At 39.8% G+C, this 144,179-nt stretch overlaps 3 protein-coding genes across 4 annotated transcripts; 1 reads left to right on the top strand and 2 right to left on the bottom strand.

The window, feature by feature from the left end:
- Positions 1-28,581: 28,581 nt before the first annotated feature.
- Positions 28,582-30,630, bottom strand: LOC126203864 (mediator of RNA polymerase II transcription subunit 8). Its single transcript, XM_049938240.1, has one exon. It carries the CDS (start codon positions 30,522-30,524, stop codon positions 29,742-29,744), a length of 783 nt encoding a protein of 260 aa, XP_049794197.1. The 5' UTR covers positions 30,525-30,630; the 3' UTR covers positions 28,582-29,741.
- A 22-nt stretch (positions 30,631-30,652) lies between these two features.
- LOC126203863 (histidine protein methyltransferase 1 homolog) lies at positions 30,653-90,060 on the top strand. The gene is made up of 5 exons (XM_049938239.1): positions 30,653-31,241; positions 39,749-39,921; positions 44,025-44,269; positions 65,458-65,573; positions 89,232-90,060. Exons 1-5 carry the CDS (start codon positions 30,965-30,967, stop codon positions 89,276-89,278), a joined length of 858 nt encoding a protein of 285 aa, XP_049794196.1. The 5' UTR covers positions 30,653-30,964; the 3' UTR covers positions 89,279-90,060.
- Positions 90,061-101,416: 11,356 nt separating this feature from the next.
- Positions 101,417-116,617, bottom strand: LOC126203865 (sodium/bile acid cotransporter 7-like). Of its 2 annotated transcripts, XR_007540398.1 has the most exons (7): positions 116,490-116,617; positions 116,135-116,354; positions 115,914-116,061; positions 115,589-115,835; positions 108,857-108,982; positions 108,197-108,371; positions 101,676-101,804 (listed from the first exon to the last, which is right to left on the bottom strand). XR_007540398.1 is itself a non-coding variant. In XM_049938241.1 (6 exons), the coding sequence occupies exons 1-6, from the start codon at positions 116,593-116,595 to the stop codon at positions 101,668-101,670; spliced, it is 984 nt and encodes a 327-aa protein (XP_049794198.1). In that variant the 5' UTR covers positions 116,596-116,617; the 3' UTR covers positions 101,417-101,667. The 2 variants fall into 2 exon arrangements, 1 of the variants encoding a protein (XP_049794198.1); XM_049938241.1 differs by lacking the exon at positions 108,197-108,371 and having other exon boundaries at positions 101,417-101,804.
- Positions 116,618-144,179: the final 27,562 nt, after the last annotated feature.

Below are 144,179 nucleotides of genomic sequence, written 5' to 3' on the forward strand. Positions count from 1 at the left end.
AATTCACCATTGTGCTCACGAAGCCAATCATGGACGTCACAGGCTATGTGAACAGCAGTCCTGACGCCTTGGAATACAGCACCACCATTGCAGAACAAACACTGCACCATACGATGGATCTGATGAGCCAGTATGGTCACATAAGCCTTGACTGTTACGTGATATTGCAGAGTAACAATGGTGTCCATGGGGTACCACAATATGGCTACCCGAATCATCGCCAAACCACCGCCATGTTTCACTCTTAGGGCGTAAAATGGGCCAGAAGTGAGAAACAGCGTGAAACAAGACTCATCCAACAAAATGACTTTCTCTCATTGGTCCATAGTCCAGGTTTTATGGCACCGTGTTTTCCTGTTATGGGCATTTGCATAACGGATTTAGGAATTCCAAAAAAATGTTCAAATGTGTGTGAAATCTTATGGGACTTAACTGTTAAGGTCATCAGTCCCTAAGCTTACACACTACTTAACCTAAATTATCCTAAGGATGAACACACACACACCTATGCCTGAGGGAGGACTCGAACCTCCGCCGGGACCAGCCGCACATTGGAATTCCAGTTGGCCCGCAAATCCCTGCTTGTCGGTCTCCTTTCATGTTGTTTTGCTGCTGACAGGGTTCACGAATAGTTCTGCAGTGCTGTTGTCCCCTTATCTGTTGTCACAGTCCTCTTGAATCACTGTCTTCCACGATCATGCAACACGCAATTTCATCCATGCTACTACTTGACGGATGATATTTCTTTGCTTTCTCTTTGTATCCCAAAATTTTCGATACGATGCCTCTTGAAACAGCTAACACTTTGGCTACCTCGATTACAGAACCACCCACTGTACAAGCACCAAAAATTTCCCACGTTTGAATTCTCTTAGTTCTGACATGAGACACTCACAGCTATATGGAATTCTTTTCTGACCATGAGTGACACTTGCAACATATTGAGAAAATTGCACAGGTGTCGTTCGTGGTAAAATACAACAGCACAACCAATTAGCTTGGCTAGCATCTGCATTTAAGTTCAAACAAGCTTTTTTCACAATGTTTCCATACTTTCGTCCAATCCTTGTATATTCTCAGGGGTGCGTGGTTCCCCACAGGAACGCCTTATTTCCTGACTGAGGAGCAATGGATGCATTGGGTAAGGAATGTGTTGGTCAAAATGGTGTGCCATAACTCATTAGGGGTATACGTGGCACATTTTCAAATGTTCCCACATCTAAGGAAAAAGAAGTAACTCTATGGCTGCAGCACTAGTTTCCCACACTTACTGCCACTCACTCACTAGTTGATGCTCGTCCCTTAAATCTTCCTCTGTAATTTCAATTAGTATAGGCTATCCATCTTCAGATAGTATGTTGCAGCTCGCTGATGGATTAATATGTCAGTCAGGTATTTTCCAAGCACCATGCACGGTGCTTCTTCTGATATGGTGCTGAAAGCCATTGATAATCTCAATACAACACTTCTTGATCATGCCTGAGAACGTTTCAGGTTATTGTGAGATTCTGGCTGTTTATTATTTAACTAGTGGCCAGATGCACTTCTTAATGCCACAATCATCAAGGCAGTTTGGGTTTCATTTATTATCTCAGTTAAAAATGGAGTAATCTGTGGTGCTGCTCGTGTAAGGATCTCAGAAGAAACGCTGTCAGAGACTGGTGTTATTTTAATTTTGCTCTGATTAGATTAGATTAGATTAGATTTACTTTCATTCCAATTGATCCGTAGTGAGGAGGTCCTCCAGGATGTGGAACATGTCAGAAAAACAACAATACATGACAAATATTTACAATTAAAACAAATAAGCTAATGTACCATTCCACAGGTCCCAAGTGGAATGATCGTCATTTTTTAATGAACACTAAGAGTAATTTTACAAATACTAATGCACTGAATTTAAAATAAAAAAGTTTTTTATTTATTTATAAGGTAATACAACTACTGTAATACTTATTTACAATGAACACATTACTGCACTGAAATGGTGCAGAAGTTAGATTATACTAACACACACACACACACACACACACACACACACACACACACACACAAATTTTCAATGAACACATTACTGCACTGAAATTGTGCAGAAGTTATGTTGTACTTATATACAAATCAGTTGGTTTTACTAAGAAATTCATCAATGGAGTAGAAGGAGTTGGCCACCAATAAATCCTTTAGGCTTCTCTTAAACTGAATTTCATTGTTAAGATTTTTATGGCTGCTGGCAAGTTATTGAAAATGTGTGTTCCTGAATAATGCACACCTTTTTGTACAAGACTAAGTGACTTTAAATCCTTGTGAAGATTATTCTTATTTCTAGTATTGATTCCATGAATTGAGCTGTTGGTTTGAAAAAGTGATATACTTTTAATGACAAATTTCATTAAGGAATAAATATATTGGGAAGCAGTAGTTAGTATCCCTAGTTCCCTAAACAGGCTTCTGCAGGATGTTCTTGAGTTCACACCACATATAACTCTCACTGCACGTTTTTGTGCCCGGAAAACTTTAGCTTGGCTTGATGAATTACCCCAAAAAATAATCCCATATGACATTATGGAATGAAAGTAAGCATAGTATGCCAGCTTTTTCATTTTTATATCCCCTATGTCTGACAAAATTCGCATTGCAAACAGAGATTTGTTAAGACGCTCAGCAGTTCTGTGGTGTGCTCCTCCCAGTTGAATTTATTATCAAGCTGTAATCCCAAGAATTTAACACTGTCCACTTCTTCTATCTTCTTGTCATCGTATGTTAGACATATACTCTTGGGACACCCCTTACAAGTTCTGAACTGCATGTAGTGTGTTTTTTCAAAGTTTAGTGACAAAGAATTGGCTAGGAACCAGTGATTAATGTCCACAAATATTTTATTGGTTGATCTTTCTAAGACTACATTTGACTTGCTATTTATTGCAATGTTTGTGTCATCGGCAAACAAAACAAACTTGGCATCTGGTAATGTTACTGATGAAAGGTCATTGATATACACAAGAAATAGTAAGGGCCCCAAAATGGAACCTTGTGGGACCCCACATGTAATTAGTTCCCAGTTGGATGAGGCCTGATAGCTTGATACATGTCTCTTTCCTAATAACACCCTTTGTTTCCTGCCAGAGATATAAGATTTGAACCATTTTGCAGCATTTCCTGTTATACTATAATATTCTAGTTTACTTAAAAGGATATTGTGATTTACACAGTCAAATGCCTTTGACAGATCACAAAATATACCAGTTGCCTGCAATTTTTTGTCTAATGAATTAAGCACATTTTCACTGTAAGTGTAGATAGCCTTCTCAATATCAGAACCTTTTAGAAATCCAAACTGTGACTTTGACAGTATGTTATTTGAGATAAGATGGTTATAAAGACGACTGTACATTACTTTTTCGAAAATTTTTGAGAATGCTGGCAACAGTGAAATTGGACGGAAATTTGATGCTATTTCTTTATCTCCCTTCTTAAACAGTGGCTTAACTTCAGCATATTTCAGCCATTCAGGAAATATTCCACTAATAAACGACTGGTTACACAGATAGCTTAATATGTTACTTAGCTCAGAATCACATTGTTTAATTAACTTTGTTGATATTTCATCATACCCACTAGATGTTTTTGATTTTAAAGATTTTATGATGGACATTATTTCTGTTGGGGTAGTGAGGGTCAAATTCATATTAAGGAAGTTACTTGAAATGTCTGGTCTAAGGTAATCCATAGCAGCATCTACCGAACCTGACAACCCCATCTTGTCAGTAACAGTTATAAAATGTTTGTTAAAAAGTTCTGCAACACTATACACATCTATCACCAATGTATCATTTACTCTTAATGCTATTTGTTCCTCTTCATGCCTGGTTCTACCGGTCTCCTCCTTCACTATATCCCATATTGTCTTTATTTTGTTATCTGATATGACTATCTTTTCCTTGTAATATATTTGCTTTGACATCCGTATTACAGTCTTTAATATTTTGCAGTATTTCTTATAATGTGCTATAGCATCAACATTGGAAATGTTTCGGAGTGACAGATACAGTTTTCTTTTTGTTTTACAAGATACCCCTATTCCTCGAGTAATCCATGGCTTCTTTGTAGACTTTGCTCTAACCTTGGTAAGTTTTGGGGGAAAGCAGTGTTCGAATAAGGTAAGCACTTTATTAGCAAAAATGTTATATTTTTCATTCATGCCATGAACGCTGTAAACATCAGTCCAGTGAATGTCTCTGAGGAGTGTCCTAAAATAATCAATTTTTGGCTTACTGATTACCCTGTTGAGCTCAGATTTAACAGATTTTATATCCTGTTCAGTATTCTGATTTGTGTTACTTCTAAACTAGTTCGACCAGGGTATTTTCTCCTTGCTCTCACATATTACTGTTGCAACTGCTTTGTCTAGTGCCTCTTTCGAAATCTCAATCAGTCTGTGTACTGTATCTTATAGTCAATACTACCTTCAGTCTGGGAAAGGTTGTGTGTAACTACAAAGTCCTGTAATTTCAGCCGGTGTGTGGTAGGTCCTCCCTGTTAATAATGTATATGTTGTCCTTGTTAGTTGTCTGTGATGAGTGCCATAGTGTTGAATATGCTTCGATATCTGCCATGATCATTAACTTTTAAGTCATGCCTGTTTTCTGTTCTTTGTAGCAATTGGACCTCGTCAGATAACTGTGCATAAATTGATGAAATTACCCATTCATAATTATCTTTACTCATTTCTACTGTAACTGCGTATTTGTGACATGGCTGTCAAAATCCACTGACTGTTGATTAATATAATCACAGCTTTTGGGTTGGTGCCTCCTGATGTCACTCTTATGGTGTCTGCAAGACCAATTAGCCATCCTTTCCTTGTGTATCGCTCCTGCAAGCACGCAAATTCCACATATACTTCTTCCATGACCTTTACGAAATCCACATTTATGGCAGTAATCCATGTAGTGGTTAGTTGGAACATCTTCATGGGTCCTTAGTCTGATGAACCCTCTGCCAGGCACTTAAATGTGATTTGCAGAGTATCCATGTAGATGTAAAGGAAAAATAGCATTTCATGCTTGTTCTGATCAAGCTGAATACTACATGGCTGCGTACCCTTAAAAGGTCCCTGTACAGTTGGTCCAGGCTGAACCCTTCTATTCCCCACTCTCCCTACAAGTTCAAGAGGTCAAAAAGGGTCAAAGATTTTTAGCCTTTGAGATTACTCGGTCTGATTGTTAGCTAGAGTAGAAGCATATTGTGCTCCCTTTGAGTGCATCTGGTATGTTCTGAAACACTAGGCAGTTTGAAAGATATTTTGGTGTCCCAGTTTGTTAAGCACATTTTCTCCTCTAGTGACTCACAGTTACAGAATCGTTCCTGTAAGTGTTCACTTGTTCTGTTTCCGTGGTTACTGGTAGTGGTTTTTAATCAGTTTTTTTTTGTTTGTGTTTGGTAAAAGTTTAGTTGAGTGTGTTGTGTCATTTGTAGTTTTCTGCACCTACCTTGGTGCTTCTGTTTGTATGCCTTCATCCTTGTCATGTGATTATTTATCACATGTTTTGTTGGTTGCTGTTTCTGTGCTGCAGTTATTGTTGTGTTGTGGGAATTGATGCCCTGTGAGCTACCCAAAGAATATGGTCCCGTGTTAAAATTGGTAACTCACAACGACAGCATCATCCAGTTGTGACATAACAGAACTATTAGCCAGACTGTGTGGCAATTAAGAATACGCAATACGATGAGGTTATAATTCTGTATTGTATAAAGTGACAACAGTTATTCAGCAACAGTAACAAATACAGACAGATTGTCATTCTTGTGGAAAAGGTTTCTTTGCAAGTTAGGTATTTTATATTGTTCAAATAATAATATGAGGGTGGTGGTGGGGGGGGGAGGGGGGGAGGGGGGGGGAGCGGTGAAAAGTTTTTAGCCTAACAAATAAAGAGTGGCAGAAATTTACCAATTTATTTTTCTATATAATACCTGTGCACACTAATACACTTGCGGGCATGCACAAATAACTTCTGCAAACCATTCAAATAACAGGTCTTTGATATCGAGTCCAACCAAGCTTTCACAGCATCAATCACTGCATCATTACTGTCAAATCGTCATCCTTTGAGGTCTTTATTTTTAGGTTTGGGGAAAGAAGAAAGTCTGATGGAGCCAAATCTGGAGTATATGGCAGATGATGTACTAATTCGAACACGCCGTCACGCATCGTTGCGAGGGCTTTGTGTGGTGGTGCATTGTCCTGATGCAAGGGAACTCTGAGCGCCAATTTTCCATGCCTTTTTTTCTTTATCTCTTCTCTCAAATGGTGCAGGATGGTGCAACAATATGATTTATTGATGGTTATGCCCTTTTGTAAGTAATCCACCAGCATCCCAGAAGACCAATAATATCACCTTACCGGCTGATTTTTGCACCCGGAAGTTTTTTGAATAGGAGATGAAAGATGTTTCCATTGTTGTGACTCTTGTTTTGTCTCAGGATCAAAGTAGTGAATTCACATTTTGTCCATTGCCACATACCTTGCAGAAAGGCCATCTTCATCCACTTCAGATTGGTGGACGATTTCTTCACAACACTGCACAATCTCCCATCTCTAATCTGCATTCAAGTCTTTCAGGATGCCCTGAGATGAAACTTACTACATTCACAAAATATCCACAACAATGTCATGAGCACACCCACGGGAGATTCCAAATGTGGTTTCAATGTGCTGCAATGTTATTCGACGCTCCTGCAACATCGTATTGTGAATTGAAGTCACTGTTTCATCAGTGGCAACACTCCTTGGCCCAGCTTCCACACTCGTTCTTCCACGTTTGAAGTCAAACACCCAGTTTTTCACTGTTGCATAAGACAGAGCACTGTCCTTAAATGTATTCCGCATGTCCTCCACAATTTCCTTAGGCGTCATTCCCTTCAAATGAAGATATTCAAACGCAACATGGTTATTGATTCTCTCGATATTCACCATTTTGGTTACACTATGGTATACAACACGTCCTAGCAGCAAAACTAGCGAAGCTGGAGCCGCAAAATTTGACTTGCATACCCACAAAGGGTCGCCATAAAAGTAAGTGGTGTTGTTTGTGCGAGACATTATGGTAACCTTTATTACTTTATTATTATTAATAAAGTAATTTATTATTAGTAAAGTAATTAAAATGTAATTTGTTATTAATAAAGTGATAAAGGTTACCATAATGTCTCGCACAAACAACACCACCTACTTTTATGGCGACCCTTTGTGGGTATGCAAGTCTCTTGGGATACAAACTTTTCGACCAACCCTCTATTTTGTGTGTGTTTTATCCACTCAACCTCCTCCATAAGTAAATCTAGGCTTGCTATGACAGTCTACAGTGTCAACAGGGATGTATTATGTTTTATTTTTTCATTACTACACTGCCTAGGGCTCTGTTATGTACCGGCTTGATGTAACAACAACATTTTGTCATGTCATATTCCTTTTTTGTAGTGTGTCTCTTGTTATGTTTGCAGTCTGCCTTCTCCCACTGGTCATGCACATTGTGCATGGTCGTCTGTCTGTCTGGTCTCCGTCTGAGTCTGAACGATCTTCTAGCAGAAGGGGCTGTTTCAGTCAATCTGTCAGTGTTCTTGTAGATGTTGTAATGCAGCATGTATTGGTTGCGTTCTTGCATTTGTCATTTCTCCAAGTTATGCCTGCCTGTTTTCTTTTTGACTTACATGTTTCCTTTTGACAGCCTCATACTCTAACTTGTTAATGTGAAAAGTGAACTCTAAGTGTACAGTGGTACAGTTCATGCTTCAGTTGCCTAACTACATTGTAGTCCATTAGACTCTGCATTGCAATATTGTCTATGTAGCTTGTCAAAGTAATGTGCCTATTATGTACCTCATTCGAAGTATACAAGGCAGAGAGAGAGTTGCTTATCAACAGCAACTATGAAGCCCATTTCTCATCACCGTGCAACAATCATATGGCTCCAGTAATGTGTCCTGGCCATGTCCAATTTGTACTTCTCCATCACTGTGTATAAATCAAAGTTTCTGTTGTGAGCAGTGAAGATATCTTCTCTTTCAATGTACAAATGAACACATCATGCTCATGTGCCATTTTAGTGTACATGCAGTTGGTAGTATTTGGTGTGTGCAATCTGTCCATCATGTATCTGTCTGTATATCACACACTCTAGTTTCTCAGCCTTGTTGTAGTCTAATCTGCACCATTTACAAGATTGCACCCTACCTTTTCTGATTCCCTAAAACCATACTGGAAGAGATCCTGACCATGCCGATCATACCATGCCCTGACAATATCTATCTGCAAATGTTATTTTAAATAATCAATAAACTGAAAGTGTGAAGAATAAAATGCATCAAAAAAATGGACATCAGTCAGTGAGAGATATGAAACAAACATTTTAGCAGCTGTAACATAAAATTCACATGTGTCTATGAGACAACATCAATGTTGGATTGTGATCAGCCAAAGAAGTATTTTGCCAATACTACATTCCAGAACATTTCAGCCTTTGCATACTGTGCTCCATCAACAGCTTCATGACAATCATTTTCAAAATTGTGTACAGGTAACCAAATGACATCCACAAAAATTAAAAATGATGTGGGAAGAAATCCTGATAACTGGTACAATGGGATGTACCCTCTGCGATGCACTTCACAGTGGCTTGCAAAGCATAGATGTAGATATAGATGTAGATGTAATAGTCAATTGAAAATCAATGCTGGCTGAAAGGAGTGGCTAAACAGCACGTTGATCTGTAAATGTATGAGGGTTGAATGAAAAGGGATGCCTCCACCTTCGTTAATTGGGTTTGGATGGGAATATTTTAATAAATAAAATGCATAAATAATCCTTAGAATGTGATCTTTAATTTCCAATATTCACTTTTCCATAATCACCACCCATTTCTGCCAACAATGAACAAGTTTTCTGAAGTTGTCACGGAAGAAGTCAACACACTTTTTCCACAACCACAGTCTCACAGTCCTCTCAACGTCTTAATCAGAAGCATAATGATGTCCCTGCAGATCATCTTTCATTATCAGGAACAGATGAAAGTCAGATGATGCTAAATCTGGACTGTATGGAGGATGCCGTACGGTGGTGAGATTCAGTTGCTGAAGTTCTGCTGTACCCATCATGCACAGATCTTCCGATAGCCAAGCAAAGCAATACTGTAACTCACATGTTCTTGTGAAATGCCAGTTGTGCTTGCAGTTTCTCTCTGAGTGATACGATGATCATCCTGAATCAATCTGTCAACATTTTGCTTGTGAAACTCAGTGGTTGCTGTCACAGGACGTTCAACTCTTTGTTTGTCATGCAGGTTGGATGTTCCCGCCTCAACATCTTTAAACTTACTTGCTCAACAATGCACAGTGCTCACTTCAACACAATCACCATAAACCGCTTTCATTCTCTGATGAATCTCCTTTGGGGTGACACCTTCTGCTATCAAGAATTCAATGACTGCACGTTGCTTAAATCGCATTGACAGACTGTCTGCGCAGGGTTCCATATTTTACACTGTAACAACACAACTGTTCAATGCTAAGGCTTCCTGCCAATTGGATCTGTAGAGAAGAGGCTATGGAGCAAGCCAGTACTGCTGTATACCAATGCTGCCAACTCTTGAAGAGTTATGAAGGTGGAGGCATTACTTTTCAGTCAACCCTCGTATGGTGTGGGCTTTTCAGGAATCACGTCATTGATCCCTATTTTGTTCATGGGACTGTAAATAGCCACAACTATTCACAGTTCCTAACAAACATGCCAGCTGTCAGCAGACATCCCATTGGACATAAGGCACGATGAATGTCCTGCCCATTCCTCGCATATAGTTACAGATTTTTTCAACAGAACATTTGGAGATCATTGGATAGGTCATTCAGGGAACTCAAAATAGTCCACACACTCACCAGATCAAGCACCTCTGGAGTTTTATCTGTGGGGAAAATTAAAAAAAAAATTATTCAAAGAAACAATGGACATCTCCAGAAGACATGAGTTGCCAAATATCATGTGTCTATACTGTGATAAATCCATATGAAATTCAGCATGCATTATTGCAAGACTGTAATTGCTTCATAGTATCTATATGTGCTCAAGATCAAGATTCTGAGCATGTGATATGAAACTCAGAATAGTAAACACATGAAACATATCTGAGCTACATTTGGTGTAGTGGGTCAGATTTTTATATTATTTCTTCTCCTGGTGGTGGGACAGATGTTTGGAGCAGTAATATTTTGTTCCACATATGTTAAGTCATTGATAAAAGTCTATAGTTCCATTAAGAACAAAGTCAGTATCACAATTCGACAGCTATAAATGTCAAAAATTACTACCATTTCAAAAAATCATAACCTGTAAATTACTAAAGGTAGAACATGATAATTTGTTGTAAACGAATTATCAACTCTCAAAGTTTTTTTTCCTACCATCCTAGAACGCCAATGTGTGCCCCACTCATCACTCAGAGAACATCAAGGCGATATTAGAGTTCTGCTCATGTACAGATTAGCACAGCAGCATCAAAGGTTCTGATTGCTTCATTGACACGTGCACAAATGGTAGCAACATCATGTCTGGTGTTGTGCACATGTCATCTTTAATGTAATTCCACAAAAGGAAGGGTAATGGCGTGACATCGGGATAGGTGAGGCAACTCTTTGATCTGTGGTAGCAGTAATTGTTTGTGTATGCCCAGGTAAAAATTCCTCATTATGATTTTCTTTGAAAAAGAAAAATGAGCCTGTAACGCTATTGTGTATTAGGACACACCAAACATGAAGCTTAGAGCTGTCACAGATGTGTTCTCATGTGTTGTGTGGATTTTCAGAGCCTCAAATCCTCATGTTGTCACAATTTACATGTCCAGAAATGAGGAATGTTGCTTCGTTTGGAAATAGGCACTTTTTTAAAATAGTCATTGCCAGCACTTGTGGAGGCCAACAAAGAACATACGAGTGCACACCATAGAGGATCACCATTTGGCAGCAATGCTTGGACCAATTGCATTTTGTATGCAAAAAGCTGTAACCACTTATGTAGCACTTTATGAACAGTTGATCTTGCTTCATGTAATTCCCATGACGCACGATGAACTGACATCTAGGGGCTGTGTTGAAATGTAGCTTGCACTCTACCAACAGAAACAGGTGGTCAGCCACTTTGAGGAAGGTCTTTGACACAGCCTGTCTCTTTAATGTTTTTGAACCAACACATCATAATTGTTTCTGCCAGTGGTCCCTTCCCATACTTACATCAATAACTCGGTACTGTTGCCACAGATTTGGATTCTACATAGCACATGACACATTGCACCTCCTCCTGGTCTGTCTGCATTTTTATACACTCCAAGTCAAATCTGCCACAAAAAACAAAGGAAGAAAAACAACCATTGAGAGCTCCTAGACACTTTACAACAAACCACGATTCTCTGCCCTTAATAATTTGCAACTTACAATTTTTTGAAATGATAGTGTCACTTTATAGATACCCTATGTATACACACTCCACAAGGCACTGTGCAGGGCAGAAGCTATTTTGTACCAATTTTAGTGATTTCCTGTTCTGTTCCATTTTCATATTCAGCATGTCGCTGCACACACTGTAATGTTTCTTATCTACTGTTATGATCTGTATGTGAGGAATGTAACAGTGAAAGCTGAAATTTCACAGTTTTCCTTAAATATTGATTCTCTAAATCTGCCCCAATGGATTTCACAAAAACTAAGTTGTCTTTCTTCCAAAGATGCTCATTTAAGTTTCCTACTACATTTCTGTGTGGGCTACACAGACCTCTTACAATACAAGCAGCTCATCTCTGTGTTTGTCTGGTGTCTGTTGCCTTTCTTGCTTGATAAAGACTCCAACCACTGGAACAGCACTCTACAATTGGATGTCCTAGGGTCTTGTATGCTATTTCCATTACACTGCACTGCAATTTCTCAAAAATCTAAGTCTTTCATTTGCCAACCTATTAAGGAGTTATTTACACGTCCAGAAATGATCTCCTCACCATTTCTTTCTCTCTCTCTCTCTCTCTCTCTTTCTCTCTCTCTCTCTCTCTCTCTCTCTCACACACACACACACACACACTACAAATGGGTAGTATTTTAATATGAATAACAGTAAGAAAAAAGTCCATTAAATGACTCTCTCTCTCTCTCTCACACACACACACACACACACACACACCACAAATGGGTAGTATTTTAATATGAATAATAGTAACAAAAAAGTCCATTAAATGACATAATATACCAAGTGCTAAGTAGGTTTCATTGCTTTAGCAAACCTGCAAGAAATTCTAGATTAGATTAGATTAGATTAATACTAATTCCATGGATCATGAATACAATATTTCGTAATGATGCATAACTAGTCGAATTTTCCAATACATGACATAATTAGGTTAATTTAACAACATACTTAAGTTAATATAACAACTTCATTTTTTTGTGTTTTTTTGTTTTTCTTTATTTTTATTTTTATTTTTTTATTTTTTAAATATTTTTGTTTTTTTTCTTTTTTTTCTTAATTTATATCTAAAAATTCCTCTATGGAGTAGAAGGAGTTGTCATTCAGAAATTCTTTTGATTTCTTCTTAAATACTTGTTGGTTATCTGTCAGACTTTTGATACTATTTGGTAAGTGACCAAAGACTTTAGTGCCAGTATAATTCACCCCTTTCTGTGCCAAAGTTAGATTTAATCTTGAATAGTGAAGATCATCCTTTCTCCTAGTATTGTAGTTATGCACACTGCTATTACTTTTGAATTGGGTTTGGTTGTTAATAACAAATTTCATAAGAGAGTATATATATTGAGAAGCTACTGTGAATATCCCTAGATCCTTAAATAAATGTCTACAGGATGATCTTGGGTGGACTCCAGCTATTATTCTGATTACACGCTTTTGTGCAATAAATACTTTATTCCCCAGTGATGAATTACCCCAAAATATGATGCCATATGAAAGCAATGAGTGAAAATAGGCGTAGTAAGCTAATTTACTGAGATGTTTATCACCAAAATTTGCAATGACCCTTATTGCATAAGTAGCTGAACTCAAACGTTTCAGCAGATCATCAATGTGTTTCTTCCAATTTAATCTCTCATCAATGGACACACCTAAAAATTTGGAATATTCTACCTTAGTTATTTGCTTCTGATTAAGGTCTATATTTATTAATGGCGTCATACCATTCACTGTACGGAACTGTATATACTGTGTCTTATCAAAATTCAGTGAGAGTCCGTTTACAAGGAACCACTTAGTAATTTTCTAAAAGACAGTATTGACAATTTCATCAGTTAATTCTTGTTTGTCAGGTGTGATTACTATACTTGTATCATCAGCAAAGAGAACTAACTTTGCCTCTTCATGAATATAGAATGGCAAGTCATTAATATACACTCCTGGAAATTGAAATAAGAACACCATGAATTCATTGTCCCAGGAAGGGGAAACTTTATTGACACAGTCCTGGGGTCAGATACATCACATGATCACACTGACAGAACCACAGGCACATAGACACAGGCAACAGAGCATGCACAATGTTGGCACTAGTACAGTGTATATCCACCTTTCGCAGCAATGCAGGCTGCTATTCTCCCATGGAGACGATCGTAGAGATGCTGGATGTAGTCCTGTGGAACGGCTTGCCATGCCATTTCCACCTGGCGCCTCAGTTGGACCAGCGTTCGTGCTGGACGTGCAGACCGCGTGAGACGACGCTTCATCCAGTCCCAAACATGTTCAATGGGGGACAGATCCGGAGATCTTGCTGGCCAGGGTAGTTGACTTACACCTTCTAGAGCACGTTGGGTGGCACGGGATACATGCGGACGTGCATTGTCCTGTTGGAACAGCAAGTTCCCTTGCCGGTCTAGGAATGGTAGAACGATGGGTTCGATGACGGTTTGGATGTACCGTGCACTATTCAGTGTCCCCTCGACAATCACCGGTGGTGTACGGCCAGTGTAGGAGATCGCTCCCCACACCATGATGCCGGGTGTTGGCCCTGTGTGCCTCGGTCGTATGCAGTCCTGATTGTGGCGCTCACCTGCACGGCGCCAAACACGCATACGACCATCATTGGCACCAAGGCAGAAGCGACTCTCATTGCTGAAGACGACACGTCTCCATTCGTCCCTCCATTCACGCCTGTCGCGACACCACTGGAGGCGGGCTGCACGATGTTGGGGCGTGAGCGGAAGACGGCCTAACGGTGTGCGGGACCGTAGCCCAGCTTCATGGAGACGGTTGCGAATGGTCCTCGCCGATACCCCAGGAGTAACAGTGTCCCTAATTTGCTGGGAAGTGGCGGTGTGGTCCCCTACGGCACTGCGTAGGATCCTACGGTCTTGGCGTGCATCCGTGCGTCGCTGCGGTCCGGTCCCAGGTCGCCGGGCACGTGCACCTTCCGCCGACCACTGGCGACAACATCGATGTACTGTGGAGACCTCACACCCCACGTGTTGAGCAATTCGGCGGTACGTCCACCCGGCCTCCCGCATGCCCACTATACGCCCTCGCTCAAAGTCCGTCAACTGCACATACGGTTCACGTCCACGCTGTCGCGGCATGCTACCAGTGTTAAAGACTGCGATGGAGCTCCGTATGCCATGGCAAACTGTCTGACACTGACGGCGGCGGTGCACAAATGCTGCGCAGCTAGCGCCATTCGACGGCCAACACCGCGGTTCCTGGTGTGTCCGCTGTGCCGTGCGTGTGATCATTGCTTGTACAGCCCTCTCGCAGTGTCCGGAGCAAGTATGGTGGGTCTGACACACCGGTGTCAATGTGTTCTTTTTTCCATTTCCAGGAGTGTATAATAAGAACAACAAAGGACCCAAGATTGACCCTTGTGGAACCCCATTCTTGATAGTTCCCCAGTTTGAGGAATGTGCTGATCTTTGCATGTTATGAGAACTACTTATTTCAACTTTCTGCACTCTTCCAGTTAGGTACGGATTAAACCATTTGTGCACTGTCCCACTCATGGCACAATACTTGAGCTTGTCTAACAGAATTTCATGATTTACACAATCAAAAGCCTTTGAGAGATCACAAAAAATCCCAATGGGTGGTGTTCAGTTATTCAGATCATTCAAAATTTGACTGGTGAAAGCATATATGGAATTTTCTGTTGAAAAACCTTTCTGGAAACCAAACTGACATTTTGTTAGTACTTCATTTTTACAGATATGTGAAGCTACTCTTGAATACATTACTTTCTCAAAAATTTTGGATAAAGCTGTTAGAAGGGAGATTGGATGGTAATTGTTGACATCAGATCTATCCCCCTTTTTATGCAAAGGTATAACAATAGCATATTTCAGTCTATCAGGGAAAATGCCCTGTTCCAGAGAGCTATTACACAGGTGGCTGAGAATCTTACTTATCTGTTGAGAACAAGCTTTTAGTATTTTGCTGGAAATGCCATCAATTCCATGTGAGTTTTTGCTTTTAAGCAAGTTTATTATTTTCCTAATTTCAGAGGGAGAAGTGGGTGAGATTTCAATTGTATCAAATTGCATAGGTATGGCCTCTTCCATTAACAGCCTAGCATCTTCTAATGAACACCTGGATCCTACTATATCCACAACATTTAGAAAATGATTATTAAAAATATTTTCAACTTCTGACTTTTTGTTCATAAAGTTTTCATTCAATTTGATGGTAATACTGTCTTCCTCTGCTCTTGGTTGACCTGTTTCTCTTTTAATAATATTCCAAATTGTTTTAATTTTATTATCAGAGTTGCTGATTTCAGACATGATACACATACTCCTGGATTTTTAATAACTTTTCTTAATATAACACAGTAGTTTTTATAATGTTTGATAGTTTCTGGGTCACTACTCTTTCTTGCTGTCAGATACATTTCCCTTTTCTGGTTACAAGATATTTTTATACCCTTAGTAAGCCATGGTTTGTTACAAGGTTTCTTACGAGTATATTTAACTATTTTCTTGGGGAAGCAGTTTTCAAATGCATTTACAAAAATGTCATGAAATAAATTATATTTTAAATTGGCATCAGGTTCACGGTACACCTCATCCCAGTCTAACTGCTGTAGGCTTTCCCTGAAATTTGCAATTGTTAAATCGTTGACTTAACGTACTACTTTGGAGGACTGTTTAGTATTGCTGAATGGAGCTATGTCATATATTGTAACTAGCTATGCACCATGATCAGAAAGACCATTCTCAACAGGCTGAGCATTTATCTGGTTAAACTTATCTTGGTCTATAAAGAAGTTATCTATCAGTGAGCTGCTATCCTTTACCACCCGAGTAGGAAAATTGAAAAAACCAAGTAATACTTCAAGGTAATTTTTCCTATTACCCTCTTTCAGAGAATCTACATTGAAGTCCCCACAAATAATAATATGCTTCCCCCTGTCTGACCGATAGCACAACAAGGAGTCCAAATTTTTCAGAAATAGATGAAAATTTCCTGATGGGGAAATATATACAGTTACAATTATAAATGTGCCTTTCTTTAATTTAAGCTCACAGGCACATGCTTCTATATGTTTCTCTACACAAAACTTTTTTGTTTCTATACTTTTTGCATAATGATAACTTTTGACATATATGGCAACTCCTCCTTTCTCCATATTTTCTCTCATTACATATGCAGAGAGCTTATATCCACTTACATTTACCTTTTCCATATCAGTAACAATGTGATGCTCAGACAGGCATAGTATATCTATTTCATCCTCAGCTTCTAAATCTTCTAAACAAACCAGAAGCTCGTCTATTTTATTCTTTAAACTCCCAATATTTTGATGAAATATACTTACATTATTTTTAATTATACTTTTATGAGAACCTTTCCATATTCTAACATTTGCAGTACTCTCCTGTCTGAGTTTCTCATTGTGCTTAGGCCTAGTTCCTATGTACAATAGTGACACAGCTCTTAGATATGTTATTTTCTATGCTCATGGCCATTGGTATATCACCAAAATTTTATTGTGACGAGAAAACTTTTCTTTAAATTTGTAAAATTCCCATTGACCGAGCTATAATTTCCTTGTGCTAAAAACTGCAGTTTGCATTACTGTTACTGCAATTTTTTCTGCATATCCTTATCAATATCTATTGAACTATAGGGACTTGGATCACGACTACTAAACTTCGTTGCTTAAACAGTGAATAATCATTTATCGTGTTAGTCATGGCAATTTAATAGATGATGACATTTCAGTAAAAGCTATTTCCTAATGAAACAACTTTTATTTATTTATTTATCCATCCCTAGACAGCATACATTATATGGACGTCGTCAGCGAATGTACAAATTATGGTATGAAGTCTAAATATTTTCTTAGCAAATGCCATTTTACATTGTTTAATAAGCATAGGTATTTTGATGTGGAACAAACATACATGAATACAAAGCCCTGCATACATATTACATTAATGAAAAAAGATAATTTATATTGTTTAAATAAATATACCTACTAGATGTGAAAAAAGAACAGGTATACACTCGCACACACACACATATCCATCCGCACATACACAGACACAAGCAGACATTGTATCTCGACTGACATCTCTGCCCAAACTCTTTGCCTTTACAAATGTCAGGAGGCAAAGGATATATATATGGGAAACATTCCACGTGGGAAAAATAAAATATATCTAAAAACAAAGATGCTGTAACTTACCAAACGAAAGCGTTGGTATGTTGATAGAGACAATAACAAACACAAACACACACACAAATTTCAAGCTTTCGCAACCCACGGTTGCTTCTGTGTGTTTGTGTTTGTTATTGTCTCTATCAACATACCAACGCTTTCGTTTGGTAAGTTACAGCATCTTTGTTTTTATAAATATATATAAAAGTGTTGGTAAGTTACAGCATCTTTGTTTTGTATGATTATCCTTTCTATCTAAATGGAGGCAATGACTCAACCTTGTGTTATGATCATGAATAATGTTATTCAAGCTATAATTGTCAAGATTTTTTCTGAAATACATTATGGTCTGAAAAATAAACTCACAAGAACAGTCAGAATGCCCAGGTTTTTAAATAATTCTTTACAATGAGCCCATTTATTGCATTTTATCATTATTCTTACCACTCTCTTTTGTAATCTGAAAACTGTTAGTAGAGTCTGGGTACTATTTCCCCAAAAGATTATTTCATAGCTAAGGATGGCATGCAAGAACTCTAAGTGCGCATCATGTCATGGAGACCCTTTCTGAGATAATCATGACATGTTCATTCCATTTTAATTGGCTGTCAATGTACAGTCCTAGGAATTTTGTGTTAGTTACATCTGTTATTGAAGTGTTGTGTGGTTTTAAATTTATGGACTTGTACTTCCTGTTTATTCTAAAGTACATGCTGTTTGTTTTCTTAAGGTTGAGAGTTACTCCATTCTCTGTAGACCATTTGTAAACATCTGCTAGTGCTTCATTGGCTTTTTCCAATAGCAGGACAGGTGTTTTGCTGGTAATCAGTATATTACTGTCATCAGCAAAAAGTACTTTTTCTCCACACATTGTGGGAAATCATTAATATAAATTGAGAACAATATTGGGCCCAGAACACTTCCTTGTGGGACTCCTATATTAACATACTGTGGGTTGGATAAGTAATTTACCATATATTCGGACGTGTTATGTGAAATTTCTACTCTCTGCACTCTGTTATTTAGGTATGATTGGAACCATTTATTGACCACTCCCCTGATTCCCAAAGACTTCAACTTGTGTAGAAGAATGTCGTGATCAACGGTATTGAAGGCCTTCGACAGACCTAGGAAAATTCCACTTATATAATTGTCCTTGGTTAGTGATTCAAGAACAATTTTTGTAAACTGAGCTATTGTGGTTTCAGAGCTTCTGCCCAGTCTGAAGCCTTGCTGTTCCTTGCAGAGAAGATCATATTTATTTAAGTAGCTCATAAGTTTATTTTTCATTGAAGTCTCCACTATTTTGGAAAATACTAGAAGTGCAGCAATTGGCCTGTAATTTTCTATGTTTTCAACATCACCTTTTTTGTGAAGAGGTGTGATTTTAGCTAGTTTCAGGTAGTCTGCGAAGCAGCCAGTCTTAAAAGACTCATTAACGATGTCAGTTAAAGGACATGAGACAGGGGGGGGGGGGGGGGGGAAGGGGGTACTCCAATTTCTGTGCACTCTTTTAACACACAAACTGGGACTTCATCCAATCCCATTGAGGATTTGATTTTTAATAGTTTTATGGTACTGCTTACTTCTCTCTCAGTAGTGGGGAGTAGAACCATTGAATTTTTTATGTAATTTTGCACTGGAATATCAGATCTTTTTGGAAATTTGCTCTGAAGGTCTTTTGCAATACTGGTGAAGTATGAGTTTATGAAATTAGCCAGCTCTTTTTGATCACTGATTGTATTGCCTGATTTTAATGTTTGAGTGTATCTTTTTTTAATTTCCAGTCTCATGTTCAACTAAAGTCCAAGCAGCTTTACTTTTGTTATTTGCATTTTTTATCGACTTGTCATTAGCTGACTTTTTAGCTGCCTCAAGTACCTTTTGCATATATTCTTTATAGAGCTGAGCTGTCTGATGGTTTGGGCAGATTTTGTAATCCTACTGGTAATATATTTCATTTCGTTATGTGCTCCAACAGGAAGTACGACTTTGGGAAACAATTCTTCAAATTTGAGCTTAAAAAATGACATGAAATGACTGAACGTTTTGTTGGCATCTGTGTGTGCATATACATCGTCCCAGGTTTCGCGACTTAACTGTACAGTGAAATTTTGTGTGTCTGATTTGCAGTAGATTCTTTGTGTGCATGTAGCTTGGTTACTTTTCCCACAGGAACATTCATTTGTGCTATTTTACAAAGATAATCTGAAAGTCCCAATTGTTTAGTACTAAGTCGCAGTTTTCTGTGCCAATATCAGTGGCTATATGATCAATAGTAGAGGCTGTGTGTGTCGTTATCCTTGTTGCACTGCTGACTAGTGATGTGATTCCAAAGCTACATAAAATGTGCAGAAAAGCATGATCTATAGTAAAGGCTGAGTGTGTCGTTATCCTTGTTGCACTGCTGACTAGTGATGTCATTCCAAAGCTACATAAAATGTGCAGAAAAGCATTAGTAACATTATCTATTTTTGCTGTGTTTATGTTAAGATCTCCACATAGCAGGATGTTACTTTTAGTGTTTGATGCCTGTTCTAGACTCTGTATTAGTTTTGCACAGAATATGTCAAAATCACCACTAGAAGAATGAAATACACATATGACAAGTTTCTTGGGAACATTTTGAGATGATAGCTCTGTTGCTGACACTTCAAAGGGTTTTTCTTCACTAAGAGAGACAATGTCACTTCTAACCTTATATTGGAGTTCATTCTTAATACAAATACATGACCCTCCCCCTTTGATTGAAACTCTGCAATAAGATGACGCTAGTATATATGAGGGTAAAATTATACAGGCAATTTCACTTTCCTTGCACCAGTGTTCAGTGATGCATATAACAGAGCTATTTAGGGTTTGCAATTCAACTTCAAGCTCTAAGGCACTTCTTTTTCTAAGCCAATCTCTATCTGTTCAATGATGGCAGTTCCTTTTGTTTATAGAAACTAAATCAAATCTTTGCTGGTACCATATTGAGTTGGTTTCCAGTCTTTTGTGTGTTACTTGCCATTGTTGGCAAATTCTGATTTAAAATTATTTTTCATATCCTCAGTGGGCTTTGACTACATTCCAGTGTGGCATTCTGTGTATGTTAAGTACAATTTTGAGTCACCCGACTTACTGTAAACTTATAATTGGCCATTGGCCCCAAATAATATATTTTTTTTTAAAAAATTATTGTTTATTCATTTGGCAGGCTTTCTTCTTTTTTAAAATTTTGGAATTCTGTATTTCTTTATTATTATTGTGAGGTGTTCAAGTAGTTATTATGCTTGTATTTGTATCTACTACAAAAGAACAGTAACCAAATTTCCTTCTAAATTAGTTTCCCAGTGAAGAATAGTTATATTTATTTATTCAGGCTTGCAAGGCACTTCCTTGAGAGCCATATGAGCTTCTGCATTAAGTGCTTGCTATTTCTTTATTTAGTGACTCTTAGCATTAATAAATTGTTGTTAAAATTACTCCTCACCCTACCACTTCAATGCTCACAAACTGTTTCTACAAATTCCTCTCTCAAACCTGTGATTTCATTTATAGTGTTTAATTACACAAACCTGTAACTTGCTGATACTTGTAATAAAATGCACTGGAAAATATCATATTATCTCCAAAACAAAGTTATACAAGGTCAGGACAAGGTGTACCCTGATTCTTATATTCAATTACAATTGTTTCCTAGCTTTCTGTCACTGAAAATGATGTACTTTGCACTACTTCACATATCTTCTTTTAATAACTATTTTATTTGTACAGTAATATGCAAAGATGTGCATTTGCCATATCTCTGCATAGTGTTTAGCCTACTCTTCAATATCGACATCTGAAAGAGAGTAATATTCCACACTAATGTCACTTTCCCATGCAATACACACTTCATCTGCTTACATCCTGTAGCTCAAGCATGCTTCTCAATGTCACATACACATTTTCCATTCGGTCCTCATCTTGGCTTTGTTTCATAGAATGCAGCAAAGAACTTCCTTGGTCCATTTATAATCTACAGACCTAACTACATGTCCCACTAACCTCCATTTCATTTTCATTACAGCAGTCTTCCACCCCAGTCATTTCTCTGAGAGATTTGTTATATCTAAACAGCCACATTGCGCACCAAGCAGTTTGTAACTCCCTCTTCACATCTTTGCCTGCAATCCGAGAACAAGTAATGGACCCCATGCACAACTGGCTAGAGACTAGCAGCAGATGGACAAAGGAATTACAGTTCCATGTGTAAGCTGCCATTAACACCACAACACAAATGGCTGTGTTTGGAGTGGTGCCATGACTGGGAAATATGGACTGCTGATGAATGTCCTCGATGGAACTCAAATTCATGACCTCTGTTCTGTGAGACAGCAATGCTGCTCTGAGATTGGGAAAATAAATGACCGAGATTTAAAATATAGAGCTTGTGGCATTTGTCTTATCAGGACATGTGTAGGAATATTTAAAAACTGCCCATCTGCTGACACTCTCCCAATAATGAATGCTAAAAGAATATCAAGTTCCAATGCAGGTGAAACTAGTGGCATCAGGGACCTAATGTTAAAATCCGCTGAAAATGTGCAGTGGAAAATTAAACTGAAATATTCACTGATATATCCTGTGTCTGCATCTGACTTTGTTAAAATCATTTATTCCATGCACAAATCTAAAATTCAAGTTTCCTCAGAGATCATAGTTTTTTTAAGAAATAAATGTTCGGCACTATTTGAAATTTTTTTTCTCAAAATTAAAGTAACTGTTGCACTGACTATTAATCACCACTGACTAACACATAAATATCTCCAAACTAAAAATCAGTGTGGGTAAATACTATAACATACTTCATATATATTTTCAAATAAATCGTACATGTAAAACACCTTGTATTTCTCTTTCTCTCTCTTAATTATTCAATCATTTCAAACATTAAATTCAATAAATTGTCTGGCCTGTTGTATCATAATAATGTTCCATCAGTCAATGAATGATACAGAGTAATAACTGACAGGTAAATTATTTTTATCATCTCTTGAGCAGCATCAGCATCCCAATGCTCCATGCCGGCAGGTACTCCATGCCCTGTCAATTCTGGATACCATGTGGCATCATTAGAGTTCCTTTTCTAAAATATTTTTTTGAAACAAATTACCATGTATTTAACCACCAGCTTGTGACTTCCCAAGGACACTCAGAAATTTTTCTCAACACATTCTCCTATCTTTCTTATTTATTAGAGGAGTACAGCTGACATCATCACAAATGAACTATTACAAGCTGTTTGCTACAATCTATGCTAAATTTGATTGATGTGATTTTTTTTATCACCCAGGAGTAACAGCAATTACAGAATCATGTCAGATTTTATACCCCATTCAGAAGTTATTGATATGAGTGGCAAAACCTGACTCTTTTTGTGTACCAGAAACTAATGTGAACATCTCAGTGGACTTCTCCTCTAATAATTTCACAATGACTGAGGCCTTCTCAGACCCTGCCCATATCCAGCTGGTGGCAGACTTTCTGCCTTTGTACCTGGCAGTGCACAGCAGTGACGATGTCATTGTTTCAGTGTCAGCAAAAGTTGCTTCACTTCAGATGGGATAATTGAATTCCAGGAAAGTTGCTGGCTCCAACTTGCACACAAACCAGTAACTGAAGTCTGCTGGTGTGGATGCAAGGGTCCTTCAATATGCCAGATATTTTCCCAATTGTGAGCTACACCATCTGGCAGACATGGCATTTGTTACTGAGCAGATCTACCATTCAACTTGCATCCTGTGTGTGCACAAGGACAGCCAGCAGTCCTTTGACTGAAAATGAAAACAGCCACCATATACAAAACCAATAGTAGTGCAATTTAAAACAATGTGAATATTTTCCTGTTGCCATGTGTAATCACACCAAGAAGGTAAAGTCAAAAGACAAATTCTTCTGTTACAGATTGGCCAATAAGTGGATCTATCAGAATTACAGTGCAGCAGTTCTTCAGATGACTCTTTTGTATAAAACTGTCAATACTGCATCTTAAATGTCTGTTGGTAATAACTCTTGCTTTGTTTATTGGTTCTGGTTTGGTTATCTTTTGGACTGGTTATGCTATACAGACACCAGTGCACATGCCATTTTCTCACTTCTGTTCAGTGCTATTTAGGATTTGTGCTGGACCACAGTTCTCCTGCACTTGCCATTGATTTTCTTTCAACATTATTTCTTTGTGTAATTAGTGGAACCATACACAACTATTACTGGTCTTGTCAGTGATGGTCAATACAAATGATTTTCATTTTTTTTCATTTAGAATGAGTGCTTGTCTGTGATTTGGTTTTTCTCCATTTAACCTGGATTGCCACACAATGTGCTCATTGCTGGTTTATCAGACTAAAAGCTAATCAGTAATCACTTCATGCATCAAAAATCTGCCATTTTACCATTCCTGTAATGCAAGATTCCTTCATGCATCAAAAATCTGCCATTTTACCATTCCTGTAAAGCAAGATTCAACTTGCCACCTATATTGGCAGTACCAACATTAAAATCTTTTACTCTCCTTTTGCATCATAGCTAATCAGATCTGACAGAAAAGAAAATTTATGTTTAACATCCATTTGATGATCAGTGGAGTGCAAGTTCATACTGAACAATGATGAGGAAGGAAGTTGGTTGTATCATCAAAAGAATCATCCCTGCATTTGACTTAAATGATTTATGGACACTACAAAAAATCTAAATTTGGATGGAAGGACAGTGTGGATTCAAACACTGCTCTTATGAGTTTCAGTCTAGTGCCTTCAGCATTGTCTTTCCCATTGAAGTACTCAAAATCTAATTTACATAAGATCCAGTTATGAGATGCAGTTAAGAAAGGCGTAATTTCTGTTGTAATTTGTTAATTTTAAGCAAGTAATAAGTCGACAGATTTGGCTTAGGCTGTTTTCACACAGAGATGATGAATACCAGTAAGCTGGAAACTGGTGCAAGGGCCCAGTAGGATGGTATGCAATACGATGATGTCAAGTAAAAAGCTTTGGAGACGAGTATTCTGGAGGCAGAAAAAGCTTCAATTTGGAGTTCAGAAAAGAATGGTGAATGATGGATATTCGTATTGAGGGATATATTACTATACATGCCACATTCAATAAATAATGAGCAGATATCCCACATGAAGAAAGTAAATGGACAGAATTACTGACAACACAACAATTATTTTACCCTGGAACAATTACTTGGAAGCTATGCTGTATGAAGTGTACTAGCACTTACAAAATTTATATCTTCATTATTATTAATCTGATTGTGATAAACAAGATGTCACTGATTAGCTCATGTTAAGGACAGTCAATTGAGCTGTACAGAATTTACATGCAATAACTGACATGGGTGCACCAAAATGAGATATTACAATATTGTATAGAATTAATTAGTTTTAGACACTTAGAGATAAGACACAGATTGGTATGCAGTGGCATGTCATTCTGGGGTGAGAGTAGCAGTATAATATCAGATCAAAAGATGCAACTGACTCCTATTTGCACAGGTAAAGTTGATGATAAATTGTGATACAGTTACATAGACAAATTAGGAGAATATGATAGAAAAAACAAATATGAGTAGCCTATATGATAAGAAAGAGGAAACAATTTTCTTTCAGAACAACACCGAACACTTATGAAGGTTTTGTCATTTAAACACATTTCTTCTGTACTATAAATCATATAATTATAGATCAATATTTAATAGGATGTAATGGGAGATTCATATACAGGGCTATTACAAATGATTGAAGCGATTTCATAAATTCACTGTAGCTCCATTCATTGACATATGGTCACGACACACTGCAGATATGTAGAAAAACTCATAAAGTTTTGTTCGGCTGAAGCCGCACTTCAGGTTTCTGCCGTCACAGCGCTCGAGAGCGCAGTGAGACAAAATGGCGACAGGAGCCGAGAAAGTGTATGTCGTGCTTGAAATGCACTCACATCAGTCAGTCATAACAGTGCAATGACACTTCAGGACGAAGTTCAACAAAGATCCACCAACTGCTAACTCCATTCGGCGATGGTATGCGCAGTTTAAAGCTTCTGGATGCCTCTGTAAGGGGAAATCAACGGGTCGGCCTGCAGTGAGTGAAGAAACGGTTGAATGCGTGCGGGCAAGTTTCATGCGTAGCCTGCGGAAGTCGACGAATAAAGCAAGCAGGGAGCTAAACGTACCACAGCCGATGGTTTGGAAAATCTTACGGAAAAGGCTAAAGCAGAAGCCTTACCGTTTACAATTGCTACAAGCCCTGACACCCGATGACAAAGTCAAACGCTTTGAATTTTCGGTGCGGTTGCAACAGCTCATGGAAGAGGATGCGTTCAGTGCGAAACTTGTTTTCAGTGATGAAGCAACATTTTTTCTTAATGGTGAAGAGAACAGACACAACGTGCGAATCTGGACGGTAGAGAATCCTCACGCATTCGTGCAGAAAATTCGCAATTCACCAAAAGTTAACGTGTTTTGTACAATCTCACGGTTTAAAGTTTACGGCCCCTTTTTCTTCTGTGAAAAAAACGTTACAGGACACGTGTATCTGGACATGCTGGAAAATTGGCTCATGCCACAACTGGAGACCGACAGCGCCGACTTCATCTTTCAACAGGATGGTGCTCCACCGCACTTCCATCATGACGTTCGGCATTTCTTAAACAGGAGATTGGAAAACCAATGGATGGGTCGTGGTGGAGATCATGATCAGCAATTCATGTCATGGCCTCCACGCTCTCCCGACTTAACCCCATGCGATTTCTTTCTGTGGGGGTTATGTGAAAGATTCAGTGTTTAAACCTCCTCTACCAAGAAACGTGCCAGAACTGCAAGCTCGCATCAACGATGCTTTCGAACTCATTGATGGGGACATGCTGCGCTGAGTGTGGGAGGAACTTGATTATCGGCTTGATGTCTGACGAATCACTAAAGGGGCACATATCGAACATTTGTGAATGCCTAAAAAAACTTTTTGAGTTTTTGTATGTGTGTGCAAAGCATTGTGAAAATATCTCAAATAATAAAGTTATTGTAGAGCTGTGAAATCGCTTCAATCATTTGTAATAACCCTGTACAAATTAGAAGAGAAAGACAGAACTATTAAAGTTTGCTTGGATCCAAGGGTTGGGAAATGAGGAAGGTGAAAGTGTTTAATTTTTCCCAAAGGAATAGTCTGTTGGTTGGGAGCTACCGCTTCATGAAAAAGGGAGAGCCACATCATCTGGCACAGTAATGACTCTAGTACAAAGTTCATAGTTGCCTATACCCTCTACAATAGGGAAATGGATAGAAAGCTCAGAGACATCTTGGTAACATCATCGGAGGCCTTGGACATTGACCATCGACTGCTAATAATGAGCTGGGGTTAAGGACAAGTGGCAAAAAACCAGTATATGAGTAATTGGATAGATAAAAAGTCTACTCACCATGAGGCAGCAGGAGAGCATACGTATAAAAGGTATAACAATTTGCAAGCTTTCGGAGCCAGTGGCTCCTTCTGACAGAAGGGTTGAAGAGGAAGGAAGAAGGGTGAAGGAAAAGGACTGGTGAGCTCAATGTACTTATATGAGATTAGATTTTAAAGCTTGTGGTCATTACATGAGATGTATACTGGAGGACGCAGTGTGGTTATCGAATTTTGTGAGTCAAACTCCCTCAAAATACAATATCGTCCTTGTAATGTATCTCACTGCAGTTTTTTAAGTATCCCTATAGCAACCCTCACTCTGACTAAACAAACCTGAGACCAGTCAGTGCTGGAAAACACAGCAGGCAAAGTTTCTGAAATGGAGATAAATCATACAAATGCTTTAGAAGATAATGCTGATACTCATCTGAATTAAAAGACAGTGATGATTGTATTTCGAGTGATTAACTTCCTGCCGGTAGCAAAATATTCTGGGCTACAAGTGCTAGGATACTCAAACTGGAGACTATGGAGCTGTAATGCTGCACCAATATGTTGCTGTTATTGTAATCTGAAGTGTGTGTTATAACATTCACTTTTAAAATTTCACTATCTGACATACTTGGTATTGCCCAGGTATTCATTTTGCCAATTTTCTCTTAGATTAAAAAACACAAAATGAACTGTGCTTGTAGTGAATTAATGGAAAAATTCATTTTCATGTATTTGTTGAAAACATCTTTGAAATTATCAAACAGTCATACAAAGAACTAAGCATAATGTATAAATGTACAGTATCCACATTAAGAAATATGATCCTGGACGGATTCTGTATGCAGTACAGTTGCTTCGCGTGCCTACATCATGATTTTGTACATGCCTCTTCAGTGTGGCAACTGAGAGAATGAACCACAGATTCTATTATTTTACCTTGTTCAACATTAAGAAAACTCAGTCTTAAAATGCAACAATCGTCTTGATTCAAATACATATAATTTATAATGAAGAACATCATATCTCTTCAATCAACATCCAAGTTACAGCAGCAATCTTACATTGCATACTCACAGGTAAGAGGGATTTGTCATCCTATCCCCCCCCTCCCGTAACACTCAGGTCTCATTCATAGGTGATGTACGGTCTTTGTACATAAAGTGCATCCAAATATTCCTTTAAAATTTCTGTTACGGTGTTTTACCCTAACTTGACTTTTAGTTGATTATAGAAAATATTGTTTTAAATATAGACCTAGAGCAAAAGTTGGTAACAATGGACTCTATCCGTGTGAATTTAAAAGTAGGGTTTTCACACTTCAAAATGATGTGTGTCAAATATGGAGTGAATATTGTCAACAATGATTCTATACTTCTGCTTTTGCTACAAGTCAGCCTCCTCATAACAATCACTTGACCCCTGAATCAACATTAGGGGATAAGGGTGGTGGTGGTGGGGGGGGGGGGGAGGAGGAGGAGGAGGAGGAGAAGGAGGAATACAGGTAAGTGCCATCCTTACACTCAGTCCCAGTTCAACAAGAATAACTGAATGTTGTAAACAGGAAGCACAGAATAACAACACAGTGTGCATGTACAACAATCATCCGAAATTCCAGGGTAAAAGGGTTTGCTGTACTCCACTATTCAACATTAATACAAGGATGAACAAATATTTTATAACAAAAAAGCCATGCTTTAAAGTATACTCCATTACAACAGTTTAAAATAGTTGTTTAATGATCAGTTCTGCTCATCAATACTGTACACCTACAAATAGTCTTGTGTACAAGATTTTTTTTATATATAATTCATTTTTTATTCATCAGAGCTCACTAAACTCCAAATACCAATTAAATGTCATATCACAATGATAAATTTCTTACTATTAAGCAGAATATGCTTTAATTTGAACTTATAAGAATTAAAACTACACACTGGACTATGACTAACAGCTAGGCAACCATTTGCAAGTAATGCTCTTCCAATGAGTAGCTCACAGATTGGTTAACAGGCAGACTTCAGCTGGAATCTAAGTTGGTTCATCACACGTCTGAAAGGCTCGTTGGGAGTAAGTATATGCATACCCTTGAAAGGCAGGTATACATGTCCTACATCTGATTCAGTAAACAATTTTACATTCTCAATAATTTTAAGCTGCCATTTCATTTTAAATATGAATACACTTGCATATCAGCTTTAACACGGGGTTAAAAACAAATTTCATTAATAGAGGTTGGGGGGGGGGGGAGGGTGGAGGTGGAGAACAACAACATTCAAGAAATCTAAGAATGGATTATGGAAAGATCTAAAAGGCACTCAACTTTGAACTTGACTTACACTACAACAGTCAGAGAGACTGGATTTCTATGATGTACACTGTGCTGCTGCAAAACACACAAGAGAAAATAGGTGGCAAGCCATATTCATTATACAGTGCAGATTTTCTACAAAGCTTGCAAACCAACCTTTTACACATTCATTTCAACCACATTTATAACTTAAAACACTTTTAAGGATGTTTTGAATCAAAACAATGATATAAAGCAGTATCAATAAATAACACAACAATCAGTCTTTTACTTCAAATATGTGTGTGTGGAACATTCTACCATTATTGGTAGGCCTATATGTAAAGGCACTTTATCGTCCATATGGATGAATTTGAGTCGCTGCTTTAATATTTGTTTTGATTGATGAAGGTGCCTTGCCCATTGGTCCCATAGGTACTGGCTGGTTGGGATTCAGAGGCCCTCCTGGCTGCTGTGCTCCTGCACCTGGTCGACCCACTGGTGCTACCATCATTCCTGGAGGTCCTGCAGCTACTTGTTGTTGAACAATTGGGACTAGACCTTTTCCCATACCCACTGCTGCAACAAGGGTGTGTGTATCTGCCATAGATGACGTCTGGTTTGCACCAGATCGCGATCCTGATTCACTTTCCCATTCCTCGCGTGCCTTACTAACAAGTTCCCAAACTTGTGTCACTACTTTTGTGTATTGACTAACTTGTTTCTGTGCTGTTTCGAAACTTAAGTTTGCTGCTTTGTGTTCCATCTGCATCATTTTATGTTCAACTTCGGGTTCTGGTTTCGTTCGCAAATAATCTGGCACAACATCATAGGAAAACGTGTTAATACGATTTTCGGTAAGACGAACAAGCTCTTCGTCTCTTTCGGGGCTCAAAAGCAGAGGAAGAACTGTCAGGCTACGCAGCGCCGGTGATTTGTCATGACTGAGCATTTTGGATATTGATGTCAGATGACCTGACATCAGAGCAAAGTTATCCAAGAAAGTTGGCCAGTTAATGGTTTCGTATTCATGTTCTAATTTGAAAAGCATTGAACCGATAGAGGTTTTCAAATCATTCACACGTAATATCAAGGCTTCTAAAGCCGCGTCCAACTGTTTTTCTTCTCTTTGCATCGTAAACGAATTGGACTATCAATCACCACGCACACAACATGCCTTAGACTATAGCAATACATAAACAACATCTAATTATTTGCTTTCAGAGATATTAAAACTACCAAGCGCGTAGCTCAAAGGTCATCTGTAATGCAGATATCACAGTTAAAGATGATGAATATGGGAGCGAATGCTGGCGAAATTTGAGCTCTTACGGCTGGGGAAGGATGTGGGGACTTTCAACTTTGCCATGTAGATGTCTTTGGTGGGAAGAGCGCTTATTTTGATTTCAAATGTGTTTGCAAATAGAACTTTCACTGTTTACAAATGCTCTGGGCTACGTGATTCCGTAGAATTCATTTACAGTAAAAACATTTTCTTTGGGTTAGTGAAGTGTTTACGAAGATCATACCTATATTATATGCAAGAAAATTTATCCAGCATATTTGTGAGATACGATGTTTGCTTTTGGGTTTTCAAAAACAGACGATGTGGGCCCCGACAGATCACCGCGTGGTGTAATCGCCAATGTGCTAAATTGGGCGCCAGCAGAGGAAGTGAAATTCGAAGCAGACGTTCTGGATGTCAGCATCAAAAGTTCATCAGTTTCATCCATAACAGATGCCAATATATGTTATATAAACCCTACTTCTGCCCTCCAAGAATTAACATTAGACTCTGACGTTTTGAATGCAGAACAACAACATACGGACTTAGTACCATCCAAGTATGAAGGTGCGTGAGAAATTTTCTGCTTTAGTTAACTTCATCTGTAGTTATATTCTTTGAATATTTACGTTTTCTTATAGTGAATGCACCGTTTTCTTTAACGTAATTGTATTTTCTAAAGAATAAATGCATGTTGTTAAATCAAATTGAATGTTTCTGGGTCTAATACTATTCATTATGAGTGACAGTCTTTTCTTACCTATTCATTTTACAGCTGTTTTATTTTTCTGGAATAATCTTATTGTATCTGTGTTACACACTTAATGCCTGAAATCAGATGTGAACCACACAGAAACAGAAGAATACATATGAGGCCTAATCAAGAATCAGTAAGCCTCTTACATTTCTTTCTGTGATCTCCACTTATTTATTTATTCATCTAGCGATCATCTCACAGTGATGTAGAATTTGTCATCATAATACAATGAAACGAAATATCTCTTATACACATACACACAAAATATATAAGTAGACCCCATGTTTTATGAGAAAAGGACAGGTGTCTTGTAGAACGAATCATTCTGGCATTTGCTTGAAATATTTTATAAAAACTAAATCTGGATGGATGGGTGGAGCAAACTTCATCATTTTGAATATGATGTCAGTGCCTCAACAGCTATGCTGTCTCATTCGATCAGTGCCTATTGCCTAATGCCTTTTTGATAATATTTAAACAATTTCCACCAGATAACTTATCAATGGAAATGAGCGTTTGGCGTCATTGGGCAGGAGGCCCCTTATGAGGCAGGTCCGGTTGCCTTGGTGCAGGTCTTAGTACATTCATTGCCACATTGGGCGACCTGCGCACTGGATGGGGATGAAATGATGATGAAGACAGCACAACACCCAGTCCCTGAGCGGAGAAAATCCCCAGCCAGCCAGGAATTGAACCCGGATGCCTTAGGACGGCAGTCCGTCATGCTGACCACTCCCCTTCAGAAGCCTCATTACATGGAATAGGACTTGGTTTCCTTACAGGTTACACCTCTCATATGAAGACCTAATGTAGATTACTATCATATGTCACATCATAATATTTGGAATTAGTTGAAATAGTATTTCTCTCATTCAAGTATAGTAAGATGCTTCTTAGAACTTGTGGAGTCAAAATTGATAATTTGGCTACTGAGTATACTGCTATTCATTCTACTTGTTTGCCCATATCTCTGGTAGGCCTAAGGTTTGCAATAGGAAACAATGGTGCAACCAATCTCACAGATTGCAGTGCTCATGTCTATTGCATGTTCTTTTGACTATTTTGTGTCAGTAGAAATGAGCCATCTGTTTCCCATTTGGAACACGTCAGACAGTATTCGAAAGTTTTTTCTAATTACATCGTGCTGTAGCCCGTGTAAGCATTATCTATCCTCTCCACACTCGGCCATCTTTGCAGAGAGATATTGTTATGCAATATACAACTCATCAAAAGTAGGCCTATTAAGAAAGTGGACTATAGTCAAGGTGATGTAAGAGGATCTCAGAGAGTTGCAGGGGAGCTGGATACGGCTGCTTTGCATGCCTTCCTCAACCAATCACCCAACAAGATTTTGTAAATGTCTCTAGGGCAATGTGTTAGTGTTGGCACAGCTTTATAGAATATTATTGTTTTGCTTTCAGCCATTTTTCCTCTGCAGTTTAAAGCTGGCAAAAATGCTGCCAGCAGTAAGCGATAATCTTCTGCCAACTCGACAATAGGATTCACTGTTTCCTTGGCTTGCAAGATACACTATGTGATCAAAAGTATCAAGACACCCCCAGAAACATATGTTTTTCATATTAGATGCATTGTGCTGCCACCTACTGCCAGGCACTCCATATCAGCAACCTCAGTAGTCATTAGACATCATGAGATAGCAGAATGGGGCGCTCTGCGGAACTCACGGACTTCGAACGTGTTTAGGTTATAGGGTGTCACTTGTGTCATACGTCTGTATGCAAGATTTCAACACTCCTAAACATCCCTAGGTCCACTGTTTCTGATGCGATAGTGAAGTGGAAACATGAAGGGACACTTGCAGCACAAAAGCGTACAGGCCGACCTTATCTGTTGACTGACAGGACCACCAGCAGTTGAAGAGGGTCATAATGTGTAATAGGCAGACATCTATCCAGACCGTCACACAGGAATTCCGAACTGCATCAGGATCAACTGCAAGTATTGTGACAGGCGTGAGCTGACAAAACTTGGATTTCATGGTCAAGCGGTAAAGGCCAAATGACACCTCACTTCGTGTAAGAAGCATGAACATTGGACATTTGAACAGTGGAAAAATGTTGTGTGGAGTGATGAATCATGGTAGACAATGTGGCGATGAGATGGCGGGGTATGAGTATCATGAATGCCTGATGAACCTTCATTTGCCAGTGCATGTAGTGCCACTAGTAAAATTCGGAGGCGGTGGTGTTATGGTGTGGTCATGTTTTTCATGGAGGGGTCTTGCACCACATGTTGTTTTGTATGGCACTATCACAGCACAGGCCTACATTGATGTTTTAAGCACCTTCTTGTTTCCCATTGTTGAAGAGCGATTTGGGGATGGCAATTCCATCTTTCAACACAATCGATCACCTGTTCATACTGCATGGCCTGTGGTGGAATGGTTACACGACAATAACATCTCTGTAATGGACTGGCCTGTGCAGAGCCCTGACCTGAATCCTATAGAACACCTTTGGAATGTTTTGGAACGCCGACTTCGTGCCAGGCCTCACCAACTGACATCGATAGCTCTCCTCAGTGCAGCTCTCCATGAAGAATGGGCTGCCATTCCCCAAGAAACCTTCAAGCACCTGATTGAACATATGCCTATGAGAGTGGAAGCTGTCATCAAGGCTAAGGGTGGGCCAACACAATACTGAATTCTTGCATTACCGATTGAGGGCATGATGAACTTGTAAGTTTCATCCAACTGTCTGGATACTTTTGGTCACATAGTGTACTTCTGATATTTTACAGTGCTGCAGCATGTTGTGCTGAATTTCGTTCAGACCAATTAGAGTTTCATGTTGATGCAGATCCAGTCTTTCTCATGGTGGAACAACTTTAAGCTTTATTTAATTTGACACAAATTTCCACTATTTCTGTGTGAATGCTTGGTGACAGCAGGATGCTGATTATTGGTGGCATAAGCAGTAGTGTTAGCAGAAATCTTCTTTGCAACTATTAAACATTTGAACCATTATAGTGTTACCACCTGTTCTATGAATACAAAGTGGAAATTTATGTTCTGCTGTCATGAGTACCTACTATGTGGTCTCAACAGAGTGGATTTATATTTATTGATGGAATCATTCTCAGTCAGTGACATTATTTTGATGCTCAGGTGCAGTCACTTGTCTTTACCATTTCTCATTTCTCGTTATGAACACTCTTTGCAATAACTGCTTTGCAAAGAATGATTGAAAATTTTAGCAATTAGCTACTGAGCATGCATTTATTGATGGAATCATTCTCAGTCAGTGACATTATTTTGATGCTCAGGTGCAGTCACTTGTCTTTACCATTTCTCATTTCTCGTTATGAACACTCTTTGCAATAACTGCTTTGCAAAGAATGATTGAAAATTTTAGCAATTGGCTACTGAGCATGCACTTGGAAGGATAGATTGATAGCAGATGATAAAATTGGGAAGATACTTTTTAGGTGCTCAGTGTTTAGGATACAGACTTCTTCATTTTGTGTGAAATTTGTGATATTGGAGCATACGTTCATTGAATGATCACAATAGACAGTGTCAAATGACAGTCCACACAAGGTTATTGAATGCTGGCTTTATTCTCGCCTGTAGACCACAGGATTAGTGTGTTGACGTAATATCTGATGTGAGGTTTGAGAAACTTGCAAGTGTAGCACTGCATAGAGGCTGCAGGCTGTATTGGAGTTGCACATCATCTTTTTGGTGAGGTTAGGGCACAAGACCCTTCGCCCTGGAACCATCCCTTCCGAGTGGTAGCATACCAATCAGTGAGGGAACTGTGGGTAAGGGGAAGAAATAGCTGGAAGTATCCCCACTCAGACTGCCAAAATATTGTGGTCATTGGATACTACTGAGATCTAGCAAATTAATTTTTCATCACATTTGCTAATAAAACTGAGACACCACAAATAACATGTCATATATGGCATTCATGAATTTTTACTCTCTATTACCACAGAAGCAGCTATTTCAGTGGAAGACGTTCTGCTTATATGTAGGAAGATGGTTGGGAGTTAAAGAACAGGTAAAGAATTGAGCCCCTGGTATTTCTTCAATAGACATCCCAGCTGCGTTATTCGTCTGTGAAAGTCAGTGATGAGAGTTATTGCCAGAACAGGTACAATTAGCCTTTCTTCATCTTCTGTTTCATTACTTTTTTCTGTATTAAAAGCCAGGTGTGTCCAAATGAGAATGCTGTGTTTATAGTGTCTGTCCAATGTGGAAAATTGCTAATCTGCTAATGGTTAAGATGTGTCTTTAATGGTGCTGATATGGAAGGGACCAGACTTCCAACTCTGTGGAAGTGCATGCTTGTGCTAGCAGTTATTTTTTATATTTTGAGAAATATTAAGTTACTTGGCTGTGTTTGAGCCTTGGTGTATAATTTGGTGACAGAGTGAACATTTAATACATGCATGTATGCACACCAATTTTGCCTTTATATGTGGAGTCCAGGCTGTCATTTTTACTTTTCACCCTTGGTTTTAAGTTATTTGTCATTTGAGTGGTGTGATGCCATCCTTCATAATTTCCTGTTTTATGCTGATTGTTTCAATCTGTGTACCCACTATGCCCAAAATACACTATAATTTGTGTTCTTTATTCCAGTGTCTGACAACTCCTATGGTTGTTCCCTCTCCTGGGTCGTCAGAAATATCGAAACATCCAATACTGGCTGTCAGTTTTGACCATCACATCATCAAGATGGTGCCCTTGTGGTGACCACATCACACATCAAAGACATCAACAGCCAAAGTTGCACACAATATATTTCATTTGAAAAAGAACTTGAAACTAGGACAACCATAGGAATTAGGGGGTTTTGGGCTCAGACAAACAAAATGTATGAGGTTGATAATACTGAAGGCATATCAAAACAAAAACTTAGGCAAAAATCCAGCAAGCAAAGTCCACAAAGCAGTAATATACAAATAAATGCAAATAGAAAAAGTGAACTCTATAATACCAACGCATGAATAAATCTCCAAAAAACTGGTATTGGAAATTTCAGTTGACCCATATGGCTCAAATGAACTCCATAAAACCACACGTTGCTCCAAAAGCTTATATTGGGATTTTACTTGATGTATATAGCTCAGACGAAATCCATGAACCTGCTGATAGCTCCAAAAGCTGGGTTCAGAAATTTGCTTGTCATATATAGCTTAAATAAATTATGTGGTAGCAAGAAACCAAAATTTCCTCATCCATCTATTACTGAAAACTTAATCTGGCTGAATTTGTTAAAACAAAGTCCACAATATCCACCAATCACAGTCAATCATTATTACTGTCAACTAGTGACACAATCCAAAAATTCATTAAAAAAATGTTAACATCAATTTTAATATACAATTAAAACAATATTATGCACCTAAATACACACACCATACATACTGCTGTAAAAACATGAGAACATACTTACCAACCAAAGTTATCTGCCACATCCCACACACGCAGACACACACACATACACACATACATATAAAACAAAATGAAAACCGTTAATGTCACACATTTATCCCAAACCCTATTCTCCCTAAACCACCACCCACTCACCAACTAACCTGTTTTCAACATGATACCCAAACAAAAATATAAACAAGAATAATTAAATCATTTATACCTTTCAAACAGAAGGAAACCACAATCCAAACAAAATTTTTGCAACGCCCCACAGAAACAACACCTACATAATGTCCCCAATACCGAAACCCAGAATTAACCCAATACCGAAACCCAGAATTAACCCTAACCAAATTACGTGAACCAAATTAAACTCCCCACCCCCGTAAATAATTTGACTTACAACCTTTGGCTTATACATCTGCCAATAACCTTTAACAAACTCTATAATGCAAAAAATATCTGTCAAACTCTTCCTCCAGCAGTACTTACCCAAATGTACTCATGTAAATGTGACTACAGTGTAGAAGAGTGAATTGTCTCCCTCCCTATCACTGATTTAACTGCCCCCCCCCTCTCCAATACTCTTTTATTTTACTTGTGCAAGTCTCCATCAGTAAATTTTTAAACTCAGACCAATGATTTACAATTAAATGCTGAAGTCTGTGGCAGTGTGAGGCACGCAACATTAAAAGTCTTTGACAAATGCTGAAACTGCTAGTCCCTAAATCCCTCTAAGATGACAATAAATGAAACAATTGTGGACCCCTCTTCAATATATTCATCAATTAATGCAACCAATACCACTTTTCTCCATATGCTCACTGCATTAAAACATCATCAGAACACCCCAGCCTATGAAATAACAGCCCCTCCCCCTCCATTCCAGGTTCTCACACCACTACCCCTCCCAAACTATATTTTTTACAAGTGTCCATACAGTTTATACCATAATGTCTAAGGAAGTCAGGTTTCCTCACTTCTGAATCTTCAGTGTAATCTCTATGTTGGGATGTATATAATTCCAATGATTTGTGAAGTACTGCATTGCCTCCAAGTCATGAGGACAAATAAAATACATATAATCTGCACAATGAAGAAAAAGAGCAGTTGCGGTTCTCCATTCTTCATGGTAAGGTTGTTATTAATGAGAATATTTATTCATCGGGAAGATAATCGTCAACGAAAAATGCAAATAATTGTGCAATAAAATTTTACTGTGTGGTTCCAAAGATTTATTCTTCCTCATGTGTTTGATCATAGCTATAGTCAGCGTCAGTGTTCACGAATTCTATCCATTTATCGTACAGCATGTCAGTAGTGTTGTCAGCTTGGCAGTGGCATGGACCTGAACTTCAAGCCATATGTATCTCAACAGCTTTGTAAAACATATGGTGTCATTTCACTAGTTCAGCTATTACAAATACATCATAATCACAGACAGAATATTTTTGCAAGAAGCAAAGATTTCCTCAACAAGTGAATAAGCAAGTGCAGTAAAAAATCTCCTACAACTACATACCTTGTTCTAAATTTTGACCATAATAAAAATTCCTAAAATTGTGTTAGGAGAGTAAGACAATTGTTTATGGATATCATTTTGCTCTGCAAAGCACAAACAACATGACTGTAAGTAAAACTGGCTCACATCTGTACTAATTGCATGCACCACTGTTATGGGACTTTTGTTACTTCTAAAGATTATTGCAATTATTTTTAGCTTGGCTTTTTGTACAGACATTTTTAGTTCTTGCTTTGTCTGCAATACATTGTTTGGTTTTGTTGTTTTCACCAGTATGGTGTATAACTGTACCCTTCATTTGGTTACAAGTAAACTTTTTTCTCCAAGGTATATTTTCTTATTGGATTCCCAGATTTCCATTTACTGCTTAACTTATGATGCGAAATATGTATCTCACCTATTTTTCCTCTTAGTATTTACATGGATAGTCAACGAATGTTTCTCTGTTCTGGTCTAATTCATCAGTAATGACTTGGTCATCCTACATATTATTAATTTTCTACTTCAATGAATTCCTCTGTCAACTTGATTCTGTTTTATATGTTGTGCACTTTTGGCACATCTGTATTTGAAAAAGAAAGTGTACTTTTGACCAGTTTTAGTATGAGCTGTGATCTTTCATGGATATTTCATTTCATATGATTTTCTGTAATGAAGAGACAGTCACCAGTTTGTCATCTGATGTAGTAACTGACAGAAGATTCACACTTTCTAGTTAGCAGCCACAGAATTACAGGTGAATAAATATTTTATGCTTTTCAATTTCTGTTGAGAAAAATACATCACCAATACTGACAAAATAGTGTGGATGTGCGACCGCATGTTAGTGTGAATGTTAATGGGTTTTCTCCTTAGTACTAAAGACAACATCAAATAAAGGAAATTTGAAGTATAATTTTCACTCTGCAATGGATTGCGCACTGAGTGGAAACTTCCTGGCTGTGTCGGTCATGGGCTAGAACCTGGGACCTTTGCCTTTTGTGGGTAAATGCTGTAGCAACTAACCTATCCAAACACAACTTATGACCTGTCCCCACAGTTTAACTCCCTCAGTACCTCTTCTCCTACCTTATAAACTTAATGGTTTTATCCCCATACCTTGTGAGTCAAGCACTCCTGGATAAAAGGATACTGTATAGAAGTGACTTAGCCACAGCTTAGGGCATTGTTTCCAGAATGAATTTTCACTCTGCAGTGGAGAGTGTGCAGATTTGAAACTTCCTGGTAGGAAGCCAGTGAGAAAGTAGATCAATCAATGTATATATTTTAGGATGCAGTCAAAATTCAGAAAATATGACTCTCTTTAGTAGCTGACGTGCTCTTATCTCCAGCTGCAAATGCTTAATTTTACAATGTCTATATTGCTTGCTTTGTTATTTGTGTTTTAGGTGGGCTGAAGGTATGGGAATGTACATTTGATTTAGTCAGATACCTTGAGAATGAAATAAAATATGCAAAAATTGATTTTGATGGGAAAGATGTTCTGGATCTCGGATGTGGACATGGTATACTGGGCATTTTTGCATTGCAGAAAGGAGCCAGAGTTCACTTTCAAGATTATGTGAGTATGCTGTGTCTGTCTTCATTTTGTTTCACTGTTACAGGATGACAAAAGTAAAACTGGTCCAAAAATTGTTCTGGCATTTCATGTGAATATTAGAAACAGTGACGAATGATTAGAAAGTGCGATGGACCCAACTAGTTGCGGGAGCAGCATTTGGCACATCAGCGAGTGAGAGGGGTGCATATGTAGACGTGACAGCTACAGGCTGTTCGAATCATAGCTGCAGATGTGTTAGTGATGTGTTGAAATGGACAAAAAATGGTGTTGCTGATAAAACAGTGTGTGCTCATTGTTAAGTTCAAACTGTGGAAGTAATGTTGAAGTGTTGTATTTTTATTATAATAACTTTTTAAATGACATTGTGATGCTTCAAGTTGTAGGGGCCAGCAGCCAGCCAGTCGTAGTTCTGTCTTTCGTGCCACATGCTTGCTGTAGACATCGGCCATTTTGTAGGTACATGCAGAGCCTTGTTAAGTGTGGCTGGCTGCACCCTGATAACACTGTTCCCCGCCACTGCAATCATAACATTATTTTATTTGTTCATTCACCAAGTTATTGTATTCATGGTATACCGCAAGAGTTTAAGGGTGGAAGAGCATTGGTAAAAACCTCCATGAAAATCTGCAAGGAAAACTTAGTGGCAAAACGGTAAAAACCAGAATTGAACAAAAGGTGTAGCTAAAACAGATCTGACATCACGAAACATTGGTTAGATGAAATACAGCCTGCAGAAAATCCCACGGAAATCATAATATTGATTAGCTATGCCTATTGGAATTAAAAGATTATCACATTAGAACAATACTGAAAAGAACCTGTGTCTTCATCCTTGGAAGTTTTCTGTTGACGAAGTATTAAAACTTTCATACCAGCTTGTGCCAGTTCATTCCTGCTATTAGTTTCTGAATGAAGATGTAGTATAGTGTAGTGTATAGTGTTTCTGATTGTTTCACCAAACTATTAATACTAGTGGTATGTTCAGAATCTGCTTTGATCCAGTCAAGGATCAGCTGACTGAAGATGAATGAGACACCCTGAAACCCGCAAGACAGGACAGGCAGTTTAAATTGTGGAAAGGGGACAAAATAAGCGGCTGTCAGTTACACTCGAACATAAAACTTTATTTATTTGACCAAACATTACAAGAGCCAAGAAAAAAAAAAACAACAAAAAAAAATTTACCGGCTGAATGCGCCATACAGTCTCATGCCTTAAGGGCAAGACCACTTTAATTTAAAATTGGCTGAAAGCCAATAACTTAAGACTCAAACCAAACTAAGAAATTTAAAAGGCAGAAGGCCTTATCGTAAATCAGTTCTTTCAATTAGGCTGAAGGCCAAACAATCTTATGCCTTAAGGGCAAAACAACCTTAATTTAAAAATCGGCTAGAAGCCATACAAATACAAGCAACAAGAACAAATAAGAAAAGGCAGTACACCCAACGGCACTCAGAAGTTTCTGAGGGTCGGCCTTGAATTCAAACACTAATGCTCGCTTAGGTGAGACAAGCAGTCGGCCCATCCATTCTTGATCTGACGACAACCCAACCAATAGGCAGTTAACGGACCCACCGACAAGATAACCTCTGCTCCACCCAACCAGCACGCAACAGGGAGTTCAGTGGAACAACGTACAAGGTATTGTCAAACTACTCACTCGCTGGACAGTGACAACACGATGAGGAAAATACACTGCCTGAATTTACATCAACGGCCAGGGCAGGTTACTGGAACATTAACGGCCATAAGGCAGAAGATTCCGCTGGTGCACTTCAATTCAAAATAACCATGCACAGTTAAACTCCATCGGAGGGTGGCTAAAATTTGCCAACTTGAAAACACGTTGTTTGCGGGAATGTCCCAACAGCCGACAACGAAATCCAAACGACACAGTGTTAACAGTCTCAACTTGCTGGTAGATTAAGTTAAAACTCAACTTTCGTGTCCTGGATCAGTGAGCCACGGACCTCTTAGCAACGGGAACAGCTCCACACCCTCCGACCATATGTGTACGCTGCCAGCGGCTTTGGCCAAACTACGCGCCGCGGAGATTTCCTCGCTGTTCCATGCCAACCAACCAACTGCTTGCACACAGCACAGCCGGAAACTATAAGTGCCAGGCCAAAGATAATACAAGGTGCAAATATCAATACACACTGCTGCTGCCACTCGCGGAGAGAGAGGATAACAGCATAATCGCCATAACCATGGGAGACTAAACACAGAATAGCTATCAAGGTTTAATCCAACACATAACGTGAGCCTGCCACAGATCAGTGAATGCTTGTATAGATATTTTCAAAAAGATGGAGCAGTGGCACACACTGTACATGTGTGAGCCCATGAAGTGTTTGGTGAAGTGAGGACAGTCAGCAAAGACAGTAAAATTACCCTCTCTTCCAATATTTACCATTATTTCTTCCTGCAGTTTGTTTCTGTGCGGCAGTTTAAAGGGTCAGATGCACTCCTATAAACCCCACAAACTGGAAGCTACAGAAGAAAAATGAAAATGCTGTTGCTGCCAGCCCTTGGATACAGCTTCTAAAAGCATATCCTATAGTTTGATAAGTTGCACACAACACTACATCAGTGTCAATAGTGAACATTCCAGCAACTTTTGCAAAGAGCCGTTCTAGTTTTAATTAACTGGGGTAATTTATTTTGTGTCACATTAACAAACATTTTGACCATCCTAAAAATATGATAAGACATCTTTTCCTCCTACAAAATTGCCCAAAATTTGTTACAAATGCTGTACATTCTCTTTTGTGTTGTTTATGGTATACGGTTTTCAACGATACTTCACATTTGCATTGCTTGAAATTGTTTCAAAATATCAAGCATAGCACACTTAATGAATCCTTTTCCCTCACTGTCATTGCTGTTACAGTTATATGTTCTGTTGATGGTTTGTCTCATAGATTGAAGGTATTTATGTGCTATTGTTGTGGCTATTTGAACGGTCCAAATCTCAAAGTTTATTCCTCTCCCCATCAAGAGTGACATAAGTGTCATGTATTGCTTGTCTTGGTGGCACCAGAGTTCATGGAAAGTGTAATAACCTTCGAGGTAGCCATTCAAATGACCAAACAGCACAAAACTCCTTTTATTCTTTGCATTTTTAATTTGATAATCTGGTGCAAAAAACTACCATGGTCATATATCAATAAATATTAGTGACTATTGTATTGCTTAAAATATCAGTTAAGTGATTGTTGCTTAACATAAGCAGATAGGGCTTGTGCAGCCAAACATTTACAGGAATCATTCTCTTGTAATATCAGAATAAATGTAGTTTCTGCAAATGCCAAAGTTAAGTTGGATATTATGTCATATCTGGGATAGATTAACAGGAACTTATGTAAGAATAGTCCGCCCCTCGTGGTCTCGCGGTAGCGTTCTCGCTTCCCGAGCACGGGGTCCCGGGTTCGATTCCCGGCGGGGTCAGGAATTTTTCCTCCCTCGAGATGACTGGGTGTTATTGTGTCGTCTTCATCATCAACATTCATCCCCATTACGGTCAGAGGAAGGCAATGGCAAACCACCTCCACTAGGACCTTGCCTAGTAAGGTGGCGCAGTTCTCCCGCATCGCTCCCCTACGCTCTGTAAAGAAGTATGGGACTCATCATCATCATCATGTAAGAATAATTGAACCTTTTTGTCCACGTTCTTGAGTAGTTGACAAACACTAATACTGTATCTGGAAAGAAGAAATGAGCAAGATGGGTCTCTGGAGTTTTAAATTGCTGTAACAATATTTTAAAGGGCCGGCCGAAGTGGCCGCGCGGTTCTGGCGCTGCAGTCTGGAACCGCGAGACCGCTACGGTCGCAGGTTCGAATCCTGCCTCGGGCATGGATGTGTGTGATGTCCTTAGGTTAGTTAGGTTTAACTAGTTCTAAGTTCTCGGGGACTAATGACCTCAGCAGTTGAGTCCCATAGTGCTCAGAGCCATTTGAATATTTTAAATTGATTGATTACTGGACCAGTGTAGAAACAAATAACAAGTGTTATAATTTTAACAATTGTTTACATTTATTTATGTTTGTACTTCCTTGAGTAATTTGTTCACTGTTCTGCATTTTTTTATTACAATTTCAGAATAAGAGTGTGCTTTCTTCAGTAACAATACAAAATATCATGTTAAACTTCCCACACAAGGAATGGAAAAATAAACTTAATTTGTGCAGATTCTTCAGTGGAGATTGGGAGTCATTCTTACAGTTGGTTAAGGAAGAAGGACAGAAATATGACATAATTTTGTCATCTGAAACAATATATAATCCACAAAATCAGCAGAAACTATGCTCAGTGTTTAAGAAGACACTGAACAGTAATGGAACTGTGTATCCTTCAATTTCTAAAATATAATAAATAAAACCTTTAATGTATCACATTATATTTAATGAAGCATTAGAAATTAGTATACGATATGTGTGTGTGTGTGTGTGTGTGTGTGTGTGTGTAAGGTTCAGTCCACCGTCAGTTGTATTATTTTTTTCTGTTGCTTGTTATTCCTTTCATTTCTGGCATCATTCTTGTATGAATGTTGTTTGGAGTCCATGTTAAACTGTATTGAAGATCTTTACATAACTGGAATGTCTAGCATATTGATTAGGTTTTAGAACTATTTGTATTGATATCTTTCTGTTTTTTTTTTTTTTCCTTTTCTTTCGTTTAACTGTATGATAACCACAATCATAATTGTTGACGACCAAAGAGGCATCTGGGATAAAACATTACATCTACATTTATGCTCTGCGAAATACCAGATGATGTGAAGTGGAGGGTATATTGTGAACAAGTGTCATTATTTCCCCTCTGTTCACAAAAGATGCACAGTTTGTGTATGAACATGAATTTCTTTAATTTTAACTTAATTTTCATCTTGTGACATGTATGTGAGGTATAGTAACTTGTTTGTTCTCAGATTTTAAAAATAACTCTTTTTCATGACGCACAGTGTCATTATTTTAGCACTCTCACTGGAATTACAGGAGCATGTCTATAGCAGTATATCTATAACACACTGTGACTAAATGAACCCAAATTCATCAGTCTTCTCAGAGTAGCCCTTTCACCCAGCTTCATCATTTATTTGTTGGATACGTTTACTCTCTGTCTTACCATACCGTTTTGTCTTCTATGCCTCCCTTTAGTACTATGGAAGTGATTTCCTGATGTCTTAACACATATCTTATCATTGTATCCCTTTGTCTAGTCATAGTTACACACAATGCATTGTGTTACTATAGTCTGTAAATGTAAAAAGTAAGCAAGAAAAGAAAAAGTTATTCTTGTCATTCATGTGTTTTGCTTTGGTACATAATGCCTGTTGAAGACACATTTATCACCATTTAACAGAGACTTCAGATTTTTAGTAGTTGCTTTATGTTGTGTCACAGTATGTAATACTTAAACTTAATGTGATCCTTGGCAGAAAAATTACAAAACAGCGTAAGTTTTTTTGTCTTTTTGTTCTGCTGCAACGTATCAGAAACTTGTTCCTTATTATGGGATATAGGTTCTTTTATGCAAAACACTGTTTTTTCTTATTGCCCTAACATGTTTCAGCACCTCTGTGCCACCATAAGTGTGTTTTGTTTATTGGACAACTGCAAAAGTGAACAGATTTTAGATTGTAACTGATCTAACAAAATGAGGCCCAGAGACAGTTTTTTTGTTTGTTTTGTTCTTACCTTGATTTTACATTATATATGTTTGCAGGACTAGCTTGTCATCTGCAAACCAAACAATGTAAACATGAATTTTATCATTGAGTTAGCCTAAAAAAGGTCATTTTGATGTGGAAACATGTTTTGTGTACTTATATGTTGTTCACATTTTGTTGTGACTAGTCCTTCTTCTTATTCATTCTGAGGACACTGCATGCACATATTAAATATACTTTGCATATTTTTGGTTTTGTAATTACCTTTCCAGTTTGATGTACACGATGTTGTTGTGTGTCCTAACCCCATTGGCGATCATTTGTTCCCGAGTGAGTCTGGTGCAGAATTTTAATTTTGTTTACTTTTTTCTGTCCCTTTTGTGTGTATGTGTGCGTGTGTGCGTGCGTGTAAACTCATTTAGCTGCTCTTTGTGTTGCCTAAGTTCCTTTAATGTTTTAAATGAGGTGCCTTTACAGAGTGTTGTGGCATAGGCTTAGGATGGATTTTAGTATTTTTAAGTCTTTTTGCTATTGTAAATGGATGGTGGTTATGGGCTATTAGGTGGTCAGCAAACGTGCTATGGGTGCTGTTACTTTTTGGGGCTCTGAGGTGTTCTGAGTATCTTGTTTTAAAGTGCCTGCATGTTTGTCCTATGTATACTATTGGCAAGTGTTGCATGTGAGTTGATATATTCCTGATCTGTTGAATTTATTTGTGGCTGTCTGCTGTGTTCTAAGTTTTTTGTGTGTTGTGTTGTCTGTCCTGTATTCTGTTTGAAATTCCTGTTTCTTCAATATGTTGCCTATTCTGTGGACAATTTTTTTTTATTGTAGGTGAGTATGTGCCATTTTGTTTTGTGTGTGTGATGTTGTGTTGTGTCTTGTATGTGGTCATTGTTTGTGTATTATGTTGTGTAAGGGTTTGTGTGTGTATGGTGCATTCATTCTTTTTCCGTTTACAAATTTGTTGGTTTAATTTACATGCTGTGTGGGACTTGTAAACATTTTCCTCTGCTATTTGTTTTATTGTGTTTAGCACCTGCGTGTAACTGTTTGCTTATGGGTGTTAAGTTCAGTCTGTCGAGCATGAATCTGAAGCTTGCTTTCTTTGTGTGCCACCAGGAGGCTTGATAGATTGTGAATGGTGGTACTTGCAGTTATTGGTTTTGTGAACATCACAAAGTCTTAGGTTTTGTTTGATTTTTATATGGTGAGATCCAAAAAATTTAGTGTGCTGTCTGTCTGTTTATGTACGATTTGAAGTTTTTGGTGTAAGTTGTTTATTTCATTGTGTAGAAGTTCCATGTGTGTTTGTGGTTCATCAGTCAGGCAGTTATGTCGTCAATGTAACAGTGCTAGTATACAACTTTGTACTTTCTTAGTTTTATTATGTGTGTGAAGAAAAAGACCAATGTTTACAAAACAGAAGTAGCTTATCATCATCTGAAGCTAAAAAGCAATGGCAGTTTACAACTTCCACATATGAATAGTAATTAATTTAAAAGCTCAGGTGATAAGTTTTTAACTAAATATGTATCAAACCTTGTTTCGTTAGCGTTTCCCTTCATGAAAATTTCTCCCGGGATTGGAATGACTCCTTACCCTCTCCCTTAAAACCCACATCCTTTCGTCTTTCCCTCTCCTTCCCTCTTTCCTGATGAGGCAACAGTTTGTTGCGAAAGCTTGAATTTTGTGTGTTTGTTTGTGTGTCTGTCGACCTGCCAGCACTTTCATTTGGTAAGTCACATCATCTTTGTTTTTAGATATATTTTTCATTTAGTCAGTTAGATTACTTCCACTTCGAAAAGATGTCTATTTCTAGCCATAGTGTTTACTCAGTTTCAGTATGGTGTCTGATGCAAATCAAAGGAACCACCCTCTGATTTCCTTACTGTAAACGCTGTATTCTGTGCCCTTATTGTACAAAGATTATATTTACAAACCCCCTCTGCCTTTACCAGTGGCCTTGCGAATCTACACCAATGCCCCCATGAAGCAGGATGGCTTGTGTACCTGAACAAAACAGGTAACTGTATTGTAGATACAACCAGAACAGAGAAGTATGTGTGGAGAGGCCAGTCTAACTTGAGGTTGCTGCAGAAGGGCAACCGACCTTTGCTGTATTTGCAGGAGCAACACTTTGAACCTACAGCCAATGCTTTTCCTGAGGTCATGCAGCTCTACGGCAAGACTGGTCGTGCAGTTCTACTGCAAGACTTAATACTGATGACATTCTTTTGGATAAAATATTCCATGGTAAAATAGTTACACATTCAGATCTCTGGGCAGGACTACTCAGGAGTAATGCAGTATAAAGTGAGAGATCCCTTAATTGTGGAGGTATGTTAGAGAATTTAAAAAGGGAAATAGATAGCTTGAACTTAGGTTTAGTGACAATTTTCGAAGTGCGATGGCAGGAAGAACATTACTTTTGGTCAAACAATGGAAAATCCAGGATTGAATGTAACAATATTATGAGAAGGATAGTTGCCACTCACCATAAAGCAGAGATGCTGAGTCACAGATAGACACAACAAAAAGACCCTCACAATATCTTTCGGCAACAGTACATACACACGCACACACGCATGCACACGCGTGCGCGCAGACACTCACTCATGCAAATGCAACTCACACCCTCAACTGCAGTTGCTGAGACTGCAGTCGAGTGTGTGAGTTGTGTTTGCATGAGTGCGTGGGTGTGTGCGTTTGTCTGTATATTGTTGACGAAGGCCTTAACAGCTGAAAGCTAAAATTGTGAGAGTCTTTTTGTTGTACCTATCTGCGACTCAGCATCTCCGTTGTATGGTGAGTGGCAACTTCCCTTCTCATATTATTACTTTTGGTCAGTTGAGTACAGGACCAAAAATACAAATTCGAATAGGGATATTGAAGGAGTAGGTCTGATAATGAATAACATAATTAATTCATTAGTGAAGGGAAAGAAGACATGAAGCCAACACCCACAGTCTTACAAGTTTATATGCCTACTTGCTCAGCAAATTATGAAGAGACTGAAAGAATGTATTATGAGGTAAAATAAATTATTCAGAAAGAGAAGACAAAAATTTGTGATGGGTGACTGGAATTCAATAGTAGGCAAAGGAAGAAGGAAAAATAGTAGGAGAACATGAACTGGGGGAAAGGAATGAAAGAGAAAGCCACCTGGTAGAATTTTGCATAGAGAATAACTTAATTATTACTAACACTTGGTGTAAAAATCATTTACGAGGTGGAATCCAAAATTTTCAGGACTGTTGCTGCCATCTGGAAAGTAGGAGTAGTAGATCTTTGCACCACTAGGTGGAGAGAGCTGCATATCTGATGAGTCAGTGCGCTGAGTGGCATTCAGCTGGGAGGACATTTTGCGTGCCCACAGTGATTTCTGTAATACTCTGTGTTTGGTGTGTGGTGATAATACGATGGATCTGTGAACAGAATGGCGCATGTGTATCAAATTCTGTGCAGATCTTGGGAAAAGTGCTACGGAGACCATTGCAATGATTCAACTGGATTTACACTTATGACCCAGACACAAAGCAGTAATTGTCCCAGTGGAAGATCCCGGGCTCTCCAAGACCCAAAAAAGCGAGACAGGTGAAGAGCAAAGTGAAGAGCATGATCATCATTTTCTTTGATACCAAGGGAATTGTGCACAAAGAATTTGTCCCTCCCAACTAAACAGTGAAGTCCGCGTACTACTGTGACATTTTGCGATGGCTCTGTGAAAACGTGTGGTGACGACGGCCCGAACTTTGGCGTCAGTGGAACTGGCTGCTGCATCACGACAATGCGCCCTGTCACATGTCCTTGCTCACCAGGACCTTTTTGGCAAAAAACAACATGGCGGTTGTACCCTATCCACTGTACTCGCCAGATTTGGCACCTCGCAACTTTGCGCTATTCCCGAAACTGAAACTCAAGTTGAAAGGCCATAGGTTTGACACTCTAGAGAGGATTCAAGAAGTATCACTGGAGGTGATAAACACTCTCAAAGATCAGGACTTCCAGAAAACGTTTGACCAGTGGCAGAAGTGCTGGGACCGGTGTGTACATGCGGATGGGAACTACTTCGATGGTGATGGTGACTGTTAGTCCAAAGGTAAGGTTTTCAATAGATGGTAGCACCAGTCCCGAAAATTTTGGATAGCACCTCATGAGAAGGTTGTATATGTGGAAGATGCCTGATGACCCTGGAAGGTTTCAGATTCATTACATAATGGTAAGACAGAGATTTTGAAACTAGATGCTTAACTGAAGAACTTTTCCAGGGGCAGATGTGGAATCTGACCATAATTCATAGGTTATGAACTGCAAAGTGAAGCTGAAGAAATTATAAAATGTTGGGAAATTAAGAAGTTGGGCCATGGATAAATTTGGGGGGGGGGGGGGGACTAGAGGTTGTTGAGAGTTTCAGAGGGAACATTAGGCATCTTTTGACTGAAACGGGAAAGGAATACCGTAGAAGACAAATGAGTAACTTAGGCAGATGAAATAGTGAAGGCAATAGGACATTAAATAGGTAAAAACACAAGGCACAGCAGAAATCATTGGATAACAGAGGAAGTATTGAATTTAATTGGTAAAATTAGAAAATATTAAAATAGATCAAATCAAGTAGGTTCAAGGTAGTACAGATATTTAAAAATGAGATTGACAGAAAATACAAAATGGAAAAACAGGAATGGATAAAGAACAAATACAAGGCTGCAGAATCATGCATGATTGGGGAAAGATAAGAGGCGACCAATTAGGAAATAAGAGAGAAATTTACAGAAAAGAGAAGCAGCTGTGTGAACATTAAGAACTCTCAATTTTGGTCAAGTTTTGCAAGGAGGATCTATACTAAAAATAAAGAGACACATGTCTCAGCTTTTTGTTAGACATTCCCTACTTTTTGAAAAAGTTGATGGCAGAAACTGTATTTCCAGTGATTGTCTAAAAACAAACATTTTTTTATTAATATGATGTGGTGTCCAAAGTTAATAATGTTCAAGTTATTAACGTTTTTGTGTTTTCATGCTGTAGCTAGGGTACCTGTCATTCTACGTGTCTAGCAGAGCGATATCGGTCGTCGAGCAGTTGAGGCATTAGACTACCAAACTGCTGGTCCTTGTTCAATCTTGGTCATGGCTTTCTACCCATCCGATAGCTTTTCCAGTCTCTCTGACAACATTCTGATCATCGGAATACTTTTCTTTGCATTTTTTTGAAGTAAAACATTGGGAGGTGTGATTAATAATGAAATAAATATGTAAAATGTATTGACAGGTATTTTCATCATGATACATAATACAAAAATACACCTAAAATATATAATTGCGTAATCCTAACTGGTGGTTTATTCAAGAGTGTTCTTGCAATCAGTAGGGTGAATTGTCATAGAAACAGGCAAATCACAAATATTTCTTTCACCAAGTGCAATACATGAAGGAATTCTTGCCACATTGACAGTTTTTTCTGGTACAATGTGTGTAGAAAACTTATCTGAATCATGTTGCTAAAAACACATCTATCAAATATCAATTTGTAAGTGTACCAAGCTTATAAAAGCATATCTCAAAAGACAGGTGCGAACAACTGGTTATGGACCACAGCATGAATTTTGATGGCATCTCCCTATCTTGTAATACTCTGATCCGCTGTGATATTGCATGATTTTGAAGTTGTGCAACAAAATTCTTTGCCTGTTGGAAAAAATAAATATCACAATGTTGAGAAAGAGAGGTACATTTCAGTGGCATCACTTTCACGGTGTAGATGAGTTGAGCATCATCCTGTTGTAGCATGTAATGTCATGTGGTGAAAATAGTTGTCTGTACATTATATACACTTATATGATTATAAATCACACGTCCCGATGTTTTATTTTAAAAAAAAAGAGGCAATGAAATGTATTCAAATTATCGGAATGTTATCAGATACACTAAAAAAATATCGTATGGAAAAAAGCTATGACCAAGAATCAAACATGGAACTCGGCTTAGTAATCTAATGCTTCAGCTGCGCAACCACTGACCTTGCTCTGCTAGACATATAGAATGACAGGTCTTTAGCTATGGCATGAAAACAGAAAAACATTATTAACTTTGAACCTATATTATGTTAATGAAAAATGTTTGTTTTTGGATGATAATTCAATGTATTGCACTGAAAAAACAATTTTCCATCATCATCTATAACCTCAATTTTTTTTAAACTAGGGAGCATCTAGCTACATGTTCCTCTTTATTTTCAATACAGAACATTCATGCAAAACTTGATCAGAATTGATGACCCATGTGTCAGACCCTCCCCTTGTCAGAGAGCAAGCCATTCATAAGCAAAGGAAGACAAGCTGAAAGGTGGAAGGAATATGTAGAAGGACTACACATGGGAAATGAAGGCAGTATTATACAAATGGAAAGAGGAAATAAAAAATGATATGGGAGATATAATATTGTGTGAAGAAAGTGACAGAACACAGAAGGACCTAAGTCACCCACCCAGACAGCTGTGCGCATTAGTGCGCCACTTTTGGCACAGGGGGATGCATGCTAGCCCAGGATTAGATCTTCCAGGTGGATCTACCATGACAGACTGTGTGCCAGCTAGCCTGGATGTCCTTTTTAGGTGATTTCCCACACCTGAATAGCTGAATACTGGACTGGTACTTATGTCCCTGTCTCAGTTACACGATTAATGAACATTTATACATACTTTCATAGTAGATAACATTTGACACAGGCAATTGGGGTACCACCCATTCTGCCCCAGGGGGAGGGGGTGTGGAGCCATCCTCTAGCAGTAACTACATCTACATCCATACTCCGCAAGCCACCTGACGGTGTGTGGCGGAGGGTACCTTGAGTACCTCTGTCGGTTCTCCCCTCTATTCCAGTCTCTTATTGTTCGTGGAAAGAAGGATTGTCGGTATGCTTCTGTGTGGGCTCTAATCTCTCTGACTTTATCCTCATGGTCTCTTCGCGAGATATACGTAGGAGGGAGCAATATACTGCTTGACTCTTCGGTGAAGGTATGTTCTCAAAACTTCAACAAAAGCCCGTACCAAGCTACTGAGCGTCTCTCCTGCAGAGTCTTCCACTGGAGTTTATCTATCATCTCTGTACTGCTTTCGCGATTACTAAATGATTCTGTAACGAAACGCGCTGCTCTCCGTTGGATCTTCTCTCTCTCTTCTATCAACCCTATCTGGTACGGATCCCACACTGCTGAGCAGTATTCAAGCAGTGGGCGAACAAGCGTACTGTAACCTACTTCCTTTGTTTTCGGATTGCATTTCCTTAGGATTCTTCCAATGAATCTCAGTCTGGCATCTGCTTTACCAAAGATCAACTTTATGTGATCATTCCATTTTAAATCGCTCCTAATGCGTACTCCCAGATAATTTATGGAATTAACTGCTTCCAGTTGCTGACCTGCTATATTGTAGCTAAATGATAAGGGATCTTTCTTTCTATGTATTCGCAGCACATTACACTTGTCTACATTGAGATTCAATTGCCATTCCCTGCACCATGCGTCAATTCGCTGCAGATCCTCCTGCATTTCAGTACAAGTTTCCAATATTACAACCTCTCGATATACCACAGCATCATCCGCAAAAAGCCTCAGTGAACTTCCGATGTCATCCACAAGGTCATTTATGTATATTGTGAATAGCAACGGTCCTATGACACTCCCCTGCGGCACACCTGAAATCTCTCTTACTTCGGAAGACTTCCTCCATTGAGAATGACATGCTGCGTTCTGTTATCTAGGAACTCTTCAATCCAATCACACAGTTGGTCTGATAGTCCATATGCTCTTACTCTGTTCATTAAACGCCTGTAGACAACTGTATCGAACACGTTGCGGAAGTCAAGAAACACGGCGTCTACCTGTGAACCCGTGTCTATGGCCCTCTTGAGTCTCGTGGACGAATAGCGCGAGCTGGGTTTCACACGATCGTCATTTTTGAAACCCATGCTGATTCCCACAGAGCAGATTTCTAGACTCCAGAAAAGTCATTATACTCAAACATAATACATGTTCCAAAATTCTACAACTGATCGACGTTAGAGATATAGGTCTATAGTTCTGCACATCTGTTCGACGTTTGTTCTTGAAAACGGGGATGACCTGTGCCCTTTTCCAATCCTGTGGAATGCTACACTCTTCTAGAGACCTACGGTACAGCTGCAAGAAGGGGGGCAAGTTCCTTTGCGTACTCTGTGTAAAATCGAACTGGTATCCCATCAGGTCCAGCGGCCTTGCCTCTTTTGAGCGATTTTAATTGTTTCTCTATCCCTCTGTCGTCTATTTCGATATCTACCATTTTGTCATCTGTGTGACAATCTAGAGAAGGAACTACAGTGCAGTCTTCCTCTGTGAAACAGCTTTGGAAAAAGACATTTAGTATTTCGGCCTTTAGTCTGTCATCCTCTGTTTCAGTACCATTTTGGTCACAGAGTGTCTGGACACTTTGTTTTGATCCACCTACTGCTTTGACATAAGACCAAAATTTCTTAGGATCTTCTGCCAAGTCAGTACATAGAACTTTACTTTCGAATTCATTGAACGCCTCTTGCATAGCCCTCCTCACACTATATTTCGCTTCCCGTAATTTTTGTTTGTCTGCAAGGCTTTGGCTATGTTTGTTTGCTGTGAAGTTCCCTTTGCTTCAGCAGTTTTCTAACTCGGTTGTTGTACCATAGTGGCTCTTTTCCATCTCTTACGATCTTGCTTGGCACATACTCATCTAACGCATATTGTACGATGGTTTTGAACTTCATCCACTGATCCTCAACACTATCTGTACTTGAGACCCCTACTTCCCCCTACTTATACCTCCCGAGGAGATCACGAATGTAAAATTAGAGAGATTAGAGCGCGCACGGAGGCTTTCAGACAGTCGTTCTTCCCGCGAACCATACGCGACTGGAACAGGAAAGGGAGGTAATGACAGTGGCACGTAAAGTGCCCTCCGCCACACACCGTTGGGTGGCTTGCGGAGTATGAATGTAGATGTAGATGTAGATGTAGAGACAAAACTTTTGTGTTGAGCCGTCAGGTACTCTGTAATCTGCTTTTTGTCACTTTTGCTAAACAGAAAAATCTTCCTACCTTTTTTAATATTTCTATTTATGGCTGAAATCATCGATGCAGTAACCGCTTTATGATCGCTGATTCCCTGTTCTGCGATAACTGTTTCAAATAGTTCGGGTCTGTTTGTCACCAGAAGGTCTAATATGTTATCGCCACGAGTCAGTTCTCTGTTTAACTGCTCAAGGTAATTTTCAGATAAAGCACTTAAAAAAATTTCACTGGATTCTATGTCCCTGCCACCCGTTATGAACGTTTGAGTCTCCCAGTCTATATCTGGCAAATTAAAATCTCCACCCAGAACTATAACATGGTGGGGAAATCTACTCGAAATATTTTCCAAATTATCCTTCAGATGCTCAGCCACAACAGCTGCTGAGCCAGGGGGCCTATAGAGACATCCAATTACCATGTCTGAGCCTGCTTTAACCATGACCTTCACTCAAATTATTTCACATTTCGGATCTCCGTCAATTTCCTTCGATACTATTGCACTTCTTATCACTATAAACACGCCTCCCCCTTCACTGTCCAGCCTGTCTCTGCAGTATACATTCCAATCTGAGTTTAGGTTTTCATTACTGTTCACGTCTGGTTTCAGCCAACTTTCTGTCCCTAGTACTATATGGGCATTGTGACCGTTTATTAATGAGAGCAGTTCTGGGACCTTTCTATAGATGCTCTTGCAGTTTACTATTATCACATTAATATTGTTATTCCCTGTTGCATTTTGCCTACTCCTACCTTGCCGCGTCTCAGGAGGCGTCTTGCCGGGCCTAGGGAGGGAATTCTCTAACCTAAAAAACCCACATGTACTCCGCTACCCTTGTAGCCGCTTCCTGCGTGTAGTGCACGCCTGACCTATTCAGGGGGACCCTACATTTCTCCACCTGATAGCGGAGGTCGAGAAATTTGCACCCCAGGTCTCCGCAGAATCGTCTGAGCCTCTGGTTTAAGCCTTCTACTCAGCTCCAAACTAGAGGACCGCGATCGGTTCTGGGAACGATACTACAAATAGTTAGCTCAGATTCCACCCCATGAGTGAGGCTTTCCGCCTTCACCAATTCCGCCAACCGCCTGTACGAACTGAGGATGACCTCTGAACCCAGACGGCAGGAGTCATTGGTGCCGACATGAGCAACAATTTGCAGTTGGGTGCATCCAGTGCTCTCTGTCGCCGCCGGCAGGGTCTCCTCCACATCTCGGATGAGACCCCCCCGGCAAGCAGACAGAGTGAACACTGGCCTTCTTCCCCGACCTTTCCGCTATTTCCCTAAGGGGCTCCATCACCCACCTAACGTTGGAGCTCCCAGTAACTAATAAACCGCTCCCCCCGTGTGCGTGCTCGGACCTTGCTGAAGGAGCGGCCACATGTCCACTCACCGGCAGAGTGGGCATTGCCACACGGCCAGCCTCCACATTGACTGACCCTCCACCTCGTGCGCCGCGAATGCCGCTAAACCCGCCACTCCCCTTGGGGAGAGGGTGGCCCAACCGCGCCCGGTAACTGCGAAGATGTCTCGACAGCAGGGACAGTGGGTGAAGCATGTAACACCTGGGGTGTACCATGCGACGCACCAGACTCCCCACTGCCGCTACATTCCGAGGCAGCATCCTGAAGATGGCTGACCGCGGCCATCAACACGTTCAGGTGTTTGCGAACAGTGGCCAGCTCCTCCTGCGTCCGTACACAGCAGTCACACATCCTATCCATCCTAAGGAATCAATTTACTGTAGAGAGTTAATCAGCTTTTAACTAGACTTCTAATTCACTAAAGGCGGCTGATAGATGACTAAACTGTGGTTGCTAGTTACTTCTTGTGGAAAACAATGAAAATAGCACTACCTGTCTCTGGACTGTATTGAAAACAAACACTAGCACTACTGGTACTATGGTTGACTAAAGCGACTCTCTCTGACTGTATTCAAAACAAACACGAAATCTATGGAACACTATTACTAGCACTCGACAATTAAAGCTTCCTAAAAGCAAAAACACACGGAAGAAGAATTGACAAGTAAGAAAAATACAGTTAATACTTAAATTAACATAGCTCGCTGCACAGCAGACGTGAGACAGACGGCAGTTACGATGACACTTCGAATGCATTCGCATGGCCAAATTCAAAAAATTAACATGCCGACCTCAGATGATGGCTAGGAAAAAGAGCACAATGTAAGACCTAAGTGAAAAGAAGGTTCCTGGAGTTGCGGGCATTCCCCTAGAAATACTGAGTTTCTTGGGAGACCAGCCATGATAAAACTATTCCACCTGGTGTGCAAGATATATTGTGACAGACAAAATAGCCTCTGATTTAAAGAAAAATGTAATAATTCAAAGTCCAAAATTGACACTTGCTGACAGATATGAGTATTACTGAACTATCAATTTATCAAGTCGTGCTTGCCATACCGACAAATTATTTTCAAAAGAATGGAGAGTCTGGTGGAATCCAACCTCAGGGAAGATTAGATAGGTTCAGGATAAAAGTAGGAACACATGAGGATACTGAACCTATGACTTACTTTAGAAGATAGGTTGAATAAAAGCAAATCTGCATTTGTAGATTTAGAGAAAGCTTTTGAAAATGTTGACGGGAAAACATTCTTTGAAATTCTGAACTTAGCAGGGATAACATACGGAGAGCAAAAACTTATCTAAAAATTATAAGGGAACTAGACTGCAGTTATAGTTGAAGGAGATGGAAAGGATGGAGTTGTTGTTGATAAGGCATTGCGGCATGGTTGTAGCCTACCCCAATGCTGTTCAATCAGGGCATTAAATGCAGTTAAGAAAACCAAGAAGAAATTTGGAGAGGGAATTAAAGTTTAGAGAGAAGAGCAGTTGAATGAAATGGTAATGTCTTGAAAATACACTCCTGGAAATTGAAATAAGAACACCGTGAATTCATTGTCCCAGGAAGGGGAAACTTTATTGACACATTCCTGGGGTCAGATACATCACATGATCACACTGACAGAACCACAGGCACATAGACACAGGCAACAGAGCATGCACAATGTCGGCACTAGTACAGTGTATATCCACCTTTCGCAGCAATGCGGGCTGCTATTCTCCCATGGAGACGATCGTAGAGATGCTGGATGTAGTCCTGTGGAACGGCTTGCCATGCCATTTCCACCTGGCGCCTCAGTTGGACCAGCGTTCGTGCTGGACGTGCAGACCGCGTGAGACGACGCTTCATCCAGTCCCAAACATGCTCAATGGGGGACAGATCCGGAGATCTTGCTGGCCACGGTAGTTGACTTACACCTTCTAGAGCACGTTGGGTGGCACGGGATACATGCGGACGTGCATTGTCCTGTTGGAACAGCAAGTTCCCTTGCCGGTCTAGGAATGGTAGAACGATGGGTTCGATGACGGTTTGGATGTACCGTGCACTATTCAGTGTCCCCTCGACGATCACCAGTGGTGTACGGCCAGTGTAGGAGATCGCTCCCCACACCATGATGCCGGGTGTTGGCCCTATGTGCCTCGGTCGTATGCAGTCCTGATTGTGGCGCTCACCTGCACGGCGCCAAACACGCATACGACCATCATTGGCACCAAGGCAGAAGCGACTCTCATCGCTGAAGACGACACGTCTCCATTCGTCCCTCCATTCACGCCTGTCGCGACACCACTGGAGGCGGGCTGCACGATGTTGGGGCGTGAGCGGAAGACAGCCTAACGGTGTGCGGGACCGTAGCCCAGCTTCATGGAGACGGTTGCGAATGGTCCTCGCCGATACCCCAGGAGCAACAGTGTCCCTAATTTGCTGGGAAGTGGCGGTGCGGTCCCCTACAGCACTGCGTAGGATCCTATGGTCTTGGCGTGCATCCGTGCGTCGCTGTGGTCCGGTCCCAGGTCGACGGGCACGTGCACCTTCCGCCGACCACTGGCGACAACATCGATGTACTGTGGAGACCTCACGCCCCACGTGTTGAGCAATTCGGCGGTACGTCCACCCGGCCTCCCGCATGCCCACTATACGCCCTCGCTCAAAGTCCGTCAACTGCACATACGGTTCACGTCCACACTGTCGCGGCATGCTACTAGTGTTAAAGACTGCGATGGAGCTCTGTATGCCACGGCAAACTGGCTGACACTGACGGCGGCGGTGCACAAATGCTGCGCAGCTAGCGCCATTCGACGGCCAACACCGCGGTTCCTGGTGTGTCCGCTGTGCCGTGCGTGTGATCATTGCTTGTACAGCCCTCTCGCAGTGTCCGGAGCAAGTATGGTGGGTCTGACACACCGGTTTCAATGTGTTCTTTTTTCCATTTCCAGGAGTGTAGATTATAAGATGAACATCAATGAAAGTAAAACAAGAGTAATGGAATGTAGTGAATTAATTCAAGTGATGCTGAAGGAATTAGATTAGATTAGACACTAAAAACTGTAAATGAGCTTTGCTATTTTGACAGCAAATAACTGATGGTGGCTGAAGTAGAGATGATATAAAATGCAGATTTGCAATAGTAAGAGAAGCATTTCTGAAATAAGAGAAATTTGTTAATATTTAATATAAATTTGTGTGTTAGGAAGCCTGTTCTCGAGGTATCTGTCTGGATTGTAGCTTTGCACAGAAGTGAAATACCAGGTGATCAAAAAGTCAGTATAAATTTGAAAACTTAATAAACCACGAAATGATGTAGATAGAGAGGTAAAAGTTGACACACATGCTTGGAATGACATGGGGTTTTATTAGGGGCGGGGGGGGTGGGGGGGGTAAAAAAAAAAGCAACAAAGTTCACAAAATGTCCGACAGATGGCGCTGGACAGCAAAACATCAGTGACTGCGCATGACAATCATGTATAAAAGGAGCTGTAATGAGAGAGAGAATCAGATACGCCAGCATTCGCGCATGTTGACGATACCTGAAAAGGTGTTTTCAGTGAAGCTGTATTATCAGAATGGGGAATGTGCTAGTTCAGCATTACAATCCTATCGCCATAGGAAGGGGATTCGAATGGGTAAAGGTCCGTTGACAAATGCAGCTGTGGTGAGAATGATTTCGAAGTCCAAAGCCATGGGATGTTTAGACGATAGACCCCGTAGTGGCTGACCGAGCACAGGGCGTAATGCTGCTGAGACAGTTCAGGAAGAAATGGAGACTGTAGCGGGTTCATCTATGCACGGGGAAGTCAGCGCTCGTGCAGTCGCACGTCGCACCGGCATTCCATACACAACTGATTGATTGGCACTGAGGCGCACCCTCCGATGCTATCCGTACAAAATCCATCAGCATCATGAACTGTTACCCGGCGATTTAGTGAAGCGGAGGACATTTGCGGTGTGGGCATTTCAAAAGAAGGTGGAAGATGACGATTGGTTGAGTAATGTGTTGTGGACTGACGAAGCTCATTTCACGCTCCGAGGGTCTGTCAACGCCCACAACTGCAGCATTTGGGGCTACCGAAAATCCTAGAACTGTCGTGGAAACTCCATTGCACGACGAGAAAGTCACGGTATGGGTTGAATTTACCACATCTACCGTTATGTTGCCTTTTTTCTTCGAGGAAATGCGTGATGCTGGTTTTGTAACTGCTACCGTGATGGGTGAGAGGTTCATCGATATGTTACACAATCGCATCATCCCCAGCCTGGCTGATAAACACCTGCTGGAACGTACAATGTTTATGTAGGATGGCGCTCCACCCCGTATTGCTAGATGCGTGAAAGATCTCTTGTGCACGTCGTTTGGTGATGATCGTGTGCTCAGCCGCCACTTTTGTCATGCTTGGCCTCCCAGGTCCCCAGACCTCAGTCCGTGCGATTATTGGCTTTGGGGTTACCTGAAGTCGCAAGCGTATCATGATCGACTGACATCTCTAGGGATGCTGAAAGACAACATCCGACGCCAATGCCTCACCATAACTCCGGACATGCTTTACAGTGCTGTTCACAACATTATTCCTCGACTACAGCAATTGTTGAGGAATGATGGTGGACATATTGAGCATTTCCTGTAAAGAACATCATCTTTGCTTTGTCTTACTTTCTTATGCTAATTATTGCTATTCTGATCAGATGAAGTGCCATCTGTCGGACATTTTTTGAACTTTTGTATCTTTTTGGTTCTAATAAAACCCCGTGTCATTCCAAGCAAGTGTGTCAATTTGTACCTCTCTATCTACATTATTCCGTGATTTATTCAGTTTTCTAATTTATATTGACTTTTTGATCACCCGGTATGTACAATAAGCAATTTAGACAAGGAGCAAATAGAAGCTTTTGAACTGTAGTACTACACAAGTATGCTAAAAGTTAAAAAGGGTAGAGAGGAACTGAATCAAATTGATGAAAAAAGAAATTTATGATACAGTTCTATTCAGTACCTCCACATCAGTGATGTGATCTACCCGTCTTTTCCAGCATTCTTCTGTAGCACCACATTTTGATAGCTTTTATTGTCCTCCTGTCTAAACTATTTAGTGTCCACGTTTCACTTCCGTACATGGCTACACTCCATACAAATACTTTCAGAACAGACTTCCTGACATCTAAATTAATGTTAGCAAATTTCTCTTCTTCAGAAACGCTTTCCTTGCCATTGCCATTCTACATTTTATATCCTCTCTACTTCAACCATTGTCAGTTATTTTGCTCCCCAAATAGCAAAACTCATCTAGTACTTGAAGTGTCTCATTTCATAATCTAAATTCCTCAGCATCACCTGATTTAATTCGACTACATTTCATTACCCTTGTTTTTCTTTTGTGGATGTTCATCTTATATCCTCCTTTCAAGACACTGACCATTCCATTCAACTGCACTACCAGGTCTCTGTCTCTGACAGAATTACAATGTCATCAGCAAACCTCAATGTTTTTATTTCTTCTCAATGGATTTTAATTCCTACTCCAAATTTATTTTTCTTTTGTTTCCTTTACTGCTTGCTCAATATATATACTGAATAACATCGAGGAAAGGCTACAACCCTGTCTCACTCCCTTCCCAACCACAGTTTCCCTTTCATGCCCCTTGACTCTTATAACTGCCATCTGGTTTCTGTACAAACTGTGAATAGCCTTTCGTTCCCTTTATTTGACCCCTGCCACCTTCATAATTTGAAAGAGAGTATTCCTGTCAACATTGTCATAAGCTTTCTCTAAGTCTACAAATGCTAGAAATGTAGGTTTGCCTTTCCTTACCAGCAATCTACCTTTTAAGATAAATCATAGTATCAGAATTGCCTCACGTGTTCCAACATTTCTACAGAATCCAAACTGATCTTCCCCATTGTTGGCTTCTACCGCTTTTTCCATTCATCTGCAAAGAATTCGTGTTAGTATTTTGCAGCCATGACTTATTAAACTGAAAGTTTGGTAAACACCTGCTGTCTTTGGGGTTGGAATTATTATATTCTTGGGGTTGGAATTATTATATTCTTCTTGAAGTCTGAGGGTATTTCACCTTTCTCATACATCTTGTGCACCAGATGGTAGAGTTTTGTCACGGCTAGCTGTCCCAAGGCCAGTAGTTCTAATAGAACAATGTTTACTCCCGGGGCCTTGTTTTGACTTCGGTATTTCAGTGCTCTGTCAAATTCTTCATGCAGCATCATATCTCCCATCTCATCTTCATCTACGTCCTCTTCCATTTCCATAATATTGCCCTCAATTACATGGCCCTTGTATAGACCCTCTATATACTTCCACCTTCCTGCTTTCCCTTCTTTGCTTAGAACTGGTTTTCCACCTGAGCTCTTGATATTCATACAAGTGGTTCTCTTTCCCCTAGTGATATATGCTTCTATGTCCTTATATTTGTCCTCTAGCCATGCCTGCTTGGCCATTTTTCACTTCCTGTTGATCTCATTTTTGAGACGTTTGTTTTCCTTTTCACCTGCTTCATTTACTGTAGTTTTATATTTTATCCTTTCATCAAGTAAATTCAGTATCTCTTCTGTTACCCAAGGATTTCTACTAGTTCTCATCTTTTTATCTACATGATCCCCTGCTGCCTTCACTATTTCATATCTCAAAGCCACCCATTCTTCTTGTACTGTATTTCTTTTCCCCATTCTTGTCAATCGTTCCCTAATGCTCTCTCTGAAACTCTTTACAATCTCTGGTTCTTTCAGTTTATGCAGGTCCCATCTCCTTAAATTCCCACATTTTTACAGTTTCTTCAGTTTCAATCTATAGATCATAACCAAAAAATTTTAGTCAGAGTCCACATCTGCCCCTGGAAACTGAAACCTTCCATTATCTCCAGGCCTCTTCCACATACACAACCTTTTATGATTCTTAAACCAAGTATTAGCTATGATTAAGTTGTACTCTGCGCAAAATTCTACCAGGCAGCTTACTCTTTCATTCCTTACCCCCAGTCCATATTTACCTACTACTTTTCCTTCTCTTCCTTTTCCTACTATCGAATTCCAGGCCCCCATGAGTATTAAATTTTCATCTCCTTTATGTATCTGAATAATTTCTTTTACACATCATACATTTCTTCAATCTCTTCATCATCTGCGGAGCTAATTGGCATATAAACTTGTACTACTGTCGTAGATGTGGGCTTCGTGTTGATCTTGGCTACAATAATGTGTTCACTATGCTGTTTGCTGTAGCGTACCCACACTACTGTTTTTTTTATTCATTATTAAATCTACTCTTGCATTACCCATTTTGGATTTTGTATCTTGTTCCTTCTGCCACCAAACTTCACTAATTCCCACTATATCTAATGTATCCATTCCCCTTTTTAAATTTTCTAACCAACCTGACCTATTAAGGGATCTGAAATTCCACACTCCAATCCATAGAACGCCAGTTTTCTTTCTCCGGATAACGACATCCTCCTGAGTAGTTCCTGCTCGGAGATCCGAATGGGGGACTATTTTACCCCTGGAATAGTTTACCCAAGAGGACACCACCATCATTTAACCATAAAGTAAAGCTGCATTCCCTCGGGAAAAATTATGGCTGTAGTTTCCCCTTGCTTTCAGCTGTTCGCAATACCAGCACATTAGGCCCGTTTTGGTTAACATTATAAGGCCAGATCAGTCAATCATTCAGACTATTGCCCCTGCAACTACTGAAAAGGCTGCTGCCCCTCTTCAGGAACCACAAGTTTGTCTGGTCTCTCAACAAATACCCCTCCATTGTAGTTGCACCTATAGTATCACTGAGGCAGGCAAGCCTCCCCACAGCTTAATATGTCTGAAATTAGCTCTCAGGTTGAAACTGTGTGCCAGACTAGATCCTAGACCCTTGCTTTGTGTGTGCAGCACTCTCACTAAGCTATTGAACAGTGAGTCACAACTCAAGGGCAGTTGCACTACCCACAGAAACCACTGATCTGAATTTAATTTACAGGCCAGCAAGCAATTGTTATGGCAGGAAGATTCATAACAGTTTAAATTCTGGTGCAGAGTGAAGTGTTCCCTCTCATAATACTATGCCATGGGTACTATATGTACTATACACTTAATGGTAGGTTGTCAGAATACAGTTATGAATAACTTTTAATCACCCTATTGCCACTGTGGAATGCATGCACCATATATTTTGGAGCTGAAAAATCAATGTATTGTTATATCACAGAAAATTTTGAGTGTGCTGTTATAACAACTCTGTGATAAAGCTATACTTGGAGCCTAAAGATTATCACATACATCTTCTTTCATTTGAGTCATTTGAAATGTGCTGTAAACATATTGATCATACCACCTGTAGCAGCAAATGCAGTATAATAAGTGCAAGAAATGACCCTTTTTGCCTAATTGATTACAGGAAAATCATTCTCCCAACTATAATCTTGAGATCAGAAAACAAAATATGTTAATAGCCCAATCAATTAATGTTCAAAGGAAATGATTGACATAGACAGATGTGCATTGCAACGACTTTTAGGTGGAATATTTGCTTCCAGAGCCAAGTGGCTACTGTCGCTGCCTTCAATGCTAAATGAACCGGTTCTATTCCCAGTATTTACATGGATTTTTCTGAGGTAGAGAGGTCTGGAACAGGGTCCACTTTGCCAGATGGGGAGCTGCTAGAATAAAGAAGCAGTGGTATCATAAGTATTCATATAGTGGCGATAATGGCTGAATGGATCGATGATGACATGCTGATCACATATCCCATGAAAATAGATCACTCCTTGTACTGCCTTTTAGATGGCAGTTGGCATGTTGGAACAGGCCTAATGCCTAATCTGTGAGTGGTGTTTGCATTTTATATTTGGTTTTGTGTTTAAAATACACATTACTGTATTTAATATACACAATGAACTAAAATCTTTTTAATATCCAGTATTAGTGATCTTCATATATGTATCACTCACTAGTCCGACATCAGCATTTGTGTTTGTAGCAGCAGTAATCTTATCCTTTAACTTTGTCCACATCAGGTTTGAGTAAACAGTACTACTTTTCCGGTTGATTGAGTGCTATGAAACAAAGGCTGCTCCATTTTATATGTCTATGAAAACTTGATTGGAATTTCTTCAGTAGTAAAAATAAATAAATAACAAAAATTTAAAAGAAATGAAATTAGAGGCTCTGTTGCTCTTCTAGTTATACAGTCCACAGTCTTTGTGTCTGTATTGTATAGACTTACCAGTTTTATTGTTTTATAAATTATGGATGTATAAATTCTGGGTTCACTGCTAAAATCTACTATCTAACCAGAGCATGGCTTTTAGTGTCGCATATATTCATTTCTGGCAGACAATACATTATGCCTGTGGGCAGGAATAGTTGTTGCTAAGGTTTGCTTGAAACAGAAAAGAATATGTGTGAATTTCCTTATCATACTTTCAGATATTTAGCAGGAAAAACATATTATTTTGGAGTGGGTGGTAGTCTGAGACAGTTTGAAAGTATGTTGTGCTCTGCTGGTGACTTAGCTAGTGAAACTTGCTGGAAAAGCTCAGATGGTGAGTACTAATAAATAAAAATAATGATCCAAAAACATTTAAATTAGTTATAACTGGAATGGTATCTGGTGTAGAGTTCTAGTTTAATGTTCTGTATTTATTCTGATTTTATGAGTCCATTCACTGAGTATGAGATTCAACTCTGCTAGAGTGTGAGTAATGTTAGCAAAAAAATTTCCAATAGAGTAGATACCATTTCTAAATTATTTTCCATGCCTTCTTTTACACTGCTGTATTCAGAGCATTTGTTGCACACCAATGAGCTCATAGCGGGTGAACACTGTAGCATGGGGAATTATAGTCTTTGTGAGGATATCTAGTTCAGTCATTGAATCTTAAATGATTGATTATAGATGCCTAATGTAGTATTTGTAGCAACAAAAAGAAACATTATGTCTAGTGACAGTGACATCACATAGGCAAGAATAACAGGCATCAGTTAATTTAGATTAATAATCGTATGTTATGCTGACATAGTTGGATCTTTCTGGTTACAAGCAGTCTCATTCTTTTTGAATGTGTTACCAAAGAGACAATGGTCACCTAAAACAAAAGTTCTGCAAGAAAGTTACAAGAATAAATGTTTTTTGTAGAACTAATTGTCACTAACATCCGGTGTAAAAGATAAACTCAGAACACTCAGTTAAACATGATAAATGCAGATGTGTTGTTACAGTTTGCATACATGCTAAATCATATTGTACAAAAACATAAATCAAGTAAAGAAATAAAATATGACAAACACCAGCCATGGTTTAATTCTAATATTTGGACACTGTTGTGAAAAGAAAGATTTGCAATGAAAGAGAATGTAGGCAGATGACGAAGAAAATAGCTGATTAAGAAAACAAAATGATAACTTGCGGATCCTAAAGTAAATGGCTGTGCATAGATCCTACAATAGTTTTTCAGTCAGCTCCTATTGAAAGCCCTACCAGAAAATTCTCGAAGTTCTAGTCCTGTGTAAAGTCAGCAAACGAACGCAATGCTTCCTTAGAGTTTCGCAAGAATAGTCTGGTATTAAAACTTAAAACAACAGACACAAAGCTTAGATAATAAGATATGATTTTAAAATGTGTTCTCACACTGCTAATGCTTTAGTTTTCTTATTGTTCACACTGAGTTTCTAAGGTATTGCAAAAGAGTCTACTGGAAAAATGGAAAGAGGGCCACGGCAGCAGTAGTGCTGTTAGAACATATTATGTGAGTAACTGCAGAAACTGAGAAATATTTATCTGAATATGAAAGAATTGAAATTTTGTAATCCCATTATGTACATATAAATTGTTGATTTAATGCACAGAAGACTCCGACTATACAGAGTATTAGGAGTATAGGTACAGATAGTTTGATCACTGGTATCTTAATATGTGTCCATTTCAGTGTGTTAATTGTTTTTTTTTTCTCCCCCTGCATCTAACGGTCTTCTCGCAAACACATCACATAATTTGCTACCTTATGATCCTGCACTGTTGTAACTGCACCACATTATGGACTATTCCTGTCAGTATAGACTTCATTTTGCGTTCATATGGCCACACTTCAATACCTGACCTGCTGCCCAGTGGAAAGTAAACATTAATGGCTTGCTTGTGCCACCTGTACTTTGAAGTACTAACCAACATACAAACAGTTACAACTTCAAGTTGAACAAATATATTTCAAGGAAGACGCAATACATGAAAGTAACAGATCAAGTAAACAGAGTAAACCGTGTGTACACTTTAACAGTCAAATCATAACTGAGTCCAAGTCTGGCGGCCGCTGGCTGGCTGGCTGGCTGCTTAGGTGGCACTGCTACTGCATGGCTGGCAGACAGCGCCGCATGTAGCGGACGCGCGTAACTGCGCGGCGCCATTTTGAAAGATCGCCGAGTCACAATATTTTTCCCCCCTTTGAATTTTTTGCACAGGTCTTGATGGAGGTGGCCTGTAGATTACTAAAATCCTTAGATGTTGTTTGACTGGCCATAAAGTCTCGAGGAGGAGGCTTCCCGTACAGACGGAAGTGTCCCCGATGATATTGGGTCGAGATGACAGGAGACTTGGGGGTCGAATCTGCTGGGACCCCGTGCACCAATCAGCCCATTGCGGCAAGTCCGGTTGTTATAACAGGAGACATGGGTGATGTGTCCGTGTCCATAGGAGAAGGAGGCGAGTAGAATTGCACCGACAGATGATGGTCATCTGGTTCCTGCATGGGTACGTCTCCTGGTGGCGTCAGTTCTTGTGCTGGCACCGATATGATGGTGAGAGGACTGCGTTGTGAGTAATGAGATATTCCAGTATCCCGAGCATCAGGTAGAGCCAAAGGTGGTGTAGCGGCATCCGGAACAGGCGTTACCGGAACACGAGGCCGAAGCTGGTCCGAATGACGCACTGCAACACCCGTGTCTGTCTGGATTTCTTACAGGCATTGGCCACAGTGTCGTAAGATACGGCCAGGACTCCATTTTGGCCGCCTGCCATATCCCCGTACCCATACAAGGTCGTCGACGGTGAACCTGCCAAGCGAAGCCATCCACGGCCATGAGATGGAAGGCCACAGAAGATGAAGTAGCATGCGGGGCTGTCGGCCATGTAACAGCTCAGCCAGGCTGTGGTCGCCCATGGGGGTGAAACGGTAAGAAGCCAGAAATTGGATAAGCGCATCATCAGCAGCAGCAGAAGTCAGGAGTTACCTCATCTGAGCCTTAAATGTGCGGACCAGTCGTTCAGCCTCACCGTTTGACTGTGGATGGAACGGAGGGGCCGTTACATGCTTGACGCCGTGACTGGCACAAAAATCCGCAAAATCGGAAGAGGCAAATTGCGGACCATTATCAGTAACAAGAGTAGAGGGAAGGCCTTCCAAAGAGAAAATGCGAGCTAGAGCATTGGTGGTTGCCGCAGTGGTAGGCGACGTGCAACGGACAATGAAAGGAAAGTTAGAGTAGGCATCAATAACGAGAAGCCAATAAGTACCTAAAAAAGGTCCCACGAAGTCAGCATGAATACGCTCCCAGGGCTTCTCAGGCGAAGGCCACAGTGACAAAGATGACTTCGGGGCGGCAGCCTGTGACGCACAAGGGCTGCAGGCAGTGACCATGTGTGCAATTTCAGAGTTGATGCTGGGCCAGTACACATGACGGCATGCCAGAAATTTTGTGCGAGAGATACCCCAGTGCCCTTGGTGAAGGAGGCGCAAGACTGAAGCACGCAAAGACGCAGGTACCACAACATGCAGCAGCATTTTCGGTGGAAAGGAGGATAACACCATCCCTAGCCGTGAGGCGGTAACGCAAAGCGTAGTAGTTCCGCAACGGATCAGAAGTCTTAGCGGACGGACGATCTGGCCAATACTTCTGAATACAGCGTAAAACCTGGGAGAGGATAGGGTCAGAACCCGTAGCAGCTGCCAGCCAGTCCCCAGTGATGGGGAACCCATCCACAACCTGCTGCTCGGCAACATCCAGGTGGAAACACAAAAATTCGTCCCTATCGAATGCCAGATCAGGATCCTGCCAGATCAGGATCCATGGGAAGGCGAGAGAGTGCATCAGCATTCGCATGTTGAGCCGTCGGCTGGAAATGAATCCCATAATTGAAACGAGACAAGTAAAGAGCCCAACGCTGGAGGCGGTGTGCAGCCTTGTCAGAAAGTGACGTTGATGAATGAAACAAGGAAACAAGTGGTTTGTGATCCGTAACAAGATGAAATTTGGATCCATAGAGAAAAAAAACCAAACGTATGAAGAGCATAAATAATGGCCAAAGCTTCTTTTTCAATTTGAGAATACTTTTGTTGGGCATCCGTGAGTGTTTTGGAGGCATAAGCAATGAGTTTTTCAGAACCGTCAGAAAAACGGTGCGCAAGGACTGCACCGACCCCGTATTGAGAGGCGTCCGTGGCAAGAACAAGATGTTGGCCAGGTCGATAAGTAGCCAGGCACGGGGCCTGTTTTTGCATAGTCTTCAATTTCTGGAAAGCCGCATCGCATGACGCGGACCAGTGAAAAGGCACGTTTTTATGCAACAGGCGATGCAACGGCTGAGCCACCGAAGCAGCAGACGGTAAAAACTTGTGATAGTATACTATTTTTCCCAAGAAGGCCTGCAGTCCTTAACAGCTGTAGGGCGAGGAAGGGTGTCGATCGCAGCGACAGTTTGCTGAAGCAGACGAATACCATCCCGAGAGAGTTGAAACTCCAAGTACGTGATAGATGCCTGAAAAAATTTTGATTTATGAAGATTACACTTAGGACCAGCAGTCTGTAAGACATGAAAAAGTGTGCGGAGATTTTGAAGATGTTCGTCAGTGGTGGAGCCAGTGACAACAATGTTGTCCTGGTAATTTATACACCCCGGGACAGTGAGCAGTAATTGTTCCAAGAATCGCTGAAAGAGAGCAGGGGCGCTGGCAACCCCGAATGGCAATCGTTGGTATTGGTAGAGGCCGCAAGGCGTATTAAGGACCAGAAACTGCTGGGAAGCAACGTCGAGAGGAAGTTGATGATAAGCTTCTGACAGGTCAAGTTTAGAAAAATACTAGCCTCCAGCAAGTTTAGTGAACAGTTCTTCAGGTCGAGGCATAGGGTAAGTGTCGATAAGGCATTGAGCATTTACAGTGGCTTTGAAATCGCCACAGAGGCGAATATCACCATTTGGCTTAGCAACAACAACGACAGGAAAGGACCACTCACTGGAAGTGACAGAAAGCAAGACCCCTGAAGCAGTGAGACGATCCAGCTTCCATTTGACCTGATCACGAAGGGCCACAGGAATGGGCCGAGCCTGAATAAACTTAGTCCGAGCAGTGGGTTTGAGCGTGATATGAGCTTCAAAGCCGTTTGCACAAAGGGACGAAAATGTTGTCAACAAGGAATCCAATTGAGCATAAAGAATAGCATCAGAGACGATATTGACAGAGTCATCTATGGAGAACCCAAAAACACGAATGGCATCAAAACCAAAAAGATTCACCGTGTTACTATGATTGACCACAAATATGGGAACAGTGCAAATGACAGATTTGTAAGATACCTCAGCATCAAAATGTCACAAGAGAGAAATCTTCTTTTTATTGTAAGTCTGTAATTGCCTAGTGACAGGTGACTGGATTGGAGAACCCAACTGAAGATACGTCTGAGAATTGATGATAGTGGCGCAGAACAAGTATCCACCTGCATGCGAACATCTCGACCAAGTATTTGGACAGTGAGGAATAACTTCCCTGAAAGGGAAGAAAAACAATTGACAGACAACACAGAATCAGAATCAGCGTCATGTTCATGAACATCATGTATGTGGTCGGATTTGCAAACGGATGACACATGACCCTTTTTTTTGCATTTGTGACCCACGGCTCAACATTGTGGACAATCTTCTCGTGAATTTTTCATAAAACACCACGGACATGAAGGTAGTTGCCGTGGCTTTTGCTGCAGTTTCTTAGAGGTGTGTTTACGGTTAGGCCAAGGCTGCACTTGGGAGTGTACGGCGGCCACATTGGCTGGCGGGGACACGCCACACACTTCGTCAACATCGCACAGAGGTTGTATGTCCCCGACATTGCCCCATGCCTCTATTTGCGCTCCAGCAGCGCGAGAAATTTCAAAAGACTGAGCAATGGATAGGACTTCATCTAGAGTCAGATTTGCCAACTGAAGGGCACGTTGCCTAACTTCTTTGTCGGGCGCCGATCGGATAATAGCATCCCGTACCACGGAATCGGCATAGGATTCTTTGTGAACTTCAGTAACAAATTGACACTTTCTACTGAGGCCGTGAAGTTCAGCAGCCCAAGCGTGATAGGATTGATTTGGTTGTTTTTGACAATGATAAAAGGCAACACGAGAGGCTACCACATGCGTTTGCTTTTGAAAATAGACGGACAGAAGTGAGCACATTTCAGCAAAGGACAAAGACACAGGATCTTTCAAAGGAGCCAATTGCGACAACAACCAATACATTTGAAGTGAAATCCATGAAAGGAACAGAGACTTACATGTTTGTTCGTCCGCGACATGAAATGCCAAGAAGTGCAGTCGAAGACATTTTTTGTAATCAGACCAGTCTTCCGCCGTCTCATCGTAAGGAGGAAAAGTAGGTAGAGACGACGACGAGAGACGCCCCACATTTGATGCTGCGACGAAATCATGAATCACATTTGTGAGAAGCGTTTGCTGTTCTATGAGACCTTGCAATAGTTGCTCTAAAGTAGCCATGGAAACATGTGGGTCAACGATGGAAAAGAAAATTCAGTACCTCGTCGCCAATTGTTATAACTTCAAGTTGAACAAATGTATTTCAAGGAAGATGCAATACATGAAAGTTACAGATCAAGTGAACAGAGTAAGCCATGTGTACACTTTAACAGTCAAATCATAACTGAGTCCAAGTCTAGCAGCAGGTGGCTGGCTGGCCGCTTAGGTGGCGCTGCTGCTGCATGGCTGGCAGACAGCACCGCATGTAGAGGACGCGTGTAACTTCGCGGCGGCACTTTGAAAGATCGGCGAGTCACAACACAAACATACTATGCTTAATAGCTACGGTTATTAGTCTACAAATTAAGTAAATGGTGATGTGATGGTGCTCAGTAAACTGTCCCTTGTCATCAGTACAAATATCTGCAATTATAGCCCTAAAACCATGTATAATGTCAAAAAATCTGAAACATAATCTTAATGTACAATTATCAGTACAAGTTTATTACATTACTATACAAAGAAACTTTATCATCATATAAAATTCTGTGACTGAATAATATTGTTACACAAGGAGAGCAAGTAATTTTCTTTTCAGCAAACCTAATTCCATACTCTGAAAGTTTTTCACTTTTAATTCTCTATAAATTTTCATAGCCAAGCACTGAGGAGACTGAGATTAGAGTTTTAAATCATTAGATAGTAAACTGGAATTATTCTTGTATGTAGCATCATACATATGTTGAAAAGTATTTCCTATAAATAACTCAGGATTGTTAAGTATAAATATAAATAAAGGGAATAGCTAAAATATTAAGAACCTAAAAGAGTGGTCAGCATGAATCGCTAGTCTTAATATTACACATGTGTCTCATAATAAAACAATAGAAACTCCAGGTTGGAATATCAACAATATTAGGAAAAGGATATATTGCTAGGAAGTAATCTGTCTTTTCCCTGTTATTGTTGATATTTCTATGAACAGGATTTTGTAGTAGTAATATCCTATTTCCACTACCTGCATTCCCCCCAAAAGATTATTCTGTATCTTACAACAGATGTGCAGTAGCTGTGATAAACAATTTTTATAATGTCCATGTCAACTGCATGTCCTAGGACAGTTTTGCAATTGCAAATGCAAGACTTTAACTTGTTTGACATAAATTATTTTCTAAGATATATCTCCAGCAATTTTACAGAATCTAAGTTCCTGATTTGTACAGGTAATTTGGGAGTTATATGATTTTGATTGTTTAGTTTTAAACTGTGTTTTTTGGGTCGTTGCCATGTTTAATTTTAATCCAATTAGGGTAGACCAATGCTCTAAGCTGTTTAGGGTGTCAATGACTCCTTCTGTGGCCTAACTTCCAAAGAGTGCAGATGTGTCACCTGCAAATAAAACTGAGTGGGATGCTATATTTTGAGGTAAATCATTTAAATGAAAGAAAAATAGGATTTGGCATTGTTGTAGTTAGGTATAAATAAAACACGAGCAGTAGACTGAACATAACTTTATTCCACTTGAACACAGTATTCCTTTTTGGACAACTTAGCACTGTCACATATGGCCTTTTGAAAGTATGCACACGTGACACAACCTTCCTCCTCTCTTAGGAAGATCACAGATTCTTAAGATGTCCATGCTGTCTTCCTCATCCACTGGGCTCTGGTTAACATAGCGTGCTGCTATGTAAGTTTTCGGTCTGAACTGCATCGGGCGCGTACATATTCTTTACCCTCCTTCACATGTCAAACCATACGACAACACCAGCAATGCCAGGGCAGTTTCCATGTTGACATCGGGCATTGCCTCTGATAATGGTGCTCGTGGTGCTGATGATACTGGCATCGGCAGTTGCTTAGGGACAGGTAACGGAACTGCTGGTTCGGCTACCGAGAACAGATGCCCTTACTCACACGGGAGTGAAGAACTGGCAGGAGCAGGTGATGTGACGCCCAATGTGGTCGGGCTTGGAGGCAATGGTGTGACATCAGGGGGTGCCCGACTGTCCACATGAAGGCGAAGCTGATCATGGTGTCTCAAGCATAGTCTGTCCTCCATACCGATGTCGCAGAGATGCTCCCCCTCGCATTTGGTGATGACAACTGGAATCCATTTAGAGCAACATCCAAAACCACACATCCAGATAGCCACATCCAGCCAGAAGAACCACGGTGGGTGCACGGGTTGATGTCTAGATGGAGGGTGCAGAAGGTGTAGCAGTGTCCTTGGCTGATGCCCATGGAGTAGCTCTGCCCAGGCTCTTCTCGCCAAATGGTGTGAAGTGGTAGCAGTATGAGGAGAGAAACCAATCTGAGGCAACATACTCTTTTATTTGAGTTTTGAATGTTTGCACAAGGCGTTCTGCCTCAACGTTAGATTCAGGATGGAATGGTGGGGCGAGGATGTGACAGATACCACAGGAATCACAGACACTAATGTAGTGGGCAAGCCTGTGACGGTGGCAGCTGTGGATGTGGAGACACGATGAACATCATATGGAAAATGAGAATACGCATCGACAAACAACAGGCAGTAAGCGTTCAGAAAGTGGTTGGCGAAGTCCGCTTGTATATGATCCCATGCATTGCACGGTATCAGTCAAGGAGACAACAATGCCCCAGGAGCTGCTTGGTGTGTCGTACACTGTGAACAAGAGGCAACCAGGCGGCAACATCACTGTCCAAGCTGGGCTTGCGCCATAGGGTGGTGGGGTTTCGGGTTCTGCTGGATAGGTCAGGAGTCCACTACACACAGCAGACGGCTACACGGGTAGCAGGGGTTGTGTGGCGTGGACTGGGCAGTTTTTTAGGGTAGATAGCCTCGGGCAAGTACAGAAAGGGCAACAGCCTCAAAGGGTGAGGGGCAAAGTCAGGACATGTGGGGACCAAGCAGCAATCGGTATTGTAATTGTAAACTGTCGAAGCTGCATTGGTAAAGTACTGGAACTTTAAGTACTGATAGAAAGCACCGAAGCTGAAATCACTTTAGGTACGGAAAGGTGGCTGAAGCCAGAGATAAATTCTGCCGAAATTTTTACAAAGGCACAGACGGTGTTTAGAAAGGATAGATTGCATGCAACCGGTGGTGGCGTGTTTGTCGCTGTTAGTAGTAGTTTATCCTGTAGTGAAGTAGAAGTGGATTGTTCCTGTGAATTATTATGGGTGGAGGTTACACTCAACAACCAAGCTAGGTTAATAATTGGCTCCTTTTACCGACCTCCCGACTCAGCAGCATTAGTGGCAGAACAACTGAGAGAAAATCTGGAATACATTTCACATAAATTTTTCAGCATATTTTAGTCTTAGGTGGGGATTTCAATTTACCAGATATAGACTGGGACATTCAGATGTTTAGGATGGGACAGAGCATTGAGTGACATTATACTGAGTGCACTATCCAAACATTACCTCGAGCAATTAAACAGAGAACCGACTCGTGGAGATAACATCTTGGACCTACTGATAACAAACAGACCCAAACTTTTCGGCTCTGTAAGCACAGAACAGGGAATCAGTGATCATAAGACCGTTGCAGCATCCCTGAATATGGAAGTAAAGAGGAATATAAAAAAAGGGAGGAAGGTTTACCTGTTTAGCAAGAGTTATAGAAGGCAAATTTCAGACTACCTAACAGATCAAAACGATAATTTCTGTTCCGACACTGACAATGTTGAGTGTTTATGGAAAAAGTTCGAGGCAATCGTAAAATGCGTTTTAGACAGGTACGTGCTGAATAAAACTGCGAGGGTCGGGAAAAACCCACTGTCGTTCAACAACAAAGTTAGGAAACTACTGCGAAAGCAAAGAGAGCTTCACTGCAAGTTTAAACATAGCCAAAACCTCTCAGACAAACAGAAGCTAAATGATGTCAAAGTTAGTGTAAGGAGGGCTATGCGTGAAGACTTCACTGAATTCGAAAGTAAAATTCTATGTACCGACTTGACAGAAAATCCTAGGAAGTTCTGGTCTTACGTTAAATCAGTAAGTGGCTGGAAACAGCATATCCAGACACTCTGGGATGATGATGGCATTGAAACATAGGATGACACGCGTAAAGCTGAAATACAGAACACCTTTTTCCAAAGCTGTTTCACAGAGGAAGACCGCACTGCAGTTCCTTCTCTAAACCCTCGCACAAACGAAAACATGGCTGACATTGAAATAAGTGTCCAAGGAATAGAAAAGCAACTGAAATCACTCAACAGAGGAAAGTCCACTGGACCTGATGGGATACCAATTCGATTCTACACAGAGTATGCGAAAGAACTTGCCCCCCTTCTAACAGAACGTGTACCACAAGTCTCTAGAGGAACAGAAGGTTCCAAATGATTGGAAAAGAGCACAGGTAGTCCCAGTCTTCAAGAAGGGTCATCGAGCAGATGTGCAAAACTATAGACCTATATCTCTGACATCGATCTGTTGTAGAATTTTAGAACATGTTTTTTGCTCGCGTATCATGTCACTGCTGGTAACCCAGAATCTACTCAGTAGGAATCAACATGGATTCTGGAAACAGCGATCGTGTGAGACCCAACTCGCTTTATTTTTTTCATGAGATCCAGAAAATATTAGATACAGGCTCCCAGGTAGATGCCATTTTCCTTGACTTACGGAAGGCATTTGATACAGTTCCGCACTGTCGCCTGATAAACAAAGTAAGAGCCTACGGAATATCAGACCAGCTGTGTGGCTGGATTGATGAGTTTTTAGCAAACAGAACACAGCATGTTGTTCTCAATGGAGAGACGTCTACAGACATTGAAGTAACCTCTGGCGTGCCACAGGGGAATGTTATGGGACCATTGCTTTTCACAATATATATAAATGACCGAGTAGATAGTGTCGGAAGTTCCATGCGGCTTTTCGCAGATGATGCAGCATTAGAAAATTGCAGTAAAATGCAGGAAGATCTGCAGCGGATAGGCACTTGGTGCAGGGAGTGGCAACTGACCCTTAACATAGACAAATGTAATGTATTGTGAATACATACAAAGAAGGATCCTTTATTGTATGATTATATGATAGCGGAACAAACACTGGTAGCAGTTACTTCTGTAAAATATCTGGGAGTATGCATGCGGAATGATTTGAAGTGGAATGATCATATAAAATTAATTGTTGGTAAGACGGGTGCCAGGTTGAGATTCATTGGGAGAGCCCTTAGAAAACGTAGTCCATCAACAAGGGAGGTGGCTTACAAAACACTCGTTCGACCTGTACTTGAGTATTGCTCATCAGTGTGGGATCCGTACTGGGTCGGGTTGACAGAAGAGATAGAGAAGACCCAAAGAAGAGCGGCACGTTTCATCACATGGTTATTTGGTAAGTGTGATAGTGTTACGGAGATGTTTAGCAAACTCAAGTGGCAGACTCTGCAAGAGAGGCGCTCTGCTTCGCGGTGTAGCTTGTTGTCCAGGTTTTGAGAGGGTGCGTTTCTGGATGAGGTATTGAATATATTGCTTCCCGCTAGTTATACCTCCTGAGGAGATCACGAATGTAAAATTAGAGAGATTCGAGCGCGCACTGAGGCTTTCCGGCAGTCGTTCTTCCCGCGAACCATACGCGACTGGAACAGGAAAGGGAGGTAATGACAGTGGCACGTAAAGTGCTCTCCGCCACACAAAGTTGGGTGGCTTGCGGAGTATAAATGTAGATGTTGACAGGTCAGTGATTTTGTGCTTGACACACCCCAGTGATCTGCATATAAAAAATGGAGAACCTCCGAACGAAGCATTGGGGGATCACTACCTGAGGGGCTGCGTAATCCATGTCTAAAAGCAGAACATCATCCACAACAGAGAATTGATGTCAAAAGCTGTAATAATTACGGAGGGGGTTGGTCGCAGAGGAAGGTGGTGAATCCGGCCAACCATGTTTTTCGAATGTTATGGCCTACTACAAAATGGTATACAAAGCTACAACCTTCACAATCCATGTGCTAGTTACAGGAAAACCGTCAACCGTCTGCTGTGTGGCACTCCATCAATGTGGAAACAAAGCAATTTCTTATGATCAAATCTCACGTCTGCACTGGCCAGCAGTGGGACAAAGCATTGGCATCCACATGTTGATTCATAGGGTGGAAATGAATTTCGTAGCTGTAATACAAAAGGAAAAGAGCGGAGCATTGAATGCAATGTGGCACTTTATCTGAATAAGGAAAGCAATGGTTTGTGATCAGTGGCCGGGTGGAATTTGGTACCATAGAGGAAAACATGGAATTTCTTCACAGCATATACAATGGCAAAAGCTTTCCATTTTGAGCAGAAGTCAGCATTTTTTGGCATAAGCAATAGGCTGCTTGGAGTCATTGGGATATCTATGAGCCAGTACTGCCCCCAACCTGTACTGTGAAACATGGGTCGCAAGAACCAGATGGAGGCTTTGTTGGTAAGTAACTAAGCTAGGCGCAGATTATAACATGATCTTAAGGTTAGAAAATGCAGTTTCACAGGCTGGCGACTAGCAAAACTGAGACTCCCTTGCGCAACAACGCATGTAACGGCTGCGCGATTGTTGCTGCCCCAGGCTTAAATTTATGGTAGTAGGTGACTTGCTTGGAAAAACCTGAAGTTCTATGACTGACATAGGGTGTGGAAGTGATACAACAGCAGAAACTTGTTGATGCGCGGGGATTTTAGACCCTCGTGAGAAACTTCAAACCCAAGAGAAATGATAGAAGGTTGAAAAAAATTGACATTTTCCTAAATTAAACTTCAACCTGGCCACTTGGAGGACAGAAAAAAAGAGTACAGGGATTGTGTAAGTGATCCTCAGTAGAGGTACCGGAAACTACAGTGTCATCCAAATCGTTTCCACAACCTGCCAAAGACGCTTTAAGTTGTTCCAAAAAACATTGAAAAATTCGGGAGTGCTAGTGACTACAAAAGACAACAGCAAGTATTGGCACAGGTCAAAAGGGATATTGACAACTTACATATGTTGTGACTCTGTATCTAAAGGGAGTTGTAGAAAAGCAATCGACAAGTCAATTTTTGAGAAATATTGACCACCTGATAATTTCACTAAGAGTTTTTCTGGGCAAATTGGGATGTATCCACTATACACTGTGCTTTCACAGAAACTTTAAAATCATTGCAGGCGTATAACCAGCCCGAAAGTTTCTTTACTATGACTAAGGGGTGGTAGACCATTTACTTGATGCAATAGGCTGAACAGTGCCGTATTCCGTGTGGCGATATAATTCATCTTTGACTTGTTCCCTGAGTGCCACTGGAACCAAATGGACCCTGAAAAAACAAGACTGAGCAGAATGTTTCATGTAATGTGCACTTGAAAATTGTTGGCACACCCCATTCCAGAAGAGAACAAAGAGGAAAACTCAGAACACAGTGTGTCTAACTGTGTATACGGCATTTACTTAGACACTACCGGTAAATTCACTTCATCTGAAATGGTAAAACCAAACACCTTGAAAGCATCTAATCCAAAAAGATTCTCTATGCATGCATTATTTACAACAAGAAATGTCGGTCACTGGGGTAGGGAATTGGCCAAGAATAGAAATGCTCTGTTTATTGTAATTTATTAACTTCCGTGACTCAGGGAGAAGTGGAGAGGAGCCAAATCCATATAAGTTTATGAGTTTAACAAGGTTACTGCAGCTCCTGTATCTGTGTGCATGTGGAGTACTTTACAAAAATCCATCACAGCAATGAAAAGATTGTTTGGTGCAACAGAATTAGCCAATACAATGTTTACATACATATCCACATTAGAATTAGTGTGTTGAATTTCTGCATTACAAATAGATGCAATGTGACCTTTTTTGTTGCAATTATGTCATGTAGCCCACTGTTTTGGGCAGTGTAGGCACTCATTATTAATGAAACAATAAAGGTGGGATGGGAGAGTGGAAAGTGTCCATTGCTGTTTACTGTGTTGGTGAGGCTACTCCTGGGAGCGAAGCCAGCCACCTTGACGCTGTGATCATGAGTGGACCACTGTGACCTTGTTTTCCTTCTGCAAACTATTTGAAGTTCAGTGTGGAGGAGAAGGTTGGATTGCTGATACCTCACACCATGACTCAGTTTGGTTACCCAAAGCACCTCGAATGACTGTACAATAGCTAAAACCTTGGAGAGGGATGGGTTTTCACCCTAGAGGCGTCGCTTTCGCAGCTCACGATCCGGAACTAAACAAATGATAGCATCTCTCACCATCTGATCAGCATACAGCTCCTTATGCACATCAGACACAAAACAACGATTAAGACGTAACTCATGGAGTTCAGCCGCCCATGCTCAATAGGACTGATGTGGTTGCTTCCTACAGCGGTAAACTCAGCCCAGGATGTGAAGATATGGGTGGGCTTACAGTAGTATTTTGAAAGAAGTTCACACATTTGGTCAAACATTAAAGAAGAAAGATCCTGAAAAGGAGAAAGTTGTCATAGGACTTGAAACATTCTTGGCGATACCTATGAAAGGTACAAGGCATGACATAAAATAGCATCAGTAATCTCACAAGCTTGAAGGTGTTGTCGCAGACGTTTCTGGTATGCATCCCATTCCTCAACAGACTAATGGTATGTAGATAAGGGAGGCAGATAAAGCATGGGTGCTGTGGAGGGCAAAACAGCAGGTGACACAGACTGAGGAGTGTGCCGATTAGATAAAACAGAAGCCAATGATCAAAGTACCTGAGTTTCGTCCAGCACCTGTGATTGGTGGTGCAATGCCATGTCGAATGACTCTTGCTGTTCGACCAACTGACATAAAATGTCCTCTGTAACACCATCACCCATTGTTAGAATAAATGGAGGACCAACCAGAGCAGAAATTTGCATGGAGATTGGGACCACACTCATCACCAATCGTGTTGTAATTAGGTATAAGTGCAACACAACCAGTAGACTGAACACAACTTTATTCCAGGGAAGCATTAACAACTAAACACAGTATTTAAGTAACATTAAGGAGGAACCAATTGTGTTCATAAAGAGCTGTAGCAATACACGTAGATAACTGAGGTCGAACATAGTTAGGATAGCCTTAAATAGACTGGGGCCCATGGTGGGCTCTGATGGTGAACCCCCACCCATAAACAAAAGTCTGGGCACCTTTTGTGGATGACATAGCACTGCCACATGCACGGGCTTTTTAAAGTATGTGCATGCATCACTGGAGACGTAGAATGGAACTTTTGGGGCTCCCCATGAAATAATTTTCCAGTCTGAGAAATAACTTCTTATACCTGATATTACAACACTACTTTGCTTTCTATCTATTGAATATGATTTGACCCATTTCACTATTGTTAATTCCATATCTACCTAATTTATGGAGTAGTAGGAACTGGTTTACACAGTCAAAAGCCCTTGTAAGGTCACAGAAAAATTCCTGACTTTTTGGGCCTTGTCCAAAGATAAACACATTTTCTCAGAGAATTTTTTGATGGCTCTTATTGTACTCTTCCCTTTCTGGATGCTGCACAGATTTAATGTGATGATATTAGATTTTGCCATGAAATTTAGGATCTCCGTTGCAACAATTTTTTCAAATACTTGGAGGAGATTTACTGCTTGGTAGCTTACTGAATCTTCCTTTGCGCATAGTTTAGAGCATCTGGGACACATTCTGCATCAAATGACTGACTAATTATTACAGACAGGGGTTCTGATTTTAAACTAGGAACTATTTTAATTATTCTAGTGGGTATTGAAATTGAAGAGGTGGACATTATCTAGGTAACACGTTACATCAACATCTCATTCTGATATATTTATAAAAAAAAATTCATTGAAATATTCTGCTCTGTTTCTGAAGGATTTGAAATTATCACTTAATTTAATTTTAGAGATTTGTGGACTTTTTGTATGGTTCAGAATGAATTTGGTGTGTACGCTGTTTCTTTTATTGCCTTTACCACCCATCTAATTACAGTTCTATACTGTTTTACGTAGTTCATAAAATCTGTGTGTTTAGTTCATTGCGTCTTTTTTACCGCTTGGTGCTTTTATACCAACAGGTGTTGATTTTATTATGCTTGTAATTTTTTATGGCAGACTCTTTAAAAACACACAAAAAAGCTTTCATGAAATTGTCATAATTTTTAGAACTTATATTACAATGACCCATTGGCCTGTTTAAGTCTGCAGTAGAACAAGTGTATATTTTATTTACTAAAGTATTGTTTGATGCATGCTTTCCTAATTTATGGTTAATATGTTTTGGTGGCTCCAGAAACAATGCAGAATGATTAGATTTCCCTAAATCAATGCAGAATTTTTTTGTATCATCAAATGCATAATTTTACATACTATTATCTATACAGGTTGCAGTTCTCTTTGTCTTTATTGTGAATTCCTTGAAGTTTGGCTTGAAATCAGATGACGGGGTGAGATCAGTGATTCACTGGATTCATTCATTACATTTTATATTAAAATCATTAGCTATCATGATTCTTTTAGTTGTAAGTCTGCTTCTTCAACAACACCGATTTTATAAGTGTAAACTGTGTACAGATAAATCACAGAAAGTAAGAGTTCCTGACACCTGGAAATACACAAAATGGAAAACTTCTGGAAGTGGATACATCTCTGTCAGTACAGTGCTCCAGAAGTTTGTTGAAAAATGCATATGTTAGTGTAAGAGAACCCTTTTTGTAGGTTTGACTGGGAAGCACTTGAATATGAAGCACACTTCTAGTACACCCATATGCCATCAGTTCATTCGCTGAAGACACAAGTGTCAGTTGAATGGTGAGGAAAGACAATACTGCTTTAGGCTGACAGGCAAGTCCATGTGTTAGCCAAATGCTGAAAGCAGTCCATGGTGATACAGGGTGATGAGGAGGATCCTCCTTTGCGACTAGTTCTTGGGAGTGGTCAGAGGATTGAGGGGGGGGGGGGGATTACACGGGAAATATGTCTGCAGACTATGTTTGGGGGATAGTGCAAGTCTGTGAAGATCTCAATAAGATCTTCAGCACACTGGGCAATGGATTTCTCAGTACATCATTTCAGGAAAGTATCCCTATCCATAGTTGAAACCCAGTCCCAAATCCTGTTCCTTAAATGCTGCATATGCTATGCAATTTCCCCCACCCCCACCCACCCACCTCCTCTCCCTGCAATGGTCTAACCATGAAAAAATTCCATCTCTGGATGCCACCTGTCCTTTCACAATAATCTTCAAAACTCCAGATTGTTCTGATCCCTGTGCCCCCACTAACCTGTTACTAGGGAAAAGAAATCACCACAATAACGGCATCTGTGAACCACTCTGCAAGATATTGTTACTGTGCAGTCCCAACTGCATATCTCTCAAATTAAATCCTTGTCTTCCAACACTTGGAGCACTCCAGACACCACCTGCAACAGTGTTCAGTTTATTGATATTACTGTATATTGCTGCCACGGAATAACACTACTCATTAGTACCCATCCTACCCTCATAGCATCCAAATACTGCTTGCTGACCTCTTCCTTCTTCTACAACCCCCAAAACTCCCTCCAAACATCCCACAAAACCCAGAACCTAAGCAAACCCAAAACACTGCTGTCAAATTATCCATCAATGATCTCTCAATCTTACAAAAGAATCCAGTCCTATCAAACAAGACCTCACCTTCCTCTTCTCACCCATGTCCAATCATGAACTGGACTTGTTAAAGGCCTACACTCCCTCTCCCAATCCCTACAGTGGAAACACTTCTTTGCCACCAATCTTTCCAACTCAATACTAGTATTGACCACTGCCTCACGCAGTTCATACTGCCATCCAACTACAACCCTCCTCCCTTGCCAATCCCACCCAACCACTGCATGGTAACCTTTTAGGAATTCCTTACCTCCAACTTGGCTTCACCATCCTGTTCCAGATCCCTTTCCTGGAACACAAATATATCAACAGAGGCATTACATCTCCACAACCTCAACACAGACCCCCAATTTAATCATCCTCCCTGCAGACAGGATGCATCATAGCGATCACATGAGAGAAAGCATTTGCCAACTGTATGACTACCTCCACCTACAAGCCGTGCCATAGTGATATCAACCCAGAAATCCAATAGCATCCAATCCATACTGAAGTCCTTAGGCTCATTCCAGAAGCTCTGTTCCAAATCCATCTGCCTCTTCTTCGCAACCAGGCCCTGCACACTCACCTTCTGCATGCTGCCCAAAATCCATAAATGTAACAGTCCTGGCACTTCACTGTAGTTGGTGAGTGTTCGCACTGAAATATCTCAGCTCTTGTTGACCAACACCTCCAAACAATTCCCCACAGCCTAAGCTCCCTTATAAAAGACACAAACAGTTTCCTTCCCATCCACAACCCATTACCACCTGGATCCCTAATCATCATAGTTCACAATATCTCGCTGCATACTGACATCTCTCGTGCTCCTTGCCACTATCGAACACTACCTCTCGTGGTGTCCTACTGACTCTGAATCCACCATCTCATTCCTTATACATCTATCTATCTGCAGCCCTATACTTAACTACTTCTCCTTTGAGGAAAAGATACACAAATAAATTTGTGGACAGACATGGACATTCTGCATGGCACCCACCTATGGCAACTTCTTTATGGGACATCTATATAATACCAAACCCCTTGTCTCATTCAGGTACATTGATTATATCTTTGTGATCTGGACACAGGGCCACCAAGACACCCCATCATCATTCTTCCACAGCTTGAACTTTTTCTTCCATTCACTTTGCCTCTTCCTCCTCAGCCCAACATGCCACTTTCCTAGACATTGACGTCCATCTCTGTGATGCATCTCTCTAAACCTGTGACCATGTCAAGCCCACTAACCACCAACAATACCTGTATTTTAATAGTTGCCATCCATTCCGCATCAAAAGAACTTTCTCATTTAGTCTGACTACTCGTGGACATCCCATCTGCACTGATGATGAATCCCTGCACAGTCTTTTGAGGTTCTTACAGAGGTTTTCAAAAGCAGGCACTGTCCCCAAAATCTAGTTCACAGACAGTTTTCCTGTGCCATATCCACATACATACCTAATACTGTGACCACTCTCAGCTACAAAGATACACCGCCCTCCCTCTCCCTCATTTGCCCTATATCACCACAGACTGCATCAACCAAAATGTACTGTTTCCCAGGAACATCCAACCTACAATCCTGAACCCTCCCCACAGTTCGCTATCATATCAATCTATGCATGATAACCTAGTCCTTCCTTGTACCACGTCATACCACAGTGGACCATCCAGGTGCAAAATCTGTTTCATACACCCAGCCAGTACATCCTACTCCAGTCCTGTCACAGGCTTATCTTGTCAAAGCAGGGCCAGCTGTGAAAACTTTGGCATAATTTCTGCACAAAATTTTATGTCGACATGACTACCAACTAAATTGAATGGGAACCTTCAAACTGTGTCCAAGAGCAGAGTTGATGACCAGTGGCAGAGCATGCTGCTGAGAACAACATGCTTGATTTCAATGGCTGCTTCACGATCCAGGCTATTTGGACACTTTGCTCCAACACCAGTTTCTCTGAAGGTGGGCATTATCCTTTGACATGTTGTTACCTTCACCCTGTTAAATTATTTATGTGAACACACAGTTATTTTTGAAGCATAATAGTTATGTGCATCCATAACAACAGAGTCCTGTTTATGACACACTACCATTTGTCTTGCATCTATACAATAAACATTGCTACTTGCCATCAGCTAACATAGCATTTTAGTCCTTTAATCTGGACATTCAAATAATATGTAGAAGTGGCTACTAAGGTATATTTTTAACGTTCTTTTGAAATGGTTGCTATTCCCAATTTCTTGCTTTATTGTAGAAGCGAGTCTGTTGAACACCTTTGCAACATTGTAAATAGCATATAGGTAGAATCGAAATAAAACTTTTTTTGTCTTGTATTGTGATTCTAAAAATCTCAGTCTACCTGAAAGATATTCTTTATTATCAGCAGTGACAATTGTCAAGGAGTATAAGAATTAGAAGAACCTTAAAGATGCCTCTGCAAGATGTGCAGCTCTTTGCTTTATGCATTACTCTTATTGCTCCTTTCAGTTGAGTCAGTGCAATGCTGCAGAAGGTAATATCAAGCATAATCAAAAGAGATAGTTTTAAGTGCAAAACATGTTAAACTGAGCTTCCTGAAAGGTTTATTTATGTATTGATTCCATTTTACTTTTTTATCCAGCTCCCACCAAAGATATTTTCATTTATTGCATGACCATAAATGCCTACATCTGATTGTAGCAGGTCATTGACGTTTGTTTGAAATTGCTTAATGTAAGTCTAACAATATTATGAAAAGGATAGGTGCTACTCACCATTTAACGGAGATGCTGAGTTGCAGATAGGCAGTCACAAATAAGCTTTTGGCTAACAAGGCCTTTGTCAATAACAGACGACACATGCGCGCGTGCGGACACACACACACACACACACACACACACACACACACACAGTCTCTGGCAGCTGCAGCAGTGCATGAGGGGAAAGGCAACTGGGTGGGAGTAAGGAGGAGGCTGGGATGGGGAGGGGGAGGGATAGCAGGGTAGGGGTGGGGGATGGTAAAGAGCTGCTGGCGAGCATGCAGGCACGAGGTGGAGAGAGGGTAGGGCAGGTAGGTGCAGTCAGGACATTAGACAGAGGTAGAGGGGGTAGCGGAAAAGGGGAGAAGTAAAAAGACTAGGTGTGTTGGTGGAATAGAGGGCTGTGTAGTGCTGGAATGGGAACAACAAAGGATCTACATGGTTGAGGACTATGACAAACGAAAGTTGAGGCCAGGAGGGTTATGCGAACGTAGAACATATTTCAGACACCTGTGCAGTTCAGAAAAGCTGATGTTGGTGGAAGGATGAATATGGCACAGACTGTGAAGCAGTCATTGAAATGAAGAATGTCATGTTGGATGGTTTTCTCAGCAACAGGGTGATCCAGTTGTTTTCTGGCCACTGTTTATCAGTGGCCATTCACGCGGACAGACAGCTTATTGGTTGCCATGCCGACATAGAATGCAGCACAGTGGTAGCAGCTTAGCTTGTAGACCATATGACTGGTTTCACAGGTATCCCTGCCTTTGATGGGAAAGTTGTGATGGTGGGGGGAGGATGTATGGGACAGGTCTTGCATCTAAATCTATTACAAGGATATCAGCCATTAGGTAAGGGATTGGGAGCAGGGGTTGTGTAGGGATGGACGAGTATATTTTGTGGGTTGGGTGTACCACTATGGGAGGGGTGGGAAGGATAGTGGGCAAGACATTGCTTATTGAAGGGCACAATGAGAGGTAGTCAAATCGTGGCAGGGAACGTAATTCAGTTGCTTCAGTCCTGGGTAATACTGAGTTAGAGAATGCTGCTCAAGGCTGGATGGTGAGACTTTGGGAGGTGGTGGGTAACTGGAAGATCAGGCATGGGAGATTTAATATTGTCATAGCCAGAGAAATTAGCACTTTTCAGTGATACAATACATTTTGTAATCTCCTGAAGGAGTGTAGCCATGTATGGAAGTGAAACATGGACAATAAATAATTTAGACAAGAAGAGAATAGAAGCTTTCGAAATGTGGTGCTACAGAAGAATGCTGAAGATTAGATGGTTACATCACATATCTAATGAGGAGGTATTGAATAGAATTGTGGCACAACTTGACTAGAAGAAGGGATTGGTTGGTAGGACATGTTCTGAGGCATCAAGGGATCACCAATTTAGTACTGGAGGGCAGCGTGGAGGGTAAAAATCGTAGAGGGAGACCAAGAGATGAATACACTAAGCAGATTCAGAAGGATGTAGGCTGCAGTAGGTACTGGGAGATGGACAGGCTTGCACAGGATAGAGTAGCATGGAGAGCTGCATCAAACCAGTCTCAGGACTGAAGACCACAACAACAACTGAAGAATTGCATGTTTTAAACTGTCTACTGTTTTGCAGTGTTTGCTGACGTAAATGTAATACAGATGCATGCACAGAGATATTTATTTATAAAAATATGCTACAGACATGGATAAATTGCAAAATAAACTTTAAGTTTTAGCTATGGTTTTACAAATGCCCAATGTGTCCACTAGTAGCAGCACGAACAACCTGTAGACGATAGTTTACACAATGTATCTGCTTTTACGGAAGTTGTAGCGGCTGTTATTTTGTTCTGCACTATTTCTATGTCAGAACGTAAAGGGGAGATGAACATACTTTGCTTCACATATCCCCACAAGAAAATATTACATGGAGTCGTGTCTGGTGATCTTGGAGGCCAAGAATACAGGCCGTGTCTTGGGAGCCATGCGCCCTGTCCAGCGTTGAGGCAGAGTGTCATTGATAAACTGATGTATGTTGTGCGAGCTTGGAGGAGGTCCCCCTGTTGGAAAATGAGTTCATCGTAGTCCTCCTGAAGTTGTAAAAACACAGTTCTGCAGCATTTGAAGATAGCTTATTCAAATCACTGTGTTTTCCTAAAAGAAGGAGGGACCATACATTTTCCACAGGAAATACCACAAAAAACATTCACTTTATTTGAGTCTCTTCCATGCTCAGTAATGTCATGAGGGTTCTGGAGTTCCCACATGCACACATTATGTCAGTTTACTTTACTGCTAACACAATATGATGTTTCATCACTGAAAATTAACCATGGTAAAAATGTATCATATTCCATATCCTCTAGCAGAGCACTGCTTAAGTCAAATATTTCTTTTTTATCAGCAAACTGATGAGCTTGCGCTTATTATAGTCTGTGTGGTTTACAGACCAAACCACACTTTAACATTTACCAGACAAGTCATATGAGGCATTGCCAGTTCTCTGTTTGCCAGTTCTCTGTTTGCGTGGTGAATAGACTTTCGTAAACTCTGTTCAAACATTTTGCAAATTCTTTCCACCATGTCATCAGAAGTGTGAGGCCAACCTGGATTCATACCTTTGCACAAGCATGCTGTTTCTTGAAAGTAGCCTGTCACTGTGAGGAAGTAACCACTGAATAATTTCAGTGCATTATATTTATTTTCTGGGAACCCAGTTTCATTTACATTATGATTTTTTTTGACAGACTGGACAATTTCACAATACTGGTGATGATAGAATTTCAACTTTAGGCTGCAGTTTGTCCAAGGTAACAGCTATCTCTTGCTAGCACATGGCTACTTCAATCCTATGAGTTAAAAACATGCAGTACAGAGATTATGTACGTTTCTGTAATCTTAATCATCAGTGAATCACTGAGTAGCTAATTTGTGGTAAAAATTCATTTTTAGTTGTGTATAAACTATATGGCGTTACAGCTTTCACAAATGTTAAGTGTATGTAGTACATCTTTATTTGCATATTTTTTGTGTGCCGTTAATTGACTTGTCATTGCAATTTTTTTATTTTTTGCTTCTTCTTTAATATAGGAAAATGAATTTCAATTAATGTTCCTTTACCAGCTGCCTTTTAATGACAGAATCACCCTTAGCATACAGAAACTTTAAAAATTATACATTTTCTGATTGATTACAGGTGTCCAACGAGAAATATTAAAAATTACCTTCAAAAAAGATAGATAAAACCAGCTTATGTGCATCATCTCTACAGGAAAATCTTCATAATAACTATACACGTTGTCTCCTGCATCAGAACCAGTTATGAAAAATGAGTATTGTATATAATTTAATTTTTGATGAACTTTTGACATAAGTAGTGAATAAAATGAATTTTTATTTGCAACACTTTGGACTTCATTAATGCTGTAAATAGGTATGGTATGCATATATAAAGTTGTGAAAGCAGCAGTGGAGTAAACCAACGATCTTGGTGATTTTATTTTTTCTCCTCCACTTCCAATGAATACTTGACAATGGCTGACACTGCAGCACTTTGGCATAAGACAGGATTCATTTATATAGATGTGTGTGTAGCAAATAAAACAGTTACATTGCATAAAATGTTCATCAAAGAATATGGGGACAATTATGGCACAGTAATCATATTGGCAAGGTCTTGTAACAAGAGTTTTAATGTCCTGTTCAACAGTCCTCTCTCAGAAAACAAGAATTGCATTTGAGGTACGATGAATTGTGCCATACAGTATACAGCAGAAAATGCTGTCTTTACTAAATAAAAACCTGAGGAACTTGTAGTATAACTTTTTATCTAATGAAAATTCTCCCAAAGCACAATGTTCCTAATGACTGAGTTCACATGGGAAAATTGTAAGAACAAGTTAGTCATCTTATGGCACCAATGTGGAAAACATTATTACTTTCTTTCAAAGCATGTACAAAAGGATAACATTAGTAACCAAATGTAGTAATTGAAATCAACATGCTGGATGTATCAAAACGTATCTCGATTTCAATAACTAATTAAATTTTGCATAAATTGTATATCATATTACGCCTATCAATTGATGTACTCTTAATATTCCATTATTTTTAAATTTTTACTCAATAAAAATTTAAAAATAATGGATGGTGTAAACAATGATGCAAATTTAAAATCAGAATGCATTATTCAGAAGCAAAGTCCAAAGCACAATATATTTCACTTTAAAAATTATAAATTATTGCGTGCTATGAGAGAGTAGAATAAACTTTACAATATTTCATTTACTGCAATAGTCATACATTTGGGGTTAGGACAATCACTTATGACCTGCTACTTGCTATCTAGAATAAGTGGAAACAGAATAATAAAAAGCAAAATGATATATAGAGAGAAATAGTCTTCCAATGTACAACTAATATCTTGATAAATTTTGAATACAGGACAACATGGTGTACGTCATTTAATTCCTTTTTTGTAGCAAAATATCAAACTCCTGTGAGTAATGCTCCAAGAAAGACATTTTGCGTTGATTAGAGCCTTATTCTCAAAATTCTGAGATCCAACACTACCATATTTGTCTGACTGCATAATGACCTCCTTAATAGTAAAATGACACAAATTCACACTTGTACAAAGGGTTCTGAGAATTGTTCTTCCTATGTAACATCCATGAATGGAGTAAGGTGAAGGAAAAAATCATTCTAGTGCTGATGTCAAACTATACATCAATTGGGAGCACCTACTTCTGTAAAGTATATTAACAGCCAATTGAAACTTGGGTTAATCTGCTCACCTTCATAATCATGATCAATTTTCTTAATCAGCCATTCCTGGACGCAAGCTCTGGTTGAACACAGAAGCTATGTCCTTTTCACGAGAGCCACCCTGGCCCTAAGCAACTAAAGGAAACCACAGAAATCATAAACCAGAATGGTTTAACTATTGTGCCATTTCGCTTGGAAGCATTATATCATTTTCTCCATCAGACCTCTCAAAACTACAACCACTGGAAAACTTCACAGGGCATGAAATTTACAACAGTTGTACTTACAATACTGGGAAACTCATAACACATTCTCATCTTTTCATTCACCAACATGTATGCACTGGTGTACACTCAAAATCCACTTGTGAAGATTCCACAAGATGCATCCCTCCTTCCCTTTTGGTTACACAAAAAAAGAAAAAGTCACATTAGGATTTATGTCGTCTCTAAGCTGAATTCAGAATAGCATGAATTTGGAACTTTAAAAAAATAATATTTTGGCCACCCTATAAAGTGGATACTTTGTCATAGAGGGATAAAATCCCATGCATATCCAACTTTGTTCAATTAGCAGTTACTGACTTATCTTCTTCAAGTACAACCATATCCACTTGCATCAAAGGAAATGCTAATTGTTCTTGCTGAGACAGTTGGTAGTGTGGTATCACATATCGATACCACCCCACAGGTGTCGTGAAGTTCGTAACGGAATGGCATGTTTCCATCTGACACCGATAGCAGTTGGACAGGATTCGGCAGCCACAATGGTGTGCACCCACTCAGTACTATGAGCGCCCTCTGTCACCACAATGGCAGCCACTCAATCCACTAGTACTTGGAGCCTCCTAACTACAATACCGCTGTTCATGCTCAGCAGGCCTCTTCCTTCTGGACACTGATAGCTGGACTTTATTTCTTGCTACAATATTTGTAATGAGTCTTCCTTCACTTGGAGAAATACAAGTTAAATAAATCTTCTGTTTGCTGTGTTAACTTGCTCGCTAATCATTTCTGCTCTTGTCCAGCTTTCCTACGATGACAATTGCTGCATCACTGTGTAGCCCACCTCTCCTTATGGTTGTGCACAAAGTTGTACAAAATAGGTAGAGTGATTATGACTGATCAAGGTTGCACAGTGGTATGACACTGGACTATTATTCAGTACGACAGCAGTTCAAATCCCCATCTAACAACGTAGGTTTAGGTTTTCTGCAATTTACCTAACTTTCTTAAGCCAATGCCAAGATGGTTCTTTCGAAAGAGCATGACCAATTTCCATTGTCCATCCTTTCCAATTTGGTGATGTGTTCCAACACTAATGAATTCATTGTTGATGGGACATTAAACCATAATATTTCTTCTTCCTCACAGCAGCTGAGGCATTGGACTTACATTCACGAAGACCAGGGTTAAATTTTCTACCTGGTAATCTTGCTTGTGGTTTTCCACAGTTTCCCTAAATTGTATAAGGACACAGCTAGCCAGAATACTTCCCCATTCTGATTGTGGCTGCATCTCTAATGACTTTGTTGCTGACAGGACATTTAACCTTCTTTGACTTCCATTCAGACTGAGTCCATGTTGCTAGAGCTACAAACGTTGACTACTTCTCTACAGGTTGTGGACAGGGATTGGTGGTGGGATGAGGGAGGGAGGAGGAGGGGGGAGAGAGGGAGCGAGAGAGAGAGAGAGGGGGGGGGGGGATGGACGGACGGAGGGATGGAGGGTGGATGGGTGTATGATACACACACAGCCTTTCACATAATATCAAAAATAAGATATGTATCACTGTTCCAATTCTACAGCTTTGCTTTTACAAACAGCAGTAATATGTAATAGTTCTTATTTATATTTTGCATCTATTTACTTACACTAATGTCCACTTGGCTCTACTATTTGTAGCCTTGCCACTACTATGCTTATACTACTTATAACAAGCTATTAAAACTAACCTGTTAAAAATCTCCTTCTATATAGGTGAGGTTGGGAGACAACTGAAACCTCTTACTGTCCCTAAACTTGATCTGTTATTTAATGTTACTGAATATAGTCTCCAGTTATTCCAAAACTCATGCTCCATCAATTTTATTGTGCAACTTCCTTGCCATTAATTTTAATGCTGTTCTACTGATAGTGTGTCAGTCTGACAAGTCTCCAGCTTGTCATCGTTAATTAGCCACCAAGTACTACAAAGTAACATTCAGCTACACTGGTACCAATCTGCTTGCTTTTGTCACAAAATATGGTGATCCATACTTCAGTCCACGTATATTTGTGCCATGGACTCACCTCCAAATATTTTGATTTCAGTCTTGAAGATTATACAAATTTTCCTTTCTGAAACACGTGGCTACTATGCTGTCTCACAGAAAAATTCAACAATGTATAATTACATTAGACTACTCATTTACAGGTCACTGAATTCTTGCATCGATTTTCTGTTGACATTATATTTTTTCCCCATTGGTATTTTACTTCAATAATGTTTGCAAATGCAAAGGAAGTGTTACTTCATTTGAACCTACACTGAAGGCTTTCACAGATGATGTTTTCTTCCTTTTTGACACCTGGCAATAGGTTTAAGTGCAGCTTCCTGTAGTGCAGTGAGACGTATCATCATATCAAACTTGAAACAAGAGATCTGCTTCTATTTCTGTGGTTGTGCTGCATTACGTAACCACTCTGTAGCCACATTAGGAATTATACAGCACAAAAATCTTAATTATTGAAATCATCTTATTTCTCACAAAATAACACAGATCCTTTTTTCAATTTGGAGCTTTGTGCAGTGAAATATTTCCTTGTCTCACAAATTATTTTTTCTTCTCCTATCAGCTATATGTTCTACAATGCAAATGGGATTTCTAAGTCTAAATCTTCAATGCTACATGCACAGAATGCAACAAAGAATTGATCAAACAATTTCATCCCTAATATCTACAGCTTAATTCAAGTCACATTTCATACTGCCAAACAGGATGTGCTCACCAAACTGGGTACTCCATTTGGGCTTCTCTACATAATGCGTCCTCTCCAAATATGTTGCATTATTCTCTTCATCATATTAACCAAAAAATTTCAATGTTTTATAGCACCATACATTAAATTGGGAAAATGTAACCTCACAAATTCCTTTTGGAATTAAATTTCAAACCAGTTGAGATAGGTTGAAGAAGCTGTAATCGAAGTACACCTATGTAAGGATAATGGCATTATAAAGACTTACAATTTCAATCTGCTTTACTTACCTTATTTTTACTATTGATGATAAACAAGGAACTCTCATGTTGAGTCAAATATTTTTCACTTACTGGTATGAACCCTTGCTGTATCTATTTTCTAAGTTTAAAAACTGGACAATATAACAGTGTCAAACATACCATTGTTAAAAAATATGCTAATATAATACTCAAATTCATGTATAATTGCATGATGGTCATGTACGTTCATTATACAAATCAATGAAGACGACTCGGTTAGGGATTCAGTTTTGTTTGTCACTGTGATATATACATTCATTTTTTTCTATACACATATGAGGAGGAGCTTATTACTTTTCAAAGTTGTTTCATTACCAATTGTAAATCTTTTGACTGACAGAAGAGCTGTCATTTTCTACTTTTTATCTGTGATAATGGTCTTTGTTTTTAAATTTGATTGATTATTAATGATAAATGAATGTTAAATTTACATACAATGGACTTTGAGTGAGTGCACTATGTCACACTCAGTTTTGCTGAGATTCCTGGGAGAGCTAGCCATGACAAAACTATTTCAGCCAATATGTAAGATATGCACAACAAGCAAAAAGAATGTTCTGTTTTGTTTTAGGGTGCAAAGACAACTAGGTTCATACGTGCCCATGTCAGATTGTAGAACACAAAGACAAAGAGAGGAGTTAAAAGCAACTACACGTTAATCCCAAATGATGGAAGAGAAAATGGCTGAAAACAGGGATGTGGAGGAAGGTTTATAAAATATGCCCTAGAGAAACAAGAGGTCCTGAACTAAAAATTAAATGACCTTTGCCATACTGCTATGACGGATAAAAAGTAAAATGTACACATTGTTTGCTAAAACGGCCAATAACTCAGATGGCAAACACAAATGGGAATAGCAATCCATCAGGAAATGGCGGACTGTCAAAGGTTGAGCACAGTGAGTACAAAGTGGCGGGGGAGCACCACTTAACAAATGGCGATGGCTAAATAGACAGTACTCAGTATGCAACCTAGCTAAAATGATTTCCTCATGGCGAGAGGAGGCCGTCCAAGCCACTGGGAGAGGCTTAATATCCTGGAATTTGTTCCCATGAAGGGAGCACCAGTGGTGATGGAGGGAATGTAAGAACTAGCGAGCCAAGGTACGAGGACTGCAGCCTTGGCAGCAGCCTCATTTCCTGTCAGACCGATGTGACCAGGAAGCCATATAAACATCACAGTGGCTCCATCAAGAGCGAACAAGTGACAGCTCTCCTGGACCTGCTGCACTAAGGGATGGACAGTGTACAGCACACAGAGGCTTTGAAGGGCAAGAGAGTTGGAGCAAATGAAAAGCCTGTGTTGCCAGATGTACTGCATGGCCTGATACAGGGCAAAAATCTCTGCTGTAAATACTGAGCAGTGTTCTGGAAGCCGATGCCAAAAAACGTCAGTGCGATTGACGAAGGCACACCCCACACCATGGTTAATCTGACAGCCATCAGTGCACACAAAGGTACTATTGTGAAGTTCCATGCTAAGGTTGTGAAAGTGAAGGCAATAGAGCGAGGCTGGAGTAGTGTCCTTAGCAAATGAATGAAGGCCAAGGTGAACATGGGCCACCACACTTAGCCAAGGAGGTGAAGGGTTTACACCAACTGGGGAAATTAAACTGCCAGAGCAAGAGCCGAAAGTGAACCCCAGGAGGTAACAGAGAAGAAGGACACACCCCATACTGGTGATCAAAGTAGTTGTCAAAGAAGGAGGCATTTGATGGGTAGCCACACATGGCAGACAAACTGAGGAGAAAGTTTAAGTGTTAGGACAGCAGTAGTTTGGCAGCTCCTGTAAACAGACTCCAACCGGGCTAGTGAGAAAGGCACCAGTGGCCAAACAGATGCCACAATGGTGTATAGTATTAAGATGGCATAAGAGGGACACACATGCAGATACGTAAACAAAACACCCATAATCTAGTTTCAAACAGACAAGGGGCCAGTACAAACGGAGGAGGGGTGGTACGATCTGCTCCCCAGGAAGTACCACTTAGGATATGTAGGACATTGAGGGACTGCATACAGCAGGCTGCCAGGTAAAACGTGGGAGGACCAATAAAGTTTCCTAACAAGCATGAGACTCAGGAATTTCGTAGTTTCAATGAACATAAGAGCAACAGGCTCAAGATGTAAAGGCAGAGGAAGAAACCAAATGAACTGCCAGAAATTCATACAGATGGTTTTGTCAGTGGAAAAACGAAAGCCATTGTTGATGCTGCATGAGTGGAAGTGATTGAGACATTGCTGAAGATACCACTCAATAAGAAAAGTCCGTGGAGAAGTGCAATAGATGGCAAAATCAACAAACAGGGAGCCTGAGATGCCTAGCGGGAGACAGGCCATGATAGTGTTAATGGAGATAGCAAAGAGGACGATGCTCAGGACAGAACCCTGAGGCTCACCGTTTTCCTGGATAAAGTTTTCTGGCAAGGCATAAAACCCACACATACCTTGAAAACTCATCTTCTAAAAATTCATGAAGGAAATGGGGTAGGCGGCCACAGAAGTGCCAGGTCTGGAGAGTACAGAGGATACCAGTCCTCCAGCAGGTGTCCTGGGCTTTCTCCAAACTGAAACACACGGCCAGTCTGGGATTTCCCCCAGAAAACTATTCATGATGTGGGTGGATCAAGTGACAAGATGGTCAACTACAGAACGGTGCTCTCGAAATCCGCACTGTGCAGTGGTTAGTAAATTGCAAGACTCACTTCACCATACTAGCCGGGCATGACTCATACATTCCTTCACTTTGCAAACACAATTGGTGAGAGAAATGGGGCAGTAATTAGAAGGAAGGTGTTTGTCCTTACCAGGCTTAAGTACGGGTATGACAGTGGCTTCATGCCAGTGTCTGAGAGACGTGCCCTCTGCCCAGATGCAGTTGTACATATGAAGCAGAAAGTGCTTGCCCGCAAGAGAAAGATGCTGCAATATCTGAATGTGAACATCGTCTGGGCCTGGGGCAGAGGATTGGGATGAAGTGATAGTATGATCTTGCTCCCTCATAGTAAAGGTGCCATTGTAGCACTCACAATTCTGATAAGCAAAGGGTATTGCCCAAGCCTCCTCCACTCATTGCCAATGGAGGAAGGAAGGGTGATGGTGGGAGGAGCTCGAAATGTCCGCAAAATGGCAGCCCATGGTGTTGGAGATAGCAATAAGGTTCACTATGACACTGTCTGCTACTATCAGGCTGGAAACTATCTATCTTACCCTTAGTGATATATGCCTCTATGTCCTTACATTTGTCCTCTAGCCATGCCTGCTTAGCCATTTTTCACTTCCTGCTGATCTCATTTTTGAGACATTAGTTTTCCTTTTCACCTGCTTCATTTACTGCATTTTTTATATTGCAACTACCATGGAAAGAGTTCAGAGTTCTATGGACCTCAACACGAACAGGATAGCCGTGAAAAAGTGAAGCGGCAAGCAGTTGTGCTTGAGAATAAGTAGTAATCTCCAAAAGCAAAGTACCATTGTGTAAATGGGAGCAGGATTTCACAGGGCCGGCAACTACATCAACGCCTTTTTCAATTACAAATGGATTTACTGTTGCAAAGAACTGACCATCTTCAATATCTGAAACCACGAGGAAGCATGGTGCAACTGGGAGGGTCTCTGGATTGACACCTTCATTCCGTTTATGTTTGGTAGACATGGACTACAAAGATGATGATTGGCTCATTGTGGGAAAATCCCCCATGAATGCCAATATCTCCAATGATGTGCTCCTTCCTACTGGGGACCCCCTCAGAGGGGGGGGAGGGGGGGGGCCTCACCCGCCTTAGGTGATTACTCACATCTCAGGTCACAACTCCCGAGCACCTAACAGAGGAACCACAGGAAATGAAAAACGGCTAAGCAGGCATGACTAGAGGACAAATGAAAGGACGTAGAGGCATATATATCACTAGGGGTAAGATAGACAGTTTCCGGCCTGATAGTAGCAGACAGATAGTGAGCCCTATTGCTATCTCCAACACCATGGGCTGCCATGTTGCAGACATTTCGAGCACCTCACACCATCACCCTTCCTTCCTCCATTGGCAATGAGTGGAGGAAGCTCAGGCAATACCCTTCACTTCTCAGAATTGTGAGTGCTACAGCGCCACCTTTACTATGAGGGAGCAAGATCATACTCTCAGTTCAACCTGATCCTCCGCCCCAGGCCCAGGCGATGTTCACCTTCAGGAGTGCACGGGGAGGAAGAAGAAAAAGAGGAGCCTCAAACGCCAAAGTGGAGGAAGGATAGGAGGTGAATGACTAAAGGAAAAAAAAAGGAACGAAAAAGATTGGTGAGACTGTTCTTACGTCGGCTACGGAAAACTCCCAAAAACAGCCCAGACATGTTCCCCACGGGAGGTGAAAGAGAATAGCAAGAGAACAGACATGCAGCACAGAAGGGAAAAGATGCTGCAAAGACTGGGGCCCTGGGGTAGCCAAACACGAACCCACCAAAGAGTGGCAAGCCCCTTGGGGGGGGGGGGGGGGCACAGAGAATGTAAATAATTCCAAGCATCAGTTTAAGAAGTCATGGTTGCAAACTACCGACACAAAAAAAAAAAAAAAAAAAAAAAAAAAAAAAAAAAAAAAAAAAAAAAAAAAAACACGCAGATGTAAGCCAACATAAGGGAAGATCATTAAGGGCTCTGGGGAAATGTAGGGATGATCAAGGCAAACTTACCTTACAAGATTATGTTGATTGAAGGAAGGCAAACCTAAATAGCATTTGTAGATTTAGAGAAAGCTTTTGACAATGTTGACTGTAACACTCTCTTTGAAATTCTGAAGTTAAGATTGGATACAATACACAGATCAAAAACTCATCTATAACTTGTAAAGAAACCCAGCTCCAGTTATAAAGAATGTGAAAGAGAAGCAGTGCCTGAGAAGGCAATGAGACAGGGTTGGTGCCTCTGGCCAACATTATTTAATTTGTACAATGAGTAAGCAGTAAAGGAATACAAGGAGAAATTTGGAAAGGAATTGAAGTTCATGGAGAAAAGAAAAAAGAAGTTTTTGAGGTTGTAACTCCGTCAGAGAAAGCAAAAAGAATCTGGAAGAACAGCTGAATAGAACAGAATGGATAATACCTTGAAATAAATGTTGTAATATGTACATTTGTATGGATGTCTTGCCAAAATCATTTTACTGTGCAGGCTGTTTTATTCTGAAATAATCACTTTATTTCATTATTTAGTGATTAGCTAATTTTGCCTCCTTGATGCATTACTCTGTGGAGTACTGGGTACAGTGCTCAAGTATCAAAAAGCAAAAGTCAAAATGAGGCAGCTGAGAGAGAACATTCTTCTTGGTAAGATGTGTATAAGTGACTAACTTGTTCCTTACACAGTTGCAGTTAAGGTAAATGCTACCTGGTAGCAGCCAATGAGGTGAAAGTAACTAATTGCTAAATAATGAAATAAAGTGATTATTTCAAAGTAAAACAACGTATGCTGGAAAATGACTTCCCTCAAGAAATTAATGTGGCTGTGGACCAATCGATACGAAAGACTATTTGTAGTAGTTTTCCACAGAAGTGAAACATCGATGAAACAGTGCAAACTGTGTATGTAATTGCAGCCAGCAAAGAAAGCACTCTGAATGCATGCATACATTGGTAAAAGTAAGTACCTCAAAAGAGGTACTCTGCCGATGACATGCTGTCAAGCCAGAAAGATATAAAAACAACCCAACTTGAACAGAGCTAGCTTCACCATTAATTTACTTTTAAGTGAGCACTTGAAACACAACCAAAAAATCACATTAGGCCCAAAATAGAAAAACAACTATGAACACTTTATAATATTTTTACAGAAATAAATTGAGAGCCCACAGAAGATAACATGGGTGGCAGTTCTTCAGGAAAACTTGGTATTCTCAGGGAATTCCACATTTTTAACCTAGCATGAAACTGAATTTTGTAAATCACAAATTTCAAAATACTTAATATCTCAAAGTGTCATAATTATATGGATATTATTCAATAGAAATCATTGCTGTTTAAAAACTACTGTTAAACTACTGCCCGTGGCTGGTATATAGGTCAGCTGAGAAAAAAGAAAATTCATTATTATGGCAGGCTCACCCCACCCCACCCCCACCCCACCCATCTGCTGCTCACCATTAATTTATCAGGAACTTCTTGACACCATTTTCCTCATCACACCAGCAATTCTCAGGAAATTTTTTTCCAAGTTTGAGAAGCTACCCTCCTACGGTTAATAGGAACATGTTTGAGTAAACTGAAAGAAGAAATACATTGTATTTTTCAGAAGATAGAGTTTAAAAAACCAAATTTAATTCTTAAAAATGGAAAAAAAATCAAGAGGATCATACAAACCCAGCAAGAAAATTTTGAATTATTTGTTGCTCTCAGTGTCCACTTATCATTATTTTGGCTAAATATATTACTTACTACTAGTGTTTCACAATTTAGATGCACAACATACTCTTACGACCTGATCTTTCCACTTTCACTTCCTTGTTAGTAGTGTATATTACACTTGCATTTTCCTATCTCAAAGAAACTAACCATAATTCCAATTTCATTTCTCATCTAATTAACCACAACTATTACCTTCTTTTGAAAAAGTGAGATTTGTCCCATAGGTGTGTGTGTCAATTGCAAAGTACTGTGAAAATAGAGATTTTTTGAAAATATTTAGAAGTTGCAAATCACTGCTTCCTAAAAATAAAGTGCGTTATCACTCATTTCCCCCTCCAGAGTGTGTGGTACTTTCTTCCTTGTTTACCATTCACTCCTCAGGAAACTGTTCAATCTACGAAGTTCTACATCAGTGTTCTAATACAATGATTGCTATCACACACACACACACACACACACACACACACACACACACACACACACACCATTTCTGGGAACTGAGAACCCACTGAGCACCTGTGCCTGGAGATGATGTAGGACTTCATCTGGTAGGACTTTATCCCACAGATAAAAGTAGCCAACAGTCTACTTTCAAATAGGCTTGACTGCTGTTCAGCACCCCCTTCTGTGGTGGTAGCAACTTATCCTAATTCAGATACTTAGTGTGCTTGTTTAAGCAGTTTATAATGTCCATATCAAACCTTTCATTGTGGAAAGACCATGTGCAAGTAAAGGACCCTTATGCCGTTTTAAACCTGTATACTTAATGGCTACTCAACTCTAAATGTCTGGTTTTCATGGCCATGGTTCTAGCATTGAACTCTCTTAGGTTGTAATACTATGAAAGAAGTACTGTACTGATTCACCGTGAGTGTTGATAGCTCAGGTTATAGAACCGTAGCCACAGAAACCAGAGATCTAGATTTGAATCAAAGTCTGGCATATAGTTTTAATCTACCATGAAGTACTTGGGACAGTAAGCAGTTTATTATGTTTTTTTTTTAAGTTCTCTGAATTCTGTACAGTGACCAATATGAGCAACTAATTAGGTAATGTGGGAAAAAAGTTCAAAATTACTCAACTGAAACAACATTCTTATGGTTAATCATTTCTCTTGGGTCTTTCTGCGTGATGACGGAGGTAAATTTGCATCTTCATTGAATATATTCATCCAGATGCACCATGAGACTTCATTTTGTTACTTATCATGTCCAGAATCTCAATTCACCCAGTTTTTCATGTGCTGTCCAAGCAGTTCTCCCAGTATGATTTGACTTGGATAGTACAGCAACAATGGCAGTGATGCACTATAAAGGTGCCCATAACCAGAGTACATTGTCCTTAGAATCGGAATTCCTGTAAAGAAGCATTTCAATATACAATTATTACATTTATAACACTATGAAAAACTAGTAAGTATTTTGTTAAAAAGGTTTACTGTATGACTAGAAAGGAAGATTAGGAATTAACTTCTGGTCAGTGAAGCCAATAAGAGGCAGCGCACAGGCTCAGAATAGATAAGGATGGCAAAGGAAATCAGCCATGCTCTTTCGAAGGAACCATCCCAGCATTTGCCTTAAGCAACCACAGAAAACATAAATCAAAATCACTGGAGAGGGATGTGAAACTATGTTCAGTGACTTACCTGTTTATTTCTTCAGTAACAGCTCAGCTGAAACTAGGTTGTAACTCTATGACTAGCTTTTTTTAGTGTATCCAGCCTCTTCTCTCTTTTATCTGAATGTTCCATCGTACATCACTTTCATTTCTCTGTGTACAATACCTGCTAAACAGTAGCTTCTCTTGCTCACCTGACACTTTTCCACTTGGGCTACTGCCACAATATCACGCCTTTCATTCTATTCCCTCATATTAAATGAGTACTGTTTACTTGCCATCTCCCAGCTACTATATACTTTTTTAATAGGTCCTTTCTCTCATGAAAATGGTCACTATTTGTGTAGGTTCTAAATGTGCTCCCCCCCTACATTTCCAATGCCTACTGCTTCAACAACTTCTGTTCCAAAAGCTGAGACAGATTGTTTCCATTAATATGTATATGAGATCTGTTCAAAAAATTCTGGAACATTCATTATTTCGCAATCTATGGTGTGTTGGAGCAAAATCCAGTTGGCATTCCTGCACAAACCTGTGTTTAATGTGTAACTGTTTGTGAATTTTGAGATGGCAGAATGAGAGGAGCAATGCATCTGCATTAAATTTTTTGTGAAACTCAAGAAAACCTTTACAGAGACACAACAAATGATGCATGAAGCCTATGGTGATGAGTGATTAAAACATACTCGATGTTACGAAAGGTTCATACGGCTTAAAAATGACCAGATGGAAGTTAAAGATAACCCTCTTCGGAACACCCTTTGACATCTACTGACAATGCTCATGTCAGGAATGTCAATGAAATTGTGCATGTCAATCGAAGACTGCCTGTCCAGCAGATTGCAGAAGAACATAACACTTCAGCTGGATCATGTCACGAAATCGAGACACAGCATCTTGGAATGCATTGTGTTGCCGCCAACTTCACCCATAGCTCAATGTGGGTCTATGTTATGATGTTGAGACCAAGGCTCAGTCTTCACAATGGGTTGGGAAAGGTTCTCCAAGACCCAAAAAGCTTGTCAGATCTGGTCAAATGTTAAAACCATGCTGACAGTTTTATTTTACTTTGAAGGATTAGTTCTTCATGAATTCGTGCCACAGGGACAAACTGTTAATCAATGGTATTATCGGGACGTGTTATGACACCTGCGAGAAAATGTGGCAAGGAAACAGCCTGAAATGTGACAAGACAGTTCATGGCTCTTGCATCACAATAATGCACCTGCACATTCATCCCTGTTGGTGCGCGACTAATGCAACATAAAACGAAATAACTGTGCTGCCTCCTCCTCCTCCGCACTCTCCACACTTGGCAACTGCAGACTTTTTTTTTAATTTCCAATGTTGAAAACACCATTGAAAGGATGAAGATTTGCAACAATAGAAGAGATAAAGGAAAGTTCGCAGATGGCGAGAGGCATACCACAACTGCATTGGGAGCAGTGTGTCAGTTGTGGAGGAGAGTATTTCGTAGGAGGCCATACACAATAAGTGAAAGATAACTGTAGAAAAATTTTGTAGACAAAGTTTTGGAATTTTTTGAACAGACTTCATATCTGCTGGTGTCACTCTGACTTCTCTTCTACTTGGTGGGTGTGCTATCTTGTCTGTTATTATCATGGGAAAGAGAGCATTTTGCATTGAAGCAAGACTTTTTCTGAACTAATTCTGGTATTCTAATTTCCAATCTGAAGTTGGTATTTTTCTCTATGCTGTAGTTTGTTTGTGTTGCAACATTCAAGGTTGCCTTTCCGTGGTAATTTTTCAGAAGTGTGTTCAACAGTTCAACTTCAACACCCCAGTGTATAACATCTCAACGTTTTTTTTTCTTTTATTAAAAAGTATAAGCAGTTCCACAATATACGTACTCAATAGAAAACAATTATTTCAAGAGTGGAATACCAATATAAACCTACTGAATATTATGAGAAGAAAATACAAGCTGACGAGCTGATACATCACGACCACAACCCATCACGAGACAGAATGCTGCCATCTGGTTACTGTGCCCCCACTGAGAGAATCTCTGCTCTCATAGACCAATACCTTCAATCTATTACCCGGAACCTATCCTCCTATATAAAAGATACCAACCATTTACTCGACCGACTCTCCACAGTTCCTGCCCTATACCACACGGTGCCCTGCTCGTCACTATTGATGCTACCTCCCTGTACACTAACATTCCTAATAGCCATGACCTTACTACTATCAAACACTGCCTTTCCAGATGCCCTATGGATTCCAAACCAACAACCTTCTTCCTAGTCTCCATGACCAACTATATCCCCACCCACAATTACTTCTCCTTTGAAGGCATTACCTACAAACAAATCTGCGGTACAGCTATGGGCACCCACATGGCACCATCCTATGCTAACCTATTCATGGGTCACCTAGAGGAATCCTTTCTAAAAACACAGAATCCTAAACCCCTCACCTGGTTCAGATTTATTGATGACATATTTGCTATCTGGATTGAAGGTGAGGACACCTTATTCACATTCGTCCAGAACCTCAACAACTTCTCCCCCATTTGCAAAGCTACCTTCCTAGATGTTGACCTCCATCTCAGAGATGGCTACATCAGTACCTCCGTCCATATCAAACCTACTAACCACCAGCAATACCTCCACTTCGACAGCTGCCACCCATTCCTTACCAAGAAGTCCTTTCCGTACAGCCTAGCCACCCATGGTCGTTGCATCTGCAGTGACGAGTAATCCCTCTCAAAATATACTGAGGGTCTCACTGAAAGCCTTCACTGACTGTAATTATCCTCCCACCACCTCTCAAAGTCCCACAGTCCAGCCGCAGACGAGCATTCCACTCGTAACCCAGTACCATCTGGGACTGGAGCAACTGAATTACATTCTCCACCAGGGTTTCGATTACCTCTCGTCACGTCCTGAAATGAGAAATGTCCTGCCCAATATCCTTCCCACCCCTCCTACCGTGGTGTTCTGCCGTCCACCAAACATACACAATATACTCATCCATCCTTACACAACCCCTGCTCCCAATCCCTTACCTCATGGCTCATACCCCTGCAATGGACCTAGATGCAAGACCTGTCCCATACATCCTCCTACCACCACCTACTCCAGTCCGGCCACTAACATCACCTATCCCATCAAAGACAGGGCTACCTGTGAAACCAGTCATGTGATTTACAAGCTAAGCAGCAACCACTGTGCTGCATTCTATGTATGCATGACAAAGAACAAACTATCTGTCCGCATGAATAGCCACCAACAAACTGTGGCCAACAAACAAGTGGATCACCCTGTTGCTGAACACACTGCCAAACATGATATCCCTCATCTCAATGACCGCTTCACAGCCTGTGCCATATGGATCCTTCCCACCAACGCCAGCTTTTCTGGATTGCACAGGTGGGAACTTTCCCTGCAATACATCCTACATTCCCGTAACCCTCTTGGCCTCAACCTTCGTTAGTCACTGCCCTCACCCATCCAGCCCCCTCCCTGTTCCCATACCAGCACTATACAGCCCTCCATCTAAACTTCAATGCTTCACTGTGCACCACTCCCACCATACTACCCCTCCCCCTCCCTGCCCGTCTCCTCCTTACCCCCACCCACTCGCCACTCCCATCATGCACTGGTGCTGCTGCTCACAGTGTGGTTTCAGTTCTCTGAGACTGCAGACGTGTGTGTGTGTGTGTGTGTGTGTGTGTGTGTGTGTGTGTGTGTGTGTGTGTACTGCTGACAAAGGCCTTAATGGCCGAAAGCTACAATTGTGTGAATCTTTTTGTTGTGCCTATCGCAACTCCGCTATATGGTGAGTGGCAACTTTCCTTTTCTGGTATTGTTATATCTATAAAGGAGGATTCATCCAAAAGCTAAAATTATCAGTATTGTTTATGTGCCAGCCAAAGAATTAATTAGCAGCTCAACTATTCACTCTGTTCATCCATGAGACTTACAAACCACTAGATACATGCAGAGTCGCACAGGTAGATTGCTTGTTCCTTGACTTCTGGAAGGCATAAGACCATTACTTTTCACAATATGTATACATGACCTAGCAGATAATGTCAGTTTGCAGATGATGCTGTTGTATACAGAGAAGACATAAACCTCGAAAGTTGTAGCATATGCAGAACAACCTGCAGAGGATCAACACTTGGTGCAGGGAGTGGCAATTGGCCCTGAACATGAACAAATGTAACATACTGTAAATATATACACAGGAAGACCCTTTATTGTATGATTACAAAACTGCATAACAATTGATGGAAGCATTATGCCATAGGGAGAGATCTGAAGTGGAACAACCACACAAAATTAACTGCAAGTAAAGCAGATGCCAGGCTGAGATTCACTGGAAGAATCCTCAGGAAATATAGACCATCAATACAGTAAGTAGCTTATAAAACACTAGTTCAACCACTACTTGAATACTGTTTGTCACTATGGGATCCATACCAGACAAGACTGATAATACAGAAGATTCAAAGAAGAGCAGTACATTTCATTATAAATTTATTTAGTAAGAGTGAAAGTGTCACAGAGATGCTCAGCCAACCCCAGTGACAGGTGCTGCAAGAGAGGCATTCTGCATTGTGGTATGGCCTACTGTTAAAGTTCTGAGAGTGTATGTTTCTAGAAGTCACCCAATATATTGTTTCCTCCTATGTATATCTCATGAAAAGGGCGATCAAGATAAAATTAGAGAGATTCAAGCCCACATGGAGCTTACCAGCAACCTTTCATCTCGCAAACAATATGCAACTGGGTCAGGAAAAGAGGGAAGTCACAGTGGTATACAAAGTAAACTCACCACATGCCATAAGGTGTCTTGCAGAGTACAGATGTAGATTCTGTGATTTGTTACCATTAGCAGCCATGGTTATAATGTTCTAGTAAATCAGTCATTACTTTTATATTCATCACTTCAATGTATATTTTCCTGTTGAGCAAGGGAACATACTTAGGACTGTGCTTGGAGCTGTCACGAAACAATCACAATTTATATGGACTGTTAAGAATCTCTTGCCAATTTGCTAATGCCTTTATTTTCATGGCAATAAACAAAGTGATTTTCTTCAGAAGAAAATCTAAAACATCTGTTCCCATTTTAGAAAATATGAAACCTAGCAGAGTTGTAGAGTTTCTCTTGCAGCCTTGAGGCCAATAACTCAGTTGTTTGCCTGAAGACAGTTCACTTTATCCTGTGGATAGGCAAAACCATTAAAAACTGGAACTGGCAGTTCCTCAGAGTGTGGGATGGTTCATATTGCAGATGCATTACTGTAATAAGAGAGAAAATGATAGTTTGTCTCGCTAACACTTATAGAACTAACAAGCCAAAAGTAAAAGTCATTTATAGGATCCTGGGAACACCTGAGTGCATATACTTGTATCCTCCTTTTGTTCGGCCATGAAGCATTTTCTCATAGTTGTGACACACAATATGCTAAAGTCCAGTGACACACAATATGCTAAGTCCATTGTCTTGGTCGCCAAGAGCAACTGCAAAATAAGATTTATAGGTACACTTTATATTCAGCTTTTGCAGACAGTGACCAACATCCAAGCATTACAGAAGGCAACAGACATTTACATAGTTATTTATCTCTCAGAATTAATAATCAGCAATGTTTATTTTCCTCTGACAACACAATCAAAGGACAATGATACACGAAAACAGTTTAAAGCTGTATAAAATTCAGATTTTGCTGTACTTCAGGTGGCTAACTTGATCATATGCATCATGTTTTAAGGATGAATGCAAATCAAGGCACCTTTTGAAACATTATTCATCAAACAACTTACACTAAAATACATTTGCAATAAAATGACACTGTACAGCCTGTGAAGGAAAAACTATGAATCATTCCACAGCGTTATAAGCAACAACTGAAAGTTTCACAATTCATCACAATTACAGCAAATAAACATAGCCAGTGACACATTTGATATCAGTGCTAAAGCAATTTCTAGAAATAGTTCAAAAATCTCATGCAACAGGAAATGAAGGAACAAATTAATCAGTGCTATACTTGATAGTACATAACAATAAAGTTTCACACTGAAAATGCATGAAATATTGTTCAGGTAAATACCTCCTGTAATAAGTAAATTGCAGAAGCTTCACGTTACCTTTGTCTGGTACAACATAACCATGCATCCATGCATAATTCAGAATTTGAATAATTTTTACACCTCGCTCACAAACATGCCTCTTACCACAAGCTGACATTATTTCTTTATTGCATATACTGCCCTTCATCAACACCAAACCAAAAATACTTTGGTACTTTATTTAAAGCTTGCCCTATGTAATAACAGAAAAAAATGTGGATTAACGACACGAAAATCAAATAAAAAAATGTCTGACATCGAGATATGACACATATGATGTCTCCACATGCCACAGTTATGGAAATTATGTCAAGGCTGACAGAAACACATAAATGAAAATTACAGTAGATCTAGATTTTCTGGAAAACAAATGCATGAGTACTTGAAAGTAAGGCTATACAAAGAAATTAATGTTCATTTCACAGATTAAAAAAAATGTCAAGGGAAAGGCCTTCTCAAATGCTTCTTTCTTCCAAGACACTGTTTCCCTCTATTACTCTTTAGAGTGAACAGAAATTTGACTTAGCAAAGCTTGAAATATTTCAGTCAGCCTTTGCATTTTTTAAGCAGATACCTGGAGCAAAATATATAAAAAAGAAAGAAAAATTGAGTAATATTTACAAAACATTTTTAGGAGTGCCTTCATGCGTCAAATTAAACATAACTAGAATGGCTCACCAAGGGAGAGAGACTTGTGTGTTGAACAGAACATAATTGCCTTTGTGTCCTGTAGTGAAAACTTTGATGGAAGATATCTGGTTGTCCAAAAAATGAGAAGTAGCAATGTCATTTGTAGAATTACCACTGCAACAGCATGAAACTAATTTAATGTATTCTATTAGTAGGAAACATATCAATTTCAACATTTTGCACGTACATCAAAATAAATTTCAAAATACCACATGAGCATTATAATACGCACATGGCTGAAGAAAAGACTTATACCAATTCATTTTATTTATTTGTTTATAACAACAAAAACAATCAATTATTGATAAAATTATTTAATTGGATTGATAAAAAAAAAATCTACTCACCAAGCGGTGGCAGAACGTACACATTAAAGACTGTTGTGATTGCCAAGCTTTCAGAGTCAGTGGCTCCTTCTTCAGGGTTGAAGGTGAAGGAAGAGGAAGAATGATGAAGCTGAAGGACTGGAGAGATCTAGGAAAAGGGGTAGATTTTGGGAAAGTTGCCCACAACCGCAGGTCAAGGGAGACTTACCGTACAGGATGAGAACTACGGTAAGTCTCCCATGATCTGATGTTCTGGGTGACTTTCCCAAAATCTACCCATTTTCCTAGACCTCTCCAGTCCTTTTTCTTCACTCTTCTTCCTTCCCCTTCAACCCTTCTGCCTGAAGAAGGAGCCACTGGCTCCGAAAGCTTGCCAGTCACAGCAGTTTATGTGTGTGTTCTGCCACTGCTTGGTGAGTAGATTTTTTTTATCTATACAATTAAATAAGTTTATTTATTTGTTTGTTTTCAAGAATATAAGAGTTCAAGAAATGCCTTAATTGCAGTCTGCAAACACTTACTGAAGGAAGTGATACATAAAACAACTTGATGCACACAAAAAGTTACTGTCAGTGTTTAATGAAAAAAAAAAAAACTTCTGCTGTTGATACAGGTGATCACTTCACAAAATTGGTAATATCTAACAAGAAAGCATACCCAAAACTTCCTTACAGGCAATTTGTCATATGGAATAACGGTAACAGTTAGCCCATTTAGTCACACACAAGAAACATGGTGTTCGCAGAGAGCAGTTGGATGCCTGCGGTGTGTACGTCGCATCTATGAACCATTCAAATGACATACTCCCTTGGTATTGATAATGAACTACTGAAACTATTGACAACATAGATATAGATTTCAGAATCATTTTGTTTCTAGCACCACAGTACAGCACTAGGAATATGTATTCCATCTTCAGCCAAAATTAAAGGATGCGTCATACAGACATGCACACACACTTGAAAGTGCTGACAGAAACCCACAAAGGCTACCGCCAGGTGGTGCAGTGTAAAACAATGTGCAGAAATGTTTCAGTTTTGCCAAGTTATAATAATACGTAAGGAATGTGTACAGTGTGAAATTCCAGGGATTTAGCCATTAAAATCTGCAGAGAATTGATAATATGCCTTCTGTAGACATACAGCGTTTTGTATTGCATACACATTTTTGTATCTCTTGCTTATAAACTGTCCCATTTAATTCCACTTTATTTTCAGTCTGTATAGTGTATCCTGTTTCAGTGCTAGCCCACAGTCACACTTTAGCGCAGAATACTAATAATTTGCTACACTGACCAATGACTGTCACTTGGTGCATGAATGAAAGTTTATTTACTTTGAAAACTAGTTTGTATTAAAGAACTGTCCACAGCACAGTCACCAATAATTCAAGGCAAAATCATCTGCAAAGTTCAAGTAATGTCACCAAGTTTTGCACCACAGAAACAGTCAATTGCTCTAGTAGACAGACACAAGCAGGAAAAATACCATAAGCAACAAATAATTCTGTGGTGATATGTCTTACCTGTGGTAAGACGTGACTGCCCATCCCCTTGTGGCTTACAAAATGTTCATCTCATTCGCTGTTGGCAGCATGCAACCTCTTGGGCGTGTGACTGCGCCCCCCCCCCCCCCCCCCATATATATTTCTGGTGCTGCAGTATTTATAATGCTGCCAGATACTTAATTTCCTCTCCCCCTCTGGGTTCACATAAAGGGCTACAATGACAGTTTCAACAACACAAAATGATGGTTAGCTCAGGATAATGGCATGGAGGTGGTTTGGTGAGAAGTTTCAAAGCTGACAGGAGTCACTGTAGCACCAGTGTGTAGCAGAAAGACACTAGTTGCTGATATTATAAATGGTTTATCAGAATCTGGATAACAAAATAGTTTCCAGTGTGTTAATGTCAATTTGACTATCTGAATCTTCTGAGAAATACTATGCTTGCTTGCTACTGCATACAGCTGCTAAATGGCCTCCTTTGGCACAACACTGGTGGTTTGCACTATGGAAACATCTCTTATGTTGGTCATCTGAAAGAAAAAACATTAAGTGCACAAACTGCTGGCTGCCTATGATGTGTCCTGCTACATGGCAAGTTCCAGTTTGCTGCCAAGATGGTAGTAATGTTTGCTTGGTAGGTGCTTATAGCTGGCTGAAAATTATCATTGCCTTCACACTGTACTATTATTTGAAATGCCCACAAATGACAAACTTTTTGATGCATACTATTTTTCTAATTTTTGAGATTGCTCTATTTGTGCCTCATCCTGTTAAATGAGTTACAATGCCTGAGCTATTTGCAACACTTATTTGAGCAAAGGGTCTAGTAATCTGAATTCCTTGTGGTGGAGTTCTCTATCTGGCACATGGTGTACTATGATATTCCGCTTAGAGAATCCATATATGATGTCTGACATCTATCGCACTGAAATGAGAATTTGTGATCCAAATCGTGAAGATCCATTAACCAGCTTTTGTAGTACAAATTGCCTTTTTCCGAATACAAATAATGTACAAGACTCCATACTGATTGTTACTTGGTATAGCAATGAGACTCTTTTCACTTTGGAAACTAGTTCACAAGCAAGATTTGTCATCAACACAATCACCAATAAGGTAAGTAAAGACCCTGAATGAAGTAGAGGTAGCGTAGCACAGTTTGTCATTGTACAAGCACTTCGATTGACCTATTATATACGCAGTGTGCAGGTGTAGTATCATAAGTGACATTATACCCTGGCAACATTTTTTATTCACATTACAAGTTGACTGACCATTTCCATGGGACAGTCCATGGTGTACTAAATCACCACATGACTTCCTTTATGACTGTAGGGTGTGGGTAACAGTGTTTTTCTTGTTTATCAAAACTGGTGTTAACGGTATTTTTTAAGAAAGTTTGGACTGTGATGTTAGTTGCTGGTGATAATGTTCGTCTGTGATTGGTAGGTATCATGGAGTTTGTTTTACCTGAGGTTAGGTTTTCTGTATTAGTCATATAAGCAAGTTTTGGCTTTGTGGTACTGCAGACAGGTCAACTAATAAAGTTTATACTGCCTTTGTTAATTTTCACAATTTTTGGCAGAGTGTATTGGTCTCGCCTTTTGATTTTGCTTGTGCTGTTTTACTATTTTGGTATCAGTTTTTTGAGATGAGCTACAAAAGCCAACTGATGTTGAAGAATCAGCCTTTCATTAGTTTTCATGAAATTTTGTGAATACTGGTCCCACGTTTTGGCTTTTTGTACTGTTACACGTTGCACAATTTTTATATCGTATTGGCCTTTCAATTTTGTTTATGTCAATGTTGCATTTTGTATATTTTACTGTGAATGTGTACTCTTTTGTGGCTTTGTGTGATGCCATTGGTTAAATGCGATGTGTGGTAACAAATGCCTGTTTATCCGTAAACATATCAGCAGTGAAGTAATTAGAAGTAGTTCTGCCTCTCCCCCCCCCCCCCCCCCCCCCCGAAAAAGTGGAGGAAACTTGCCTATTACAGCCTCTACAAACCAGACATCTTGTCAGTCTTGGGCAACAAATTAAGCAAAGATTTCCCCATGTTTTTCAGCAATCAACCTTCAGTAACTTCCTCATAGTTCTAAATAATGAAACTGGATTTGCTACTCACACCTTAAGTTATGCAGAGTCGAAAATGGCTTTCTATTTTGTTGCAGTTTACTTTTATTTTAAACGGACTTCACCATAAATGACTGTGTTTGAATGGGGAGAAATATAAAACGTATATATTCTGACATTGCTCTCAGAATCTTCATATTCACAAGGGCCTTCGACGGTTCAACGTAATGTATAATTAGCCAAATATTGGGGAGCACGACTCATAATGTAAGGACATTTCAGTGTAAGCAGGAAGTATATGAAAAAACTATTGTTTGAGTGGAGTCGTCTTATTACTGTAGAGAATGAAGAAGGGCAGGAATACTTCTACAAAAGTCAAAACTTGTCCATTATATGTACAAAACTTTCTTGTATATCTAAATTTTTAAATAAACTAAGAGAATCGATAAGATTTTAGGGCCAGACTACCTTTCTTTTCTGTCTACTTCATCTATTTAAAACATGTAACCTACATATAGGGCATAGCTTTGACTAAATTAGACGAATCCCTCAATATTTTTTCCCATTTGGTGCTGGAATCCTAAGACTGAAAGTGCTTTGAGAATACTATAGATTTGCTTCAATATTTGGCCTTTAAAAAAAAAAAAAAAAAAGAAAAAAAAAGAAAAAAAAATCATATGGCTCACTGCCAGGTATAAGATATTTGACGTTATGCCACTTACCCATAACTGGTATCAACAATACCAGTTGAGATATATAGCTCAACTTTAAGGACCAATTTGGTATTGTCATAGTATGTGTAAACAGGAAATTTTGTATGTAGCGTACCATTGGAGACCTTATAATTGTAATTAACTAGTGCATGAACTATAGATTATGACATCCATTGAACAAAATATGAAACAGTAAAATTTACGTCAGTTTGGTAAGCGAAAGCGTCCGATCCCGCCCGTCTGCTTTGACCCATGACGTCACAAATATGGCGGAAATCTAAAACAAACACACACACTTTCCACAAGAAGCCTAATGACACTAACGGGACAAGCGCGGGAAATGGGGTGTTTTGGGTGGGGGCAAACTAAATGTAAACAAATTTAGACGCCTTGCGTAGCTACAACGTGTAAGTGTAGAAGAAAAAACATAAACACCAGCAAAGTAAAACCCACCCACCTCCCCAGGGGTCATAACCCCTGCAACCCATAGAAGATAAAGATGCTTCAGTAGCTGATAAGTGTTTTTTGTCTTTAAAAAAAAAAAATCTCACGAGATAGAACGAACAGATCAGAAAAGTAAATAAAATAAGACAAAACAGAATTGGAGACAGCCACACTCAAACCAAACATGACGTCACACACGACAACACCCTTACGTCACGGGTCAAAGCCGACGCGTGGGATCGGACACTTCTGTCGACCCCAACGTAGTTACACCCCCCCCTTTTAGTGTTCTATGGTTAAGCAGTTTGCATATCAGTCGTTAGTAGATTCTGGTGTGGTCACACTCCACCTTTAACACCAACAAAAGACTAGGGTCAATGGAAGGGTGTGATTCCACCTGTCTGCTTTGACCCATGACGTAAGGGTGTTGTGGTGTGTGACGTAATTAAGGCACGGTGTTTGTGAGTTGGTTGTGTTTGTAGATGTTGTCTTGTTGTGTTTCATGGTGCCGTGTGTGTGTGTGTGTGTGTGTGTGTGTGTGTGTGTGTGTGTGTGTGTGTGTGTGTGTGCACTGAGTATAATGTGTTGTATTTGGTTCACTTGAGCCTTGGTGCTAGATGTGTAAAGTTGTTGGCAGTGCTTGTAATTCCAAACAGAAGGTTTGGGAGTTTTTTCAATGAGTTATCAATTTTTTTTGTTTGTGTGTTTGGCGTTTTTGTTTGGTGTTATTGGTTTGTTGTTTGTAGTGTGGGAAGATGTTCCATTTGTGCCTGTGTGAGTTGGGGAGGGAGTTGTGCTGGCCAACCTAGTTTGCAGTGCTGGAATTTGTTGGTGGTAAGTAACTTTTTTTTTTCTCTTGTTGTGATGTGTTGTGTATTTATGGTGTACCGAATGTGTTTTAATTTATATAGGGATGTTTGGTTTGTGGATTTTTGAGGTTATGGTTTTATTTTTTGTAGTTGTAGGTGTGTTTTGGTGTCAGTAGTTGTGGTTGACCTATATAGGTCACCGGAAATGCCTGATTCCCATTTCCGTAGTTGTAGGTGTTTTGGTATTGTCACCTGTGGTTGACCTATATAAGTCAAGGGAAGTGTCCAATTCCTGCAGATTATGTTGGTGTAGCAGAATGTTGATTTTTTTTTCCTTCTATTATATTTCGCTTGTCCTCACTCTAAGACCCTCAAGACGCTTAAAATTACTGTTTATGCCATAGTGATGAAGTCAGGGTCAAAGCAGACTGGTGGAATCGGACACTTCCGTAATCCCAAAGATTATGACTCAAGAATGTAGACAGCTTGACATACGGAAGATTTTATTGGTCTGCGGAGCATGCTCGGATAGCCTAAGTGATATGGCAACTGTTCACGATAAGTGGGAACTCCAGGTGCGGGTAAAAATTACATACTGGAACCCCCTTTTAATTTTTTTCAACACAGCGCAGACATGAACATCAGGCTTCACTACTGGTCAATTTGTTACCAAAACCAGATCTGCTTTCGCATTCATTGGCTTAGCCAACTCAAAACCAAACTGTCACCTTCCAACGTAACCTAGAACTCGGTTGTGCTCAATCAGAATCGGCGTGGAGAGGGTGGGGGCATCTAAAACATAGCTTTAGCCTTAGGTTTGCACCTTTTATGCAGTGCGGCTTACCTGAGAAAACTGAAACTAGTACATTAATGGGCTGTAATTCTACATCTAGATGTGACATAAATATGTCACAAAAGGTTATAAACACAGTCATCAGTAACGCCAACTGTCTAATCTTCAATGCAATACTGTGTTGCAGTCTCATTCCAGTTACTTTGCGAACAATTTGCCCAACAAGCAGTGGTATGCCCACAGTGAGAATTAGGTCATGCAATGATTTGACAGGTGAAACCACTGCTGCTGATCTTATCTGTAACAATGAAATAAGAATAACACAAACCACTGTTATACAAAAAGAAGGTATGAATACCCACCGAAGAAAACATACCAGTATCAACAATATAAGTGGCGTCGTTATCATTCCAAGAAGTGCACCTACAATACAGTTTACTATTGCAGCTGCCTCGTTGCCGTCTGCACAAATAGTAGCCACGACGGATGACGATGAGACAGGCATACTGCTAGAAATGATAAAACTTCACTGGAAACATTAAGCTGCCTCGAGCGGCCTCGGTACACTCCATTACTGGAAATACAAATGCAAAGTACCCTTTCATAATCCAATCATCCACACCAGTTGGCGCAAGAATAACAGTCAAAAGTTTGACGAAGAGTGGAGTAAATAAAAGTGAAAAACACTGGGTGACGAAATGTAAATCATACTGTTTGGCAGCAGTCAACAGATTATCGGTTGGAAGAGTTAAGCCACTTAAAAGAAATACGATTGGTACTGTTCCATACTTCGCGCTGGTGTCGGGCCACGGTAAACCTTATAAAAAAAAAAAAAAAAAAAAAAAAAAAAAAAAAAAAAAAAAAAAAAACGTAATAATAACGAACAAACAGCACTATAATTTCTGGCAGTCGCAAGAGCACAGCATGTTAGCTAATAGAAATATTAACAAACCGCCGTCAGCAGTTAAATGGGGTACGATTTCAGCAATGAAAATCACAACTAAAACAGCGATAAGAAACCAGTATTTCAAAATTTTTCTGCTTCTTGCCATCACCATACAGTAAGTAAATATAAACACATCAACGATACACATAACGAGCTTCGGTCAAAGACGTATGAAGTATCGATGTGATATCGATATTAAGCGAGCTGTGCATACGACTGGCAATGATTCCACATTGTTTCCGCAAAGAAAGCGGGAATTCTGTTTCTTTTTATTGTTACCCGTCCACAACGACGATGTTATTTAAGTCGCAACGTCGCCACACAGTACAGTTAGAGAAGCAAATGTAGACATTGAAACTTTTATTCCGTCTCGATTTCAAAATGTTTATTCATATGACCGGTTTCGGTTCCTCTACAACTATCTTCAGATCTGTAACGATAATGATACTAATTTACCATTTCACGAATGCAAGCCTTTTTCACCATATCTAATCAACATCAAATGTACCACAACATACCTGATATTTCGGTTACAGGAGTAACCCATCCAAATACAGCAACTTCCACATTCTGCGTCACAAAAAATTGGTTGGCAGAATGCATGCCATTTACATTAATTATAACACTATTACCGACAGGTGGCGTCTGTTGCATTTGTTACATTACATATGCACATACTGTATTCAGTAGATTTTTTTGTAACTAACTTTTATCTCTAAAAATACTTAATTAAAGCAGACCATGGAGGAAATCAAGATATAGAAATCGCTCTTTGTTTTTAGATCGTATAAAAATGATAATTTTATTGTGTTCTTCAATTTTGATAAGTACATGTTTTAACCCTGACATCCTCTGATTTTAATTAAGTATTTTTAGAGATAAAAGTTAATTACAAAAATTTACTGAATACAGAATGTGCATATACAATGTAACAAATGTACCAGACGCCACCTGTCGGTAATAGTGTTATAATTAATATAAATGATGTGCATTCTACCAACCAATTTTATGTGATGCAGCATGTGAAAGTTGCTGTATTTGGACGGGTTACTCCTGTAACCGAAATATCAGGTACATTCTGGTGCATTTTATGTTCATTAGGTAGAGTGGAAGAGGCTTGCATTCTTGAAATGGTAAATTAGTACCATTATCGTTACAGATCTGAAGATGATTGTAGAGGAACCGAAACCGGTCATATGAATAAACATTTTGCAATCAAGACAGATTAAAAGTTACATTGTAAAATCATTGAATGCAGCTACCCTATCAGACTTTATGTCTGTTTTTGCAAAGGCAGACATATTAGCAATGAGAATACTAACAGAACAATGCACACCATAGGTAACATTCAGTCGTGGGATGCCAATCCACACTAGACATAACAGAATGGAAGGAACTCTCAGGTGATGTTCACACTGGATGGAACATCTAAATGAAGTCAATTCATTTAGCCCAATACCCAAAGGCGAAAGTGAGGTTATGAGATACCATCTGTGACGTAAAACGTTGGAATATATTGTCGGAATTAAGGAACTATCAACTATAAAGTTAATTAATGGCCAAAGCAAACTTCATAACAGACGTTGTGGGCCAATTTTATATGCTAAATTGCTGAAAAGGGAAATAAAGTTACAAAAATATCAGCATTTATTTACTAGCAAAAAATAGACTTAAGAGTACATGAAACAGTACAGTATTTATAGGGGAATATGTAAAGTCTGCTTACCTGATTCATTACTTTCTTTTGCTAACACATTTTTCTCCTTCAATAAAGCTGGCCTTTTGACCTAATAGCCGGCCGAAGTGGCCGTGCAGTTAAAGGCGCTGCAGTCTGGAACCGCAAGACCGCTACGGTCGCAGGTTCGAATCCTGCCTCGGGCATGGATGTTTGTGATGTCCTTAGGTTAGTTAGGTTTAACTAGTTCTAAGTTCTAGGGGACTAATGACCTCAGCAGTTGAGTCCCATAGTGCTCAGAGCCATTTGAACCATTTGACCTAATAAAATGTTATTTACAAAAAATTGCTTTATAATTTTGTGTATTTATTTACACACAGTGTAGTTGTCAGTTCTGTTCAGATATTGTAAAATCTAGATCATTTATCGTTTTCTGAGGAATTATATCTCAACAATCGCAATTTCTCACAAAGTTTGGTAATAACTATAACCTGCGCGAGCAAGGCAAAAGTAGGTTAACTTCAGAAGTCAGCAGACAACGACTTAGTTTTCTGCAGTAACGCCAACGACGACATTTCCTTCCTGAGAAACCATCACGGAAAAGTCCTGTTTCGTATCATTCTGTCCAATTGACGACCTATGGGGATTTCGCCATTTGTAATGCTTTGTGGAATATTTTGACTTCATTTTCTGTTTCTATCCATCAAGTATGAATGAGCCTTAACGTCCCATGTGATTCCCATGACCACTCATACTGGTGATTCTCCAGTGCTCATACTATAAACTAACGAAAAATATACCAAAATTTAAATCAAGTGCAGTATTTACGTAATATAAATTAAAAATGTTATTGTATTATTACATCAAGTTTTTATTGAGATAATTTGAAGTAGTATCCTGTACAGTTCATTACTGAGTATTTAATAAAAGTGGAGTCAGTAGACTTATCCTTAGATAATTGCAGCTATAAGAATTGTAAGATAGCATCATACTTGAATTTAAGATTTCGAAACAGATAATCTTATTTCGATTTGAATTTCTGTAATTTTTACTTTTGTGTAGGACTATACAAATTATTAGTTAAGTGGTGTGTCTTCATCCTGCAAAAGACTGCAACAAAAGAAATGATGTGAAGAAAATAATGCAGAATGGGCTCCAGTTAAACAGGACTTATACTTTATGATTCATACCAAGCATGGAAAGCTGAAATGACACACACAAGTTATGAACGCATAGATGTTTTGTATAATCGAAACTGGAATGGTCTTATCATTAACACTGCAAAGTGTTGTGACAACTTAGAACCTGTACTTTAGATTACTACACTCATGCTCATAAATTAAAGATAATGCTGATACATGGTGAAACAATGCTCTGGTGGGCGGTATGCGGGTTTAAATCACCTTGGGGTATGACCATGCGGTGCATTTGTCCTGCAGTTGTCGCTCGGTGGCGCTGACAGCAGTCCACATATGCAGAGGTTGTTGGTGCATGTCAGAGTACGGTGCAGCGAGTAAGTGTGCAGACTTTTTCAGGCGTGCTAATGGTGGCTGTGTGTAGAAAATGGCTCAAAGAACACATATTGATGACATTATGAGGGGTACAATACTAGGAGAACTGGAAGCTGGTCAAACACAGTAGGTCGTACCAGGGGCTGTCCGTGTGCCACAAAGATTATGGCAACGATCCCATCAGACAGGAAACGTGTCCAGGCGCTACAGTATGGGATGTCAACACTGTACAAAACCACAAGAAGACCGATATCTCACCATCAGCGCCCGCAGACGGCCATGTAGTACTGCAGGTAGCCTTGCTTGGGACCTTACTGCTGCCTCTGGAACAGTTGTCTCCAGACACACAGCCTACAGACGACTGAACAGACATGGTTTATTCTCACGGAGACCTGCAAGGTGCATTCCACTGACCCCTGGTCACCGGAGAGCCCATAAAGGCTGGTATCAAGAACACAGTACATGGTAATTGGGACTGTGGTCCCAGGTTATGTTCGCGGACGAGTCCAGGTATAGTCTGAACAGTGATTCTCGCTGGGTTTTCATCTGGTGTGAACCAGGAACTAGATACCAACCCCTTAATGTCCTTGAAAGGGACCTGTTTGGAGGTCATGGTTTGATGGTGTAGGGTGGGATTATGATTGGTGCACGTACACCCCTGCATGTATTTGACAGAGGAACTGTAACAGGGGTATCAGGACGTCATTTTGCACCAGTATGTCCGCCTTTTCAGGGGTGCAATGGGTACCACCTGCCTCCTGATGGATGATAACGCACGGCCCCACCGAGCTGCCATCATGGAGGAGTACCTTTGAAACAAAAGATATCAGGCGAATGGAGTGGCCTGCCTGTTCTCCAGACCTAAACCCCATCGAGTACATCTGAAATGTTCTCGGTCGACGTATTGCTGCACATCTTCAAACCCCTATGACACTTCAGGAGCTCGACAGGCACTGGTGCAAGAATGGGAGGCTATACCCCAGCAGCTGCTCGATCACCTGATCCACAGTATGCCAACCTGTTGTGCGACCTGTATACGTGTGCATGGTGATCATATCCCATATTGATGTCGGGGTACATGCGCAGGAAACAGTGGCGTTTTGTAGCACATGTGTTTTGGGACTGTTTTCTCAACTTATCACCAATACCATGGACTTACAGATCTGTGTCGTGTGTGTTCCCTATGTGCCTATGCTATTAGCGCCAGTTTTGTGTAGTGCCACGTTGTGTGGTACCACATTCTACAATTATCATTAATTTATGAGCATGAGTGTATTTACGAAAAATTTCCTTTCTCTTCAAATTACAATACAACAGTTGCAGACTGTTATCTAACAACAGTACCGTGCCTTGCACTGTGTGTGGTCTACTCCCCATGCATCATTATGTAATGTCTTTACACTGAAAGGTGAGCTTAATAGCGTAATATTCTTGTAGATTCTGAGGTTAATTTTCAGGAGAAGTATATGCAAAGGTTTTGCATGACCCATATCCTGAAGTAAGACTGACATAAAAATATCTAAATGTATTTGGAAGAATTATTTGCCCAAATTCTAATGCTGTAAAATTCATTTTGAGGAATAGCCTTTCAGATATTGTGCATCAAATTGAACAAAAAAATTAAAACAACATCACATCACACCGCATATCAATAATAATTTGAATAGCACAAATTTATAGTAGGTAAGTTCAACAATGAGATCCAGATCAATATATAATACATAGTACTAAAATTATTACTTTTCAACTACTTTGCAATACAGCCACAGTGCTGGTGAATAGGTTCATAGTGATCAAAGAAAAACCACTTTCAACACAAAGGATTCATACTTCTACTGACTGAGGTGATCATGAAGCAAAGTGACAAAGAAAAAGTGTGTACATTATTCTCAGATTTTTTGACCAGATTGTACTGAATTGATTGATGCACATTTATAAAGAAGGTGCTCTTAAAACAAATCTTTCAATCTACAGCAGAATAGGTGCTATTTTGAAACTATCAATTGTATTAAAACTTTGTGCTGTACTAAGACTGATACTTAGAACCTTGGTGTCTGCAAGTAATTCTCTTTCTGACAGATACCATGGGCGACTCACAACCAACTTTACTGCTTGAATCTACCAGCACCTTTCTCCTACTTTCCATACTTCACAGAAGCTGTCCTGCATACCCTTGCTGGACCAACAGACCTTGAAGAGATGAAGTTGTGGAATAAGTGGCTTACTCACAGTCTCAGTGAAGAGGCTGGAGTGTTTTTAGCGTGAATTGGTCATTTTGTTACAGAACATGCGCTGTTTTGGAACTTCCCAACAGATTAAAATTATGCAGTGGTCCAAGATCTGAACCCAGAAACTTCTTTTTGTGGCAGTGCTCTTACTGACTGAGCTGTCCAGGTGTGACTCATGAGCTTCACTTGTACCAGTACAAAGGTTGTTATTATGGCCAGCTCTTTGCTGTTAATTCCTGTAATCACATTGTTAATATTTTTTAAGAATCTGAAGGTTTTAAACAGGTCTTTTATCGCCTATCATACAGAAAGCTATATTTTTCAGAGAACTCATATGACTTATAATTTTCCAGGTCAGATATTCAGTTTAATCATGTTTGCATATACACAACTGCTTACTCAATGGAATAAACAATGTATATAACTACATGCAGCAAGTATTTGCCACTTATAATATCCAGAAACTTATGTATAATGCGATATTCAGTATAGAAGTTTATAATCTCGTGAAATATGTCACTTATTTCATTTTGAATTCTATATTTAGTATTTTTAATGACCTCTTTCAAAATTTAACCTTTTACCAAAATCAAGTTGGTTCAGTTGTTATCATGCAGATGCTCAATATCATGATATCATCAGAAAAAAGAATAACCCCAGAATTTATCCCATGAGCTGCATATTTTATATGTTACAAGAACGGTATCAAATCAAATATTGAATTTAAAAGAAGTTGCTCTCTTCCAGACCAGTGAACAAGTAATTACTTTTGATATATCTTTTAACTTCTGTTGGTTATGCAAGATGGCATCCATTTCAAACGTTTTTCATGGAAATCCTAGACTTACAGTGAAGACATTTTTCCAGATAGATTGAAATATGACAGTGTTAAACCCCTCTATAATAAAGGTCTTAGAAGAGATGCCAATAATTACCGACTTTATTCACTACTGAAAAAGTGCTGTATTCTAGAATAGCATTCCATCTGAGCAACAATAATATCCTCAGTAAATCACAGTTTGGAATTCAGAAAAGTTGCTCTACTGAGAATGCTATTTACACATTCACTCAACTAATTTTACAAGCATTAAATAATAAAGTATCACAAGCTATAATTCTCTGTGACCTATCTGAGGCATTCTACTGTGTGAATCACAATATTCTCCTATACAAACTGAGTTACTATGAAATTAATGCTACAGAAAATGCCCTCATAAACTCAAGGTCACAGCACAGCTTTAATGACATCACACATTGAGTTGTCAGTAAGATAGCGGATTTGAACACATACATAAATCAAATTCAACTTGAGTGATTGTATTTTCTCATACAAAATTAATTACAACTCATATGGGTTTGGACTTCTGATACATTACAATACTGTTAAATGATTTATATCGGAAATTGTCTACATGAACATACTGTGGCAGACATTATACCATGCTCTGTTTGTGATAGGCAGGATACATTTGAATGACATTATACTACTTCTTGTAATTAGTTTTCATGTTAGTATGTGATGTAGTATTGCATATGTTACATACATACATTAAGAAGAAATGGTAAAACACACATGGCAAAATAGGGTATACAGTTTACAGAACAGTTGTTAACAATTATAGGCTATCAGGTAAAATACGAATTAGTCAAATATGCTGATACCAGGAAAGGCTAGCAAGTATTTTGTTGTATCATTATGTGACAAACTGATATGAATGACCAGTAGCTAGCTAACAGGACTAAGTTGATCTTTTAATATGTGTACTCTTCAGATTGCAAGGCGATATTTTAACATAAACAAAATTCAAAAGACAAATGACATGTATAGACCCACAGCTACTGTGAACAAATATAATTAAGTGCAAAGCACAGTTGTACCATCAGAAAGCTGCATTCCAAATCAGTATTGGTACCTATATAATAAACACAAACTTTCTTCAACTCCTGGGTGTGTGTGTTGAGAAATATCAGGAGAGGTGAAATATGTAGGGAAATTTGTCAGTAAGACAGAACAGCATCACTTTCCTAAACCAACATTTTGCAAAGGACTACTAGCACAAAACCTGAAAAAGAATAAGCCTATCTTTAATACCAGTCTCCTTGCTTGTTGTACACTGTAAAATATTTTGTAAGTTTTTAGTAATTACTTGCCAATGGGTTGGGTTGATCTTCAGGCAAATGTAAGATGCAAACTTCTATATTCTTTGTAACTATCACATTTTTCCTCAGATTTTTTTATCCATATGTTTCTCCTTCTTTAACTTGAAAAAAAGAAAAAAGTTGTCCTATATTCCGCTTCATAATAATTAGATTTGCAGACAAGGACACAACAGCTTCCAGGAATTCTATCAACGTTAAATAACATGAAACTTTATAAAAACACACGCTTCTCTGCATAGCCTACCGACTCAGTGAAACACCTGATTGTGTTCCTGCCAGTTCTGCACTAAGGCCATTATTTATCACAAAGGCAGAGCTCCAGCCAATCAATGGATAATTTTATATGCAACAAAAAGAACACATAAAGTTATCCTTAGTAATTCAATCAGTCTAGTCTGGGGACATTATTCTGACTGGATATAAATCACACATGGCGCTCTTCGAGGATAAATCTTTGGTCTCATATCATTTCTCATATATTCAAATGACCTTCCATCAAATGTATATAACAAGCAGAAGTAGTTTTTTTGTGGTTGACACTAGCATTGTAATCAATCCAAGCATACTTACTGAAACAGAAGAAATCACAAACAATGTTCTTGACATATCATTGACTATAGTTCAATTCTTTTATCTTGGCGGTTCGCGCATGCCCGCCCAGACGCGGGAGATTGCTGCATTGCCAGTTGTACGCGCCAAGAGAAGTAGCGCCATAGAATAGTTCGCAAACTTACGTTTAGTGGGGGGGAGGGGGGGAGCGCGCAGTTTATGAAGTAAAGCCACCACAGCCGCATTAACCCTTTCGCTGCTACAGAGACGTGCTCCCTGCGTTCCACGATGTTGTCGTCATGGCACTGCTCGCCTGCTCGCCTGTGCAGACACATGGTGTTTCGATTGCTTTGACACACTTTATCATTCGATTTCACAAAAACTATTTGGCCGAAAAATTAGATTTTTACACATCTTCTTGACTGATACCTTCCCCCCATAAATGACTTAATTTTGTTTCGATGTTCAACGCAGTTATTGTGCAGCACGAAATTTTGAAGAGTTTGCAAACGTAAAAGTCCATAGCGTATACTTTCCGTATGGTCGATTTCAGTTGCCACTAGAAGTTTCAAAAAATTACAATCAAACGAATAAAATTCATGAAGTAAGACACTTCGATATTGTTTTTAAAATAAAGAAAATATTAAACACCAAGCAAGGTTTGAAACCAGAACCTTTCACTTGGCAGCCATACACTTTAACCATTACGCTAACACAACTCGTCATTCATTATATATCACGCAAAATCCGACAAACACTGTTGGTATGATTATGAATTACTTACGTTTCGTCGAAGTACAATAGAAAATAAATGATTACCGCTGTTCTTCATTGCGAAAAAGCGGTTAGTGAGAAGGATACAAACACCTTTCCTTGCTATCGCCTGAATTAGGAGGCTTATTGCTTGTTTGGTTTAATTAATTAATAGAATATGAAGCAATTGGTATAAATAATGCTTTTTCCAAACTTTCTATAAAAGAAAGTCTGCTATCAAGATATTGCTTTTGTTCAATTACTTTATTTATGACTGAACGTTTCTAAAACTGAAGACACTCGTCTGTGCTCTGCACTGCAGTCGAGCTCTGGCTACGTCGTTCTCTGTTCATTGGCTGACTGTGTTTTGCGACGTCAGATGCGCAGAACGAACCTAAACTCGGCCGCCGTCATAAATGACGCGCACTTTAGTTTTCTGTAAATGTTCTCACTCTCAGTTTTAAAAAAGACCCAACATATTTAGTTCTGCGCATATAGGGGTACTACACCAGTGTGTAAGACTTTTGAGGAAATAGTAAATAGCGTGGAAACTTCAAAATTTTTGGATGTTAATATCAACGAGAATTTAAACTGGAGGAAGCACATTTTGGAACTTGTAAAACAACATAGTTCAGCAGAATTTGTACTTAGAATCTTTACAAATCTTGTGGAGAGGAAATTGGTAACCATACCTATTTTTTATATTTTCATTCAGTTATGTTATATGGAATAATATTCTGGGAAAATCCCTCCTTCAAGAAAGACAATCCTTGTTGCTCCAGCTGTAAGAATAATGTATGGTGCTCAACTGAGCTGATCTTGTAAGCATCTATTTAAAGAGTTGGGCATTTTGATTACTGCTTCAGAATATATCTATTGGTTGGGCATTTTGACCACTACTTCACGGTATATCTATTCCCTCTGGAAGTTGGTTCTAAATAATTTACTACAGTTCAACAGAAACAATGATGTACATAATTATGATACAGAAGAAGAAATGACATTCTTTACTCCAAATTAAGAGTTTATTTACTACAAAAAAGGTTGCACTATCCTGTAGCTAAAATGTTTGGTCATTTACCAGAGACAGCAAAACAAAATTTGAAAACAAATTGAAAATGTTTCTCCCTTATAACTCCTACTCTGTTAAAGAATTTATATTATTGTAATGTGTAAAAAGTGCTGAGTGTATTAAAAAGACCCTACAAATGATCAGTATTTAGTCACATTTACAAATCAATTTGTTATATGAATGTAAAATGATTTTCTCCACATAGTTACTATTTATCATACAAATGATTTTATGTAAGACAGTGGAGCTGTTTGGTTCATACCAAACACAAGAATTATATTGGCTCAAATAAGGTTGGAAATAGCTTACTATCAAAGTGTTTGTTTACTGTTTTGCCAAATTCATATGTGGTACGAAAATGATAACATACTTTTCGTAAAACATTTATCTGTTAGACACCATATAATTATTGAGGAATGCTGGTAAAGATACTTGATCATTATTCCTCATTTAATTCTTTTTGTTTTTTTTTGCTATTTTATGGAATTTATACACTTCAGTTTATCTCATTTATCAGCTTAACAATATCCCCCAAAGCATTTAATGATTAGGAAAAGGCTGTAGGTTATCCTGTAACTTTATATTTTGTTATTTCATGAATTGTGTACCAAAATGAAAAAAATACCATTTGTATATAAGAAAAAGTTAAGTTACTTTTACACTAAACAGCTCCAGCGCTGTACAGCCTATAGGTAGATACCACAAATACAGCAGGAAAGAATATTAATTAGTACTTATACTCACATTTAAAATTCCATGAATGGTGCCATTTCTCTATGCAAGAGGATAAGAACGTTAGAAAACAGCACCTCTACTCAACTGGCATTGCAGAAGCGTCCAATTCCACCCATCTGCTTTGACCTAGGATGTCATCAATTTGGAGGAACTGGCTACTTCCAGCGAAAATGACGTCACTACATACATACAGCAATAAACATGAACAAAAATAATAACTGACACAACAACATCTCACTCCAAAAATAAAATGAAACTAACAGAACAACCATGGAAAGGTGTGGGCTTAGGGCGGAGACAAGTTAAATATACAACAATAAAAAAATCACTGCACCATCCAAAAACAAATAACATCTAAAAATTCAAATTACATTCTGATAAACCAAGAAAACTGCAGGAATTGGACATTTCCCTTGACTTATGCAGCTCAACTGTGACTAACAGTACTAAAAAAACACCTACAACCACAAAAAATGGAACTGCATATTTCCCTTGACCTATACAGCTCAACTACAGCTGTCAATACCAAAGACCAACATCTACAACTCCGAAAAGTGGAATCAAAACCTCAACAACGTTAAAACCCAAATACCCCATATTCAGCCACCTGCCCAGGCACCCATCCACCCACCAACACCCCCTCCCCCCCCCCACACACACACTTACACTCAAACTCACACATGCTCTCTCTCTCTCTCTCTCTTTCACACACACACACACACCAAAAATAAAACGTGTCCTACATCTACTTGTGAACTTCATCACTGTCATATCCTTACCTAAGAGAAAAACAATAAAAATGTTAGACTTCTTTCCCCACAACAAACATCAAACTAATCAGACAATGAAAGCGCCAAACACATAAGCAAAAAAAAAAAAAAAAAAAAACCCTTAGCAACTCATTGAAAACACATCGACTTCCCATGTTGCCACACTAACTACCTAAGCCCAAAACCACATTAGCACAATGACAACCAAAACGTAAATGAACCCAATAGCACAAGTTAGACACAGCGCCATCAAATACAACAATATGACATTTACAAATACAACCAACTCAGAAACACATTGCATCGTAGTGACATCTCACTCTATAACACCATTATGTCATGGGTCAAAGCAGACGGGTGAAATTGGATGCTTCCATTGACTTCAGTAAAATTAGATACATCTCCATTTTCACTGTTGAGTTCACCCAGGAAGGATATGAGCCGTTGTTGCCCCATTCAGTGACGGGTGAGTATATTAACTGACTTTTCAACAATGCCATTGGAGATTACAGCTCAGTACCACAAAGATATAAGTCTTTACATTCCACCTCAACAACCAGTTAGCTAACAGAGAACACAGTGCCGGCCGCGGCGGTCTAGCGGTTCTAGGCGCTCAGTCCGGAACCGCGCGACTGCTACGGTCGCAGGTTCGAATCCTGCCTCGGGCATGGATGTATGTGATGTCCTTAGGTTAGTTAGGTTTAACTAGTTCTAAGTTCTAGGGGACTAATGACCTCAGAAGTTGAGTCCCATAGTGCTCAGAGCCATTTTTTTTTTGAGAACACAGTATGTATTTTGAGAACAAACTGTTATCCCAGTATTGACAATAAATATCTGGATGTCACCCTGGATAGATCACTGAGCTTCAATAATTATCTGTCAACCATGCTCCATGTTACAGGCATTGTTCGTTGTAGGTCTTGGCTGATGGGCATGACACTGAGTTGCAGTAATGTTTGAGAATTCAGTATTGGCTGTGGATGTGGGTTTGTGAAACTTGAAAGTTGCAACCAATCAGGGAGTAGTCTTAATGTGGTGTTTTATGCTGCATGTTACAACAGAAATAGGCATAGGTTGCTCTCTAGCGACTGTGGCCTGAGACATTCGGGATGTACATGCAAGCTGGCATTTAGGAAACTGTTCCCATAATGTCTACATTTCGGCTTGTGCAGCCTCCAGCTTTTTAGAATCAACACAAATTTTGGAATGTAACAATTTCTTATCAGTAAGAATGTTTGTTTTTTTTCTTCCCTTGTGGATGATATGAAATGTCATGTGGCGAGGGCCTCCCACTGGGTAGACAGGTTGCCTGGGGCAGGTCTTATTTGTTGACGCCTCTTCAGAGACTTGTGTGTCATTGAACATGAAATGATAATGAAGACAACACAATACCCATTCCCCAAGCAGAGAAAATCTCTAACTCAAGTGGGAATCGAACCCAGGCCCCTCACTTGGCACTCTGCCAAGCTTGCCACTCAGCTACAGAGGTGGATCCCTTGTGGATGATAACTTGTTTTTGAAATCTTGGCAAGCACACCCTAAAATATTAGAATCCTTTAGCATATAGTTGCAGGTATGGAAACTGAACCATTAAATATAAACTGGTCATCATGGCATCTAATATAGAAATGCCATGGACACCACTCAGTTGTGGTACACCATGTAGCAGGGTTTGAGTGGTGTTTATTTTGCCAAGATACCCGTGAATAGTTTCAAAACTTATGCAGATATGTGCTTGGCACAAGGAAATAGCAGTGTTATAGTGATGCTGGAAACTGGCATGTAGAATGTAACATCAGCCAGTAGAAAATTCCACTGTAATGATTCCTTGAAGCCTAGATTCACAACCACGGTTAGTTTAGCAAATGTACGAATTTTGGAGTTTGAGCAGCTGTAAGGCAGAAGTTTGCTAAATACGTTTTGTCCTGATTCAGGAGGAGTACACTGACATCTGATCCTGAATCAATACGATATGTGTGTGAAACACAAGTGCCTGTGACATATAACTGGAATGGTCCACAAAAAGAACCTGGGATGTTATTTTACTCTGGTGCTTCCTTTGTATTTACTTTGCCAATACTGCACTTGAAGACAGATGAATTGGCGCTGGTCGTTTGTTGCCCAGATGTGTTGGTAAAACCACTGGAAAGATATGAAGAACAATAAACTTCTACTACTGCTGGTGACAGGGAGCTTCTTCTTGGAGTAGCAACTGAACCCAGTTGCTGTTGTTGCCTGTAAGTGCAAGGGGAAATGCACTTCATTGCTGGAGTTTGGTAATGGGCATGGTACCAACACCAATCCGGAGTTCACGTGGAGGTTCTACAGCATTTGTTGTTGTAGGTGTTGTCTTCCGAGCTGGTGTGAGACAGCAATCTGTTTGTAATTTCTTTGACAGTAACCTAACCTAACGTAACCTAAGCTGCCACTGGAGACTACTCAATATCGCTGTACTACACGGATCTGGTCCACTAGTGGAAGCTGCCGCCCTCTAGTAATGCTGGGTGAGACTATTGCTATGACACTATTGCCAGTTTGAGGGTCCACACCGGCATTATCATTTTGCAAAATACTGTAAATAATGTCAGCGATGGTCAACTGCGAAGACATGCCTTTTAACTGTGAAAATTAACTGATTTAACCACACGTGCCATAATGCTGCATGTTCGAAGGTGACGCCAAAATGATGATGGTGAATTGTCACCAATAACCTTACCTGTATGGGACCTTTTGTATGCATTGTTTCCTCGATTTATGTACGCATTGAATTACACTGTCCTTGAGGTGTTCGTGTTTGTCTACAGTGCAGGTGGCATGAAAAACATCTGAAGGTGTAGTAGAGTCTGAGTCTCCAACGTGCTAATGGCAAATATAAACTGTATATTGTCGTTATGCACGCCATATGTGGAAAACGAAAGTTCCAGCATTTGAATCACAGGTTTGGCTGGTGTGGCATATGCAGTAGAAATACAACCATACAACCTTGTTACGCAGTGTGGGAAGATGCAGTGTAGCTGTAGGTGAAATGCACGAAACTCAAAACTTCTGGCGAACATCCATCGGTCGGAAGAATTTGAGAATAAGAATACTGGTAATCAATTAATTCGATTCACTCAATAATTCACAGTGAATGGCGTCTAAGTAACCGGTGTTGTAGGTTCATACATTAGTGGGAACACTATCCACAATAAAAACAGCTACTACAGATGAAATACTGCAGTTTATTATTCTGCGCTAGAAAAGTATGTAACACAAGACAAGGTAAAGCATTAACCATATGGATGTAAGCCAAAAGACGGGAAGGCAAGGACAATAGTACAGAAAATATTACTCATTATATTTCTTCAGCAACTATCTTTAGCGTTCGGTTAATTGTGTCGTCGCATGCAGGCCCGGACTTAGGGTGATGGAGGGGGGGGGGGACAAACTGGGCTATTTGCCCTGGGAGGCAGTTTCAGGGGGAGCCATATTCATATTCTTGAAGAACTTGTTTCACAAGGCGTCTAGCATCCATCACACATTGGTGTATCGATTATTCATACGATTTTGGAACACATCCCAGCTGGTTTTTGAATATTTTTGAACCCATTCTAAGTTGACTTCTGAACGAATCATAAGTTGATTTTTGAATGCGTGCATAGTGTACGTGATGTCTCTGTCAGGGGAATCCCCGTCACATCTAGAAATGAAAAACTTTCCCACAGAGAAAACCGGCTGGGACTATGCAAGATGGGGAATGACAGGTAAGAAAGATTACCTTCTCGGTGTATCTAAGAAAATGAAATTTTGACAGACAATTTTTTGTGAGATCGCTACATTACTAAGGGGCAATTGTACAGTCCCCAGTTAGCAGCCACTTAAGTTCTGTTCTTGGAATAGCGCGGAAAACGAGTTGTACGAGCATGTAATAACGCCTAACAGGTGAATAATCGAGGGATAACTGTACCTGTGACTCTGGAAGGGTTAGTGAAGTTAACCGGAGGATAAGTTTTCGCAATGGCAGGAATAGTTACAGAATTAGTGATGAAAAGATTGTTAGAACGAGGAAGGAGAAGAAATGGGGACATCACACAAATTATATCTAAGAATACGACGATTCAAAATTTATACAAAAATTTCGTACTGCTACTTTTCGATCTCATGCATGAGAAACTGGAGCGTATGAATTAAATGTGAAACTATTTCCTAACATAAGACTTCTTGCGTATATTAGGCCTAATAGGCATTAGATTTTGGTACTTCGTGAATTATGTTCTGTTGTGTTATTTGTGTAAATGAGGTACATAAAAATGCCCATTTATACCAAAACAGTCCCGCTAATTTGACGGGTGCTACAACTGCTACAATATTAGAAAGGCCTATTTCGTTTTATATGGTAGACAGTGTCAAAACAGACGTAACCACACAAGTCTTGGGTAGTATTCGTATTAACAGTTTTTCAGTATTAGACAACAATATTTTGATTTTTCATGTAGCAAAACGTTTGACGAACTTTGGTGAGGTAAAAGCTTCTTTCGCAGAAAGGAAAGCACGCCATGTATACCTGTAGCAAGATTACAGGGAGAAAAATGCTGGGATCTAAGTATTGAAGAAATGTGTACTGTCTTGCTTGTTTATCTCTTGTCTACACTGATTTTATGTTCCCTATATTTAATTTGATGCCACACAGAAGAGAAAGTTATTACCTAATAGGCAATAAAGAGTACAAATTTTCTGAAGAATTTTTTTCTCCCAGTCACAAATAATCCCACCCAGTATTAATTGTGAGTTTTTTAAGAGAGTAGGACGTCAAACCGGCCGACTAGGAGCAGAAGAGGCACTAAGGACATTTTAATTTTCACTACCCTGAATATAGGCTTGATGGCTTCCATTACAAAATATACACGTCTTACGAAATACAGTGACGTGCGATAGAAGAATGCTGTCGAAGGGTCTCTGCATGAGTCTCTTCATCATTTTGCCATACCACACTGCTTCGTTTGTTTGCCTGTGGCACCTCAGTTGTTGGTGCAAATTGTCTATTGCCCTAGATGCAAAGAAGAAAAGGGAAAAGACTGAGCAGCTGAGTGTGCTTGTGGTGGCCACGGTATACTGTCTATATTTCGTTTAAACATTTCATTAGGTTATTGGTACTTGTCGGAGCCCCACACGCATGTTTGATACATTTGAGTGCCGTATTTCAATGTATCTATTCTTTCCTCTTGTTGTCCGATCAGTTGAATGTATGAATGTTAGCAAGGATTTCAGTGTGTAGCCCCGTGGGAGTGTAGTAGTGTGTCACTGCGTCAGAACAGTCAAGTGTAGCAAACACGTACAAGGTAGCAAAGAGGTTTCTGTTTGCCTTGGACGAACCTTTTGTATAGGTTGGCACTACACCAGGGGTTCCACTGGCCACTTCCGTAGGTACGGGGGGCGGTTTTTGGTGGAGAGCGAATGCTCGTGGAGTGTTCCGTGGACCTATTGGCGGTAAGTGTGCCTTTTCGATGATAAGTTAATATTGTGTTTTGTGTAAGTTTTTCAATGCTAGTCAAAGTAAATGATTCCTTTCATCGTTTATTGTTTATTATCATGTGTGACAAATTTTACTTGCTAATGCGCGAGTGTTAAATGCGTTAAAATCTAGGGACGATGTAGGCTGTTGTTCACTTGAACCGTTAATCAAACACGTGGAGCCGTGTTGAGTTTGTTGTGATTCAGTTCATTTTAGTATCCCCTTCGCGAGACCATGTATACTGCGTATGATTTCCGTGATTTTGACTTTCGTGCAATTCGTCCCACTTGATAACTTCCTTTGGGCGCGCTTTTGTATGTGAGGACCACATGGTCGTGATCTAATGAGAAAGTCTACAGTGCCAATGCCAGTTATCTTCCGCTGTAGAATATCTGAATTAATTGTGATTCCTATTTATGTTTCATGTTTATAGCAATCCACTTTAATGGAAACTTTATTCATTCATCCCGCATGATAAAATCAAGGGAACATCCTCTATTGCTACCCACGTGTGCTGAGGTGAAGGTGTTTAGTCCTTTTCCCTCTTGTTAGTCTCTCAAGTGCGTGTGAATGTAAGTGTTTGTGGTTAAACCATCCTTTGGTTATTCCTCTTCCATAGATCATAGACCTTGCAGGGGACTCCGAAGTAAAGTTCTAGGTTTAATTAATATGCGACTTAATAGATTGCAGGCAACAGCAACCATCATATTACTCACTATACATATTCATGTGTGCAATTAATTGTAGCGATCAATTAAATGTTCTTTTGCCAGAATTTTTGTTTACGCTCTCACTGCTAAAATTCCACTCCTTCTTCATCCAACTCTGATGTACGGCACATCCTACTGCATTCCTTTTACGCTACAGTTGTATTGAGGTCATACTCCCCCCCCTCCCCCCGTATTCAGATTAATTGTAAAGATATCCCTTAGTTGTGAAGATACCTTTCATTGTGTTGGCGTGGCTCTGGCGTGGCTCTGCAGTTTTAGCGGAGTTAAGACGGAATAACGTGTCCCACATTTCCTCAACCGAGCGAGGTGGAGCAGTGGTTAGCACACTGGACTCGCGTAGGGAGGACGGCGGTTCAAACCCGCGCCCAGCCATCCTGATTTAGGTTTTCCGTTATTTCCCTAAATCGCTTTACGCAAATGCCGGGATGGTTCATTTGAAGTGGCACAGCCGACTTCCTTGCCCTTCCTTCCATAATCTGATGGGACCGATGACCTCGCTGTTTGGTCTCCTCCCTCCCCCCAAAATAACCAACCAACCAACATTTCCTCGAACAAATATGTTTTGCATAACATTCTCGTCAGAAATATGTACGCTATAAAACGAACATTTTTGATAAATCGATTTTTTAAATTTCTGACGTCCTATCTCCAACCCTCGAGGGGAAGGGGGTGGGTTGGTGTGGGGAGGACGCCACTATGAAGTTCTTGCGCCGGTTCGGAAATATTGAAGATCCGAGCCTGAGAACAAAATTGCGCTCTAGACATCCTCCCTTATAGAATAGAACAATTCCGGTTAAAATTCGGCCTAATTGATCGGTGAAGAGAGGAGTGGACCAAACAGACACCCCGTGGTTTTTATAATATACGTTGCCTCACCACCACGCAACTTGTATTCGAGAAGTCGACATTGTATCTGTACCTCAACTGATGAAGGAATGTTTAAAGCTCTTCCTTATACTGGGTGAGTCACTAACTGTTGCCACCAAAAATAACTCCGAAAGTATGATAGGAGCTGAAACGTTTGTGGGACAAAAGTTGCATTGGACAATGAGGGCCTTAATATGACGGTGGTTCATTGTTGCTAGGTGGGGTCGCTTCAGAGATATGAAGGTCAACTTCGGTTTTTTTTTAAGTGGGATGCTCTAGTTTTTTACTTATTTTCTGATAGCGGCTATCAAAACGAACCCAATGATGTCTTTAAAGTTCAACGAAGGTCACAAAGATGGCATGAACGTCCATTTACAGAAGGTGTTTGACGTGGTGACCATTGGTATCAATGCAGTGCTGCAATCTTATTATCATGAACTGAGTGGTATTCCTTATAACTTCACCAGTTATCGAAGCACATGGTCTGACTATTCTCTCTCGCATATCTTCAGGTGTAGTTGGAACGTCTTTATAAACAATGTCTTTTACGAATCCTCACAAGAAAAAATCCGTAGGCGTTAAGTCTGGCGAAATGCTTTTGTGAAGACGCGGTAGACGAGAGATCCTTCACAATAATCATTTTGTCCTGTAAAACTAAAGGAAATTGTTACTAAATGTGATGTCGGAAATTTAGTTAAAGTCTTTGAAAGAGAAATGAACACATTTTACACTGTTATTTCCAGTTATACTGTGTTATATCTGTATTTAAGTGGTTAGCTATGGGAGAAGAGCCAGTGTGAGATGCGATGGAGAAAACTCTGTTATTTTTAAAATGTCTTAATGTTGTTATTGATGAATCTGTGCTCTTTGATGAAATAAGTACTTTAAGGACATACTACACGTTGAACTGAACAACACTGGTTGGGGAAGGTACCAAACAGCGAGGTGGAACGATGGACAAGGAAGTCGTCCGTGCCCTTTCAAAGGAACCATCTCGTAATTTGCCTGAAGCGATTTAGAGAAATCACGCAACACTGGTAGCGAAAACTTTTTCTAAGTAACGGTACTAATAAATGAATAGAAGTGATGATTGCAACGAAACTCTGAAAGTGGTACAACACTATCTTGCGATACCTGCATTAAATGAAGCTAAAGAGAGAATATTTTCTGTGGTAGACGTTCAGTGGACTGTTGAACGGAATGAGCTCAGTGCTGAAAAGTGTGGAGGTGTTGTTGATTGTACTGCACAACATGAAAAATGTTACATGGGTTCGGCACTATGACAGAATTATCTGTAAAACAGATATCCGAAAAAACGTCCAAGGGAATGAAAAATACGTGAAATAACTCAAATTATCTGAATCTGCCCAGTTTTCAAACATTAAAGTAAGGTAACATAACCACTATGACAGACTGCAGTGGCTGATTTTCGATCTAGTCAAACGATACTCACAAGGGAACCTCCCCATCGCACCCCCCTCAGATTTAGTTATAAGTTGGCACAGTGGATAGGCCTTGAGAAACTGAACACAGATCAATCGAGAAAACAGGAAGAAGTTGTGTGGAACTATGAAAAAAATAAGCAAAATATACAAACTGAGTAGTCCATGTGCAAGACAGGCAACATCAAGGACACCCTGAGCTCACGGGCGCTGTGGTCCCGTGGTTAGCGTGAGCAGCTGCGAAACGAGAGGTCCTTGGTTCAAGTCTTCCCTTGAGTGAAAAGTTTAATTTTTTTTATTTTCAGACAATTATTGTCCGTCCGTCCGATGCGAGGTAACTGCGCCGTAGTATGGGGACGCTACATCTAAACAAACATCGAAACACGACGTCAGTCGACTACAGCGCACGGAAGAGAGAGTATTCCTGCTAACGAGGATCGCTGGCTGGCAGTTGGCTGTTCGCTACTTTGGACGAGAGTGCATTAAATACGTGAGATGTATTCCGTGGGCAATATGAATCCAGCAAATATCGCTCGCGACTTCAATAACAAGGTCAATGAATATTTTCCGAACTGCAAGTTTGCGGTGCGGTCGCAAAACACAGACACTAAACTTATTACAGTGAACAGAGACGTCAATGAACGAACGGACAGATAATAATTGTCTGAAAATAAAAAAATAAACTTTTCACTCGAGGGAAGACTTGAACCAATGCCTCTCGTTCCCCAGCTGATTACGCTAACCACGGGACTACGGCGCTCCTGAGTTCAAACTATCCTTGATGTTGCTTATCTTACACATGGACGAATCATAAGTTTGTATATTTTGCTTATTTTTTTCATAGTTACACACAACTTCTTCCTGTTTTCTCGATTTATCTGTGTTCAGTTTTTCAAGGCCTATCCACTGTGCCAACTCATAACAAGATCTGAGGGGGGTGCGATGGGGAGGTTCTCTTGTCAGAAAGTTAGAGACGTTTAAACAACAACGTCCTTATTGAACGAAGTTCCATGAGGAACGTCTGGCATCGTGTCTGTATTACGAATAAAGTACTGAATTTTGTTTTCTTTGAAGCCTTCTGTCCAACTGTTCGACTGCCCGCTAGTTATCTGAATTAAAGTCTTTTTTCGTGCCTTGAAGCGGAGCCGTTAGATGGTGTTGGGTTGGCAGGCTCGGGCAGCAGCTCGTGACGTCACGTAGAGGAGCGCTGCGAGCGGCACGGCCGCAAATTAATAGTGGTTATCGTGCGGTCGTTAGGGGCGTGGCGGGGCGGCTTGTTTACCCAGGCCTGGTGGGACGTCGTAATTCACCGCCTCTCATCCCGCGCTCATTCACCAAAATAAAGACGACGCCGCCTCTAAAGTGTTAATTGCCACTCCATTCTACTCCGTTTAGCCCTCCTGATGGCCCGCCCAGATTGTCCCTCTAAAACGGGAAGGTAATTGTTAGGGGGGAAATGTTCACACCCGTAAATCTGCCTCGCTGGCAACATTGTTTAGCGGTCAGTCAGTGGTCGAACTGGCTTGCAGCCACGCTGCATGACTATCTACTACCATCAGTTAGGATGCTCAGTGTGTTCGTGCGCGTACATACTTATGTGTGAGTATACTTAGTCTGTTGTAGCTTTGCATAACATTATATTTCTTTTTTTCTCAAAAGACTAATAAACTTTTATTTATATATTTAGTTTTAAAGTAATTGGACCCATGGGCCAATGTTACTATGCCATGGATATCATAGGACTGATTAAAAGAAAGAATCAGATTAATAAATCATCGAAAAATGAAATTCCGAAATGAAACTAACATCGGAAAAAGCAGGCCCGGTTCTGGGCGGGGGGAGGGGGGGAGGGAATGGGGGGGGGGTTGCGGGTTGCTGTGGGCAGACCGTGGTATATGATCTGGAAGGCAATTTCAGGGGGCGCTATATCCATATTCTTCAAGTAAAACACCTTGTTTCAAAAAACGCCTAGCAACCAGCGCACGTTGGTCTATCGGTTGTTCATATGATTCTGAAATGCACACCTGTTGGTTTTCGAACATTTTTTTAACACATTCCAAGTTGATATCTGTAAGAATCGTTAGTTGATTTTTGAATGCGCGCATATAGTACATTAGATGTCTCTGCCAGGGGAATCCCCGTCGCATCAAGTAATAAAAAACTTTCCCGCAGACAAAAGGGGACGGGGCTATACGAGCTGAGCCGAATAAATCTGAAAGGGCGAATGCCAATCACTGTTTGTTTATGTGGTTGATTGGGGTGCGAATGATAAGCGTTCTTCTTCTTCTTTCGATTTCGGCCATCTTTGGACCACGTTCAACAATTCACTTGCCCGGCTTTTTGATCTTTTTTCTCTCTTCCCAATATTTCCTCATCATTTTCGAATGGTTCCTCCTCCGCTCTTCCGACCATTTCCTGTTATTATTCTTTAGTTTCGTTTCTTCTGGAAAACACTTAATTTCGTTCACTATTTGTCTAAACTTTTTCCTGTCCCTGATTGACTCACGGGTGACATTAAAATAGGCCAAATCCTTTTTCACCATCTGTATCCATTTATTGTTGGTTTTTTCGTTCCTGTTACTATGTTGAAACACTTTTCTTGTTAGTCTGTTTCCATCCATCCTCGACAGGTGACCATAAAACGTTAGTCTGCGTTTACGCATTGCATCACTCACTTTCTCAATAGTTTTGTATATTTCCTTATTACTCTTTAGCTTGTACTCTTCTCCAATCTTTCTCGGTCCTAATATTTTTCTCAAAATTTTCCTTTCTTTCCTTTCCATGTTTTCTATTCCCCCTTTTTGTTAAGAGTTAGGCACTCCGATGCATACAGGCATTCTGGTCTAATGACAGTTTTATAATGTCTTAATTTAGCTTGAATCGAAATGTTTTTTTTGTTATATATGTCTTTGGTTTTTTGAAAAGCAAATTCCATTTTCCTTGCTCTCGCCTGGTTTGCACTCTTGTCTAAACCATTCACTTGGATTAGCGAAATCCATAGATTAGGACTACCAGAGTGGAAATAAACGACGAACAGGAATAACAGGTAAGAAAGATTACATATATCTTCTCGGTAATCCAAGAAAATGAAATTTTGACAGAAAATTTTTTTGCCAGTTCACTTTACTACAAAGGGCTAGTTGTGCAGTCCCCGGTTAGCAACCGCTTGATTCTGTTCTCTGAATAGCGCGGTAAAGGCGTTGTATGAACATGTAATAAACTAACCGGAGAATAAACGCGGGATAACTGAATAGGCGATTCTGGCAGGGTTAGTGCACTTAACTGGAGAATAAGTATTGACAATGGCAGGAATAGTTACAGAATTAGAGATGACAATATTGTTTGTTAGAGGAAGGAAGGAGAAGAAACGGGGATATCACACAATTTATATGGAAGAATATGACGATTCCAAAATTACATAAAAATTTCACACTGTTACTACTACTAATGCTTTTTGATCTCATGCTTTAGAAAATGGAGCATATGAATGAAATGTGAAACTATTTCCTAACATAAAACTTTATGCTTGTAGTAGGCCTAATAGGCATTTGATATTCATACATCATGAGTTATGTTCTGTTGTGTTATTTATGTAAATGAGGTACATAAAAATGCCCATTTGTGCCAGAGCACTCCCTCTTATTTGGCGTGTGCTACAATGGTTGCAATATTAGAAAGGCCTATATTGTTTTATCTAGCAGACAGTGACAAAATAGACGTAATCAAATCGAGAAACCACACCAGTCATGGGTACTTTTCATATTAACAGCTTTTTCAGTATTAGACTGCGACATTTTGATTTTTCAAGTAGCAAAACGTCTGAAGAACTCTGATGAGGTAATAGATTCTTTCGCAGCAAGGAAAGCACTCCGTTTAAAGCTGTAGCAAGATTAAAGATGGGAAGAAATACTGGGACCTAAGGATTGAAGAAATATATATTGTCTTGCTTGTCTCTTGTCTTTACTGCTATTATGTTTCCTATATTTCATTTTATGTCACACAAAAGAGAAAGTTATTAGCTAATAGGGGACTTATGACCACAGCAGTTGAGTCCCATAGTGCTCAGAGCCATTTATTAGCTAATAGGCAACATAGAGTGTAAATTTTGTGATGAGTTGTTGTTCTCCCGATCACCAGTAATCCCACCCAGTAATAACTGTGAGTTTTTTTTTTTTATACGGGATAGGAAGTCAAGCCGACCGACTGGGAGCAGGAGAGGCAGCACAAGACATTTTAATTTCCACTGTCCTGAATATAGATTTTATTGCTTCCATTACAGAATATACACGTTTGAAATCCACAGACTAAATAGCAGTGACATGCAATGGAAGAATGCTGTGTGAAGAGGAGTGACATTGCACTTTGGCATACTTAAGACTTTGAACATGTCTTAAACATTTGGTCGAACATATATGTTTTATATATCAAGCTCTTTAGAAAGATGTGCGCTAAAAAATGAACATTTTTTGAAAAATCTTTTTTTTTAAATTTTTGATGTCCTACGTCAAACGCTCGTCCTAGACATTGAAGATCACTGGAAAATGATAAAAACAAATGTGGAAGAAGCGGTACTAGAAATTTGCGGAAAAAGAAAAAGAACGAAGAAAAATCCATGGTTTTCAGAAGAATGTGAACAAAAAGTAAAACGAAAGAGAGCAGCGAAGGTAAAACTCTTACAAGATAATTCCATCGAAGGTAAAGAAGCTTATGAAAATGTTAATAGAGAAACTAAAAATCTTCTCAGAAGGAAAAAGAGAGAACATGTGGATAGCTTAATCAAAAGACCAGAGGAGGAAGTAAGTACAGGAAATGCAAGAGGGTTTTACATATCAGCCAAATGTTTCAGAAAAAGATATATACTACTGAGGTATTGCATTAAAGATGAAAGTGGTAATTCAGTTCTGGAAAGATCCAAAGGCATGGAAATTTGGAGGGAATATTTTGAGGAACTTCTAAATGTTGAAGACAGAAGTGCAGAAATGGAGCGACAACATGATTATCAAAATGTAGATCTCTTCGTGGAACCGCCGACAGTGAAAGAGACAATACACTCAATCAAAATATTAAAAAACAACAAAGCTCCAGGGAGAGATGGCCAAACAACTGAACTGCTTAGGAAGGGAGGAATAAAAATTGTAAAACAAATATACAAACTTGTTACGAACATCTGGGATGAAGAAAGAATGTCAGAGAAGTGGACAGAAGCAATAATAATACCAATTCATAAAAAGAGCGACAGACAACAATGTAGGAACAACGGAGGTATCTCATTAATTAGCATCACCTGCAATGTTTTCCAAGACCCTCCAGAAAAAAAATTTGAACCATATTCAAAAGAGATAATAAATGCGAAACAAGCGGGATTTGTGAGGAATCGTTCAACTACTGACCATGTATTCATACTAAAAGAAGCCATATCCAAATTTTGGAGTATAACAAAACAGTTTGAATACCATTTGTTGATTTTAAGAAAGCCTATGAAAGTATATCCAGAGATAAGTTGTGGGACAAAATTCAGAAATTCGGAATACCGAAAAAGATTATAAATCCTGTGAAAGTGACACTGAAAGGCTCGGGGGTAGTGAAAATGGATGGAGAATATTCCAAGGTGTTTGATATAAAAGTAGGAGTAGGCAAGGAAATGGAATATCACCCCTCATGTTCGACATTGTAATACAGGAAGCGCTGGTCGCAGCAAGTGAAGCAGAAGAAGGAATTAAAATAAGAACAAAAATAAATGTACTGGCCTTTGCAGATGACGTAGCACTAATCGCTGAAAATCCGGATGACCATAAAATACTGGCAAAAAGACTCCTTCAAAAACCAAAGAAAGCTGGATTAGAAGTAAATGATGAGAAAACGAAATCTGTGAGTGTAGAAAGAAATGAAGGGGAGCCGGAGGTGCCTATGCAGTCCATGTTAAAATCACTAAGTTTAAGGAACATTTATGAATAAACTACCAAATAGAAAAATTTGAAATTTTTACATATAGAGTGGTTTAGTATTGCAGTTATGACAGAGGGATTTTGGAGTATCTTTTCTAGTTTCCTTCCAATTATTTTTTTTATTAATGACCCAAATTTTTTACAAATAATTGCTTTATAATTAAACTGAAATGAAACTACTGAACATATTGCCAAATGGCTGTGTTACAATGTAAGTTTGACCACTAGGAGTGCTGTATAAAAATTTCATCTCTCTAGCTTGAGTGGATTTTGAGAAAATGTTCCTTATATTCGAAAAATTCTAATTTACGGGAAATGGCTATCAAAGTTTCTCAATACATTCCTGCACTATAGGATGGATTATCAGGGTCTTCTTCTTCATCCTCCAAAAGCTTCCTCTTCTGTCTTCTTTTGTGGCCTTTTGTTCCATCATACTTCATATGCATTTCTCTTCTTTCTGCTCCTCTAATCCTTTCTCTGTCAATATTTCTTAGTGCACGTACAGTGTTCACCCCAGCTGTAAATCCTAATGCCTTGAGAACTTCACACTTCACACTGTTCGCTTGGTTGTAGGTTGCTATTGCATCATAGATGCCAAAGTGCAGTGTTTTTATGCCTACAAACACCCTTTTAGGAATCACTTTCCAAATCAAATTGTTTACGCTCTCATTAGGATTCTGCGTCTTTCCGTGTAGACATTTGTGTAACAATTCTGGCTGTGCTAAGTCATGAAAAATTGGTTTTATTGTTCCCTCCAGATTCTTGTACATACTGCATAATACCCGCTTTACACAAGAAGTATAATACTACCAACAACAGGCGCAACACTGAACTAATTCGAAACGGTAAACAGCAAAGAGACGATGTTCCGCGCTCTTATTCATTGTAGTATCGCAACTTGGTTGTTGTTGTTGTTGTTGTGGTCTTCAGTCCTGAGACTGGTTTGATGCAGCCCTCCACGCTACTCCATCCTGTCCAAGCTTCTTCATCTCCCAGTACCTACTGCAACCTACATCCTTCTGAATCTGCTTAGTGTATTCATCTCTTGGTCTCCCTCTACGATTTTTACCCTCCATGCTGCCCTCCAATATTAAATTGGTGATCCCTTGATGCCTCAGAACATGTCCTACCAACCGATCCCTTCTTCTGGTCAAGTTGTGCCACAAACTTCTCTTCTCCCCAATCCTATTCAATACTTCCTCATTAGTTAAGTAATCTACCCATCTAAACTTCAGCATTCTTCTGTAGCACCACATTTCGATAGCTTCTATTCTCTTCTTGTCCAAACTATTTATCGTCCATGTTTCACTTCCATACATGGCTACACTCCATACAAATACTTTCAGAAATGACTTCCTGACACTTAAATCTATACTCGATGTTAACAAATTTCTCTTCTTCAGAAACGCTTTCCTTGCCATTGCCGGTCTACATTTTATATCCTCTCTACTTCGACCATCATCAGATATTTTGCTCCCCAAATAGCAAAACTCCTTTACTACTTTAAGTGTCTCATTTCCTACCCTAATTCCCTCAGCATCACCCGATTTAATTCGACTACATTCCATTATCCTCGTTTTGCTTTTGTTGATGTTCATCTTATATCCTCCTTTCCAGACGCTATCCATTCCATTCAACTGCTATTCCAAGTCCTTTGCTGTCACTGACAGAATTACAATGTCATCGGCGAACCTCAAAGTTTTTATTTCTTCTCCTGGATTTTTATACCTACTCCGAATTTTTCTTTTGTTTCCTTTACTGCTTGCT

The sequence above is a fragment of the Schistocerca nitens genome, chromosome 9, assembly GCF_023898315.1.
Source record: "Schistocerca nitens isolate TAMUIC-IGC-003100 chromosome 9, iqSchNite1.1, whole genome shotgun sequence".
Classification (NCBI taxonomy): domain Eukaryota; kingdom Metazoa; phylum Arthropoda; class Insecta; order Orthoptera; family Acrididae; genus Schistocerca; species Schistocerca nitens.

Bases quoted from the DNA above. Each gene is read 5' to 3' on its own strand.
- LOC126203865 (XM_049938241.1), bottom strand. From the start codon at position 116,595: ATGGTGATGGCAAGAAGCAGAAAAATTTTGAAATACTGGTTTCTTATC. The intron at 116,355-116,489 runs GTTTGTTAATAT...TTTTTTTATAAG, and splicing joins CCATTTAACTGCTGACGGCG to GTTTACCGTGGCCCGACACC. The intron at 116,062-116,134 runs GTACTTTGCATT...TTTCCAGTGAAG, and splicing joins GATGATTGGATTATGAAAGG to TTTTATCATTTCTAGCAGTA.
- LOC126203863 (XM_049938239.1), top strand. From the start codon at position 30,965: ATGTTTGCTTTTGGGTTTTCAAAAACAGACGATGTGGGCCCCGACAGA. The intron at 39,922-44,024 runs GTGAGTATGCTG...TTACAATTTCAG, and splicing joins GAGTTCACTTTCAAGATTAT to AATAAGAGTGTGCTTTCTTC. The intron at 65,574-89,231 runs GTGAGTACTAAT...GATTGATTACAG, and splicing joins TTGCTGGAAAAGCTCAGATG to GTGTCCAACGAGAAATATTA.
- LOC126203864 (XM_049938240.1), bottom strand. From the start codon at position 30,524: ATGCAAAGAGAAGAAAAACAGTTGGACGCGGCTTTAGAAGCCTTGATA.